We start from the raw sequence: 139,490 nt of genomic DNA on the forward strand, positions 1-139,490 counted from the left end.
TATGAAAACATCTGCTTCTGTATTGATGTTCTACAGACCACAAGACAACATTTCTCTTTCCTTCAGTTTTGTAGGCATAGCCTCCTTTGAATGATACTTTGAGTTGACAATTTAAAGTCTTTGCCTAGGAAACCCATCATCTGGGCTTCCTCTGAGACAATTTCTATTTATTCCTTTATTCTGATATTTATTCTTAGTTCTTTGCTTCTCTCATAAGTTTGGGGCAAAAATGGGCTTTTTTAGACTATGATGTGGTGATCTAGAAATCTGACTCCTCTCTCTTGCTGCTGTCATGGGTACTGCTGTTTTTTTGCTCAGTTACTTAGCTGTTTCTCTGAATTAATTCTATAAAATCTGTATTCATCATCATACACGGCCAATGGAGTCTCTGTTCAGTTATTTCAATGGTCGGTTAATGTTTGGGTCAGAAATCCCCTTAAATAGCTAGAGCCTAGAGACTCCAGTCTGCCAAAGATTGGCTGACTGCTGAAGTACTGAACAGGAATGACATTTATTTCTATACGTGTAAGTGTTTGGCCTGCATATATTGTATACACTGCATGCAGGCCTGATGCCCTAAGAGGCTGTGGATCCCTTGGAACTGGAGTTATTGGCAATTGTGTGCTATGCTGTGGTGCTGGGACCCAAAGCCAGGTCCTCTAAAAGAGCTACAAATATTCTTAACCACTGAGCCATTTCTCCTGCCCCAGGGTCTGCTTTATTTATCTATCCATCCATCCATCTATCCATCCATCCATCCGTCCATCCGTCCATCTGTCTGTCTCTATGTATGTCTATCTATCTATCTATCTATCTATCTATCTATCTATCTATCTATCCATCCATCCATCCACATTCCAATCGCTGCCTGCCTTTCCACCCCACTTCACAGAGTCCCTCCTCCATCCCACCACCCCTTCTCCTCTGAGAGGGTGAGCCCCTCCTGGGTATCCCCCCACACCCAGTGACTCAAGTCTCTGCAGGAATAGGCATATCGTCTCCCACTGAAGCCATTCTTCATGGAGCTTCAAGTCAGCTTTTGCTCCCCAAACACAGAACCACCTGAGAGAAGATGCAGTTTTCCCTACGATCCACTGGCAATTTGTTTGGGGCTCAGGCTTTTCCTTCCTTCCTGGGACTCTGCTCCCTAGAAACGGTGGCCTGTTTCCTGCCAGCGACTCTACATCTGGATCAAGAACCCCAAACTTCAACTCCCAAAGAAGTCGGGCTGAGATTACCATCCCTTTCTTCCCAGCAGGCCTTGGGCTTCTGCACAAATCAGTTCACCTTCTGCTCACAGACCAAGGCTCCCCATCAAGGACATATGTAAGAGTCTTGCTTTTATAAAGCCACAAAAGCTTCCTTTTCACCCTTCTCTTAGGACAAGGGACGCCTACCTAACAACTACTGACATAAATAATGGATCCCACCGGCCTTGCCCTTCCTGAGTGGAGGAGGGCTGCTTCAAGGGGAAATATTAAATCCACCCAAGCAGAGGACGGCAGCAGTTCCCCGCGGTCTACATATGGATGCGCTGTAATTTAATTGATCGTTCCTCCACTTTGGGATATTTGTTTCCCTCCTTTTTTATTATTATAAATAATTCTGCAATGAATGCCTTGGCATGGGTACAAGATACTTCTGTAGAACGGATTCTTGAAAGCAGAATGGTTGGGTCAAAAAAAAAATGCATTTAAATGTAAAGAATCTCCAAGCGGCCTTCCGACAACGCTCTCCTGAATTTTATCCCCTTGAGAATGTCCGCTTCCTCAGCCTAGCGCAGTCACCGAATGCTAAGGATCATTTTTCAATGTTGATGTTAATATCATTTCAATTTCCACAGCTCTGAGTACAAGCAAGGTTGAGCACGTTTTTACCTTTATCGGCTGTTTTTCTTCTCCTCTGAACTGACTATTCATAACCCTTGCTTGCTTTCTGTAAGTAGTTTGTCATATCCTTACCACACACGTGCTCTTTCAAGTTTAAGCCAAGGTATGTTGACACTGTAGTTGTAAACTGCAGACAAATGGGACCGCTTTTGATTTTAGGAAGCGGGCACCCTTCCTGACGTTTGTCCTGGTTTTTAATAGTTTTACAGTTGTTTATCTTTCTTCCCTGGGAGAGCCAACGTATTATTTGCAAATCGTGTTTTATTGTGACTACGGATGTGTTTGGACTTAATCCTTCTGCCTTGCTCCCAATTTCTATAGAGCATTGTTCTAGTTTCAAGCACGTGACAGAAAACAACCCGGGGAGGAAAGCGTCTACTTTCGTTGTATGCTTCCAGGCTGTGGCATTGAAGAAGTCAAGGCCAGAACTCGTGCAAGAACCAGAAGCAGAAACCCTGAGGGATGAACGCAAGAACCAGAAGCAGAAACCCTGAGGGATGAACGCTCCTGGCATGTTTATCTTGCCTTCTCCTACAGCCTGGCACCACCTGGGAACCGCACCTCCACTCACCCGGAGTGGGCTGGGTCCTCCTTCAGCATTTCATAATCAAGACAATCCCTCACAGACACGCCCACACACCAATCCGGAAAGGCAATTACTTGACTGGCACTTCTTTTCCTGCCAATAGGAGGCTGCGGAGAGTTGATGGTTCACGCTAACCCGCCGGGCCCTGCTGCTTTCTGGGTTCTTTTGCCTGGGTTCTGTTTTTCAGCTTCCCCCCAGCCTGGTGGTCTGTCTCTCCTTCCCCCTCCTCTAGCCCTCCTCCCACCCTCCCCTCACCGCCGTTTGTTGTTGGTAACTCAAGCGCGTGTTGGCGCTTCTGACCTACACTTCTACTCCCTCTTTGGTTCTTCTGTGGGTTCACACTTCAGCCCTGCGCTTTTGATGGTTAGCCAGCCATATTTTGTTAAATATCAAAAGCCATCTTCGCTGTCAATGTCAAGAATCAAGTCAACTGACAACCTCCCCGCCCCGAACGCTACCACATTGTTCATACACATTCGAACCCCACCCGACACATCTCATTTCCCCTCTTAATCGAAATCGATTGAGAATTTAGCACTCTATTTTTGAAAAATTAATTTTTTTTCACATCGCACCTTTATCACAAAGAGATTATTTTCTGCCCTTTGCTGGGTATTCTGTTCTGTTTTCCTTTGCCATGCGCATGACTTAAAAGATAAGGATGCTGTTTTTAATTCTGCTCCTGAATGACTTTTGTATTTACCAAACCTGAACAGAAAACCTATTTCTCTTAACTGGAGGTTAGGAACTGTCCGTAGCTCCCCAACCCGTGCTGATGCCTCACATCTGTCTGAGGAGGGCGGTCAAGGGCCCACCCTCTCCTCACACATTCTCAGCCTTTTAAATGCCCAGTGGGTTTACAAAATCAACTTACATTTCAATCACAGTCCTTTGTCACAGCACAGATAATTGTTGTTCGATTCCTATAATATATTTCATTGGTCTCGGTGCCTGCCCCCCCCCTGTCTTTTCTATTATACTGTTATAATTCCAAGTTCTTAATTTTAATTCATCTCTTGAACAGCTGAAGTTCTTCAAGGTCTTCAAGCTGTTTGCTTGGGGGAAATGCACGGGCGGTACCGTTTCGGCGCCCTCCTCTGTAAACGTGGAGTGTATTTCTGTTGTTCTCCCACATGAATGACACCTTATTGGGCAAGGCGTTCTTCCATCGGCATCTTTCTCACTCTGAGCTCCCAGAACGGCAAGCATTGCTCCTGAACTCTTAGAAACGGGCAAGGCAGTCAGGCATGCTGGCACCTGCCTTTTAATCCCAGCACTTAGGAGGCAGAGGCAGGTGGATCTCTGTGAACTTCAAGGCTGGCCTGGTCTACAGAGTGAGTTCTAGGACAGCCAGAGCTACCTAGTGAGAAGCTGTCTCAGAAAACCCAAAAACAAAGAAGTAAATAAAACAAAAAGTCGAGGAAAAGCTTAAGTCCACCCTCAAGTTTCCCCTTTTGTAATCTAGGTCCACGTGTGGATCCAGGCAACGTTTTTCTGTTTAGTTCACAAACGAAACCTTTATCTCATTGGTAAGCTCTGCCCCTCCTCCTTTGGCTAATGATGCTGCGTATCTTTTAACCAGGGTCCTTCTCTCTGTTTCCCACTACCAAGGTCAATGAAACAGTCTTCAGCTTGTCTCTGTGTTCTCGTTCAGTCTCTTTCCTTGCATTTGCTGCTTCTGTTTGTGACTCTTGGAGGCTTGTGTCTTTTCTGATGTGAGCATTGACATCATTGCTCAGCAGTGACCCAGGCTCCTTAGTGTGCCACCAAAGCCCCAGGAGTGTCCCTGCCTCCAGCTTCACCGACCACTATGCTCTCCCTGGTTCCCGAGGAGCCAGCCACACTGGCTATCCTTCACCACTTTTTTTTTTTTTTTTTTTTTTTTTTTTGGAGCTGGGGACCAGACAGGGCCTTGCGGCTTCCTAGGCAAGCGCTCTACCACTGAGCTAAATCCCCAACCCACCACTTCTTTTTTTTGTTTGTTTGTTTTCTTTTTCTTTTTTTTTTTTCGGAGCTGGGGACCGAACCCAGGCCTTGCGCTTGCTAGGCAAGCGCTCTACCACTGAGCTAAATCCCCAACCCCCTTCACCACTTCTTCTAGGCAAGCTCACTCCTACTTTCTGGGACCTGGGCAACTCCCTTGGATTCTTCAGATATCAGCTTAACGGTTGTCTCCTCAAGAAAGCCCTCCCTGATGCTCCAGTGTGACCTGCTCTAGCTCCTAAAGTTTCTTTTTCGTTTATTTTTTCCTTTGTTTGAGACAGAGTCTCTCTGGCTGGCCTGAACCTCACTATATAGACCAGGCAGACCTTGAACTCACCATGCCTGGCAGCTCTTACTACTTTTTTTTTTTTTTTTTTAAAGATTTATTTATTTATTATATATAAGTACACTGTAGCTGTCCTCAGATACACCAGAAGAGGGCATCAGATCTCTTTACAGATGGTTGTGAGCCACCATGTGGTTGCTGGGAATTGAACTCAGGACCTCTGGAAGAGCAGTCGGGTGCTCTTAACCGTTGAGCCATCTCTCCAGCCCAGCTCTTACTACTTTTAAGATTTCTTTATAGGGCTGGAGAGATGGCTTAGAGGTTAAGAGCCCTGGCTGCTCTTGCAGAGGTCCTGAGTTCAAATCCCAGCAAACACTTGGTGGCTCGCAACCGTCTATAATGGGATTCAATGCCCTCTTCTGGTGTGTCTGAAGACTGAGACAGTGTACATTAAATAAATAAATAAATAAATAAATAAATAAATAAATAAATAAATCTCTTTAGGAAAAAAAAAAGATTTCTTCGTAGCTAGGCAGTGGTAGCACGTGCTTTGAATCCCAGCCCTCCAGAAGCAGAGGCCAATCTCTGAGTTAGAGGGCAGCCTGGTCTACTGAGTGAGTTCCAGGATAGCCAAGGCTACATAGCAAAACCCTATCTCAAGGGTGTGGTGCTGATTTATTTTTAGGGGTCTGCAGGGTTGGTTCCGTGGTTAAGGGCAATTGTTGTCTTGCAGAGGTCCTGGGTTTGGTTCCTACCACCCACATGGCGACTCACAACCTCCTCTGAAGAGCACCAAGCATATGCCTGGTCTACATAGCTCTCCACCAGCCAGGGCTACAGAATCTGTCTCAAAAACCAACAAATGAAAAGATTCCTTTTTAGTCATGTATATCCATGTATGTCTGTGTGGGGTGTTTGCCCACGGCTTCTGATGCGTGAAGAGGCTAGAGACAGCAGATCCCTCTGGAGCTGGAGTGACAGGTGGTTATGGGCTACCTGCTGTCTGTATCTAGGAACTTAGGCTCATTAGAGAGCAACGCGTGCTCCAAACAGCTGAGCCATTTCTCCAACCCTAACCCTAAATATTTATCTTTCATTCATTGTTTACAACAAGTATTTGTTGAGTGGCTACTAAGTACCAGGCACTGTTCTAGAAAGAACTGTCAACAAAAGTGACTAAGGTTCCTGGTCTCCTGGAAGCTAATTTTACAAAAATGCTTCTGTAGCACTTTTTAGAATTATTAGATTAATTGATTGTGAAATTATTTTCACCCTGATTCCTTCTGTGACAGGAAAGACCAAATCCTTTTTTTTTTTTTTCTTTTTCTTTTTGTAATGCTACTTACGGAAGCCAGGAGCTCTTGCAGAACAGTCAAGTGCCCTGCCACTTAGCCACACCACCAGCTAGCCGATGACTCTTGGAATTCTGGAAGGTAAGTCAATGCATGGTAGATCATATGCCCCCATACATGCTTAATGGGTGAATTAATGCTTTCTGTAGAAGCCAAGACTTCTTTCAAGCTGCAATCCATCTCGAATAAGCTCCAGCCAAAAATAAATAAATAAAAATAAAAGTGGAGTGGTTTTCCGAGATGGCTGACTGGGCAGCCTGTGGGTAAGTGTGGCATCGCGCACAGCTGGATCCGGAGTCTTGCTCGGCGCTGACAGAGCTACCGCTGCGCCTCTCTGAGTGTTGATCTTGTCCTTTCCAGCTCTAGATGGATTTCCTCCATGTTGCCAGGGGAGATAGGTACAGACAGTTCCAAATGCGCATGGTCTCAGCTTAGCAACACCAGGAGAAAAAGCACTCTTTCTTTCCTTTTTTCCCCCCTTCTCGTTTCTCTCGACATCTGTACATATGTACTCAAAGCCCAGACAACTGGGAACCTGTCCCTCTCAGGTCTCCTGTCCCTACCGCTTGGCCAAGAGATGGGGCATTCTGATTGGCCAAGACTTGGATCCGCCTCTCCCTGAGGGTCTGGGGCAATCTGTTAGGGAGGGCAGCACAAAGACCTTCATTCCAGCACATTTCCCTAGAGGAATGGCAGGTGTTGCAGACAGGAAGAAGGAAATGGTACCGTGAAGACAAACACTGTGTTTCTTGCATGCTTCACTTCCCACAGCCAATGGCTTTTTATGGCTGTCTCCCTCCCTGCCTGTCCCTCTGTCTTGTTCTGAGTGGCTGTTTTTCTAGGAGAGTTGTCTTTGTGTCGAGAGCAGTGATGGAGGAGTCCGGGCACTTTGCACTTGTTTTACACAGAGCTTTGAGGACCCTGGTCTCAGATGGTTTTTTTGCATTGCGGGGAGCTCCCCCTTGCAGTGCTGGGGAAGAGCTACACAGACTCAGTCACATCATGCCATTTGCTTCCTGTCACTCCAAAGAGCAGGGGAGCAGGACTTCCTCTCCCCTCAAGAGGATTCGAGGTAGAGGAGCAGTCACCCAGCCTAAGGGAGACTGTGTACATTCTCAGTTCCCTGTCTATATCTGAAATACAGGGCTCTAGGAAAGAGCTTTCCAGTGAGTCACAACCTCAGCCACTTGTGCTCAAAAGCCTGGCACAGGCTAGAGATACTGTTGGACACACAAGGTGCCCTTGACATCATCCTGCCTCCTCCTTCTCCACCTCCTTCTTCTCCTCCTCCCCCTTAAAAAACAAAACAAAACAAAACCAACAACAAAACCACAGGGCTTCTCTGTGTAATGGAGTCTTGAACTTGCTATGCATTGCAGACTGGCCTCGAGCTCCTGATCGTCTGCTTCTCAAGTACTGGAATGGCTAGCGTGTGCCGCCACATGCCACCTCGATGTAGAGGATGCAACGTCCAGAGCCACACCGTTCGGAAGGCAGAGCACACTGTTACACGACACAGAGTTAGGACCTCGCTTCGGATTATAATAAACCTGTGTATTCACTTCACGGAAGTCCAGCGGACCATTCCGAAGGCCGGTAGGATGTAGGACAATCCTTCACTGCACAGAATTGGCCATCCAGCATCTCGGATACCTGACCCCTGGCTGTCAATGCTGTTCTTCAATCATCAAGGCAACAAAAGCATCTTGTGAAGACTTTGAACCTGGGTTTACTGTCCCTCATGCCTACATCCTGGATTCTTCCATGCCCACACGGATAAATCCCTCAGAAAAGTAGAGACTACAGCACAGATGGACGAAACACTGGCCTTTTCCTGAAAACGGTCCTAAAAGTTTCACCTTTTTGTAAAGAAACTGAGAGGGAACCTGCCAAGACCACACCAATGGCCCATGCTGTCTCAGTATGTGTAGCAGCTTGGCTTCAGTGACTTTACATTAATATACACACGTGACCCATTCACTGTCTCAGACCCTAAGCATTAACATATGGATACATATGTCTATTACCAAATACCATTTTCCCTTCATTTCTCCCTTATCTTTCTGTTGGGACTTTAGTTGGAATTTTTAATAGAAGTTGGCTCTTTTTTTCTGTTTTGTTTTTTTGCTTTTGTTTTTGTTTTTTTAGTTTACAGTTTAAGACTAAGGCAACTGGAGAGACGGCTCAGTGCCTAAGAACACTTGTTCTTGCAGAGGACCTGGGCTTGTGTTGCAACACACACATGCTGGCTCACAACTGTCCTTAGGGACATACATTGTGCACATACATATATGCAGGGAAAATACTCATGCACAAAAATAAATAAGTCTCTTAAAAATTAAAAACAAGTGGTTGGGGATTTAGCTCAGTGGTAGAACACTTGCCTAGCGAGCGCAAGGCCTTGGGTTCAGTCCCCAGCTCCGAAAAAAAAAAAATTAAAAACAACAGATACAGTCCATCATGATGGGGAAGGCATGACGGCAGGAATGAGACCACTGGTCACATCTCGTCTGCAGTCAGAAAGTGGCGCCTCTGCTGGTATTTTAGCATTTGAATATGTTAAACATTTGTCTTAGTTAGGATCTCTACTGTTGTGAAGAGACACCTGGACCACAGAAACGCTTACCAAGGAAAACATTTAATTGGGTCTGGCTTACAGTTTCAGAGGTTTAGTCCATTGTCACCATAAAGAGAAACATGGTGGCACGCAGGCAGACATGGTGCTAGAGAAGGAGCTGAAAGTCCTATATCTTAATCCTCAGGCAGCAGAAGGAGACTGCGTGCTGCACTGGGTATAGCTTAAGCATAGGAGACCTCAAAGCCCGCCCCCTCAGTGACACACTTCCTCCAACTAGGCCACACCGCCTAATAGTGTCATTCCTGAAGACCAAGCATCCAAATACATGAGTCTATGGAGGCCATTCCTATTCAAACCACCACAACATTCAAAAACATATATGTACCTATATATGTGTACATATATATATGATTATATACAATAATCAACATTGTTTGTGTATTTATTTCAAAATAGTAGAGGGGACTTTGTGAAACATTTGTTATAAATGTGTATTCAATGTGATAGAGTTGAGAACACTAAGCTAGGGGTCTGGCAAGTGGGAAGTTGTTGTTGTTGTTGTTGTTGTTGTTGTTGTTGAGAACTCTGATTGCTGGGTACGGTGGCACATGCCTGTCACCCAGCTCCTCAGGAGTTCTAGGGTAAGAGAGTCTTGAGCTGAAGGTCAGCCTAGGCAGGCTAAACCTATTACTCAAAGTCCTCAAAAGATGAAAGTGAGATTCTAGTTCTAAGTTAAATAAATACATAGTAGGTGTGGCTCGTGTCTATAACGCCGGCACCCAGGAGGTAGAGACAGGAAGATCAGGAGTTCGAGACGACCCTCCCTCGGCTCCCAGGTGAGTCTGAGGCGAGTTGCAGAGATGTGATAGGCTGACTCAGCAGCAAGGGAGTAAACAACTGGATGTAAACTGAAGAAAGGTCAGGGCTGTTAGCTCCGTGGTGTAGCACTCGCCTAGCATTTCTGAGGCTTTGGGTTTAATTCCAAATAACGAGAGAGAAAAGTACCTCGCTGTCCGCGATAGATCCGTAGGGCTGGAGAGGTGACTCAGGGGATAATGTACGGACCAAGCAAGCAGGAGGATGTGAACTAGAATCTCCACAATCCACAGAAGGCCAGCCTGGGGTCCTGCACGTCTGTAATGTAAGGGCTCGTGTGGGGATAGGAGGCAGAGCCTGGGAAGCTCTGCCAGACCAGCCTGCACCATGGCGAACAGCACCCTGATTTCAAACGGGACAGGAGGCATGCGAGGCTGTCCTCCGATATCCACAGGTATGCTGTGGTAAGAGCACACCCTCAGCCACACGATGGATGTGCACACACACACACACACACACATACGCACACACACGCACACACACAGACACGCACATACACACACACGCACACGCACACACACACGCACATGCTATCCACACACATGCACACACATGCGCGCGCACACGTGCTATCCACACACACTAATAACATTAACAGGGGCCACCGGGGTGACTCAGGGAGCAAAAGCACTTTCTGAGCCAGCCTCAGCTCAGTCCAGGGAACCCGCGGTAAAGGGAGAGAATTGACTCCCAAAAGATGTCCTCTGATCGCCACTCGCACACTGTGGCACATCTGCACACACACTCTCATACACCAATAATAATAAAATGGCAGTTATAACAATAGTAACAATAATAAATAATCATAATAATAATGAGGCCATAGTAAAGGCGGGGGATCAGGCTTGCCAGTCTCTAAGGCTAGGTTCCCAAAAACAGGTCGAATTCAGACTTCCCCACTGTTTCCTCACAGATATCAATCACACCCAGATATGTTGGCTACCTAGTCAGACAGCCCTGGAGATGGAGACTCCTGGCAGTGACAGGCTCCCTCGGGCTTAGGAAGACGTTTTCTCCCCTCAGCAGTGGGCTTCTAATTTCATCAGCCACTTCTTCTGTCTGAGTATCACTGAGGGCTTCCTCCCCCCACCCTCCGAAGAATTCACACTTCATTGGTCAAATTTAAAACAATGTTATGTGGGCCCCTCAATCCATATTTCCCTAGGTCTAAGTCCCCTAATTATTTCCTAACAGAGTGGGTCGCATCCCAGTCAGGCTCTAGGCAGGACGTGGCTATCAGGAAGGCTGTCCGTCTGCCCATCCCTGCAGGATGAGAGCTGGCTGCTATCTCTGAGTCCAGAGCCATCCTTCTGCACTAAAGGCTCCCCCACCCTCTCGCACCCTGTATGCTAGGAGTCAAGTTTGTCCTGGAAAGCAGAAGAGTGGGCTCAGGCTGTTCATTTGAATTCCAAGCACAGGGGCCCTCCTCACATCCACACTTGAACTTTCTCTGAATTTCGCTGGCTTATCACGTCGCCAGTGGGAGTGGGGGTGGGGGGGTCAGTATCAGGTTGGGCCTGCTCCCCCTCTGATAGCCTTGAGGCCAGTCCTCAAACGTTGCTGCATTCCAGAACTATAGAACCCCAGCTCTAACGGCAGTGATGGATAATGCAGATTTTGATGACGGTTCCTTGAAAGAACAGGGGAGTCTTAACATGGTCTTCTGCCCACAGAAGCTGCCTATTCCTTCCTCCCTAACTCTAGCCTTTCCCCCTTGCACTCTCCTTCCATGGTAGTTCTATCCTATAAAACTCAGTCAACATTATCCTGACAGAGGCCACTGACAAGGTCCCCTCGCATCTCTTGAGGCCTTGAATCATCTCCCCAACCTCTCTGGCTTGGAAGTCTTTATACAACAAAGAAGCACTGGGAAGTTTTTTGCTTTGTCCTAGAAGCTCCTCTGGCTTGAGCCCAGCCCCACAATGCCCTCCTCTCGTCCCACCTCATCCCTGCCTGCACCTCAGTAGTGTCACTTAAGGATGTCCTTGTCATGCCCAGCCTGAACTGAAGGGGCTGTCAGCGATGAGGCTTGGGAGCATGTATGTGTGTAGGCTAACCGGCTGATGTAGGCTAACCTATGGTCCTGGGACTCTCTGGGAACAGAGTCAGCAAGCTCCACCTTTCAGAAGGGATGGCTTCTCTGACCGTTTCAATCCCTGTCCCCACACATTTCCATATCTGTCTGCGAGAAGACGACTTTTGCTGCTGTCACCCACACACGTTTGGGGGACAGTGAAGGGTGTCATGGGACTTTTTATTATTATACTTATTCATTTACCATGGTACTGTGTGGAGATCAGAGAACAAGTTGCAGAAGTCAGTTTTCCCCTGCTACCATGTGGGTATCACAAACTAAATTCATGAGGCTTGACAACAAGTACCACTAAGGCAGCTTACTCTCCCCTCTCCCAAGGCCATTTGATCCTTACTGAGGCTGATAGTGTGCCTAAAAACCACAAATTCCAGTATAACAGACTTGCCACTTCAGACAACCAGCCAAGTCCAGAACCTGACTGAGGTGCTCTCAGACTAAGGCCTGTCTTGGTTATTTTTCTTTTTCTTTTTTTCTTTTTTTTTCCTGAGCTGGGGACTGAACCCAGGGCCTTGTGCTTCCTAGGCAAGCACTCTACCACTGAGCTAAATCCCCAACCTCTTGGTTATTTTTCTATTGCTGTGATAAAACACCATGACCAAGGTGACTTTAAAAAAGTAACAGATTGGGGTTGGGGATTTAGCTCAGTGGTAGAGCGCTTGCCTAGGAAGCACAAGGCCCTGGGTTCGGTCCCCAGCTCCGAAAAAAAGAACCAAAATAAATAAATAAATAAATAAATAAATAAATAAAGTAACAGATTTAATTTGGAGCTCATGGTTTCAGAGGGTTAGAGTCCATGATGGTGACCTAAAGACATGCAGCAGGAATTGCTGAGAGCTTACACCTGACCCCCAAGCAGCAGGGAGAGGGAGGGAAAATGTTAGTCCTTTGTAACCTCAAAGCTTGGCCACCAGTGACACACCTCCTCCAGCAAAGCCACACCTCCTAATCCTTCCCAAACAGTTCCAGCAACCCAACCGGGGACCAAGTATTCAAACATCTGAGCCTCTAAGGCTATTCTCAGTCAAACACCACAGCCTGTCTGCAGGAATTGGGAATGCATGGCCTCCAGCTCCCCACATCCATTTCCTCTGATCCAAACCCAGACAGAATCAGGTTCCGTCATCAAGAACTCCTCTAAGTGATTCTCCAGCTTCTGAGAAGTCTAACACCATCCAGGAAATCCTGGATAAATTGCTCCTGTGTGGACTGGGCCAGCCACTTCCGATTCTCAGAACAGCAAGAGCACATCCCCACGTCACCAATCTAGAGCATCTCGACATCTGAAGTAGGCACGCTACCCCCTCCTCTCCTTGGTCAGCAATCAGAGCGTGTGGCATTAACAACTGGGAGTTTGACTTGGTTTAATTTTCTGGAAGCAACCCCTTCATGGAAGATTCACAGGCATGGGCTTCAGGAAGGGTTCCTAGAAGCCAGGCATAGTGGTGTCTACCTGTAAGTCCAACACTGAGGAGGGAGGCAGGAGGATCAGGATTTCAAGGTCATCTTCAGCTACATGGTAACTTATTTCCTAGTCATCCGGCTATGTGAGACCCTGTCTCACCTCACCTCTGAAAGAAAAGAGGAGGAGGAGAGGGAGTAAGGGGGTTGTCCCCAAGAAGAACCAAGAAGGGAGAGGGGATGGGAATCAAGGATAGGAAAGAGTGGAGAGCACTCTCACACAGGGGTGGGTGACTGTGGCTCTGGGCCATCGGAGTTTGGTGTGTGAGAGTTGCACTGGCAGAGAGTTCTAGTAATTTATGGCTCAAGCTCCTTCACTCCTACCCCTGCCCCAGGCAGCTTCCCAGGCACTTACGCTCTGTGTATTGACTTGCAGTGGGTCCCAGGAGGCTGGCTCACTATCTGGCAAAGGAGGGAAGGCTATTGGAAGGGAAAGCATTTGAGTTGATGATGTGCGAAATGATCCAGGGGTCCACGGACAGCTATAATCTCTCTATTATACTTTCTAAATGCAAACTCACTCTCGGAGGCTGGCCGTGCTCTCACACTTCTCCGGCATGCTCCAGCCTCCACTTATGTCATCTCCCCCTCCCCCCCGGAACTCCATGGTCTGAATGTTGGCATCTGTTCTACCTGCAGGAGAAGCCGGGGCCCAGCTAGTGCAGGCGTATAGCTAGCTACTCCCCACTCCTCTTCAGGAAGAGACCTGACCCTTAAGAAATAACTCTCAGGGCTCAGAGGACAAGAGCACACACTGATCTTGCAGAGGACCGGTGCTCAGTTCCTACCACTCACGTCTGGTGGCTCACAGACAGATGCCTGCAACTCCAGCTCACGGAGACCTGAAGCCCTCTCTGGCCTCAATGGGCACCTGCATATGCACGAATTCACACCCACACCCACACATGCACATAATTTAATTAATAACAACAACAACAACAACAATAAAGATTGTCTAGAGACATCTTTAGAGAAGCAGAAGTCTGACTGATTTCTGGGCAAAACCAGTCATCCTACAACCCCCCAAAGGAATGGCCAGTGGATTGCCCTGTGCTCCCACAGAGACTGAAATCTGCTCGTCTGTCTCAGTCCAGACTCTCCACCTTCACCTCAGGGTAGGAGACTCACACCTCACTCCTCCTCCTCCTCCTCCTCCTCCTCCTCCTCCTCCTCTCCTTCCCTTTCCTTCTTAGTCTTACACAGCACAAGCTGGTCTGGAACTCTGTATTTGAAGATGATCTTTAACTTCTAGTCCTCCTCCCTCCGAATGCTGAGATTACTATACGCATGTGCCACAACCCTCGGACTCTGTGGTACCAGATCCGGACCCCAGAGCTCCATGTATGCTAAGCAACCACTCTATAGACTGAGCCACGTCTCCAGCCCTTGTCTTTTCCTGTCTCTAAGCAAGGCTTGAGGAAAGGGCTTTATATACTGGGGTCAAGGCATTGTGGGGCCCCATCCCCGAGGCTCCCCGGTTGCTTTCGCCTCCCTCCCTCCCTTTCCTCAGCATCCACTGGACACTCATTCCTCAGCCGAAAAGAAGGCTGGCTGTTCTTTGACGCCACTGGAGCATTTCCAGTGTGACTTGTGGATTCCATTCCCCCAGGGCATCCCTTGGGTTTGCTTCGAGGAACCATCTTAACAGCTCTGGCTTCCAGCGGCATGTTTAAGCTGTCAAGAGAACCTGGCAGGTCTCCTGTCAGATATGAGGTTTTATTTTCTTATTTATTAAAACGAAATTTTAAACTTATATTTATTTTATTGATTATTATTATTATTAGGAGGAGGCTGGGTGTGGACACGCCAAGGCACGTGCGTTCAGGTCAGAGGACAACTATGCAGAGCTGACTCTCTCCTTTCATCCTCATGAGGGATCCAGGGAGTAGACTCAGTTTACCAGCCTAGTACAGAAAGTGGTTTTGCCCACAGAGCCATCTCACTGGCCCTGAGGTTTTCTTATTGCCAGGCTACCTACCTTCTGCCTAGCTAAGGCTACGACGACTACGTCTTGAAACCCAGTGTCCAGTCTGAGGCCCTGGCTCTGCAGCTGGGTGAATTTGAAGGAACCTCTCAGAAGCATTGGAAAGAACGGCCGTGCAGAGTGAGGCAAAGGGAGACTCATTCGCTTCTGAAGTGGCGAGTCACGAAGGTGGTTAACTTCAGACTCAGCCGGATCCAATTGCCTAACCAATGAGAGGACACACTCTCTGGGAGCCTAAATGTAGATGCCTCACCCTGTTCTAGAAGGTCTGATACTGTCTAGGAAAAGTTGGCTAAGCTGGCCCCTGAGCCAAACTTCACCCAGCACCTTCCTCGTAGATACTCTCTTAGGAGCATCAGTCATGATGATTTGTTTACATATGGTCTACACACGACACAAATGCTTTGTACCTGTTTGCATATCATTTTCTTCCACGGTACCGAGTGGTTGCAGCAGAGGCCCTATATGCCACTCAGCTAAAAAAAAAAATACTCATAGTAGGCTCTTTATGTCAACCCAGAGTTCAAACACGATTATCAGGAATCTACATTAACCCTTTCTTGCCTGGAAGTTGTTATCAGGTCCCCTCCCCACCCCGCCAAGCTGTAGTCCTTCCAACCCCCACCTGTGAGATAAATGGCTTCCCAGTAAACCAGAACGGCAGATATTCTCTCAACATCCGTTTGTGTTCTGTGCAGCATCACCCTGAGACTCCATGGTGATCCTGAGATTGTCCCTGAGTGGCCCCCTGTTGTCAAGGCCAGACAAGACCAATAAGTGGGTGTGGCTCCAGCTTGACTGTCAAGATAGCCAGCGTACATCCAGCAGCATGGACAAGGGCAACTGTATGCTACCCCGCTACGTGCTCCAATCTGGATATGGTGCTCCAAGAATGCTCAGTGACATTCTGTTAAGTCCTTTGGGTCAGGGCGAACCCTTTGGGACAAGGACCTTCGCCTTGCCAGGAGAAATTCTGATGGTAAAATGAACTTCACAAACTTCACAATGTCTCCGTGAGGAGGTCTCAAAACCGGAGGCCCATAATCTGAAAAGAACCCACCCTAGCGGATGTTTCTGGACCCCCCAGTGGACTGCCCACATGCACAGGAGAAAGCTCTTCATCCTCTTCAGTCTGTCTTTCAAGGACAACGATCAAGTGCTCCATTTCCTAAACGCATCCATTCGGAGTCACGTCCAATAGGCTGGTGAGTGAGCAATGCTCCCAAAGTAACACGCTGGGCGCAGGTGTCCAGCTTTATTTGGATATTCTCTGCCATCTTGGGCCAGAGGAACCATGCCCTAATTAGCCCCAGCATCTGTTCCCTCCCCAAGGCCCGAACTCATCATGCGTGGACCTCTGTGCTGCGGGGCAGCCTTTCGAAACAGTACCAACTGTTTCCATTCATGATGCACACGGCATCCTGCGCAGGATCCAGTAACTAGGGTGCTCTCAGCCTTTCGTGGAGTAGGACTTTCTGGCTGCCACTGGAGCCTTTGTATCTTCCCTGCCAAAAGGCCTTAATTCGTTTACACATCAACCACAGCTCTACACCCTCCTCCTGAGGCTCTCGGGTTCTCTCTTAGGACAGTGAGGTAGATTTGGGTTATGATTCAAGGTTATAAATACAGCTTCTGAGGGTGGCCCTCCCTGCCAGTCCACCATCTTTTGCAGACCCCTTCCCCACGCCCAATAGCCTACACTCCCTCATTAGATGGCCTCAGTGACTCAAGGCCTTTGGAACACAGCATCTGCAGCTTCGGAATATATGATAACAGTGTTAGAATTTCAGGGCCAGGAACCCACACACAGTTTCTGATACCTGGTTCAGCCCTGGAAGTCGAAGAGTATAAACCCCGGCACATCTAGACAGGCGCTCCACACACCTTAGAAGTAGCCCTGATCACACACGCCACAATGAAAAGCTCCGGCCTGTCTGTGGGTGTGGTTCAGGAGCAGAACACTTGCCTGCTATACACAGGTTCCCCCACTCCAGTACTGCAGGAAGAACAGTGTGGGCGGGGGAAGCCCTCTCCTGTTATTAAAACCCTGGACCTCACCGCTATGCGGGCTTCAATAAACAAATACCACACTGTCGTTGTGTCTTTCAAACTAATAAAATACCACCTCTCATCTATCTGTCCTAAACCAGAGTTGTTCATCTGCCCGAACCCCTTCTATTAGTGAATCCCTTCCGTTTATTGCATATTGTCTTAAGGATTTCTGATTCCCCACTCAGTCCTTCCTCCCGGCCCCCAAAGTGTGTGATGCCAGCCTGCAAACCAGCCTATTTCACTTCCCTAGCCACATCTGGGAAATGAGCACATGGCGGAGTGGGCCAATCAGATCCTTTGCTGAGAGTCTCATGCTCCGAGAGTACCAGCCAAAGCTCCTAGTGGCCTTTCCCTGTCTACACCAAAGACTAATTTCACAGTAAGGAGAAAGAGGAATTGGAGTGTGGTGGACACACCTATAATAACCCTGACATTTGAGAAGCAGAGACTGGAAGATCCGGGGTTCAAAGCCATCCTCATCTACATAAGGAATTTGGGGCTAGCCTGGACTACATGAAATATTTCTCAAAAAAAAGGACAGGGGATCGGTGGTTTACAGTAAAGAGAATGAAACCAACAAACAAGGTGGTCAAGAAGAAAAAGCACGCTTGCCTAGCAAGCGCAAGGCCCTGGGTTCGATCTCCAGCTCTGAAAAAAAAAAAAAATAGAAGAAGAAAAAGCAGCGATGAGAACCGTGGGAGACAGAGGCGGGAGACAGAGGCCAGTCCTGAGAGCTCCTCCGGTGTGTGGACCGAGCCACTGTGGGATTTCCACACTTTTAAGACATCCCCTAAAACATTATAATCCACCAATCTACTGTTTCATCTCAGTTTTAAGGCTGTATCTGAGATCACATGTTCCAATAGCAATAGATAAGACATTGATAAGGAACCCTGAGAAGTTATTGACACAGGGACTGGGGGAAGAGTGCAGAGCACCTGCCTGAATATAATTATTTTGTGTAGCAAAAATTAGGAGTAATTTGAAAGGAACGAGAGGGAGGCAGAGAGACAGAGGGGCGGGGAGGAGGAGGAGGAAGAGAGAGAGAGAGAGAGAGGAGGAGGAGGAGGAAGAGCAGGAGCAGGAAGAGAGAGAGAGGGGGAAGAGCAGGAGCAGGGAGAGAGAGAGAGAGAGGAGGAAGAGCAGGAGCAGGAAAGAGAGAGAGAGAGAGAGAGAGAGAGAGAGAGAGAGAGAGAGAGAAGAAGAAGAAGAAGAAGGAGGAGGAGGAGGAGGAGGAGGAAGAGCAGGAGCAGGAAGAGAGAGAGAGAGAGAGAGAGAGAGAGAGAGAGAGAGAGAGAATATTAACCATATGGAGTTAAGATCTTATTTCTAGTTACATCCCTTCTTGTGTCTCAGTATCCTGATATTGAGTAATTTGTATGCAAGAAGATCTCCTGTGATAGTCTACTCTAATTACAATATTTTATTGTTTTATAACCCTTAACCTTAAGACTATGATGCTTGTTGATTGTAGAAAATTGTATTTACACACTGTAAGTTTGTTATAGGAAATTGAACTTTCCGTCAACCTCATAATATTTAACCCGCTGAGCGTGATGTCGGTGTTCTTATTTAAAACAGCCCGAGACTGAGAGAGTTTCATGCTATTTGGGAAAACACTTGTAAGGTTTCTTCGTTTATTTGCATAAATATGCAAGGACGTAACTCAGGAGACAGAGTTCTTGCCTAGCATACACAATGCCCTAGGTTCGATCCCTGGCACCACATAAATTGTGTGTGATGGTGTAAGCCACACACTTGGGAACTAGAGGCGAAAAGACCAGAAGTTTAAGGTCACCTTCAGACTGTGTTATACGTTTGAGGCCAGACTGGGATGCTTCAGAAATGGCCTCAAAAATAAAGTTAAAAATGAATCAATCAGTTAATTCATTTAAAAAAAAGAAAAAGAAGAGTTATGCAAGAAAAACAGATACTGATTGTAACAGACTCCTATTAAAAACACAATGTACGGGTTGGGGATTTAGCTCAGTGGTAGAGTGCTTGCCTAGCAACCGCAAGGCCCTGGGTTCGGTCCCCAGCTCCAAAAAAACAAAAAAACAAAAAACAAAAAAAAACCAAAAACAAAAACAAAAAAAACCACCATGTAATTCCCGGGAGCTGGAAGCCTGGCAACCTGAGTTCAATCCGGGGAAACCACATTGTACAAGGAGAAAACCAATGCCTGAAAGTTATCTTCTTTCCTTGGTGTGTATGTGCCTCCCCTGTCCCGCTCAGAATAAATAAAGCAGTGTGACTTAAGAACTTAAAACACGATGCAGAATTTAAGCTGGTTCTTCTACTTATAAAAAACAACACAGTGCTCTCCCATTTCCAGGAATCACGGACAGAGTCCCTGCTAATACACCTTCCAAGGAGAGTGGCAAGGGTACTCAGAACGCAGATACCCAGTGTTCTGAAAACTGTGCCCTCCCTGGTTCACTGCCCTCTCTGCCCCGAGAGAGCCTTATCATTACCCCTAGCTTGGTACTAGCACTATTTCTAGGGCTCCGGGACGCTCCGTGACCCACTATTGAGAGTGGGGCTGTGCAGGATAGGGTTAGCCGAATCCTTTTCTGTGCCAGAGCCCATCTTTCAGAAATCCACTGAGGCTCCATCCCTGCCCTACCCCATCCCTGCCCTGCTGTCACACACACCCCCACCTCCCCACACCCCAACCGCCACTCATGAGGCTGTAACCCTGACACCGGATCTCTGACCTATGTGGATTCCAAGTGGCTTGGTTGTTTCTTCAAACGTAGGAAAGTCCTAATCTTTTTCTATGAAAATAAAAAGCAAAAAGTTATATTTTATCCTTGAAACCACAGACAATCTAAAACATGTGGAATGAGTAACTCCTGTCACAGACTCGCTAATCCCAAAGTGGCCGTAGTCCAAGAACGAGCTTAGGGAAGGGCACTGGATCTACACACCCTCTAGTTGGGACTGCTCACTACTCTTGCCCCAAACTACATCCAGCAGTGTCCATGACCCTGCCTCACTGGATCCCTCCGCTGAAGGGTGGGGCTTGTTTCCACTCTCAGAAGATCCAGAGGCAGGTGTCAGTGTTGACACAGCTGCCACCACGGGTGGCTTCTCCATCCATCACTCTTTACCCCTCAGGGTGTACTTAGACACACCTCAGACCCCAAGAGGGAGCGCATTGGCTAGATTCATTGATGCATTCGAATCTGGTCACTGCTGGTGGTGGTCGCCATGCTCAAAACGTCTAGGTGACTCCACACTAAACATGGAGGAAAGTTTACTATAAATAAACCATACTACTAATGCTAACCAAAAGTGTGGAAAATCATATCTAAAGCAGAGAAAAATGCATGAAGTTACTGCTGACTCCTGACTTGTGTGACAATGTCCCCAGAACTCTTTGAAGAAGTAGCTGAACCCCAGTAGCACTCTGTATAAAAACCTTCCCATGACATCTCCCATGGGACTGCAAACGCCTCCACACTCAAGGTCAGAAGCAAAAAAGCCTTCTTCCACCCCTGCCCCTGCTCTCTGGTGTTGGGATTTCTTTGCCATCTATGGGTGGGTCCCCGCCTCTTCCTCTTGTGGTATAAGCACTGAGAGCAACAGGCCCCATGCCACCTGGTTTCACTCTAGAGGGGAGGGTAAACGCAGGAGGGGACCGTTGGCTAGTAGAACATCACTGTCAAAGACACACGTCTTCTTTTTTTTTTTTTTTAAGGTTTATTTATTTATTTCATGTATGGAAGTACACTGTCATTATCTTCAGACACACCAGAGGGCATCAGATCCCATTACAGATGGTTGTGAACCACCATGTGGTTGCTGGACTCAGGACCTCTAGAAGAGCAGTCAGTGCTCTAACCACTGAGCCATCTCTCCAGCCCCCAAGGACACACTCCTTAAGTTTCCCCTTCCTTCCCGCAGGCCATGTGTCCTGTGTGTTTGTCTCTGATCAGTGGTCCAATGGCCCTTTGTTGTTGTGGTTTTGTTCTTGTTATTTTGCTGGGTGTGTGCATGTGTACTATTGTTTGTTTGTTTGTTTGTTTGTTTTGAGACAGGGTCTCACTGTATAGCCCAGGCTAGCCCAGCAATCAACAAGTCTGCCTCAAACACAGAGATCTGCCTGCCTCTGCCTCTGAGTGCTGGGATCGAATAAAGATATGCACCACCACATATAGCTGTGTGCTTATTTTTTATTTATGTGTATGTGTGAGACCATGTGTACATTAATACAGGTGCCCCAGAGTCCGGAGAGGACATTGGATCCCATGGAGTGGGAGTTAATATGGTTGTGAGCCATGGGATGTGAGTGCTGGGAATTGAACTCAGGTCCTATTCAAGAGAAGCAAGTATCCTTAATCAGTGCAAGCAATCTTGCACGGCCCTTTGTGACTCTAGCCTGCTATGTTCCATAGGTCAGGGAGGCAGATATGGGCATCATGGGAGTTTACCCCACCACAGCCACAGCACGTGTCTCAGAGACCTGACGCTCAGGAAGTAGTCCAGAGCGCATCACGTCTCCATTCCGGTCAATTCTCACTCTCCCGAGCCTTCAGTCGTTCAGCTTGGCGGTTCTTCTGAGGCAGTTACACTTCAGGGTCTGAGAACGATTTATTCTAAGATGCAACTAAATACTACTCTTGGTTTTTTAAAACAAAAAACAAAAAACAAAAAACAAAAAACAAAAAAAAAAAAAAAAAAAAAACAACAACAACAACAACAAAAAAAAAAACTGATCACAGACAAGGTCTAGCCTGTTGCGGCTGTTGTTGTTTGTTCCCGGTGATGCTGCGCATGCGTGTTAGGGCAGGCCCTAGGGAAGCCAGCGGGGAATGTCAGGTGTCTTCTTTACTTGCTTTTCTGCCTTATTTCTTGAGACAGGTCTCCTACTAAGACTTGAGCTCACGGAATGAGTTAGGGAGGAAGGCCAGTAAGCCTCCTGGATCCTCCAGTCCTCTCCCAGGGACACCTGCCTAGCTTTTTACACGGGTCATGGGGAATCGAACTCCAGTCTCTATGTTTGCAGGGCAAGTTCTTTACTGACTGAGACACCTCTCCAACCCAAAGGTCCAGCCTTTAACCCGTACTAGACTGTATTCCTTTGAGTATTGTTTCTACTATCTTAAGCCAGACTTAAAGCCCGTCTGTACACACCATGAAACTCCCCTAATAAAAACTCAACTAAAATGTTTTACTGCCCATGCACAGGAGGATCCCTGAGAATCCCACTCAAATATCTATATTCCCAGGGCTGGCAAAATGGTTCAACATGTAAAGGTGCTTGAGGCCAAAAGATCTCCAGACCCCACATGGTGGAAGGAGAAAAACAGCTCTTGTCCCCAACGCACTCAAATATATAAATGTAGTTTAAAATTTAAGATAAAACCTATGCTCTTGCTCCCTCAGTACTCCACCCCTAGAGGCAGAGGTCAAACTTTTCTAGTTTGTAGCCATCCCTCCCCTCCTCCATCTCTCCACCGGCTCCCAGCTTTCCTGCCAGGCTGGCTCTGCCTCTCTACTCTGTGTGTCAGCCTCCTGCCAGCCAGAATATACCACTCAGCAAAAGAGAAGCCAGCCAAAGGGCGCTTTGCTCAACAAAAGCCCAGTCATTAGCTAAACAGCGAAACTAACCAAATATTATTCCTGGAGTGTGTCCTGGTGGGTCTCAGCTTGTCCTACCACTCCATGAGAGAGCTGGAAAAAGCTGGAATGTATCCTGCTTCAGTCTCTGACCCACTGAGGAAAGAAAGAAAAAGAAGGAAAGACAGGAAGGAAGGAAGGAAGGAAGGAAGGAAGGAAGGAAGGAAGGAAGGAAGGAAGGAAAGAAGGAAGGAAGGAAGCTAAAAATTTGACTCCTCCGCTTCCAAATTCTCCTCTCTGCTCTCTGTGTGTGATGTGCAAAAGTCTATTTAAAAGTTATTGCTGAGAACGGGACAATGTTACTCCCTCGCTGACATTCCAGACCCAAACCTGTATTTGTTCTCGCTGCTCTCTGTGTTCAGTGCCGCGTGCAGTGATTGGAGCTTTCTCCAGGGTCAAAGATTGGAGCCTTGAGCTCTTGAGCGCTTGTGCAAGCGCTAAGGGAGCAGGAAGACTCGATCTCTAACTTAAAAAAGAAAAAAAAAAAAGGTCCTGGAGGTCAAAGTCAAGGCCTTAGGCAAATGCTGAACTACTGAGCTGTTATTCGATCCCAGGAACCGTCTCTTTGTGTGTGTGTGTGTGTGTGTGTGTGTGTGTGTGTGTGTGTGTGTGTGCGTTTGGTGTATGTATGTGTGTGAGAGAGCGTGGATCCACGTGCATAGCCAGTGTGCACGTGGTCAGAGGACAACATTCAGGGCTTGACTATCTCTCTGCTTCTGCGCACTGGATTCTTGCTCCAGGCTACTGGCCCCCAAGCTTTCCCTAATCCCAGTGCTGGGATTACAGATGTGAACCACTGCACCAGGCTTTTTGTGGGGTTCCTGGGTTTGAACTCAGGCCCTTGTACTTGCAGGGCAAGGGCTTTTGCCTGCTGACTCATCTCCTCACTCCCCACCCCCCAAATTGTTTTTAATTTTATTGAATTGCAATTACTTTTTTTTTAAATAGCCACATAAAGATAGTGTCTAACTTGGCAGCCTAACGGGGTCTTCACGCCTCCTCAGACACCGCAATCACGTTCCCTTTTCTCTTCTGGCTATAGGAAGCTCGGCTGTCCTCGGTATGCACCTTCCCATGTGTACCTTTGTGTGGACGGTTTTTATGCAGTGCTAGGGATTGAACCCAGGACCTTTCCACATGCTAAGCATGTTTTAGGACATCTCTGTACTGGGATACATATTATTACACTCAGTCCATTTCTCTGAAAATTTTTATCTTTCTGTTTTAGCATTTAAGACCTATTATTTTTATTTTTTTTAACTTTGTGTATGCGTGTGTGTGTGTGTGTCTGTGTGTCTGTGTGTCTGTGTGTGTGTATGTGTACATGTGCCATATGTGTGGGCACTCACAGAAGGCAGAAGTGTTGGATCTCCTAGAGACAGACTTAGGAAAGATTGGTTGTAAGCCACCTGAACTAGATGCTGGAAAAAGAAGGAAGTGATCAGGAAACCCCTGAGCCACCTCCCCAGCCTCTGTATTTGTTCTGAGACAGGCTCTTGCCATGTAGCCCAGGCTAACCCGAGATTTAACCATGTAGCCAAGGCTAGCCTTGAATTTATGGCAACCCTCACACCACTGCTTCCAAGTGCTGGGATTGCCGGGACTGCTGCTGTACACCATCACACCTGATTTTTTGGTTTATTTTTAATGTTTATGGTTCAATGATTTCTGGTAAATTTATAAAGTTGTGCAATAGTAATCACAATTTAACTTAAAATTACATACATCACACTAAAAGAATTTCCAGTCAGTCGCCGTCGATTACCACAGCCAACCACTGTCCACATCCTGCCTTTAAAATGTCTTCTTCTGAAAGTTTCACAGAAATAAAAATCACACAATCTGTATGTCATGTCCCTTTATAAAATCGAGTACATTTCTTAGCCAGGCATAGCAGGGCATGCCTTTAATCCCAGCTCTCAGAAGACAGAGGCAGGAGGACCTCTGTGAGTTCAAGGCCACCTTGGTCTACATGAGGAATTCCAGGACAACCAGAGCTATGTAGTGAGACCGTGTCTCAAAAAAGCAACCAAATGAAAAGTATTACAGTTCTTCATTAAGTGTGTGTGTGTGTGTGTGTGTGTGTGTGTGTGTGTGTGTGTGTGCGCGCGCGTGCGCACATGTGCGCATGAGAGTGACTCCCAACACAGATCAGAGGACAGCTTGAGGACTTCAGTCCTCTCCTTCCTTTGTGTTGGAGCCAGGGAACAAACTCAGGTTGTCAGAATTACAGCAAGTACCTTTACCTGCTCAGCCATCTCATCAGACACCCTCCTTGATTTAAACACCTCTCCCTTGAGGAATGAAGCCAGGGTCTGTCTGCTGGCCTCTGCCTGCTGAACTTTACATATATCCCAAGCCTACGATATGCCTTTTACATCCCGTCTCTTCCTCTGCGTGTGGTCTTCAGGGTCCTGCATGCCTATCGTTTGCCCGCCGTCTGCTCCTTTTATTGCTGAAGAGTGCAGCACGCTATGGATGTGCTAGGTTTTGTTTAGCGATTCACGGAGTCATAAACGTTCGGGTTGTTTCAACTTTGAGCCATTTCTGCCGCTTCTGCTCCTAGCATCGCGTATCCATCCCTCTATAGGCGTAGGCTTTGATTTCTCTGGAGCAAATACCTATAAGCGACATCGCAGGGTCGCGTGGTAAAATTATATTAAAAACCCGACAAGTCGCTTTTCCAAGTGCTGTAGCATTTCCCACTCCCATAAGCCATAAGCGTGAGGAAGGCTCTGGTGTCTCCACACTCTCATCAATGCTCGCTATTGCCTGTCTTATTGATCAGAACCATTCTGGTAGGCGTGAAGTGCTGGCTCGATGCGGCTTTGATTCACACGCCTTCTTTTTACTGTGCGGGAGATTGAGTCCAGAGCTTGTGGACTAAGCAAGGTCGCTCTACTGAGCAAAAGCCCCAGCCCCTTTGCTCTGAATTCGTCTGATGACTAATGGTGATGCTAAGCATCTTTTTTCTCCTCTTAGACAGGGTTTCTCTGTGTAGCCCTGGCTGGCCCGAAATTCACTCTGTAGACCAGGCTCTCCCTGAACTCATAGAGATCTGCCTACCTCTGCCTCCTGTGGGCCGAGATTAAAAGGCGTGCAATACTACGCCCACCCAGTTTACGCTGTTTATTAAATTAGACTTTCTAAAGTCTATTTTCTTTACTATTGTGCCTTCGTTGTCAGATCTAGGAGCGCCTTGCCCAATCAAAATCACGGATGCTCGATCCCATGACTCCTTAGGGTTTTGTAGGTTTGGTTCTTGCGCTGGTGTCTGACCCGATGAGTGGATTTTGGCACGAGTCTAAATTCACGTTTTTGCATGTAAGTATCCAGTTCTCTGAGAGCCATCCATTAAAAGGACAGTCCTTTCCTCACCAAATTGCTTGGGCACCTTTGTTTAAAAAAAAAAAATCAATTGGTCATAAATACAAGGGCTTCTTCCTGGACTCTGGATTCTGCTCCATTGATTCCTGAGCTTGTCCTTAGACCCACTCTCCTGATTACTGCCCTTGTATTCTTCCCTCCCCCCTTTCTGTGTCTTCATATACTTATCTTTAATTTTATTTAACTGGGAGAATATATCATTCCCAAATTGATATTAGCCTTTGGCAAAAATGTAATTGAGGCTTCCTAAAATCAAACCATCAAGGCCTCTCTCTCTCGAACATCATTGCAAAGCCATTAAAGGGACTACAACCATATTCTTATTCAAACAAACCCCAAAGGGGATCAAGAAAGGAACAGACATCTACCCTTGCCACAATAATCGGATTTACTGATTCTCAGGGAATAGGGAAGACACACCGCTAATTAGGAAGCAGTTAAGGACTTATTTCCCGTCTCACTGTAGCTTTAGAATGTACTAGACTGAAGAAGTAATGTCTGTCTTTGAGCTACACGTATGAAAGTATTTTATTTAGCAGTCTGAATAAAGAAGCCAGCACCGGATAACGGGCAGTGAGAAGAAAGCCCTATACGGTGAGCCTCCGCCCACTCGAAGCTCAGGGAACGGAGCGCTCTTCCCTACTAGAAAGAGCTGTGGAAAGCGGTTCCAATCCCAGCATCACTCAGTTTTTAGATCTACCCTGCAGACATTACCCAGAAAAGTGACTGGGAAAACGGAAGGGCTTTGGGGAGGAAGGGATATTTTGTTCTGCTGTTGTTTGAAACAGGGTCTCTAACACACGCTGGCTTAGAATTTACTATATATACAGCCCGTGAGGGCTTCACAATTGTGGCAATCCTCCTGCCTCAGACTCTCAAATGCTAAGAGTACAGGTCCGAGCTAAAGGAGCTGGGAAAGAGACTTCTGAAAATGAAAAATTCTCTGTTGTGGGGGTGGGGAGGATCGAAGGACTATAGGTGAGAGGATGGCGGGAAGGCCGAGATAGTTCCACAGTAAAGGGGCCCTGAGGACCTTGGTTCAATCCCTGGAACCCACAGGGTAGGAGGTCGAGTGTCTGTATGGCGGAAGAGGTGGCAACTCCAGGGAAGATCCTATCCCCAGTGAGTTGTCCTCTGGCATCCACATTCAAATAAATTAATCCGTTTAAATTTTAAAAGTCTTAAAAAATTTTTTAAAAGTCTTTAATAAAAAGAAGCCAGGCATCTATAGAGAGTTTCTCCCCCAACCCCTCTTGTGGTTTTAAAACAGAGGTTTGCTCTAACTGTCGAGGCTGGCCTCCAGCTTGTGGCAATCCTCCAGTCTTAGCCCCCCAAGTGCTGGGTTTACAAGTACGAGTCTCCAGGGCCAGCCTCATCTGACTTGAAATTCTTTTCCTTTTGGTCTTTGGAAAGTTCTGGCTGCCATATTCTTTCTACGCCATGCGTTGTCTTTCAAGTTAGATTGTCAGGTCTGGAGTGCACCTCAGCTGATACAGGATTAGACTCCTTAGCATGCAGGAATCCCCTGACTGAAGCCCCAACGCCACATGAAACCTGGTGTGGTAGTGTGTGCCCCTAATCCCTGCCCTCTAAAGAGGAGGTATGGAAGGTCAAGAGTTCAAAGGCTAGCATGAGTTACATGAGACCCCTCCCGAAACGAATCAGTTAACTAATAGTAGAAAATGTGCACACTTCTCTTTAAATCAAGTCACCTGTGATAGCTCACACTCAGGTGATAAATGACCTTGGAGAGGATAAAGGTGATGTGTTGGGGGTGGGGTGGGGAGCGGTGCTGCTAGGGCTCAGGGAAGAAAGCAGAGTTTTCTGGAGATGGAACATCCACAAGTCCCAGGTTCTGGTCAACATCAAGAGGCGATCCCTGCGCAACTTAGGATTTTCTTTTATATAATTTATTTCTTTTTAGTTTATGTGCAGTGGTGTTTCGTCTCCATGTATGTCTGCGTGAGGGTGTCAGGTCTCCTGGAACTGGAGTTTCAGACCGTTGTGAGCTGCCATGTGGGTGCTGGGAATCGAACCCCGGGTCCTCTGGAAGAGCAGCCAGTGCTCTAACCACCCAGCCATCCATCTCCCAGCCTGGCTTAGGCTATTTATACCATGGTGAACGAGTTCCTGACCTTGCAGCTCAAGCAGGACAGCAAACTGGATCTTCTTCAGTGATGAGCGCACTAAGAGGATATGGCTTGTCTAACTTTTGATCTTTTTAAAAAGTCCCCACCCTCGGTAGCATGCGCGACGCTGTTTTCTAGGCTTCCTTCTGAGTGGCTTGGACTCTTCACAACTTCCATGTGAAGCAGCAAAGAGAACGCCCGAATTATACGTTGCTCCTGTTTTATATAAATTAAGTCCATAAGTACTTAAAAGAAAGAGTTCTACCCCCCTGTTTAGGTTAGCTGAAACTCACCTATACTGGAGAGAGGTAACCTATATGAGCTTTCTCTGTGAGTGGGGTATAGACGTGTGCCACTTCACACATCCGGAGGTCAGAGGTCACCTTTGGGGAATCCGTTCTCTTGTCCTCAGGTCAACAGATTAACATGGCAAGTGCTTTTACTGTCTCAGCCTCCCCTATATGAAATTTAAAGTATAATTTATAATGAACATACTCCAATCATGAGCCAAGCCTTTTTGGCAGGGATCACCTCTCTTGAAGTCAGTCAGCACCTGGATCCTGATGTCCAATCCCCCTTCCCTGAGCCCTGGTAGCTCCCTCCTGCCCTTCCACATCACCTTTACCCTCCCCAAGACCCTCACCGGAGCCACATTTTGACCCAGCTCATTCGTTTGCTTGTTTGAGGTGGGGTCTCAGTATGTAACCAAGTTGGCTTCAAACTCATGATCATCTTGCCCCGTTTCCGAGGGCTGAAATTACAGATGCTGCCACTGGGCCAGTGTACCTAAAGCCCTTCTGAGAGAGAGAGAGAGAGAGAGAGAGAGAGAGAGAGAGAGAGAGAGAGAGGCTCTGAAACTCTATAAATCTTGGTTGAATGAAGGGATTGTGAGAGCCAGATGGCAGGAGCCTGAAGCGAGCAGGGCTTTTCCTTGAGGCTGCAGGAATAATGATCGGGGAGTGGCTTTGAGAGCGGGAAGGCACTGCCCGGCCTCTGCTCCGTGATTGTGGAATGGCAGCCTCCCCTGGGACGGCTGCTGCTTCCTTGGTTAGGCAGGAACTGGAGGGGAGCTTGTCTGAAGGGGTCTAGAGTTTAAAGCACAAGGAAGGAAAAGTAGGGTTAGACAAGGGTAGGGCATGTGCCAAAGGAGGCCGATGGGGCGGTGAAAGCTGGGCTTTCCTTGGAGAGTAGTCAGGGTTAGCCAGTAGAGGAGACCCGGCAAAATGAGCTTGTAAAATGCTTCTCCAAGCCGATGCTATTAGAAGCTTGATTATGCTAATTCTAAAACCATCAAATAGCTTCTAAGCTCTAGAACCTAGGGTGTGCTCTGATTAAGTGCTTTACAAACACGATTTTGTGTCCTGCTTCCAATTCTGCTGTTTTATCCCCTTTCACAAAGAGGAAAGTGAAGCATTAGCGAGGGGAAGTGATCTGTGCTGTGGGTGTTACTCAGACCTAGGTCAGCAGCTCCTTAAATGTCAGGCTCCGTCAGCCAGCTGCTCTTGGGGGTGGAGGGGAGGATGGCAGTGGATGGGGAGTCCCTGAGAACTTGAGCATCCAGCATAAAGTTACTGTGCAGCTTCAAGGGGCCCCTCTTGGCTTCTGAACCCCTTCACCTGTGTCGCCTGGAGCTCTCAGGTCCCACCCCACTTTCCACAAAAGGCCAGGCTCCCCAGTGAATAGAAGCCTTCAGGGGAGTGCTTGTTGTCCCATGGGGAAGCTGACCCTGTATGTCCTCCTGGCCATGGGGTGTGGTCCCCTGTGCACATCTCTGGGATTCCCGCCTCCTGAGAGTCGCTGGTCTCTCTGCTGCATGCACTTATTCCTCTAGTCCATTCCTTCAAACTCGGAACAAAACGAGTGTCGGTGTCGCTTGGTTGCTCCAGTGCAGACAGGAGAAGGCAGGAGGACTCATTCAGAGCTGGGCTTTTGCCATCCGGACATGATGAGAAGAAGGCGGGAGGCAAGGAGCGTGGAGGACTGACAAGAGCGAGCGTCAGGAAGCGTTAGGCTTTGGACATAAGTTGGCCATGGAGGAGAAGGAAGGAAGGAAGGAAGCAAGGAAGGAAGGAAGGAAGGAAGGAAGGAAGGAAGGAGAGAGGTACTGCATCAGTGGGGATGGGGGCTGGGGGTGGTCACTAGCAGAGGAGCCTGATGTGACAGTGAGGTGCAGAAGGGACGAGGACAAGGACCAGTGTGTGCACTAAGAAGAGGGGGTGTGCAGCTCGGATGACGGAGCACTCAGACAGGATGAACGAAACTCGGAGTCTGAGCTCCCAAACCACATACACTGCTCCTTGTGGCACTGGTCTGTAACCCTAGCACTCTGGAGGTAGGAGCAGAAGGATCCGAAGTTGCAGGTTATCCTCAGCTCTACAGAGAGTTTGCGGGCAACATGAAACCCAGGAAAAGCCAGAAAGATGGAGGGGGGAGATAGAGATGAGGAGAGGGAGAAGGAGAGGGGGGACAAGGAGGGAGAGGGGGAGGGGAGGGAGAGAGGCAGAGATCGATTCACACTTCTTATAAGAGATGGACATTGCGACAGCAAGGACAAAGAACTGTGTAGCGGGCATAGATGTAACTCAACGTGGAGCACAAAGCAGCCAAAGCTGCTGGGAAGTCCACCGGGTCAGACACAACATGGAGGCACAGCCCATGAACATCATTACAGGGACTGGGGAACCCATATAATGCCAGATGCCACACTGGTGAGATGAGAGGCAGAGGCAGGAGAATCCCCAAAAGTTTATAACACAGCTAATGTGGCAAAGTGGTGAACAACAAGAGACGCTGTCACCAACAAAGCAAGGACAGACACTCGAGGTTGCCCTCTGGTTTCCATACACTCATCTGCATTCCCAGCCACACATACAATACACACACACAGAGAAACAGACACACACAGACACACACACACCACACACACACACAGAGACACACAGACACACACGCATACACACAGACACACACACACACACACACACACTATCACACACACATACACACACCACACACACCACACACACACAGATACACACATACAATACACACACACAGAGACACAGACACAGACACACACCACACACACAGATACACACAGACACAGACACACAGACACACACATACACATACACACACACACACAGATACACACAGACACAGACACACACACACATACCACACACACATAGATACACACACAGACACAGACACAGACACAGATACACACATACCACACACACAGATACACACATACAATACACACACACAGACATACAGATACACACAGACACATATGCACACACCACACACACACACATACACACACACAGACACATACCATACACACACACACAGACACACAGACACACACACACACACACACACACACACACACACACAGACACACACACACACACACAGACACACACACACAGATACACACAGACACACAGACACACACAGACACACAGACACACACACACACACACACACACACACACACACACACACACTATCCACACAGAAAGTGATTCAGAAGAGGAAGTTAGTGATCATCCAAACCTGATCTGCAGTGGACCCAGAAGTGAGCAAGAGTTGGGAGAGTGAGGGCGGTTGCTGGGGAGATGGAAGGAGTGCTTCAGTCTCTTCCCGTGGAGGGGTGTGGGCCTGAGGGAGGGAACTTTTACTCAGGGCAGGAGAGCCTTGAGCACGTCAGAGAACAGGACGCAGCAAAGAGGAAGCCTTGAAGGAACCAGAGCATGTGCTGGGCAGCAACCTCCAGTCCCTTAGAAACCGTGGGGATGGGCAGGAAAGAGCAGGTGTGGGTGGCTTCACTTGGTGATAAGGACATTAGGGAGTCCTGCTAGGGTGAGGTCATCAGCAGCTTGTTCCATTGAGAAATTAGCTCCCGTGTCATGCCCCACCACAGTGACTCACTGGCAAGGAAGCAAAGACGTTAGCCAGGCTTTTGTGTTCTAGAAGCTCGGCCTTTCTCTCCCATCTGTACCGAGGAAGGCAAACTGGCCGTCTGGTAGTTGTGCCTTCTGAGATCTTCCTGACATTGGAGGCATGCAGGAGGGTAGGTAAACCGCATTGTCTACCACAGCCACCCGGAAAGCAGCTGTGGGTGGATGAAAAACAAAACAAGATAAAAACCCAAAACACCAAGGACTAAGGGCCGCAGCTCTGGGAAGGGTCTATAAAAGGAGCTGCCTGGGATGGAGGGGGGCTGGGGCCGGGAAAGGGGGGCCTTGGAGAGGGGGCAGTGCATAGTGGAGACCCCACTGATGGTCAGTGTTTGTGTATTTGTTTAAATCTCTCCCTGTCAGGCTCGGGAGCGCAGATGGACCAACTTTGGGGCTGTGCAAAGCCCCAGAATTCTTGCACTTTCGGCAAGGAGAGGGTAAAGGCAGCCGTGAGAGATAACAGAACTCCTGCTGATCTGGCGGGGTGGGGACTCAGGCTGAAATGTAATTTGATTTCAACCAACTAAGAGATGTACTGACGTCATGAATTTGAGGGGCATCCAGTGGGCCCCGGGTCTGGACAAAGGGTGAGTAGTGAGTGGGAACTGACATCTGGTGCTCGCCTCACGCTGCACCCTGGGGCTGGAACACAGCAGACACAGAGCTACCAGGAGACGTCACTTGGCCTTCACATATGAGCACAAGGACATGCCTCCCAGCCAGGCCTAGGAGCAGGGCAGCGGGGGCAGGTCCACATGGACCCCGAGCTCAGAGTTTGTCAATCTGGTCTGAGACTTGGCTTTGTTTCCTAACATTCGATCTAGTCCCAGCCCCCTGAGATTTTTCTCTCACACCACGTGGCCCCAGGCCCGGAGCCTCTGTTTTCATTCCCTTGAGTTTGTGTGCAGCCGGGTGCTATACATCCTGAGATCAGAACATGGCGGTTCCAGGGTTCTTCTGCCCACCTTCACATATACTACACTAAACAGGGACCAAAAGGTGGGTGAGGAATGGGACCGACAGCAATAGTTTGAGAGACTGAGATGCCCGTGGTGGCCCCAGGATGTATCTCTGAATGAGTCTGCTGCCTTCAGCCATGGGGTAGCGGGAGGACGGGGCTCCTGTCCTCCTGTGAGTGTCACAGTCACTAAACTGAGCAGAGAGAGGTCCAGGGCCACCAAGTAGACCTCACACTTACTGACATTCAGGGTGGTGAGCCGAAAAGACAGATGAGCTCCTCTTTCCATAGACGCCAGACCTACTGAAGACTGAGGTGTGACTGTCTGAGCCCTGGTGAGGGAAACTTTCTTCACATGGTCACTCACATCTGGTGGCTCCTTGTGAACAGAAGGGGAAAAACGACCTTTACTGCTTTAATAAATATATACCAGGCACCCGCTGAGTGTCAGCGCCCTTGCTGACCACTGGAATGAGGCAATGGAGGAAGCAGATACATCTCGCCTGTCCTTACAGTCTTAGATGAGGGAAACATATAGATGGAGATGGTGATGACTTAGGTGGGGTAACTCACTAACCCAGCCCAAGGCTTAGTGTGGCTTCCTGGAAGAAGCCAATGTTCTTAGCAAATATGACAACTTTTTCCAGGTCTAGTAAGTCCTGGAGAGGCGGGGGGGGGCTATAACTATGCACAAGAGTGAGTTTGGCTTTAGTTGGGTTAATGTGGAGGTCAGAATTAATCAGCCTGTCCTCATTCTGTCTGTCTGTCTCTCTCACAAAGTTTACAGAACCGATGAGCAACTGGGAAGGAGATCTGTATTGTTCCTGGACCAGGGACTGAGTTCATTGCCTGAGATGGATGGGGATAGACCTGAGATGGGAATTCTATTTTTCTGAGGGACAACTGAGAAGCACTATAGAGAAGGTCCTTGGTGCAAGGACGTGGAGCTCACAAGAGGGCCATGGAAAGAGGCAGGAGAAGGGGGAGAGTTAGTACTGAGGCCTGGAAATGCAGAGACGCAGCAAAGTAATTGGAGAAGCAGTGGTCATGAAGGGCAGTGTAGGCCAGGAAAACCAAGGAAAAGAGCTGTTTCCAGAAGTCAGCGAAAAGGAGGTCGAAAATTATATGTTTTTAAATTGGGGAACTAAACAGTCAGAGTTCTGAAAAACAGACAAAATATATTTAAAGATGCATAAAAATTGCAGCAGCTCTCCCACAGCACAACAAAATTACCCGTGGGTGAAAAACCGCTGCCTGAGGAGTATTCGTTTTTGATCTATTTGTCATCTGGGCTGAATTGCCCAGATTCTCGGAAGCCAGTCCCATCGCCCTTTGGTGCACCAGGGGGCGCACTCGCACTGCTTGTGAATACAGCGCCAAGACAAAAGCTGGCTGTGATTTAGTTGTTCCCCCTGAACTTGATCCCTCAACCCAGATCCCTCAACCCAGCAGGTGACCACTGAGAGTCCAGGAGCCTTAATAGTCCCCAGATCTTGTTTTTATTTCTCATCTGATATTAAATTCACAGGAGAATCAGAGAGATGCTACACAGAGATAAGAGCCCTCACAAAGGATCTCACCTGACCCCAGGGCAGTAGAGGCCAGGAGGGTCTCACCTCTTAATGGTGAAGCCTCATGGTGTGGGGTTGGGAACAGGAAAGGGCTGGTGCGTCCTTGGTGACTTTCTAAGTGATAGTTGCATGTGTGAGGAGGCTGAAGGCTTTGGCGCTAAGGCTGGCTCCTGTTTAGAGACCACCAAGTCCCTATAAGCACAACTTGGAATATAAGCCTTTGAGGAAGTTATTAGTTTAGTCCACAGCAGTCCCCGGCACTGCATACACTGGACATGGTAGCAGGTGTATTTGAATTTGGTTTGGGGACTATGAAATTCAGATGCGAGTGGATGGTTTCAGGTTGGTATGGCTGTCTGAAATTCAATGCTAAGATTTAGACTGAGCCTGGTCTTGAGACTGAGGATCAATTTATATCTGCTAGAATTAGTGTAATGTTGGGATATTGGTCAGCCTTTGGATGGGGTTGACCTCAGATCAGAGCACAGGGGAAGGACAGTACAGAGAAAGGTTTGTGTGGAGTTTCTGCAAAGCCAGTCCTATCTTGGGCTGCAGAATTATTAGTGTTGGATCAGGCTATTGTACAAAACGATCACAAAGGGGGGGGGTTGAGGTCAGTGTCTGTATTAGGGTGTGTCTCCCCACCCTTACCCACCCCCTCCCCCTGCCGCCCTGTGACACAATTCCAATTTTGCTATTGAAATCGAGAGTTTCAGGGTTGGAGCGCTCATCAGTCAAGAGCAGAGGATTTGAATCCAGTTCCCAGCACCCACATTGGGTTCCTCACACCCTCCTGCACTTGCACCCACAAGGCACACATGCATATGCAAGCACACACTCACACAAATAAATAAATAAATACAAGTCTTTTTTAAAAACCAGGAATCTCAGTGGGGAAATGTTCTTGTCTGAGATAGAAATAAAGCACGGACTAGGACACAGGAAAGCATTGTGGTACAGTGTGAGGCAGAAAATCTTAGGATTTTCTTGGGGGATAAAGGATCTCATTAGCTATACCAACTCCATTCAGACCAAGGGTTGGGTCTGCTAGCAATATCAGACTTAGGCCAGGTAGGAGTAATGAAGCCATTTAATGCTAGAATCTGTAATCGGCGTCAATACACAATAGGGGTTCAGTTAAAAATTATACTTTTTCTGATTGCTAGGCAAATATTGGGGTCTGAACTCAACGTTAGGTTCAAAGGTGGCTGGCTCTGGACTGTGTTGGCGGCAGGGGACCCTAGAGAAGTATCATGTGAGGATTTGGGAGGGTCTGGACTTTTGTGTCAGAGTTTGGGTCTATCCACGCTCATCACTGAGGTTTAAGCTCAATTTTGGCGTTCCAGGCGGTTTAGACTTGGGGTTGGTCTGCAGCCTCGTTGGGCCTACAGCTCCACTCCTCTACAAGCGAGAGTGCACGAGGGGAGGGGCGGCGCCGGGGACGCGCACGGCAGGGGCAGGGACGCGGGCGCGGGCGGGCGGGCAGGCGCGCGCGGCTGGAGCTGGCGCGGGAGCGGTGGCGGCGGCGGCAGAGGCGGCGGCTCCGGCTCCAGCTCCGGCTCCGGCTCCTGTTAGGGCGGCGGTGGAGGTGGCGGTGGCGGGAGCGGGCGACGGCGGCAGCGGCGGACTGAGAACGGCGGCCTCAGCGGCTCGAGGGAGGGACATGCAGACCGACGGCCCCCGGAGAGGCGGTGAGTGACCCTGAGCCCCCTTCGGGCCCCTCGATGCACGGCCCTTCCGCGCCATCCCCACCCCTGCCCCCGCGTCCGCGGAGCTGGAGCCGGGGCGGGCCAGGGCGCCCGGAGGCCGGGCCGCGCCCCCCCCTGCCGCGCCCGCGATCTCGACCGAGCTCCCGCCGCACCTGAGCCGCAGCCCGCGCCCCCGTGCAAAGTTTCCCCGCGCCGGTGGGCGCCGGGTTCCCCACCCGCCGCGGTCGCGCTCCGGGGCGGCCTTCAGCCTCCCCCGCCGGCCCCGGGCGGGTCCAGGCCGCCTCCCCGTCCCACGGCGCCCCCTCCCCGCCGGCGGAAGAGCCGCAGCCGACGCCGGGTCTCGCGGGCAGCCGGGCGCACGTGCGGCCCCGGGACGAGCGGGGCGTGAGTTGCGAGCCCCCCTTCCCTGGTCTCCGTGCGGAGCGCGGGCCGGGGAGGGGCCGGCCGGGCGGTCCCAACCCCCACCCCGAGCGGCGCCCTGGAGGCCCCAAAGCGGCTCGTCCCGGGAGGACGGGTGCGCTCGGACCCGCTCCGAAAGTTCACTCAGTCGCCTCCCGGCGTCCCGCCCTGTCCCGTCCCGTCCTGGTGTGCCCGGTCTCTAATCTCTGCGCCCGCGTCTTCGTCTCGGCGCATTTCTCGGTTTCCCTAGGTGTCTCCGGTTCCCTGTGTCGCTTGCTGCCTCCCGATCTTACTCCCTGCGGTCCCAGCTTGTCTCTCTTCCTTCCCAGTCTCCGGGTTCTCTCCCCGAGTATCGGGTTCTTTCTCCCTAGTCTTCCTGTCCTCTTTCTCCAGGTCTCCGTGTTCTCTTTCCCCAGGTCTCCGTGTTCCCTCTCCCCAGGTTTCCATGTTCCCTCTCCTCGGGTCTCCGTGTTCCTTATCCCCAGGTCTTCCTGTTCCTTCTCCCCGGGTCTCCCTGTTCCTTCTCCCCGGGTCTCCCTGCTCCCCCTCCCCGGGCCTCTGTGCCTCCACGTCTCTGTAGCTCCCTCCTTAGGTGTCTCTCTGCTTGGTGTCTCTGAATCCCCTCTGTCAGGCCCCCTCCCCCACTTCTCTGGAATGCGGCCCCTCTGGTTCTTCTACCCCCGGAGGGGGAGGGGCTAGCCCTTCTCCCCATTTCACCCCCTCCCTCTGCAGGGCCCCTGAGTTGGAGCAGGTGGGGTGGGAGCCCTACCTGCCTGGAGCTGTGGAATGGGAGGGGGGACCACCCTGAGAGCAGCCTAGCCGGGCCTGGGGATGCTGGATGACCAAGGGTTGTCGTTGAGGAAGGCTCCACTTCTGCTTCTGAAGAGACCAGAATGGCATCCTGAGTGACCTGGTGCTGGCACTGGCCTGGGAATACGGGGAAGTGTTTTATGGTGGGAAACCTGGAAAAGGAAGCGCAGTGGTAGTTCCTGGATGAAGGGCCCAGTCTGGGATCCTTTGGAATCTGATAGGATCCAGAGGAGAGGTCTGACAGGAAATCTGGGGGATTCTGTTTGGCTCCGTATTAACTCTTGCTTCGGGGAGCGTGAAAATCCCTGTCTTTACAGATTATGTGAATCTGCCTAGGGCTCCAGCGACCCCTTAAGAACAAGCCTTCATTCTCAGCGAGGGCTCAGGCCACACACCCCATAGGCCCCACCTTCCTTCTGGTTCTCGCTCACCCTCCATTCTGCCAGCACACTTCACCTTCCCTGCAAGGAGGAGCCCTCCTGCAGAAACCTGTGCTTGCACACACAGCACACCTGTGCGCCCTGCACACTCAGTCTCAGGCCTTGCCGCGCACATACTTTCTTGCACGTTCTAATTCAGTTTCTTCATGGTTTTTGTTTCATTTGAGTTACGGTGTTCCTCTCCCCTTCCTTTAATGGGGATAGTTTTAATGGGATTCCTCTTCCCTTCTCTCTTCTTGCAGCTGCACCCCTTTCCCTGTGTCCAGGCTCATGTGTTCAGGGCTATGGGAAGGGGGACTTTAGTTCTGGGTGCTGGAGAAGCGGTTTGCTGGGGGTGGGTGGTGGGGTGGACTGCAGGAAGGGCGGGCAGGCTGGAAACCTCGCCTTGTGAGTTGTATTGATGTGTAGCAAGACACTGTCCCTGGTGCTTTGTGCTTTCTCTATACTCCTTGTCAGTCACCTGGACTGGGAGTCAGTTGGAGGTCCTCAGTGGGAGGAGGTAGCCCCCAGCATGAACAGCCTCTATGCTCCAGCGTGACACGACAAGGAGATCTCTTTGCAGGTCTTAGGTTCAGTCCCCTGTAGAATGATAATCGGGTGGGCTCCAGGGCTGCCGTGAGAAGCCAAGAGAACTGTGTGGCTGTGCAAGTCAGCAGGCTCTCCGTGGGAAAGCAAAAGTGATTCAGTAGCCTGTTATTGATTGCTGTCTGTGTGCCAGGCACAGGGCTAGGCACTTTTGGCCTGGCAAGTCTTGCTTCCTGCGGGGCTAGCAGCTGTGTAGAAAAGGAAGCTTCTCTTAGCAGCTGCTGAGGTGGGAGTATTAGCCCCATAAAGCAACTGTCACTCCAAGCTGAAGCGAGATTGGAGGAGTTCCTGTGTGACAGGGCAGAGTTGCAGGTTCAGTGCGAGATGCATCTCAGAGACTAAGGGTTCTCTGAAGTGGGCTTTGACGGATCAGTAGGAGTTTGCCAGTTGAAAAAGAGATTCTTTGGATGGAGGGGTAAAAAATTAGTCTGAACAGCGCTGGAAATAATATAGTGGACGAGCCCTTGCCTCGCATGCTTGAGGCCCTGGATTCAGTTCCCTGCACTGTAAAATTAATTAATTAGTTAATTAAAAAATTTAGACAGTATGAGTAAAGAATGAGAGATGTTATCTTTTGTGGTGTGTTCAGAAACACACCAGCTCACAGAGCCTTGGATGCTCTGTGAGGTACTTGTGACTTCTGAGAACCCAGAAGGGAGAGACGGGTACCTTAAGGTTTGGGTGGAGACCGTGGGTCATGCTACAGCCAGATTGCTTTCCTAGAAGATGGTTCTGGGCTATGGTAAGTTCTGGGTGGAGACAGGGTTCCAAGTGAGAAGGATGCTGCGTGCACAAAGTCAGGTGAGAGAAAGCTAGCTTGGCAGGGAGAAGCACCAGGCCAGGGTGATTGGTGGGATGTGGAGTTAGGGAGGGGCCCAGGCTTCACGGAAGGCCCTGAGTTAGGGACCTGAGGAGGAAAGACGGTGGCTAGGTGGATGCTGAGATCAGGCTCTCTGTGTTGTCTTGGAAGCCCTTAGGTTTTGGTAAAAGGCACAGTGTTCTACAAGAGGTTTTAGTGTGAAGGTAGTGTCTTAAACAGGACACCTGAAGTTACATGAGGGCTAGGAGTGATTTCTCTCAGGCAAGACAGCTGTCAACAGTGGCCAGGAGCCCACGTTCAGACAGCTGGAGTTTGACTTGACCTTGAAGAACTTGCTAACCGTCTCTGAGCCTCACTTCTCAGATGGGTGTGAGAAAACTGCATGCCCCGTAGGGTTGTTGGTTAGATTAAAGGTAAGCACAGAGCGTTTGGGACAGGGCCTCTCGTCCTGTTTCGGCTTAGTGGCAGCAGTTGTTTTGATGTTTGTGCTGAAGATAACTCTTCCATCAGAATCTCTAAGGCACAGAGCTGTCTTTGGAAACACACACTGTCCAGGCCAAGGCACCTGCACGGCTGCTCTGACTGGGCCTTTACAGGTGAGGTGTTCAGCCAGCCAGGGGATGGGGAGAAGCTACCTTGTGCCGCAGCCTCACGTTCGCTGATCGGCGGAACTGTGTTTTGTGCTAGTGTATTTGACCTTCAGGGCACAGGTAGGAGTGAGAAGGCTGGAAGTGGGGCCCTGGAGAAGAGAGTTCTTGAGGTGGATAGAAAGGGATTCTGAGGAAGGGCAGCTTCTGTGGTTTAATGCCCTCTTCCTCCCAAGATTCTTTGTTCTGCTTTTGCCTCCAACGTCCAGATGCACCAAATCTCTGTGCTCTCGGCCTCTGAGTCTGAGGACTCAGGTTTATTTCCGTGTCTGAGTATTATCTGCCACTTTGGGGGACTGTTTGTGCTGTGGCCCCAGGGCTGCCCGGAGGTTGCTTCAGTCCACATCCGTGCTCTAGGTTTCTACTTGTTCCTGGTCCCACTGGTGGGCCGGGCTTCAGCCTGACAGGTGACGCAGAGCCCAACCGAGGACAGCCAGGTTGATGCAAGGGCCTTCCTTCTACGTGATCTTGCTCATGGCTGTTAGTTACCTAAGCCTGGTCTGAGATCGTTCTGCGTGGAACCAGCGTGATTCCTCACCGCAGTCCTATCCAGTTAGGCCCAGTCTGCCTTCCAGAGGCCGATGCTGGTTTGTTCTCTGTGTAGCTGGCTATCCTGTCCCCCTTGTGGGTTTGGAGAGGTTCTGTGGGCTGCTGGTGGTCGACTAAAGGTGACTTGATAGTCTTTGTTGGGGCTCTTTGATCCTGGGCTGGTTGGTTCAGAGCAATGTTCTGGAGTACCGCCGTGGGCTGTTTTATGTTCCCTGGGGTCTCGGTAGCCTTGAGGTCCTGTGCGTTTCAGGGACCTGCCTCATGGCCATTTTGGATGTATGCCTCCCTTCAGATATGGCTCCTGCTTTAGGTAGGGCCTGTCCCTGTCATCAGGCCGGAGGCCCGGTGCTGCTGGCCTGGGGCGTGACACCATACGGTACCTTGAACACTACTCCTCTGCCTGGGTTCCTGAGCAACGGTGGTGCTAACAGCCCCACGGCAAGCATTGTGTAGCTGGGCAGGCATCTCCAGACAAACGGGCCTTTGAGTTTGCAACTCAGAAGCTGGTTTCTCCGGCCAGACCCGCTTGGCAGCCCGCTGCAGGAGCGGTGGCTACTGGGAATGTTGTGGAGAAATGCAGTGAACTGGGGGTAGAAGTCTATACTGGCATCCTACATATAGAGAGCCTTTGGTTCTGGTCTGGCAGGGGGTGGGTGGGTCTGTAGAGGCTGGGTTGGTGAGATCTTGGTGAGGCAGTGGCTTCTTACCTAAAAAGACTCCCTAACTTTCCAGAGGTGACCAGTGTAAAGTGAGGACAAAAGGCTAGAGAGAGAGACAGTTCAGCAGTTAAGAGCGCTGGCTGCTCTTGCAGATAGATGCCCGGGGTTTGGTTCCTAGCACCCACACAGAGCCTCACAACCATCTATAACTCCAGTTCCTGGAGATCTGATGCCCTGTTCTGAACTTGAGCATCATACATGTACGCAGATGGCAGACATACAAATGCAGGCAAAAACGCTCGCACAGCCAAGAAATCTTTTTAAAAAGGGGTGAAAGCAAGGACAGGCCCTAAGTGTGTGGACAGCGATGAGTCCTGGGTCAGGGAGGGTGTTCCCACCCCTTCACCCCCACACCACAGGTTCCGAGAAGAGCCAGGTGGCAGGACTGTGGGGTGAGGCCCAGAAGGAGCCCTGAATGGGCTGCAGCGTGCTTCAGTGGGCACCAGCCAAGTAGCTGAGCTGGTGATGAGGTGACACGGGGGTGACTAAGCTTGCCCGACCAGGACCGTGCACAACGCTAGTGAGAGCTCGGTAATAGTTTTAGAAGGAAGGGGCAGGGCTCTGACGCGCCGTGTGTGCCAGCGGAGGAGGCATCCAGGGGCACACCTTCATTTTAGAAATTACAGAGAAGCAGAAAGTCAAAAATAAATATTGCTCCTGGAGCTTCTTTGAAGGTTAGTGTATGTGCTGGGGCGGGCCCTCCAGGCTGGGCTGTTTCCAGTGAACTCACGTTCTCGCCTTGTGTTGATGGAGTACCTACTGTGTGCTGGGTTCCCACTGGGCACTGGGGATAGTGAGTTGAGCCAGGCAAGTGTGCCCCATGTGTTTACTGAACTTATTTTAGTGACTCAGAGTCATGAAAGTAAGTAAATACATTTGTGGTCACTGCTTTGAGGCAAAGTCCAGGCGTGTGCTTGATGATGTCACGGAAGGTTTCCCTGAGAAGGGCTGGTGGCTCTGAACTCTGAGCCGTAACTGGTCAGCATGGGCAGGGCTTTGAGACAAGAGAAAGTAGGGCACACTGGATGATTGGAAGAGGGTGCTCTTGTGGGTGGCTAGTGAGAAGAGAAACCGGAAGGTGGGTTCCAGAGGTAGGTGGGCGACTGCTCTCCTCCAGTGCAGAATTCAGACCTGTGGTCTGACTTGGCCTGTGTTGCTCATGAGTGTAGGGGAGTGGACAGATGGGCAGGCACATAGTAGGTGCTTAGGGAACACCAAACAAATGCAGAGAAGTAACCGGATGGAGATTTTTTACTAAATGGGGGTCAGCCGGCACCAGCAGATCTGTACCCTGCTTTTCTAACAGTGAGTTTCAGAAGTCTGTGTCAGTTTATAGTGTGCTTTGATGAAATTCTTTTTTTTTTTTTTTTTTTTTTTTTTTTTTTTTCGGGGCTGGGGACCGAACCCAGGGCCTTGCGCTTACTAGGCAAGTGCTCTACCGCTGAGCTAAATCCCCAACCCCTTTGATGAAATTCTTAATGTTTTCTCATCTTTTCCTCCCCGTCCAGAAAGGAGCGGAGGCCCTGGTGCCCTGCCCTCGGTGCTGACTGCCCAGCGAGAGTGACTGGTATAAACAAGAAGAGACCCGGTGAGTGTGCCCCAGTGGCCATGGCTGCCGGGGAGGCTGTGGGCCGGGCCGAGTATCTTGGATTTTGCTGTGAGGTCCGTGTAGAGTTGTGGGTGAGGTGTCCTGTGTGCGTGTAGCTGAGAGAGACGATAGGGTGGCATGACGGAGAGGAGGACTTGAGCATTTTTTAGGGAGTCGGGAAAGATAGGCCACCGTGAAGGATGGAGGGGGGGACGGGAGGGAGGGGAGCTGTCTGGCTGGCGTGGAGGACAGAGGTGGGTGGGGAACGGCAAAGTTCATCAGAGGCTGTAGGTACTTCCAGATGCCTCTCCATTCACCATGCTTCTGCATGGAAAGCAGACAGCCTGTCAACTGAGCAGTCTGCGGGGAGGAGCAGGGCACTCAGGGCGGCGGGCTGGAGCTTCAGGGAGCAAGGTCAGAGTTAGTTGGGAGTCCACACGGTGGGCTTGGAAGTACCGGAAGGTTCCTAGCCCAACACTGTCCTCACATTCTTCCTGTTGTCACTTCATTCACGGAACACTGGCTAGTGGTGCCTCCTGCAAAATAGAGCAGACAGAGCACAACCCACGGACATGATTAGATTTACATTTAAAGCTGGGCAGTGGTGGTGCCCACTTTGATCCTAGTACTTAGGCAGAAGCAGAGGCAGGCGGATCTCTTGAGTTTGAGGTCAGCCTGGTGTCCAGAGTGAGTTCCAGGACAGCCAGTGCTACACAGAGAAACCCTGTCTGGAAAAACAAACAAACAAAAAAAGCATTTAAAAAGGGAGTATTTTTATTTTATGTGTATGTTTGCCTACATGTATGTATGTATGTATGTATATATGTATATACTGTGTGTGTATATATGTATATACATATACATATATATGTATATGTGTGTATATGTATATATATACCATGTGTGTGCCTGGCACTCGTGGTGGCAGAAGAGGGGGTTGGAACCATTAACAGACTTGTCGTGTGCCCCCATGTTGATATTGGGAACTGAACCTGGGTTCCCAGCAAGAGCTTTAAAGCACTCTCCACTGCTAAGCCATCTCTCCAGCCCCAGGTTTGCATTTTTGTGAGCTAAAGGCACCACTGGCTTGCGTTCAGGATGAATTGGAAGGGAGTGACGAAGGCGGGATGCCCACTGAGGGATAGTTGGGATTGAGGAGAGGCAAATTCACACTTCCCCACAAGCTGGATGTTTGGAATAAAGAATAGGCCTTCGAGGATTTGCTGACTGGGTAGCAGGGTGCCCTCGAGTTTGGTGGGCCTTTCTCTGTAAGCCTCTTGAAGGCAAGACCCATGCCTCTTGGACATCATCCTGTTCAGTGACCAGTTCTAGATAGATGGTTAAACAGAGGAAGCCATGACAGAGATCGATCTGGAGGCTGTAAGGAGGCTCAGCAGGTAAATGCGCTCGCTGCCTGACAGCCTCAGTTCCATTCCCAGAACCCAGTGGTAAACGTGGAAGCAGAAAATTGACTCCACAGAGTTGTCCTCTGACCTCCACACAACCACACGCAATTATAACAAATACATTTTTTTTTTTTTTAAAAGAACTGGATCTGATCTAGATGGAGAGTACAGTGGATGCTGTGAGTAGTCATACTTGGTGAAATGGGCAGCGGGGTTATGCAGAAGGACAAAAGGGGGCCACTGTCGGCAGGGAAATTCAGCTAGGGAGAGTGGGTGTAAGGATACCATGCACCCCGTCTGTCCTCAGCTGAGGGGACTGGTTTGCTGAAAAGTCCAGAAGAGGTCAGGAAAGAAGAGCCCTTTGTGCTCTGGGATGCTGCTTGTTAATGGCTTGTCTGGAGGGTGGAGATGGGGTGTGTGTGGGGCCCCGCTCCTGGAGGCTGAGTTAATTTGGGGGTAGAGAAAGCTGCTTTGAGAGTCTATAGACCAGGAAGGCCTGATGTGACCATCAGGCAGGTCAGGCTAGGACTGCCTGTGGTTGAAGGTGTGAGCAATTCTTAGGGGACTGGGTACTAGGGCTAGGTCAGCCTGTAGGCTGAGTGCTTGTCATCTGCCAAGGTTTCTCAGTTTCGGTACTGTGAGCTTTCTAGACAACGTGATACTTCTTTGTGAGGCTGTCCTGATGTTGTAAGATGTCTCAAGGATCCCGGGATTCTTCCCATTAGATGCTAGCTAGTACCACCTACCTCCATCCTCAGTCCTTACCACCAAAGATGCCTCCATGTCCTCATGGCCTGTAGCAGGGCAGAGCCACCCTGGCCTGAGAGCCCCTGGTTTGTATCACTTCTTGTAATTTCACTAAACTACAACCTGGAAACCTAGGGGAGTAGCTTGGATGATGTGTTTATGGATCACTAGAACCTGGTTCTGAAGTGGATAGTTGGCTTGGGCAAGAAAAGAGCATCTTTTGCAGTCAAGACAATACAGGGAAGGTATAGAGGCCTCAAGGCAGTAAAGATAGTGAACATTAATCTGAGGGATCCCACCCCACACCCTCAAGGAGAAAACTGAGAGGCTGTAGCTGTAGAAAGAACCTATTTTGATTTTTGTTTGTCTCATAGTGAGGCCCCTGTTAGGCTCTTGGCTGCTACTCACAGAGATTTTGACACCCGTGGTTTCCCCTTTGACTCCCGAGACACACAGAAGCTGAGGCTTACAAAGGCGGCCTCAGTGTAGTTAGAGGATCCCCAATACTGGAGTGGGAGGGGATGTTGTTCCTGGCTGTTTACATGGATTCTGGCAGCCCGGCTGGAGGAGGTAAGACAGTCTCAGGCTCCTTCCTGCCAGCCAGCCACCTTCTCTGGGCTGGGGTCAAGGATAAGGCTGTGATTTACTCCCATCAGAATCCCGTGGTTGGTTTGTTGAGAGTGGGAAGCATGTTGGCTTTCTCTTCCCAAGTGTGACAAGGCCTGTTTCTGCCTCTGAGGCTGCTGCTGCTGCAGTACCACACGGTGAACTGTCCAGGACATGACAAAAGGGCTCGGTTAGCGGCCGCCACAGGTTAGAAGATGAACAGCTCACAGCTCTCCCGGCCCCGTGTGCATCTTAAGCCCTGGCTGAGCACACTGTGGAACCCTTGGATGCCCCTTCTTCTGCCCATGGCCATGTTTGGTCTCCAGTCTCCTGGGAGCCAGGGTCCTGGCCTGAAGAGGGGTAGTGGGGGTGGCTAGAGAAACAGGTGGTATTTGGAGACTAATTAATATTGTGAATAATAACTCATGCCCACGGGAAACAAATCAATCTGTGTTTGCATATTTATGAGGGGGGCCTTGAGAATGATCCCAGCTGTTTTCCATCCGGGAATCCCTCGGTCCTGGCGTCACGTGGTCTCTTGGGGGTTCTCTTTGGCCCTGGCAGGGATGGTATGGGCAGACCAGGGATGGTATGGGCAGACCTCATGGAAGTGACACGCATTTTCCATCAGACACATCCACGACTCCTGTGGCTTGGTGTTATGCCTGCTGATCCCTCTTTCCTCAGAGCAGTGGTTCCCAGCTCTTCGGTTTCACACACAGTTCAGTTTCCAAAAGTGCTTAGGGCCAGACAAGGGGGTTAGCAGTTTTTTGTTTTTTTTTTTGTTTTTTGTTTTTTTTGCCAAGTAAGGACATTATAAAAAAAAACAAAACAAAACTGCTATCTGCTGTCCCTATCACTTCATACAAGAAAGGATATTTTAGCACCAAGGACAAAATTTGAGAATAAAGGACGTTTCTTCCTAAGAAAGGGCAGTTGGCAGCTTTACAGTGGTGTAGCAAGGAAAAAAAGATATATCAAAGCCATTCTGAATGTAGAAAAATTACACTCAATTATATCCTATAATATCATATGCCACATAATTGTTTTCTAGACCAAGTATGTCAGTTCGGTAGAACCGATGGTCCACAGTGCAATTCACAGAGGCGCTTGAGTGCCCACGTGTTTGGGCCTTGATTCTATCTGAATTGTCCCGGGCACAAACTCACCTGTCCATGTGGGTAGTGTCTGTCTGTTCCAAGCACTGTTGTCTTGGGTGGGTACATGAGGCCATGGCAGTCCAGCGAAACAGACTTGTTCCGCAGGGGACCTGGAGACCAGGGTGTGGGCAGGACCAACTTGTATGTAGACTTAAGCCCAAGCCTGGGACACAGGGCTGCTCACCTCTTTCTGATAAGGGACAAGGCCCTGGAGCTGGGAGCAGCCCCGACTGCCTGACACCAGGGGTAGGCTCTGTGCCCAGAGTCCAGGGGTGGGAGCTGCTGAGAGTGAGAGGCCCTGGCTTGGGAGACTATGGTTGGTTGCCAGAGGGGCTGGTTCCCTGTTTGTCCCTGGGGTCTCCTGGTGTTTCTAGTTGTCTGTGTCCTTGTATTCAAGGACCACTGGGAGCAGCTCCCTTTGGGGGGAATGTCTAGATTTTCAACTGACAAAATAAAAAGTTTTAAATATATCCTGTGTATGAGTGTGTGCCTGCTTGTCTGTGTACCATGTGTGTGTCTGGTGCCCACAGAGGGCAGAGGAGGGCGTTGGATCTTCCGGAATTGGGGTTAGACAGTTTTGAGCTGCCATGTAGGTGCTGGGAATCGAATGCAAATCCTCAGGCAGCAGTGTCTTTAACTCTGAGCTCTCTCCGGCCCCTGTTTTCAACTGGCCTGCCCATTTGCTACATTGTGGAAGTGTGCACAATGTTCTGAACATGCTACTGACATACACAGGGGATCCTGAGTCCCCAAGTAAGAACTTCCGGCCTTTGCTATACTGGGGATTGGGCTCAGATAACACTTGTGGCCAGATTTTCACTTACCTGTTCTGGGAGTAAGACACTCTGGTGGCTTTACTGAGAGGAGCTTTGTTTCCCTTTAACAGTTACCATCAGCATCCCCACCCCGTGTCTGTGACACCTCTGTGGGCATCCCTGTGATGTCCTTTTCAGGCAGCTATACCCGCAGATGTCTGGACCCTCTGTGCACCCCCACATGATGCCTGCCCCTGGGAGTTAGCCAGACTATGATTGCTATACTAAGGCAGCTACGAGGATTAAGGCTCTGTAATTGTACTGGGGAATTTTGTCCCATGATGACTGTGCTGTGCATTCTTGTACCTTGTAACATCCATTCTGTTTCATCCCTTTATGTCGGTACCAGGGAGATGTGTCCCCTGATACTTGTGCTGAAAACTATGTCCATATGGTGTCTGTGCTGGGGGTGGGGAAATGTGCTTAGAATACTTGAGCACGGACGTTGAAGTCTGGTTTTTGTGTTGTCTCATCCATGAGACCTGCCTAGACCACACTTCTGAGTTGTACCCTGGGTAATGGTACTGAAGCTAGAGTCCTATCTGAGAACAATGTTCCCATGGTAACCTGGCCCAGGCAGTTCACCACCTGGTGTCTTGATGGCCACACTAAGATAACCATGGTGCTGTGGTGAACAAGCCCAGATAAGACTTTAACAGAATAGGACCCCCATCCTGACGTGCAGTGTGTGGCCTCAGTGTGGACTGAACCACCTCAGCTCTGTGGTCCCTCAGAGGAACTCCCAGCCTGGAGTAAGCAGGGCTAGACACTATACTGTGTCCGTGTCTGTGTGGCTTTGTGCCTCGTGCTGCTTACCCCTTACTTACAGGTCCGGTGAGCTTCTGAGACAGGGAACAGCTCCCCTCTCTTCCCAGTCCCCTTGCCTTACCTTTGCCCATTCACCTCATGACCTTTACTGACTTAAGTGCAGATAAGGGTCCCAGTCCAGGGAGGAGCAAAGTCATGTTTGAGCTCTATCCTTCCTGCTCACCTGTCTCCTCACTTTGAAAATTCTCAGCCCTATGGGGTCCCAAGTGGTTTTTTTTTTTTTTTTTTTAAACAAATATGGGAAAGTTGTTTTAATCCCAGGTGTGGGATATGGGGCAGCTTCAGGTCGTCCACAGCAGCTGACTGTGGTTTGTCTCATGCTCTAGCAGGGGCGTGGTCTCTGCCAATGGCAGAGAGTTTCTTCGATTGTGTGATGTGTGGAATTCGGGGGACTTTTCAGAGGGTCTAAATCCCTGGGGAGGTGGGGTGGGTTGTTGGTTGGCCGCTGTTTGTTAAGTAGTTGTGGGCAAAGAAGGAATGAGGAGAAGAAGAAATTAGATATCTTGACTGCGAAGATCAGGCTTGCCCCAAGGAGCTCGACGGCCCCGTTCAGCAGGAGGCAGTCTGATGATAATGTCACCCCCTCAACTGTCCCCTTTTTTCTCTCCCATATAATGTTAGGGGGTTGAAAGGGTGGAAGAAAGGGGGGTAAGAAGGGTAGAAGTATAAGAACCCACAAAGTACAAAGGTCCAGCTACACTAAGTCATGTCCAGTATCACCCCTCCATTACATATCACCCCTCCATTACATATCACCCCTCCATTACATATCACCCCTCCATCACACGCTGCTGTTGCCTTTTCAGAGCATGGTGAAGCCTGGCCATGTGCCAATGGCCCGTATGTCAGCAGAATTGGTGGGCACTGCTGCATGTCACCTAAGCCCCCAGGCAAGGAACGCGGAACAGGAACCTTTAAACACTCTCACCCCTGCGGCTGAGGTGTCTCCAGTACATAGTGTGACCGCTGAAGGGCGTTAACATGTGTTTGCAGAGTGGGAATGGTGTGTAGACAGGACAGTGAGCAGGGTCTAGAAGGCTTCCGCCAGCCCCGAGCCAGGCCCTCCCCCATCTGCTCCGGGTGCTCGGAACAAGGGAAGAGGAAACATGGAAGTTGATGCTTAGGCTCTAGAATTCCAGTTCCCGGCCTCTTTACAGTCTGTCTCTGGGATGGGATTCTCTGCCATGGGAATCGGGTAGGTTGAGAGTGACCAGGTAAGGCAACAGTAACTTGTAGAAAGCAATCCTGGCGAGCCCTGACGAGTTGCGGCTTTGGCTGTGAGCCCCTGACAGTGTGGAATCAACTGCTGCTAAGTCTGTGTTCTCAGCCTTTGCTGAGTGTGCTGGGGTCTGGCCCTTGCTTTCCGAGGAAGAGCAGCACTGAGCTGTCCCTGGACCGTGGAAACCTGCCTGGCTGTTCACTGCTCCTGTCTCGGTCTTGTTTGGGTTTTGTTTTGCTGTATGTATCTTTGATTCCATTTCCCTGTCCCATCCCCTTAATGGTGTGGATTGGAAACTCAAGATCTGGGATGGACTGCCCTCGTGCTAGTTTCTAACTTCCATGCTTAGAGGATGCTCTGAAGGCCTCTGCACTCTTTGCATGGGATGGGTTGACCTTCAGTGGTGAGGGAGCTTGGGCAGCCATTGCACAGTCCAGTGTGGGACTGCTGAACTCAGTCTGAATGGGCAGTGAGGATGGGCGGGGCTGAGGGGACCGAGGAGCATGAGCAGTGGGAACTCAGGTGGACACTGGCTAATTGGCTCTACCCTTCTCTCCATTACAGGTGATTGTCCCGGGCTGCGGCTGGCTGTGGAGCTAGAACCCTGGATGGCCCCCGAGCCAGCGCCAGGGAGGAGGATGGTGCCCCTTGTGCCTGCCCTCGTGATGCTTGGTCTGATGGCAGGTGCTCATGGCGACAGTAAGTGTGACTCTTCATCATATAGATAGATACGGCAGGTGAAAAGTGACTTACCTCCTGGCAGGTCTCTAACATGCAATCCGGGACTATTGGGACAGGCTGGGAATAGAAAAAAGAAACAGATGACCACAGAGAACTCTAGCCCTCGTGCTCTGGAGTTCGCACTTGGAAAGCCCTCTGCTAAGGAGTACCTGGTCCCACTTCCTCTGAACATCCTTGGCGAGCACCTGGGTCCCCCTTAGGCTCTGCCAAGTGGTGCATGTCTAAGCCTGACCCTGTTATGGAGTCGGGGAGCCGTGTCTTGGATTCATATGATCTCTGCGTGACATGCATAGGCATGTGCTGTGTCCACATTGCAGATCTCTGTAGATGGCCCTGAGTGTACCAGACATGTCCACAGGTCCAGGGAGGACAGACCAGGGAGGACTCAGAAGTTCAGTTACCCATGTCCTTCCCTGAGGCAGGCCTGCAGTCCTTGGAAAATGGGGAAGGACTGTGTCACTTGGCTTGCCGGAAGGAGAGAGGGGGCAGGGAATGAAAGTGAGTGTGTGTCTGTGTGTTGGGGGGACGAATTGTCCCCTACTCCAGTCCAACTCCCGAACTTTGGTCTCTTCCCTGCTGCTGCCCTTCCCCCTGCCTGGCACTATAAGACTGGCCATAGCCCGCCCTGTCACCATGGTTACCACTGCTTGGTTACTGGTAGGAGGCGGAGCACAGGACAGGCTTAGCCAATCTGCAGGCTGGGGGGAGGGGCAAGGTCGTAGCTGAGGTCCCTTGGGGGGAAGGGGCTATTCCCAGCCTGTCCTGAACCCAGAGGCAGTCCAGGGCCAACCCAGGGGTCAGGCCCCAGGAGAGCAGGCCATAGGGATTTCTCTATCCCCTTCAGGTCTCTAGACAAGAGCCTTGTCCCAGGGCTCTATCTAAATGGCTCATTAATAATTCAGGAGCCAGTCGTAGAAGAGGGTGGCCCTGGAGCACCCCTCCCTTTGTCCTCAGAGGCTGGGCCCTGGGTAGGGGAGAATGAGAGGGAGGGGGCCTTTCTCTGGAGAGTCTAGCCAGTGGGGTACAGGGCTAGGGGTCTAGAAGAGAAGTCGGGTGGAAAACTTTAGAAAGGGGGAGTGGGGGATGATCCTTAGGCCTGGCTGGGGCTGATGGGAGAGAGCTTGGAGCAGCAGGGCAGCGGTGGGAGGGTGATCCTGGGGCCTGGCACTAGGTGTGACTGACATGGACGGGTAGTCAGTGGCCCTTGGATGGTGAAGGACTCTTGTCACACTTCTCAGAGAGTCTCAGGGCCCAGACATGCCACTGAGTTTTGAGAAACAGTGAGGCCTAGGAGAATAACTGCCCTCTTCATCCCTCTAACTCAGCATGCCCCAGCCTGCACCCCTCAGTCTCACCATCCTGTTTGCACAACCCCCCACCCCCCACGTTTTCTCTGTGCCTGGCATTACTGTCCACCTGGTCACCAAGTTAGGAAGCCGGGCCTTCTCCCAGTTTCTCTCTCCCTTTTATCCCATGTGTGAGCCCTCTCCAGGTTCTGTGGCCTCTAGCTTCTGAGTGTCTCTGGAATGCATGTACTTCTCTCTCCCCGCCCCCTTCTGCCAAGCCTCCTTCAGCTTCATCTTGAGTTTGACCGTGCATCAGGAAACCTTCTGATGGTTTCCCTGCCTCCAGTCCCTTCCCTCCTGGCCCATTCTCTATATTCTCTATCCCACGGAGAGTCAGACTGCGTCCCTTCACTCCCCAGCCGCCTGCAGGGTCAGCTACCCTACCCTTCACTGTCCCTCCTCTCCCGGAATACGCTGTGCTCTGTCCTCTCGCTGCACAGAGCACCCTGTGTCCCGGCCTTCTCCATGCTTCCTGTTTCCACGTTGGCAGTCAGGTGTGGTGGCCAGGGCAAGGGCCTGTATTCTTAGCGTTTGAGAGGTGGAAGCAGGGGGATTAAGAGTTGTAGATGACCTTGCCTTCACAGTGAGTTGAAGACAAGCCTGGGCTACATGACGGTCTCCAAAAACAAACAAGGTGTGGGGATACGTTTCCCCTCCCTTTACATGACTAGATCTGACTCAACTGTCACTACTTCCTGTGGCAGTGTGCTCACGCTCTGGTCCTCTGCACTCCTCAGAGCATGCGCCTGTGGTGTTTCTCCCTAAGTCTGTCTGCCCCAGCAGGCTTTAGACAGTTCAAGCTCAGAGTCTAGAGGGGGTTTGTGAATAAATTAAAGGGACAGGACAGTCCTGACCGCCGTAGGAGTCAGGAGGAGTGAGACGAAGCTGCTTTCGGGGCAGATTTCCAGGAATCTTGCTGCTGGTTCCTTAGGAATTTGGTTACAGAGGGACTTGAAGGTGGGAACCAGGTGAAGAAGCTGGGACCCCACCTCTACTAAGGGCGGACCTCCAGGTGCTGTGTCCTGGGCACTGTCCCAGGCCAAGAGCCGTCAGCTAGGGGCTCTGGTACACCAACCTCACGAGTCAGGCTCTGCCCTCCCAGCCTACCTTTAAATTACACTCATTTTTTGAATCTCTCCCCATCATGGCCAGGCTTGGACTGAACTTGCAAGACTTCTCACTAGGGGCAAGCAGCCAGACGCGGACAGGACTGCTGCAGAAGGCAGGGCGGGTGCCCCCAGAGAATTGACGACCAGAGCAGTGAAGCGCAGAGCGGACAAATGTGTTTCTATAGGCCTCTTAACGAGACAAATGAATGGGGGCCCTGGCCTCAGAGGGGAGCGGAGAGAAGCAGGGGAGAGAAGCAGCTGCCAAGAGTTAGCCTGGAGGCCTAGCGTTGATGCCTAGTCAGCTCCAGTGGAAACCTGGGTACAAAGGGATGCTTGCATGCACGCACGCACACTTCTGGAACCTCCCTCAGCTCGTCTCCCTAACCCAGGGTTTTGTGCCTTCTTGGGAGGGAAGATACATGGATGTGGGCATTAAGGTGGTCTTGGTCCAGCCTCCAGGCAGAGGTTTCTGCTGATCTCACGTGGTAAGGGCTAGGAGAGAAAGAATCGGCCCAGAGCCATCACAAGACAGAACCCACCGAGCTGGGCACAAGTCTGTGAGTGACAGAACAGTGGAGGCAGGTTGGGGCGGCGCTGGCACAGGAGTAGCCTGAATGAATGTCTTGAGAGGCTTCCTGGAATAGAGGGCCCCTGAAGATGAGTGGGCATTTGCTAACCCAGAGTGTTGCCCAATGAAGAAACGAGGCTGGCAGAAAGGAAGAGTCATACCCCTGGCCTTAGGAGCTTATGGGAAAGCAGGGTGAGGCCTGAAGACGGTACAGGATGGCGACAGGATTTCCCAGACCAGGTGCATGTTGGGTCCTGGTTGTGACCAGGTCATTTTCGGGCATTAAAGTTGAGCAAGGTGCTTGGTAGCTGAAGGGGTCATGGGACGAGGCAGAAATGCAGGAGACCCAGGAGTATGCGGCTCTTGCCATTTCCCCTCCCCCAAGGCCCCTGCTTTGGAACATGGCAGGGCCCTCCTCCTTATGCTTATGGGTGGCCCGTCTAGACCCTGCCCTCTGGAGCTTCCGGCACAAGTGCTTTCTCTGAGCCTGTTTTCCTGTTGCACAACTGGCGTAATCACTCCTACCTGTAAAGGTTAACTGAGGTCACGTGGGCAAGGCACCTGGCACCTATTAAGTTCTCCCCCTGTCGAGTGCCTCCTGGAGCTAGGGCTGCCCTTGAGTGGACAGGGTGGGGAAGATTGCCAGAAACAGTCAAGGAGCTCATTAACTGAGTCCCCAGCTCACCAGCCACTCAGGGCCTGGGAAATCACCTCTCCAGCAGCTCCCTGCCCTTGTGGTCCTAAACTGCTGTGTGTGCTTCTCCCTCCGTGTGCAGTGCTGTTTATGTGCTTGTGTATATGCGCCCCTCAGGGGAGGCACAAAATAGCAGTCAGTCTCCCTGTGGAGGAGCCTTGGAGGTGGCCCAGTTTAGCTGTCTCTGGAGTTGCATGCTTGCCTGTCTCCAGGGGGTGTGCTTCCTTCCAGCCCAAGCCAGCCCCTTTCTTGGTAATGTCCTCTCACGCACAGGTCAGCTGTTGACATGTAAAGAATGGCCCAGGGTAGCCTACTGTGAGTAGCTGCCCACAGGGCTGGGTGACACAGCAGGTAACTGTGACACAAAACTGCTCCTTGCTTGTTCAGATGACACCCGGTTTTCTGGTTCAGAAGTTTTGTTCATACGCCAGCAGGACGGCTCAGCAAGTAAAGGCACTCACCACCAGGCCATTTTAGTCTCTGGAATCTACTTAGTGGAAGGAAAGAACTGACTCCCCAAGTTGTCCTCTGACCTCCACATGTGCACCTCCACATGTGCACCATGACACGTATGCACACGCATTTACACACACACACACCAGCTGATAAGGCCAAGGGCAGAGTGCTTATAGTAGCCTGGCTTTTCCTGCCTGCCTGACACCCCAGCTGGCAGTGGGGCATGGGCCAGGCTTCCACAGTCTGGAATAGGGGCTAATATGGGATTCAGGGTGCACACAGAGGCAGGTCTGGATGGTGGGTAAATACACCAGGGCCCCAGCTAAGTTCTCAGCGTTGTGCTTGACCTCTAGCAAGTGCGTAAAAAACAGGGTACTTGTTGAAAAGGAAAAGAATGAATCTAGAGAGGCTAGCAGGAGCAAATTTGGGGAGACAGCATAGAAACAAGATTTGTCTGTGGTCTCTGAAAGTCTCCTGAGGAAGATCCAAGGCTAGCTAGGACTCTGGAGTGAGGAAGAGCCAGGTGGCCTGGGGCTCTGTGAGGGTCCCCTTAGTAGGAAGCAAGGCATAGAAGGGCCCCAGTCCTAGTAGCCTGGGACTGGAGTAGCATTGCTGCCTGATCCTGGGCAGCCTCCAAGGGAGAGGAGTAGTTCTGCCTCCCCGATGGCCCCGGGCCTTGGGCACAGTCCAGCCCCCACACAGCTTCCAGGCTTGTTCCTCCTGGCTGCTCACGGTCTATCTGGCTCCCCTGCCCAGCCTCTGCTCTTTGTTTGTCTCCGGAGGCCCCACCCCACCCCACCCACCCCAGCACACTCCTAGTCTTTCTGGTTCTTCAGGTTCCAGCTCTGGTTTCACTGTAGACACGTTGAGGCAGGACCTGGAGGGGCACTTATTCCTTGGGTTTCTCTCTTGCCTAGAGGGAAGGAGTATGTGGGGCCCAGTCTTCTACCCTCCTCTCACATTCCTTCCTCTGCCCTCTTATTCCTCTGTTCTGCACCCCTGGGTGTCAGGAACAGGGTCAGACAGTAGGACGGGGGCAGAAGACAGGACAGATATGGAATCTGCTCTGCCCAGGGTTACGGTCTGTTTGGGAAGCAACTATTAAACACTAGAAAGGTGGGAAGGCTGTAGCATCACGAGTACGCTGGAACTGTGAGCGTACTGTGGGGGCTGAGAGAGCTCAAAACCACAGACTAAGCTAATGGGGGACTAAGCTAATGGGGCACGGTTAGGGGTAGGGGATAGTTTTCTGAGACAATGAGGTTCAAAGGTGACGTAGGAGGTTAGTGGGTAAGGGGTAGTCTAAGGCTCTTAGGAGAGGGTGCAGCTTGCGCAAAGGCCCTGAGGCAGCAGGGAGCGTTGCTTATTCAGGGCTCTAAAGCCAGGACTCTGGAGAGAGTGGTTGGGTCAGACTTGGCTGAGCTTTGTCTGCAGTGGTAGGAGCTTACTCTTTGTAAAGAGCAGTGGGAGGCCTTTGGAGAGATTTGGTCAGGAGGAGGCTTGTTCTCTGGCTTCAGAATAGAGAGTAGAGGAGGAGGGGTGGGGGGTGACAGAGGCCGGGCCATCAGTGTGTTCAGCCAGCCATTTGTCCCATGGAGAGGTGGTGGCAGTGCAGATGGGGAGCTGGAAGCTACTGGGGTGGGGGAGGGGTTAAGAGATGACCTCAGTAGACCCTGGAGGGGGCCTCTTGTCAGGCAAGTATAGGCAACGGTGACAGGCTATGTGAATTCTACAAGTAGGAAAGAGCCACGCCTCTCTCCAGAGGCAGCTGGGGGAGGTAGAGACAGAAAGGAGTTTAGAACCTTTGGGTCACCTGCATGACTTTCCTGTCCCTTCACTGGGCCTTCTGAGTTGCCCAGCCTAGTCCGTAGGAACAGACTTTGGTGGGTCCCGAGTTTCCTTCCCGGGGAGGACACAGGTATTTAAAGTGAGTTTAGGATTTAGAATGTAGGTTGACCAGCTCCATCCCAGTACACTGACTCATTGGTCCTTGTTCCTTTCACCGCTTGCATCTGTCTCCCTGTCTCTAAACCGAGGGTAATAATGGACCTACTGACCCGAGGGACTAGTAATGCTAACAAGTGGCTGCCTGCCCTGGGCGAAGGCCTGCCACTGACATGTCCTTAAAACACAAAACAAAGCAAAAACAGAATTGGTGCTGGAGAACTGGCACAGGGGTCAAGAGCGCCTCTTTGTAGCAAGTGTCTTGTAGAGACCTGGGTGTGCTTCCCAGGACCCACAGCAGGCAGTTCACAGCCACCTGTAACTCCAGTTCCAGAAGACCTAGTGCCCCCTTCTGGCCGCTGTGGGCATTGCATGCACGTGGTACACATAAACAGGCATGTATACATCAATACAGATAAAACTCCCAAAAATTTCCAAGCCTTCCTCCAATTGGCATCTCTTTCCTAGTCACAGCCTGCTGTAACAGTCACCTGTGTCCCTCCCTCACCTCAGTCATTCCTCTGCTTCTTTTGTCTGACTTTTACCACCACTGACAAGGTCCCCTGTCTCCTGTGAAGTTTTTGTGTCAGGTGTTTTGGACTCTAAAGGTCCTAAATTTGGGTCCCAAATGTGTCAGTATTCTCTGGCTGTGTGACTCTGGGCATGTGACTTGATCCTTCAGCCTATAAAGTGGAGACACTGATATACAAGAAAGGGCATAAAGACCTGGTACATAGTGGGTACTTTTCTGCCAGGGCACAAACTGAGCCTGAGCTCATGGGCACCCAGCAGATCATCTGAAGGACCAGTTCCCAAAGCACCGGTTTTCCTGGAACTGTTCATAGGCTTGATTAATAGGAAATGGATCCACTGTCAGGATTAACGAGGCATTGCTACGTCTCAATGAGCTGGGTTTCTTGGGACTGTGACCCTAGGTGACGAGACATGCAGGGCTGTGGGTCAGCCCTGGCGTGTAAACCTGGGGATGGCAGGCCCTGGCTGAACCCCTGTCCTCCTCCTCTGGAGTAGGAACTCAGGAGCTGCCCAGCCTGTGGGAAGGCAGTTGCCAAGCCAGTGGGGGCAGGGTTGGGAGCGGGGAGTTACAGGAAAGCATCCCTCTGGGAAGCCATCCAGAGCCTCTCAGGAGCTGGATGTCCAGGCCTTTGGGGCTGTTGGAATGTAGGGGCAGGGAAGAGGAGGAGTCCTAGGGTCTGCCTAAGGCTTAGGGGAGATAGAAAGACTCTAGGAGAGTCTGGGCTCTTCCCGGAAAGCAGTTCTCCAGTACCTTTTTGATTTTTCTTATTCCTGGAGCTTGGAATGACCAGGAGGCGGAGCCCCCAACTCCAGACTCTGCTTCTTTACCAGCTGTGTCACACCAGACAAATCTCTTGACCTCCCCACACCCCGATTTTCTTCTCTGTAAACAGTAATTACAGCACCCACCTCCTCGGCTTCAGAGAGTTACAAGGGTTCCTTCCGCTCTCTGAACAGGGCTTGGCACTTATGAAGCACTGTATACAAGTTAGGTATTATCATTGTTTTCTCTAAGTCTTTCCTGCCCCTGGTCCCCAAGGCCTGCTACCTGCAGCATTGGCCACGCCTGATGTGATTGCCACTTGATTTAGTGTCTCTGTCTCTTCCAGGCAAACCTGTCTTTGTTAAGGTCCCCGAGGACCAGATTGGGCTGTCGGGAGGGGTGGCCTCCTTCGTGTGCCAAGCCACAGGGGAACCCAAGCCTCGAATCACATGGATGAAGAAGGGAAAGAAAGTCAGCTCCCAGCGCTTTGAGGTTTGTCCTGGACCGGCTGGGAGGGCTGGGTAGGCTTTAGGGTTGGGCCGCTCTCTGTGTGATTCTTCTCTTGCTCCCTTAGTCACCCCAAGGGCCTTTTGGGGATGTGAGAAAAACTACAGTAGATCCCCAGACCCCTAACAGACTGCAACCACATCTGTCCTGTGATAGGTAATTGAGTTTGACGATGGAGCAGGGTCAGTGCTGCGGATCCAGCCATTCGAGTGCAGCGAGACAGAAGCCATCTATGAGTGCGCGCCCACGAACAGTCTCAGTGAGATCAACACAAGTGCCAAGCTGTCAGTGCTTGAAGGTATGTCCCGAGGCCTGGTGGCCAGGTAGACTGAGGTGTGGGCCGAGCTCACCAGGACTGGCCGTCCTGGGTGGGTGAGAGTCAGTGCTCAACAGGCCAAGGTCACGGGTCTGTGTTGAAGCCAGCAGCGAGCTTTCCAGCTGTGTGATGGGCTGTGCTGGGTCATTGCTCCCTTGGGTCTGGGTCAGGCTGTAGGTGTGGTGCTGCAGTTCTGTGGCCCCGAGGTTATGTGGCTGTGGCAGTCAGTGTCCGTGTACTCTGTACCCTGATCAGGGAGCTGGAGCTGGGTCCTCATCTGGTGGCTCATTCATTCATTCATTCATTCACGTACTTTGCTCGAATTGCTGTTAAGCCCAGAATGTCACTTGATATATGCTACTCTCAGTCAGTATTGGGTAAATTCTGTAAGGAACGTGGACACTTTGCCAAGGCCCAGGTTATAAAGGGGAACAGAGCTTCCAGAACTCTGAGTGGTCAATTTGAGGCTTTTCAAGTGGTGCCTGGAGAACTGGGGGACATGAGAGGAGGGGGAGGGTAATTCAGTGAGGCTGGAGGATCAGGCGGAGAAACGAACCCTTTCTTGAGGACGTAGAAAGCCACAAATAGGGTGGGAAGTGACATGATTAAACCTTGACTGCAGTGGATACATGAATCTGACCGTGCGTTTTCAAAATACCGTATTGATTGCTGCTTTCATTTTTAAATGCAATACCGATATCTGTTCACTGTTAAAAAATTGAGAGGCATAGGATAGTGCTTAGGGAGAAATAATAATCTCTCATTATCCTACCCCTAGTGCTATTGGTGATTTCTTGGTGGCCCATTTTCTGTGTGTATGTTTTGTATACATGTATGTATATTTGTATTAACGTATATAAACAGAATAGTGTCACACACTGTTCCATGACCAGGTTTTTTGGTTTTGTTTTCCCCAGCTAGAGGGCAAGTCCAGGGCTTTTCAGACAACCTCATTCCCTGAACCTGGAGCTCACCTGTTTGGCTAGCCTAGCTGGCCAGCAAGCTCTAAGAACCACCTATTTCTACCTGCCTCCCCAGCATTGGGCTCAGACACGCACTTCCATCCCCAGCTTCCTCCATGGATACTAGGAAACTGAACTCGGGTCTTCATGATTGCTTAGCGGGTCCGTTACTGAGCTACCTCCCCAGCTCTTGCTTTAAAAAAATCTATATGGTGAAGATTTTCCTTGCCATTAAATCTTCCTCTGCGTCATTGTTTTTAATGGCCGTGGGTAAGCTGTCACATGGACGCACCCTAGTTCACTCAGCTGTTCCCTTTTTGTGGGGTGCGTATGTTCTCAGCTTTCAGCCTTCATAAGAAAGGTATCCGAGAAGATTCCGTTCCTTCGCTGATCATTTCCTGATTCTAGGTTCATGGAGTAGAATTGCTAAGTCAAAGGGCACGTGCATTTTAAAGCCCTCAATATTGCTAGAAGATTGTATCTGTTTATATTCTTACCAGGAAGGGCATGAGAGGGCCTCTTCTCTGCACATCTTCACCAGCAGTAGAAATTACCATTAAAAAAAAAAAAAAGCTTTGCCAAGTTAATAGGCAAAAAATGGCATCTCAATTTAATTTGCATTTCTTTGATTACAAGAGCAGTTGAACATCTTTTCACATTGGCCATTTTTACGCTTTGGCTTTATGTGTTCACACATGCATCCATTCAGTAATTCTTGGATCTGTGTGTCTTGTGTGAATCAATGGGTTCTAATGGAGCTGGGCTAGGCCCTCCCCTGTAGAGGGGCCATAGAGGAAAATGGTTAAGGCAGGGACTCTGGGCCTCACCTGTTCCATCCGGGATCCAGGATATCGTACCCTCTGTCCAAGCCAGTGTGGGGCTTTAACTACAGTGTAAACAATATCCCAGGACCTCGTTCTGAAGCTCAGACACCTGACCTGCTGCTGCTTGGTGACATCTGGGTTGTGCTAGCCACACTCTCCATTCCATTTGGGGACAGGGGCCCAGCACTGAGCTGAAGTCGCTGGCTCGGAGGTTCCTTTTTGAATCTGTGACCTAGGAGAAAGGATTTCTGCCCCGAACTTCTAGGTGTTGGCATGAGAGTCACATACGCTGCCTTGTGTTTGAATGGTGTCTAAAAGATTGGAAGTATAGTCCTTACCATGGTGGGCATCTTCTGAAGCTCTCAGGCTGGGGAGTAGTCTCCTTGTGAGAATGGAGCGCTAATTCCTCCAAGACATCCCATTGCTCTGTCAACTTTACCCTTCAAAGGGTCTCTCAAGGCCTGGGCAAAAGAACTCACACTTGCAGAGGGTTGCTATTAGAAATGGCCTTCCTGGGGGTTGGGGATTTAGCTCAGTAATAGAGCGCTTGCCAAGCAAGCGCAAGGCCCTGGGTTCGGTCCCCGGCTCCAAAAAAAAAAACCAAAAAAAAAAAAAGAAATGGTCTTCCTGGTCAAGAGGGTTTTTTTTTTTTTGTTTTGTTTTTCATAGATTAGAGGTTATTCTTTCTTATATGGTGTTGGGGATGGACCCCAGTAGTAGACACATACTTTTATCCCTAGTCCTGGGCTTCAGGATATATGATGATGCCTCTGGGGACTGGAAGATGTCTGAGGAAGTGTGGGACAGGTCCCTACTACAATAGTGTCTGGGGTTGTGGGCCTCATGGGCCCATCCTGCTCCTGAGACCAGCGAGGCAAAATGCTGACCTGTCCTGTTGGTCTTTGTCCTGTTGACCAGCTTAAGGCTTGGCAGAAAGGAATGTCACAGGGGATGGGACCTCAGGGTTGCAGCCTAAAGCAACCCTGTGTCATTTCCTCCCTCTTCCGTGGGGCGGGGGGGGGGGGAAGCTGGGGTGCTTGCCTTACTTTGGAGCTCTGGTATTGACACGAGGAGAGAGCCAGGGCCATTTTTATGAGACCACCATAGAATCTTAGTAGTGAGAGATAAACTTGGTTTAGGGGCTGGAAAATGGTGCCTGAATGCCTTACTTGTGTCTCACACTACGTGTGTCTGCTAAACACAGGCGTGTAAAACTGTGCATCAAGAGATAGGTGCTTTGGGCCGTGCTTCGAGAATGCCTGGGGAGCCTGGTCCAGGTGCAGGAGCAGTGTCTCTTTAAAAGGGAACCCCAGTATTATACTTCCTTTGGGGCCCCCCAGGCCACTCTCACTGCAGCCTCTGGGGATACTGCCATGCCAGGTCCCTCATGACTCTCCGTACTCTGCTGCTACTGAAGCAAGACTGCTTCTGGTGCAGCTTGTGTGAGACCTAGCCCACTGTGCTGGGATGGCCAGCCCGTGTGCCAACATCCCTGTCAGGGTACAAGGTGGGGTGTCCAGTACAAGCTGACTGGGGGTGGGCCTGTCCTGTCCTGGGCTGTGATGAGTACCAGGGCCCTGCCGCCCAGCGTTCCTGTCTGAGTGGTAATTGAAGCCATTAGCGCGCCAGCCTCTCCCTCGCCGGGTAATGGCAGGAAAAGCTCTTCTCGCTCCGCACTCTTGAGGCGGTGGCTGAATCATTCCCCCTCCAACCCGCCCGCTGCTGCCACTGAGACTGGGAATCTGACATTTTCCCTCACAGGGGAGGGGAGGTGGGGGAAGGGAGTGAGGCCTTGATTCTGGGCTTTCCCTTCAGAGGTGGAGGGGGATAGTAAGGGTGTTGAGCTCAGTTTGGAGGTCATTAGAGTCCCCAGGGGTTGCAGAGTCCAGGCCAGGCAGAACCATGGTTGGGGAAAACCTCAGGGAGGAGGCTAGACAGACAAAGGTGTGGTGGAGCCCTAATGATGGGGTAAGTTCTGAAAGGGACACAGAATGCCCAAAGGAAGATGGGAATAGAGGCAGTGGGGTAGGAATAGACTGGTTTCTGCCTTGTCCTGGGGGCCAGGCTCCAGGGCTGGATGTTTGTCATTTCATGGACATAGAAGGTGATGTGCTTACGGTGGTGTGAACTACTACGTGTACCAGGCATGTGTGAACTACTACGTGTACCAGGAGTGTACCTCATCACACAAAAGGAGTTGTGTAGCAGAGTACACGTGTGTGCCTCAGGCAGTTGGGGAGGGGCGTGATGTGTAAGCAGGTGGTATGTACTTTATGGGCTCTGTGCAGTAGTAGGATGTGTACACACACACACATGTGCACAGCAGGCGATATCTGGATTGTGGGATACATAGGGGGTGTGTGTGTGTGTGTGTGTGTGTGTGTGTGTGTGTGTGTGTGTGTGTGTGTGTGTGTGTGTGTGTGTGTGTGTGTGTGTGTGTGTGTGTGTGTGTGATGCAGGTTTACAGCAGGTGGTATTATCCCTTAGCTTTGTGAACAGCAAGAGAGTCAGCAGACTGGATGTGTAGGTCAGTCTGGTGCTGGGGGGAAGGAAGGTGCTGTATTAAGATTCGTTGTCTCTGGGACCCCACAGAGTCTCAGCTTGGATCCGTCCGTCAGCCAGAACAGCTGGACAACGATGGATGCCGGACAGCATGGTGGGGCTAAAGTATTATTGGCATCCGCTGCCCTCACACCTCAGCAGCTCCTCCGTAACCAAGCAGGGCAGGGCACACTAGGAGTCCTGACTAAGCCTGGCCTCAGGAGGATTCGGGACCTCGCTTTCTTCCCCACCCCCACCTACCCACTTGTCCTTCCGCCTGTTTCCATCTTGGCCCGTGTCTGCTAAGTGGGCCAGACTGCTGTACCACCTGTGCCACTCGGCTGGATCCAGCGAGTGCCCACCTGGAGAGCAGGCTGTGCGGCAATGGCCAGGGTTGAGGACATTTCAGTGTGACACTGGATTGTGAATACTGCACTTGCCCTCACCCTCGTGGGTTCTGAGGCTTTAGGATGATAGATAACTCTTAACACACACACACACACACACACACACACACACACACACACACACACACACACACACACACACACCCCAACACATACAGAGACTCTCTGGAAATAGCTCCAGGGGGAAAGGCTGATGGTGAGCCACCTATGGCCCTGTCCCGAGGTGTCCTGCCTGGGCCAGGCGGGATGAGTGTGTTTTCCTAGGTTTATTTTTCCCTGCTCCACCTTTTTTCTGCCAGAAGCCTTTCTATTCCTTTCGCTCGTAGTGGAAAATGAGGGTGAAGAGCTACCACAGGAAGTCCCACACTAGAATTCCAGACAACCTCTCTTCTTCCCTGGCAGCTGTGACACTGACATGCCTCTGGTCTGGTGGCCCTTGGGCCCTAACCTCCATTTCCGGTGACCACAATAAATAGATCTGGGGACCATGAGGATATGGAGTGCTGTAGCCAGATGTTGGAGGTTCAAACCCGAGGTATTCTTGGGTAGGAAGGCGCTTTTGGAATGGGGCAGTCATGGCAGCTGGAAGGTCAGACACTGAGTTTCTTGTTTCCTGGAGTCCTCTAATTTTTCCCAGTTCTGATAGTCTGCAAATGGAGTCCTCTTGTGTTAGCTGTGGACACAGAACACTTTCCCTGTGCCCATCCAGCTCTCCATCCCTGTGGTCCCAGGTGCCTATCAGGCCTGCTTTGTGCGTTTTGCCCCTTCCCCCAGCTTATGATCGTGGGCTGCATCAGTACCACTGGAAAGAGCTCTCAAAGTTGGAGGTGTTAGATGCCCCTGACTGTATATTCTCCATCCTTGGTAAAGAATCCTCCTCACCCTGGTTGCCAGGGGAAAGGAGGACTTACCAAGGGCAGACTCTTGCTTCAGAGAGGTCCTTGTTGATGCAAAGTAGGGCAGAAGTGTATCAATGAGAGGTAGATGCAGTCAGTCTAGCTAGCAAAAGCTAGCCTCATCCTGAACCTTGTTGTGAGTAGAGGAGGAAGGGAGATAGACCAAGAGCATGCCAGGTAGCATCCGGCCCAGCTGCCTGTGAGATCCCAGAGGCGGTTCACTCTGGGTTCCTGGTTCAAGGCTGGTAGACAGAGGAACCAATGTTCTATCTAAGATTGAAATACAAGAAGAGGCCTGGGTCTGAGGAGGTGAATTGATAGGTCTAATTTGAAATCTGTTGAGTCAGATGTGTGCAGGCATCCAAGGAAAGATGCGAGAAGGCCTAATGTGGAGTTGCCTGGCACTCTTGAAGGGCGGCTAGAGATGCAATTGTGAGAGCCAAGAAGCCAAGCCAAAAGGATCCCCAAGAACTGGCTTTCACTGTTGGGGGAGGGGGAGCTAGCCAGAGCAAGGGAGGCAATGGAAGAGTATGAAGGAGGAAAACCCAAGAAAGATGAGTATTGGGCAGTGTCCTTTGGCCTTGGCTCTGCGGTTGGCACTGACCTTGGTGAGCAGGCTTCCAGAAGGCGCGCGCGGGGGTGGCAGCAGGGCTGCAGGGGGCTGAAGAGCGAGTGGGAGGCTGTCAGTGGTCTGAAGTGACTGGGAGCAAGGTCTGAACCTAGACAGGTAAATGGTTAAAAAGACAATTCCTGGAGCAGGCCTCGGGTAGAGGAACCTCAGGAGGGAGAGCCCAGCATGAGCCAGAGCCTAGAGTGTAGGGGCCAGGCAGTGGCTGGCTCTGGGGTCCACTGAGTCCTCGTGGTGAGGAGGCCTCACCTGCCAGGCTGAATAGGATGCTGTGGAGTGCCAGGGAAGCCCAAGGGAGGGGGGATTACTGAGAGGGGAGGCCGAGGCTGCCGACAGGCCCCAAACAGCTCAGACTCAAAAACAAAACAGGCTTTTAAGATGCCAAGTTTGATGAAATCTGAGTGCTGGAAGAGGTGGGAGTTTTCTCTTGGAAAAACAGCTGAAAGTCGAGACTGAAAGCTGCGAAGGGAGATGGGCCCTGAGGCCCCTCAGGCCCCCCTTACTGCCTAGGAGCCTGGGGGTGGGGTGCGGGCTAGGCACCGAGCGTCAGAGCTTACAGGTTTGGGAGGGCTGTCTTGACTTTGTCTTTGCTGAGGATGGAGCTGCTCTGGGGACTGAGCTGAGGTGGCCCTGGGCTTCCTTGGAGTGCCAAAGGGCAGGGTGGGGCCTGGCCACCCACAGAGGTTCCTTTGTGGGTTTGGTCTTACTGTGTCTCCAGGTGCGTGAGTCTCTTCGTATGTGTGTCTGGCTCTGCATGTCCTCACACCCGTGTTCCCACACCTCTGTGCATGCCGCCTCTGGATCTGCCTGCAGGAGGCTGTTTCCACAGGTGCTTGTCACTGCAGATGCCCCTCCACAGGCACATGGAGGTTTCTATTTTTGCACCTGTCTCTTTCTCCACGTAGTTCTCTAGGTCCCTGGCTGTGCATGTTTCTAAGGTGTCTGTGTGTTCAGGGACAGGGCGATACATTCGCGCATAGAGGAGGGGTCAGCCTCACAGACAGTGCCACCCCAGGGAGCCAGGATATGTGCATGCGCATATGTGCCTGTATTCAGAGATGCCGTGAAGCTGGATAAACATGGGTGAAGAGGTCTCGCTGACAGCCGGTGCCGGTGCTCGCCCCTACTGCCACCACCCTCCCCTCTAAGGCGTCTCCATCTGTTAGCTTTCCTGGTGCAGCCCCCTGCCTCTGGTCCAGACTCCGCCCCAGGCATCCCAGGCTTCACTGGACAAAGAGACCTGTGTGTGTTCTCTAGGGGCCTTCAGCAGCCTCCTTCCCTCCCCCGTCACTGCAGCCTGCCGGTCTAAACTTCCCACCCCTCCTGCCCTGTCCTCGGCTCTCAGAACTCCAATACATACCTCAGACCCTTTAGTGTCCCTCCATCCTCGCTATAGCCTTTACTCAGGCAGTGTGCAGGAAAGCTTTCTGCTTCGCAGGATCATTCTTGATCCTCCTTCCTCCAGGAAGTCACCAAGATAGCAGATGAGAGGTGGAGTCACAGTAATTAGCTCTACTGCTAAGGGACATCAGCCACGCTCCCTGTCCCTGTGGTGTGTATCCTCACCACCCCACCGCTTAGACACGCCCTCCCACATGCCCTGTCATCTCTGAGCTCTGAAACAACAGGACCTCTCCAGGGAAGGGGGTCAGGTCTCCCAACCTCAGTATCTGAAGGGCCAGTTGGGTGCGGGAGCTTTTCATGAACACTTGGAGGCTCACCCTAGGTGCACAGATATGTGCAGGTGGGACAGACTTTCGATTGTGTGTGCTACTTGTGTGCAGAGGCTATCCAGGCCTAGGCTACTGGATTGATGCCTCTCCAAAGTCCCCCAAAGCCAGTGGGCTTCTTTTTCTGCTTTGGGAACTCTCGGTGTAGTAGAGGGCCTGGCCGACACTGCGGACTGTATATGCAGAGGCAACTTAACAGCTCCTGCACTGTTCTGGACCCTAGCAGGCGGGAGCTGGATGCGCTGCGTTGGTGGAGCTGGAATGCCTAAGGGGGAGCAACCCCTCCCCCCCCCCGAACTGAGGAGCAGGGTCCAGGGAGGGGGCGCGGCTGCTCCGCCTAGGTGGGGGCGGGAAGGGCGGCGCCCAGTAGGACTTGGTTGCGGAGGCGCGCACCCGCTCGGACACAAGCGCGCGCAGCCCTTCCACCGTGGCACCCGCCTCTCTGCCGTCGCCATGGTTACCGGGTGGCCTGGAGGGGGGAGGGGCCCTCCCGCGCCAGCAGCCCCTGTGCTGACAGGACGTGTTTAGAGGGACTATAGCGTAACCGTGCATCCCCCTTATGGAACACGGGCGCGTGCCAGGGGTGTCCACATGTTGGGAGCATTGGGCTTCCTTTACAGCACCTAAAAAACGAAGGGGTGTGTGTACATGGGGGGTCTGCAGTAGAGCCTGTAGCCGGAAGCCAGTTGAGGGCGGAGAGAGGGGGAAGGGCGTGGTTCTTCCCAGGGACGCCCCTCCCTTCCACTGCCCTGCCCACCTTTTCCTGCGTGCTGGTCTAAAGCACCAGGGTCTTATCACCTGCTTCCCTCCAAGCTCCACCTCCAATTTAACTGAGTGACCTTGGGCGGGTTTCCAGATTTCTGCTAAGTCCCCATTTGCTCATATGCCTCACAGGGTTTTGGTAAAGATTGTCATTTTGTAAAGCGGTTAGAGAGTACCTGCAACAGAGTGAATGCTTCATGCTTGGAACCTTTAATAATCCCTGTGTCCAGAGGCCTCAGTTTTCTCAGTTGTTGATGGGTCAGAAGTGACAGGGTGGCATGCATCCTCCTGAGAAATTTGCCGTGGTCATTAACCTGAGTGGTTCAGACTACTGTGATACAACTCTGGTGGTACTGGGGGGTGAGGGGCTGAAGGTGGCAAGGGGGCCAGTCATTCTGGACCCCAGGCATTTGGGGAATGTCTGTTGTCCTTGACTGAGTGTGTCAAGGCTCCCAGGTGGGAGAAGGAGGAAGCAGCAGTGGGTGGGGGCTGACTTTCCCTTCTGGAGTGGGCTAAGAAGCAGCCTTCCTGGAGCTGTTGGGGACCTGGCTGGCACCGGGGACTGGCTTTTGGGTCCTGCTGTTTAGCTCTTTACATTCACTGGTTTTAGGCTTTGGCGGTGGTGCCTGAGGGATGATCTGAGCCAAGGACGGAGCCATTGAGGGTGTGATAATTGAGGGAGGAAAATTAATCGTCCTTAATTTGGCATAGGTCCCAAAGACCTTCCCCGTGTCGAGAATTCAGAGTAGATCCCTGGGACACTGGGCTGCAAGCATTTCTACTGCTCTCACTCTTGACCGTACTTTGCACGTAGGCCACAGAGGCTAGAGAACTCCTGGGCTCTGACTCTGGCGGGACCTAGCCACCCCTCATTCTGCACCCCATCTGTGCAGACAGATAGGAATAAGAGCTTGAAGAACAAGCTTAGTGTCTTCCTTGGTCAGTGACCATGGCTCTAGCTCCAGCAGCCTTGAGTGTCCGCCCCTATCTGCGAGACGGTTTGGGGAGGATGCTCTAGGCCTCAGGTCTTGCTCTTGTCTTCCAAGTGGTAGCAGGCCAAGGACGCTGTGCATCCACAGTCCTTATTCCTCTCTTCTCTCTGTTCTCCTGCTGCTGTTTACTATGATCCTTTCAAGAGTCAGCTGAGAGTCAGGGCACTGTGGGATCCTGCTTCCAGCCAAAGAGACCCAGTGCTTACATGGGAATATAAAGGGCTGCAAACAGGGAAGCGTATAGCCAATTCCTGGCCAAACCTGGGGGTTCAGGGCCATGCTGAGAGCTCTCTTATAACCCAGCCAGATACTCTTCTAGGACGTCCCTGGAAGTCACACTTTGATGGGGTTCCTTCTCATGTCTGAGTTCCTAGGTGCTCCCCTTAGGTTGCCAGAGTAGGCATGGAGAGTGCGTGCTCTCACCCTGCCCTTTGCTTTTCTCCCTCTGAGGCTGAGTCTTTCTGGCGAGGGAGCCTGGGTGCAGCAAATGTTCCTGCACACTAACCTGTGCTGGGCATGTGAGAGGGAGGAGAAGAGTGGTGTCTGACCCCACACCACACGGTGGACAGAGGGCAGACATTCCCTGTGCCTTCCTTAGGTGTGCCACCCTCGTTAGGTGTGCCCAGAACCAAGCTTGGGAGGAGGAGAGGTACTGTTGAGTTCTGGAAAACACTTGACGGTTTTGTTCCAATAGGAAGGACTTCCTACCAGCCTAGAATGGGAAAGAGGGCCCCAGGCTATAGTTCCAGTATCTGTCTACCAGTGGCTCAGGCCTGGTTAATTATAACTTCAGTAGTTACTGGGTGCCTCTTCTATGTCAGGTACTCCTCAGCACCCTGGATTCGTTTTCTGATGGAATCTTCAAGGTTTCTTTACAAGGTGGACACCTAAACCCAGTAGACAGATGAAGCACCAGTGAGGAAAGAACACGCTCAGGCCCTAGAGTTGGCAGTTAGTGGTAGAGCTGTCAGTCCCACATGGTCTACACTGTCCCAGGGCCTGTCTTCCCTGCTCTTGGTGCTTCTGAGAGGTTGGGATTGGACTGCTTTGTCTCAGCTCATGGGGTTGGTTCAAGAACCTGTGGTAGAAGGGAATGGGTTGGGGCTGGAGAGATGGTCAATGGTTAAGAGCACTGACTGCTCTTCTAGACTAGGTCCTGAGTTCAATTCCCAGCAATCACATGGTGGCTCACAACCATTTGTAATGGGATCCGTTGCCCTCTTCTGGTGTGTCTGAAGATAGCTACAGTGTGTGTGTGTGTGTGTGTGTGTGTGTGTGTGTGTGTGTGTGTGTATATATATAATATAAAATTTAAAAAAAAAGAAAGAAGTGAATGGGTCAAGTGGAAGTGATTTCCTTTGTGAGTTGTCAACTCTGGAAAATACTGGGAAGACCAGGGCTGGTTGTTTTGTTGCTGTTGTTTGGTTTTCGTCTTCTTAGCCTACACATACTCAGACATGGTCCCTTGGCCTTATCTTGGTTCTCGGGGTCAGGCATGAGTGAGAAAGGCCAGGGTCAAGGCTGTATGTAGTAGAGTGTGGTCAGAGGCAAGACTAGAGTTAGGTAGGGCAGGGCCCAGAGTCAGAGACCTGAGGCTCTGCCACATGATGTAGCTGAAGGGATGCCAAGGAAGTGTATCACGTGTGCTGACAAGGAAGTGGAGCTGGACAAGCACAGGCTCTGGTGGGGCTGTGGCTATTGATGCTTTGGGAACTTTATTTCCCTTGCCGCCCCCACCCCACATCCATATAGCACTCTGCCGCAGCCAGCAGAGCATTGATCTCTGCTCCTCCTAGGACCTAGGGAGATAAGTGCTGACATCTTCAGTCTGTGCTTCCAGACTTGGCAACTCCCCAGCAGGGATGTGGTGGTATGGGCCCTCCTGCAGCCCCTGTATTGCCTAAAGGGACCTAAGACTCCCGACTCCTCATTTGGGGTAGGGCTTGTGTTTCCAAGTCAGGGGTGGGAAAGAGAAGTGTACTGTGGGTCCCAGCTAACCTGAAAGTCAAGAGAACGCTAGACCGAGAGGTCCTCAGAGGTAAGCAGAGATAATCCTAATGCACACGTCACTCTTTGTTTGCAGAGGACCAGCTGCCGTCTGGGTTCCCGACTATCGACATGGGACCTCAACTGAAGGTGGTGGAGAAGGCTCGCACTGCCACCATGCTGTGTGCAGCTGGTGGAAATCCAGACCCTGAGATCTCTTGGTTCAAAGACTTCCTTCCTGTGGACCCTGCTTCAAGCAACGGTCGTATCAAGCAGCTGCGTTCAGGTGAGCTGAGGGCAGAGTTAAGGTGTCCTGAATACCTCGGGGAAGACACCTTCCAGCCTAGTCCAGTTAGGTGCTGGGGGATGAACTTTCTGAGGAAGACTGGTTAGAATGTCCCTAATACCGTGGACCAGATCTTGCTTAGAGAACAAGATGTGGCAGCTAGAGCTGTCCTGATCCTTCTGAGATTGTCAAGCACCACACTTTAGGCCCGTTTTGCTCCTCCAAGCATGCATGACATGCTAGCATGGTAGACCTGAGGAAGGTGCCCCAGGCTTTTCATTTTCTTCCCCAGAGCCCAGCCCATGCCTCTGTTTCTCTAGACAGCAAGGTTTGCTGGGAAGGGGCCAGTGATACCTGATTCATCAGGCTTCAAGTGGAGCCTGAGAGCCTGAAACTAGGGAGATCTACCTCTGTGCTTTGGCCGCCAGAGCCACTGTCTCACTCCTATGGATGTCTCAGTCGAGCTACCTTGGAGCCCTGGGAACAAGGATGCCATTGTGACCGAGAGGGAAGTGTCGCCCCATTGATCGATCTGCCTGTGAGGCTCCCGCCAAGAAAATAGATTTTGATTTTGTAGGAATGAAGTGGGTGGGAAACGAGGCTCAGAATCAGCCGGGCTGCGTTTTGCACCCACTAGCAGCTCAGGATAGACCCACTAGCATCTCAGGATAGACCCACAGACTTGGCTTCAAAAGTTCTGCTGGCTGGGAGAAGGTAGGCCTCTGTCGTATGGCTTGAACTCCCGCTGCCTGTCGGCTGTGATGTCAACATCAAGAGGGATGTGTCCCCTTCTCTTAGGGCTCTGCTGGCCTCAGAGGTGCACACCAGTCCCGGCCCCTCCCCTCAGGCCCACACCATTTTGGTACCCAGGAAGTAGAGGAAGTGAGGAGCCACCCAGCAGGGCAGGATTCTGGCCCCAGCCACGGCCGCCTGAGACAGCCCACGAAGTGTTAGCTCATTTAATTTAATTAAAACTCAACAAGATGGAGGCAGCTGTAGTGCAGTTAATTAAAACAGCCATAATCAAGGCAGGAAATGGTCCGGCAGTGTTTGTGGCTGCTGCCCAGCACAGCACAGAGGCCGGCATGGCTCAGCTCCCCTGCATTTGCTCATGGGTGCCCCCAGGCAGGTTCCCCGTGCTGCCAGACGGTCCTCCCTACAGGCCTGACTCCTCCCCGGAATGGCATTGACTGTCTGTGGCAGGCAGCAGTTCTGGGAAGGCCCGCTGTCTCCAGCATTTGTTCATCAAGTATTTATGTAGCGCTCGCCGTGTGCCAGACCCTGTGCCACCCCTCCCCTGCCCATCACTCCCCTGGATGCTGCACAGGCCTCTTCCTTCTTGTCCTCACAGTGGCAAACAGCCCTTCCTCCTCCTCGAGCAAACCTCCTGCCCTCCCTTGGGCTTTGCCACCCCCAATTTCCTCTAGCTGCCCTGTTGTCTTTGCCTGAAGTGCTGGGTCCTCTAGCCCAGGGACCTGTCAGCCTCACCCTTGCTGTGACATCTGTCCTCTAGCAGGCCAATCTGTTGTTCCTGCCGCTTCAGTCACCACCTCCTCATCTGTGCCTATACTGGTCAACCCAGCCCAGATACCCTGTATGAGCTCCAGGTTCCGCATTCGAGATGCTGTCTGGGTTTCACCCCATCCTAGATGAGCAATGACTTCTTTACAAACAGCCGTGCTCTGCTCCCATTGACCATTTGTTTATGAGTGGCACCCCCCACCCACCCACTGAAAGAGACCCGACACTCCCACTCAGTAAGGAACCACATCCTCTTCATGCCTCACCAAATGAACCTCCAGTTGGTACCCTCTTTCTTCTCTTTCTGTTGTCTCTGTTCTGTCCTGGGACACCACTGTTCTTCCTGCCTCTAGACTTGTTCTGAAAGCTCTGTCCTCCGGCAACTGTTGGTGTTACCCATTCATCTTCCTCCTAGACTGAGAGCCAGTTCTGGACCCTGGGCTCATAACCCTTGATCCTGCCTGCGTGGTCAGATACATGCTCCTGGTCCAGGGACCCTGCTCCCATCGCATGCCGGCTTTATCTCAGCCTGTCCTATCTACATGCACCTTATTAGTTCTGTGGCCTTAGTTAAGCTAACTTTGTCAGTTCTCATATCTTGCAAAGTAGCCACATTTAGGAAACAGTGACACTTTGCGGCCTGGTTTGTGGTAAAGGCTCTGTTCCTGCCTCCTGCGGCTTCACACTCGCAGGTAACCACGATGCCCTATCCTTGCCCACCTGGCCCTCTACTCACTTTAGCTTCCTCCACTGGGAGCCTGCACCCTGCTTCCGGCTACTCCCTCAGGAGCCACCCTGCTTCATGCTGTAGGCGTTTGTCTCCAGCCCTACTTACCTAGGCTGGATATGGGAGGACCTGGGACAGATTTGCTTGGTAAGGTGCCCCTCCCCACCGTACCTGGTTCTCTCTCTGTCCTCGTTGAGGAATTATTTTATTGACCTTTGGGACTTATCGCCGAAGACGATATCTACTCATTTGACCTTTCCTGCCACCAGGAAGCTGTGACTTAAGGATCATAGGCTAGGGAGGGTGTGTGTGCCCAGTGCTTGGGATGAAACTGTGTGGGGACGTCCCTTCACAGAGTGGGCTCAGGTCCCTGTACACTTGCATATTTTCAAGGACCCTTGTGGTTTTCGTATCACCAACAGTTTACAGAGTGCGTTATTACCTCGTGGTCTCTTGCAACGTCTCTGCCGTAGGACAGGTTGTAATGATTATGTCCACTGTCCGCAGGTCAAGGGGTCACATGTGGAGGGCTTAGGAGTTCTCCTGGGAGGTAACCCCAGTGTCTTCTAACAGCATATCCTAACCCTGGAGTCTGAGAGTAGCTGTATCTGTCAGAGCTCCAGACATTCGCCCTGCAGACCTCGGGTCCCCCTGGCAGTCTCTGCAGTGCCACCAGCATCTGTGAGCACATCTGTATACATCTGCATATGGTGTGGCCCCAGAGCAAGGGCTGACAACATGCACCGCTAAGGCGTCAGCTCTGCTCGAAGGGCTCTTTTCCTGCTGCAGCAGTGACCCGCTGCCACAGTACCCTTATGGCCACTTGAGCTTGAGACCTGTGAAGAGAGGATGCCTGCTGTGGCGGTGGCAGAATCGGGGCTGTCCGTTGGAGATGGCAGCTCTGGCTGCAGGAGGAGGCCTCTGGTCCCTCTGATGAGATGCTTGTAGCTTCTCCCTCTGCTGGCTGGCCCAGCTCTGACTGCAAGTGCCCATCTATGTCCCTCTGCTCTGCTCTGCCTTTGGCTGGGTCTTCCAGAGAGTGCTGCAGTCAGCGTGTGATTATAGTTCTGAGCTCATTGGCACGAGTCTCCTGGGGAGGCTGACACATGGGTCCTTCCAGTTCCATATACCTGTCTAGTGAAACAGAAAAGCCAGGTTCTCAGTCAGTGGGTTAAGTGGAGAAAGAGCAGGAACCACTGGGCTTCAGTGCCAGGCTGTGTGCACTACAACCCCCGCCCTAGTTCCAGCCTAGACTATAGGAGGCCAGCGGTTGTCACCTTTCTGGTCTGAGTATTGCTAACCTCAACTCAGAGGACCTTAAGGTAGTTTTGTTTATCTGGCTTATACCTATTGATGTTCACCGTATTAGACATTTAAGATAGAAGATTTTAAATACTTACTAGTTATTTTAAAATAATTTAAAAACTATGAAGTGTTAACATAAATAGCATTCTAAAATAAAAAAAGATAATTGTGTAATCTAAGACAAAAAAATTGGTTAGTTAGGAAACCCTCATTGTTAAATGCTTAAATGTGGCTGCATTCAGCCTGCTAACAGTATTACAGGGTGCATACTCTTCAGGAAACGCCACTGTATATTCATAAGGGAAAGCATCTAAATAAGGCAGATAGCTCTGTTTTGAAACAAGGTCCTTACTGTATAGCCCTGGGTGGCATGATGCTCTATAGAGTCCAGCCTCTCCTAGGACTTGCCACGGTCCCCCTGTCTCAGCCTCCCAAGTGCTAGGGTTACAGGCAGCACACTCCACCCAGTCTTAGCATTGTAGGGACTACAGTTTGTAGGCTTTATCCTTGTGGGCTCCCTAAAAGGTTTTCAGTGATTCCCTCCTACCCCCCAAACACATGCTCACATGCTCACGCACATGCATACGTACACACACACACACACACACACACACACACACACACACACACACACACACACACACACTGGAGCACACATGGAGAATCTCTGTTGGTCTATTCTCATTTTCCCGTGTGAACACATGCGCTCCCTCCACAGCCACCACCTTTGCCTCCACATCTGCAGGATGTCCATCAGGAAGGCTCGGAGTTGACTGGTTAGATCTTGTTTGCCTCACGTAAAAGCCTCTTACTGTTTCCGGGCCTCCTTCTCCTCATTTATGCAGAGAGATGGGAGTGTTTTTTCCAGGTGGGTGTTGCCAAGTCCAGCGAGACAGGAACTGATCTCTGGCCATGAGCACTTCCAACCCAACCCCCACTGGAGGAGCGGGGGGTGGTGGTGGTGGTGGTGGATAGACTTGGATCTGGGTCCATCTTTAGGTTCCTGGCTCCAGTGGTTGAAGTGGGTGTCTCGGGACAGGCACCTGTTGGAAGACAAACCTTCCAGGGTTCATAACAGGCTGGGTTTTGACAGACAAGTGCCTGCCCCTTTTGGCTGCAGATCCCAGGGGTCTGAAGCACCAGGCACACAAGGAGTGGGTGCTGGCCCTTTGCCTCTTACCAGATAGGCTGAGGAGCTCTGACTACTCTACCCTGATAGGGTCAGGTGGGTTTTACAGGCTGTTAGCCACTGGAGTGTGAGCTGAGTCCCATGCATCCCCAGTTGGATGCCAGGGCTGGTCTCTGTCTGGGATCCCTGATTCATGGTAACCTATGTGAGCTCTTCCCGAACCTTGCCTGCTTAAATGCCCTGGTTTTGTTTTGGTAAGTGCTGCCCTTGGACGCTTACCCTGTGGGATGGGTGGTCTGGGGTGGGTGCTGCTCCCCTTCCTCTCCATCAGCCCGGCCAGCCAGGGTCCTAGGAGCCCAGTCCTGCCTCCCTGATCCATATCAACACCTCCTCCAGATCCAGCTCTCTACTTCCTCAGAGCAATGCTGTGACCAGGGGACATGCTGCACCCACACTCAGCCTGGCCCAGCCTGGTGCTCGCTCACACAGCACTTGAGTCACCTACACGGAGGCCTCAAGTTCTCCCTCTAGTTAAGGCCCTTTCTAGTGTTTTGTTTTGTCTGAGTTGGCTTTGTGTGGCTTTCCTTCCTTTTGTACTAATGTTTCTCTCTGATCTTATTTGCATTCACATTACCTCGCCAGGTGGTTCACCAATCAGAGGTAAGAATGCTGTCCGTGCATTTCGCCACGCCACGCCACGTCACGCCACGTCACACCACACCACACCACTGCTGTCGCCGTTGGTCACCTCCACTCCATCCCGTCCAGTCCGTCACCTCCCCATCCCCATCCTGCCCTCTTCAGTCTCTTCATCTCCAGCTCCAGCCCTGCTCTCCCACCAGCCACCACACACCTCCACTCTCCAGTCGTTTCCTCCTGTGGACTCATCCATTACAAGTCTGCATTGTGGACATACCAGCTGAGACCACCCAGGGTGGCAAGCCCCGCTCCCCAGGCTCGCCCCACAGAAGGGACCCATTTGTTTCCCATAGCCTGTCCCTAAGGCTGGCATAGATGGAGACACCTTCTCCAGGAGAGAGTGGTTGGGGAGCACGAGCAAGTCCGGCCCTGTCCCTCGGGAATCTCCTTTTTCTTAGATTACTACTTGACTTTTCCTTTAGTGTTTCGGTCCCATGGTCCAGTGAGGATCATCCCTTATAGCTCTTCGGCATCAAGGGCTAGAGATTTTAGATGGCAATTGGGAACTAAACAGACCCATGCATAACTAGGTCACCCGACCTGTCAGCTTGCAGCCCCTCTGAACCGCCTTCACATAACAGGGCTCTGCAACCTGTTGGTGGGAAAGCAGAGACTCTGGACTGGTAACGGTCAGGGTTCAAGTCTGTCTCCTCTTAGAACTGGAGCCAGGGCCACCTCCCCTCAGGGCTGTTTGACTTACAGGAGAGTGAGGATGAATATGGACACTTTGTCACATGCTGAGTGGTGGTGTGTGTTTTATCCCGCCATTTTCTCCCAACATCCGTCAATATTTGTGGGCACATGCAGGCCAGAGTTCAAGGCTAGAGTGCTCAGAAGTTGGGACTTGGTGGGGGGCAACTGTTTGTGGCTCTGGTAACAGGACGAGGTTTCCCTGCCCTCTCTGCATCTCCTGCACATTTGTCTCCTTAGCACATGCCCACCCTGCTTTCCCTCCTACTGGGTCTGGGTGTCAGTACCAGATTTGGAGATGTCTGTGTGTAGTCTCAGGGTCTGTACCGGGTAATGTCCTAGTTTGCTTTCTATTGCCATGATGAACATCATGACCAAAGGCGACTTGGGGAGGAAGGGGCTCATTTGGCTAGCGTGTCCCGATTACTGTCTGTCGTTGAGGGAAGTCAGCGCAGGCACTCAAACAGGAGCAGAGAGAGACAGTGGAGGAGAGCTACTTACTGACTTGCTTGACTTGCTCTCCGTGGCGTTCCCAGCTTGCTTTTTTATACATCCAGGACTACCTGCCCAGGGCTGCTACCACCCACAGCGAGCCAGGCCCTCCTACATCAGTTGTTAATCAAGAAAATACATCCCACAGATTTGTCTACCTTTTTCTCAATTGAGATTCCCTCTTCTCTCGTGACTCTAGCTTGTGTTAAGTTGACAAAAATAACTAAGGAGCACCGGTCTCCTGACCAGACTTAGGCTCTCGTCCCAGGGGAGTTTCTTCCTTCAGCAGCTGCAGTCCCAGGCACTCTTTCTTGTTCTCGCTTGTGGCACCAGTTACCTGTCTCCCCCAAACCTCTGTTGAGCTGACTATGGGCAAACCCCACCAACCAGGGCCCTGATCCTCACCTGCTTGTGTGAGCATCTGCTCTAACGGTGTCCACTCATCCCACGGCTATGACCCATTGGCTGCCAACCAGCACTGCTCTTGCAGTTGCTGGGCATTTGCCTTGTGCTCTGATGTCCGTGGGGAGGCTGAGGTCAAAGCTAAGGAGAGGCCAGCCCTTTCCCTCTGTGTTGGTAGCATCCCCACCACCCCCGCCCCGGCTGCTAGCCCTCAGCCTTCTGATGGTCACAGCTCCTGCTGCCAGGGCGCTGGTGGTGAAAGGGGAAAGACTGGGGTTTGGAGAAGCTGAAGCTTGAACCCAGAGTGTCTCCTCTTGGGCCCGGGCTGTGAGAACACAGCTTGAAATTCCCTCTGAGGTTCCTGTCCAGTCCAGTTAGGTGGGACCTGGCAGGTTCTGCCTGTGCTGTGTGGGCGTGATTGCCAGTCAGGGTGGAGGAAGAAGCTCTTTAGAGCTTCTCCAGCTGTTCATGCAGGAGGTGGTTTTCTGTCAGGCTGTGTCCTGTGGGGGTTATTAGCTGTCCGTTGGACTGTCCTGTGTGGGTGTAATTGTCTGTCAAATTGTTCCAGGGAGGGGCGTGGTGCTTTGCCCTATGGGTTTCTCTGTCATAGATAGATAGCCCAGTTTGCTTTCACTAGCAGTTTCCAAGTGTTTATTGCTGGGGGTGGGGGTGGGGCAGCATCAATGCGAGTGATCCTCCACCTGGGGTTCACTCACTTGACCTGACAGTACAGGTCCCAAATGCAAGTTTCATCCATCCTCTCAGAGGGTCTTTTCAGCTACCCCCACCCCCAGTCTTGGCTCCTGTCTGTCCGCCTGTGGCCAGAGCAGCCCCTCAGGGCGCTGGCCCAAGTGGGAGCTACAGTCTCCATTAGCCTTCTGAATTATGCAGAAGCCTTGGTGGGTCGAAGCACTTTAGCAGGACCAAGCTGAGGAAAGTAGCCGGAAAGGGTGGGGCTAGCAGGGTGGAGGTAGAATAGGAGGAGATGGTGGGAGTGCGGGGCAGGGGCTGCTGTGCACCAGGCCCCCAGGCAAGCCCCTTCCTCCTGAGTAGGTGATAGTGTCTCAGGCTCTTGTCTGATGAGGACATTGCTTGTTTAGGAATTTCCAGACCTGTGTGTCTGTGGGCTTTGTGGACAAGAACATTGATAAGCACGATTATTGATAAATAGTCTTAGGACTCGGGACCGGGGTGGGCACTCATGCATAGCCCCTGGGTGGATCTTGCTTCTAAGTACACGTTCTTGATTCTTGCTTAGAGGGACCTGGCTCATGAGAAAGAGCTGCCTGGAAGCCACACAGGCCCAGGCCCAGGCCCTGGGCTACACTTGTCCCAGGCCACACTCACCATGGACCATGACTGATGTCTTCTCTTGTGTCCCCCTACAGGTGCATTGCAGATTGAGAGCAGCGAGGAGTCTGACCAAGGCAAGTACGAGTGTGTGGCAACCAACTCGGCAGGCACACGCTACTCGGCCCCCGCCAACCTGTATGTGCGAGGTAAGAACTTGGCCACACCTGGCTCTGTCAACTTGGAGCCAAGCTTCACCTGCCAAGCATGCTGCCTGGAGGAGACCTTGGTGCAGATACTGGAGGGACTCCGCACGTCTTTCCTCCCCATCTCTGTCTGCAGCAGTTCTAGCAGCCGCCATCTCCGTAGCTCCCAGTGGGCATTCTACTCACAGCCGCCACTACTCGCCTTCTTCCCTTCAGGCCCTTGGGGAAGCAGACACTCCCTCCACCCTCTCACCCCCTGGGAGCATTTGTATCTTCTTGTAGGTCTTTGCTGCCCTGTTCCAGAGCCCTGTGGGAGTCTGGAGCCTTCTGAGCAGACATTGCTGTTGGCGTGTGTGTGTGTGTGTGTGTGTGTGTGTGTGTGTGTGTGTGTGTGTGTCTGTGTGTGTGTGTGTGTGTCTGTGTGTGTGTGTGTGTGTGTGTGTGTGTTGGGGTGGGAAGTTGAGCACAGACAACATATAATTACATGAGTGTGCTGCATGTCTGACCTGACTTTCCTCCTGCTACCCCAGCAGGCTAGGCTCTAGGACCCTGGTTCTAAACTTTAGATTTGGCAGGGCTCAGGAATGGACCAGATGGGCCTTCCAGGAGGAGCCTGCTGTGTTCTGTCACCAACTCTGTCCCTCATGAGCCCCTATAGGTATAGTGCCTTGGGCTGTGTGCTATTTACAGTTAGATCCGTAGCTGAAGGGTCTGGGACTGTTTGGGTGAGTCCAGCCTCTGTTTATAGCCAGAAGGAATCAAAGTTGGCCACCCGGGTCCTCCCTGATACCGTGAGAGATCGTCTCAAAAGTGGATCCCCAGGGGATCGCTAGAGGAAAGAGACCAAGCTTCCCTGCCATTCCCCTGCAGTAGTAACTCCATCACTTAAAAGGATCCTCCCTCTTTCTGAGGATGGTCTGACGCCTCTCCAGCTCATGGAGCCCAAGTGATGGTAGTGGCCATCTTCCTCTCAAAGCAGTTTGGCAGACTTACTTACTGAGGTGGAGAGGTATAAGCTGCCAGCTGCTTACAAGGGCCAGCCATGCCCCAGGGCACGGGTCGGTTTTGGAGGGGTCGCAGGTGTCAGCCTGTTAGTTGACCAGAGAAGCTGTTTGTATTGGCTAACTGTGTTTCTTCTTGGGAGTCAGTTGGGAAACCCCTATCACTGTCCTTGCCCTGTGTACCAATTCGGTGAGATGACTCACTGCCTCCTGTCTTTAGGAATACCATCAGGACAGAGACCAGGAACCCAGAAACTTCCTGAAGGCTGAGAGGAATAGAATTGAAAAGAGCACACTTAACCCCAGGCTGGTCCAGGCTGGGTATCTTAACAAAGGCCCAGGAGTCTGCAAAGTTCCCTCTGGGAGATTAGCAGCTGAAAAGACTCTTCACAATGACAGCCTCCTCCTCCCTCTTCAGCCAAGGCAGCCCCTGTCTGCACATGGCTACAGCAGAGAGGAGAGGCCAGGCAGAGCCTTTGTAAACCCCAAGTCAGCTGTTTAAGCATTGCTTTATGGCCGTTTCCTAGGGTAGAGCTGCCACAGGCAGTACAAACGCAGGAAAAGGCCACCCAGACTCCAGAAGGATGATGTGGGCATCTTAGCTAGGCACCACACCTGTCCAGGTAGCGCTGTCTTGCTGACGGTGCCCAGTGGCCGGGCAATGGTTCTCTCTGGAAATGGGTTGAGGTGGCCACTAAGGCAATGACCAGGAGACCCTAACCCTTGGAGCATCCCTACTTTCAGAGTTCCTGCTGTCCACACATGATTGCCTTGGACATGACCCTAGCTGAATCCTGCCTTATCCCACCACTAGCTGAATCCTGCCTTATCCCACTTCTTGGGATAAGCTCCACTTGCAAGGGCCTTGGGAGGTCAAGGGTATAGTAGCTCCTTTACCCTCAGCCCTGCCTGTCCAGAGCCTAACATAGCCACCCCTGGCCTCTGTAGCTCACCCGCCAGGCCCAGCCTCATATCAAGAATCCGTCTGAGTCTATGGGGGGCCTTTGGATCTAGGATTTCGGACTGTAAGGGAAGCCCTGCTCACTTGGGACCCTGGCCTGTAGTGTTTCCAGCTTGCTTTTGTGCCTAGCAAAGCCCCATCGGCCCAGGAGTGCTCTGGGACGGCCTGTGCACCGCCAACCACCAGCTCTGTATTTCTAACTCTGTATGTGGGCGGATAGGCATGGAAGAACCCTGCCCCACCCTGGTGCCTCTCTGCTGGACTCTTGTCTCCCAATATAGCGGCTTCAGGATTTCAATCCATGGTGGTTCCTATTGTCACCCAGAGATGGAAGTCCCCAACTCTGTCGGGCCCTAGACCTCCCGATTCAGGCTAGTGTGAATCATAGCTCAGGGGTTTCTTATCCATAGCGCTGTTCACATTTTAGACTGAAAACATCTCTGTTGAGGGCCATTCTTCACATAGTAGGATGTTTAGAAGCATCTCTAGCCATTCAGGTACCAGTAGCAGCACTTAATCAGACCAGTCTAATAACCATAGCTCCCTCCAGACTCTGGCACCCAGAGGCACTTTGCCCGTGGAGACCTTTTTTCTCAGGATTGCAGCCTCCTGAGGGCTTCCGTCTCTGCCTCTAACTTTGTTCTTCTGTCTGTTTGACTCATCTTCTCAGACTTAGTCTTCCCAGTTCTTCCTCTGTTCCCCAAGCTGCGCGGGCTGCCTCTCTGAGGCCCAGTGGGGCAGTCCATGTAGAGCTCCCAGCATGCTGCCAGGTGCACAGGAGGCGCATGAGAGGCAGCTGTCTGGGTTTCTGTCTGTTGGGCTAGCGCTGGGGGACACACGTCGTACATTTACATCTGACTTTATTCACAGTTGCTTACAGTTCCACCCACAGTCTAGCAGGCCCAGGCACGCTGGGTGGACCAGCCTCTTTCTCCATCACCATCTGACTCCCTCCTCCAGTGACTCATTTTCTCCTTCTCTCCACGGCGTCTCTCCCCTCCAGCCCTCAGACATACAGCTGCCTGGGCCAAGGCAGAACCCTGCCCTTGGCAAAGCCTGGCTTACCTGTACCGGGATCACCAGCCTCTCCCCTCTCTTCAGGGACCCACCCTGCGTTTGAGTCTCCGCTCTCTGAAATGAGGATGTTACCTCCTAGCCTTTCTTCCCACAGGCATCCATCCGGGCATGTGTTGGTGCGGCATGGGGCCTCCTCACAGTGGTGGGGCTGTAGTGGCTTGTGTGCCTCTGTGGGTTTGTGAGCTGGGTGGGCCCTGACCCCAGAGCCCAGTAGGGTCTGTCTGAGCGGTGAGGGTGTGTGAGGCGTGGGGACTGGCCCGTGCCCCACTTCTACCTTCCCCGCTCTGCCCTCATCGTCCCTGGCACCCGCTGGTGGGCCCTACCCTGTCCACTGTGTCCCTCCATGAGTCCTAAGTCTTCTGTGAGCGGCGTGGTCCGTGTGCACCCGTGTGCACGTGTGTGTGCGAGGGGCACAGGAGTCCTGTCTTGTCTCTGTGCTGTGTGGGCAGATGGAGGTTGGCCTGTTTTTACTCTCTCTGTGTTTCTCCTTGTCTTTTTTTATTCCCTCTCATCCTCATCGCACTCTGCCATCAACCCAAACTCTCATCTCTCAGATCAGCGAGAAGGTTGGTCGTTTTCACTTCTTATCCATCTACAGTTCGCTGCCGACTGTGCCCGTCAGTTGGGACCAGCGGGCTCGGTCGGCTCCCTCAGGCTCGCTCCAGCCGTGCCTGCCCGCCAGTTGGCCTCTTCTCAGTGTTCGGGCTGGCTGGCAGGCAGGACCAGGGATGGGTGGGCAGGCCTCCTGCCCTGCATGTCCCTGTTGCTTGAATCCCTGATGCACTGTGTGTCTGCATGTCCCCTTCCCTTAGCTAGGCTCCGCTGTTGGAGTGGCCACTCACGCATGGTGCACGGCATAAAACTACCCGACAGAACTGCACGCAGCTTTGCACCCGGACCAGGCTAGGGCTATGTTCAGGAATGGTTGTGGGGATCTCTGGTCAGAGAAACTGTAAAGGCTGCAGTGCTTAGCATGTGTAGGGGGTTAGGGAAGCTGCTGTAATCTCCTCACCCTTATATAGGCCATGTTTCCTAAGAGAAGGCAGAACTCCAGGAGACAATAGTAGACTTAATTTAGAGTGAGTTGTCCCCTTGAGATCTTGCAGTACACAACACAGTCCTGCAGTGTCTGCCCCGTCCTTGAGGCCCCCAGAGCCTTACCAATGCTCCATGAAGCAGACTGGCTGTTCTGAGACATAAGACCAGCCTTGGTCTGCCTCTCAAAGACCCTGACGGCTGTAGTCCAAGGCAAGTGGCATCATTTTGGTACACTAAGTAAGTGTCCCGACATTATATCCTTTCTGTCTCTTACCAGGTCCAAACCCAGGTCACCCTGCCTGCCCAGACCCCTCTACCTGAGCTTCCAAGCCAGCCTCTCTAAGGGCGCAGTGTATGTGGCTCAGTGACCAGCCAGCAGCCCTCAGTCCCATGCTAGGCTGTGGCACTAAGCATTCAGATCCAGTTTGCTTTTGCCTGGAGTGACTGAGTTACCACCACGATTTGCCGGGGCCTTGAGTTTCAGTCCTGCTCAGCCTTAGGTTGGGGCAGGGCTTCTTGACATTCCCTGTATCCCCTCCCAGAGCACTCAATCCCCTTGGAGCCAGGCCTCTATTTCTCAGGTCTGGGCCAGCAAGGGGCTAGTGGTCCTTTACATACCATGTGGTGTAAAGGGTTGATCACTGGCTTCGGGGGTCCTAGGAAGAAGCACAGGACAGACCCAAGCTACCAGGCGGTTTCTGCATCATGCCCTGTGGTTTTGAATTTACTCCAGGAGGACAAGGGAGCCAGTCAGGAGGAGGGCTGCAGCCTGGGCTCAGATATCAACCTAAGCCTCCATCCATATGCACTCCTGAGCTCTGGGGCATTTCGGTTACACCATTTCGCTGACCAGGCGGATCTGCCAGGGCGTTCAGAAAATAGTCAGCAGCAGACAGCCCAGTCCGCAGCCACTCCCCCCACACCCCTTCAACCTACCCTCTGCGTCCTTTGTTCTTTCTCCCACCCACCCTGTGGTCCCACCAAAAATAAACGCATACACAAATATTTAACGGGAAGGAGAAATGAGTTTCTAAATATTCCGGGGGGATTTGCCGGGCTGGTAATTTGTTTGGTGCTGATAATTGCATCTTACATTTTTCTAGCTTTACTTAAAACTGTGTGCCGGGTGTGCCAGCATTTAATTACTGCTCTGCGGCAGCCACAAGGTTATTTATTAAAGAGTTATTTTATCTTGATACAGTGGATCCTGCCCCTTATCCCCTCCTTAATGTTGTGTTATTTTCATCAGAGAAATTTCCGCAAGTGAATGCAGATTGCGGGGCTACCTCCCCCTGCGATTAGGCTGTCACTCCACTGAATGCTGATACCTCCAGGCGCCGCACCACCCTATTATAGGGGGTTGTCAGCGCAAATAATTAGACTTAAAAGTTACAGCTGAAATATAATCCAGAAATGGCAGGGCCCTGTTTTGGAAATTGTCTATAAAATGTCAGCAGTAAGGATGCACAGGGAACGGTAATAGACCGGCATTGTTGGAGCCTGAGATTAGACCCTAAGTGCATTTTCCCCAGCTCCAGTTTTTCCTTCCCTGCTGTTGCATCTGTCAATAGACCGAGTCCAGGGTGAGTCCCGTTCCCTTTGGAGGCTCCGTGCTTGTTGTGGCTGGGGGAGGATGGTAGAGATGCTGGGTTGGAGCATCAACCACTTCCTGCTGTTGGCTCAGGGGTAGCTGTCCAGGCTGGGCTAGGACACAGGGCCTCTAGCATTTGGGACACTCTGTTGCCTCTTTCCCCCCACACCATTTTCTGTAGATGAGCTGGCCTGCCTGAGCTCTAGCAGATGGCCTTCCAGGAATCTTTGCATGTGGGGACCCTAGTGCCCTTCCGTAGGAATGTAGTTATCAGTGGAACACCTGGGGCATCTGGTTGAGGTCCTTTCCTAGTGCTGGGGTGATGCTGACCTCACACCTGTCTGTAGCCCCTAGAGTTCTCCCTACAGCTTGCATCTTAGAGAGGAAATAAAAGCCATTCTTTTTTTTTTTTTTTTTTTTAAGATTTATTTATTTAATGTATGTGAGTACACTGTAGCCGTCTTCAGACACACCAGAAGAGGGCATCGGATCCCATTACAGATGGTTGGGAGCCACCATGTGGTTGCTGGGAATTGAACTCAGGACCTCTAGAAGTGCAGCCATCACTCTTAACCATTGAGCCAACTCTCCAGCCCCCAAAGCCATTCTTAGTATCAGTTTCCACAGGGACCCAGTTTCCTGACAGGGACTAGAGATGGAGGCTCTCAAAGGAGTGGCCCAGGGCATTGGCTTGACCTCTGAGACTGATCCATGAGGTCTCTGCTGTGTCCAAAAACACTGTCCACTATGGACTATCCAGGGGTAAAAGTTTGGGCCCCAGGTTTATTGTCCAAAGACCTACTTCCTGCTGCATAACCCCTTGAGTCTGACTCCCAGTGGCCCCTTCTTCCATTAAGGTTCCACCATTAACTGGAGCTAAACATCTGGCCTTGACCTTTCCCCTGGGGTCACTGTCAAAAGTGCCATCTGTATGCCATCTGGAGCTCTGTCCTATGCCAGCGCTAAAGCCCTATGGCCTTCATGGCTCCCGAGGACAGGAGCTACCATACAGACCTAACCTACTGGGTATATAAAGACAGGCGCGTGAGTCACTTCCCGTGTCAGTGTTGACTCTGGCCCTCATCTGCAGTGCACACATAGTGGCATAGGGACCCTCTGCACAGAGGACAGAGTAGCTTTCCACTGGACATGATGTGCACCGCTTTAATACCAGCAGTCAGAAGGCAGAGGCAGGTGAACCTTTGTGAGTTCAAGGCCAGCCTGGTGTATATACTGAGCTTCACGATAGCGAGGGCTACATAGACCCTATCTCAAAAAAAATAAATAAATAAATAAATAAATAAAATAAAATAAAAGATAGGAAGGAAGAGTGGCTTCCTCTGTACCTGACTCCATGCCCTTCAGTGAAAAGGAGGTAACAGAGAGACCTGTTGAGTTCCAGCAACTCTTGTGTTCTGAACTCCTCCATTCCTTGCTAGGCCTAGGTCTGGCTTACATGCAGCCTGTGTACCTATTATTCACCTTGTACTGCCAATCTGTTGGACCTCGTCTGAAACCCAGGAGTGCCCGTGTCCTGTGCTGGCAAAGCCTGTCTGCACCTTGTCAAGAGTTCTTGAAGGGGAGTCTGTTTCTATGAGGCACTTGGAATCCATGACCCTGGGACACACCTGTCCTTTGTCATGAGAACTGCTGCGTCTGTAATAACTGTGTCACCAGCCATGTGGACTCCTGATATTAACGTTCATGATAAAGAGGCTAGGCAGTGGTGGCACACACTTACTCCCAGCACTCAGGAGTCCTCTTCTGGACTCCATGGGTTCTAGCATACATGTGGTGCACTTACGGTTATGCAGGCTTATACACACATACACAGAAATTAAAAAAAAAAAATTAGGGCTGGAGATTTGACTGGATGGTTAAGAGCACTTTTGCTTACAAAGGGCCCAGGCTCTATTCCCAGTCCCAACATGGGAGCTCACCACCTCCTTGAGCATCAGGTGTACATGTGGTGCAAAATTCATATACCCAAAATAATAAAATAAATCTAAATAAATGAATAATAAAATAAGTTTTGGTTGGGCAGTGGTGGCACAGGCCCTGCACTTGGGAGGAAGAGGTGGGTCTCTGAGTTTGAGACCAGCCAGGTCTACAGAGTGAGTTCCAGGACAGCCAGGACTACACAGAGAAATCCTGTCTCAAAAATCAAACAAACAAAAATAGATAAATAAGTTTTCAAAGAGAGACTTAGGGTAGAAACCCACTTATGCTAGTATACGCCAAATGAAGAGTCGTATGTTCCAAAACTAGAAGTGTAGAAGAGTCGGCGCTGGGCAGGGCTGGACCCAGGTCATCAGTGCAGCCTGGTCACTGCTCCTCAGTGCCTCACTGTTACCCCACCGCTCTTACCTTTGTACTGGAGCAGGTCCTCCTAGGCTTATGAGAGCCTCAGGAAGGAAAACCTAAGCTCAGCTGCCCCTGTAAAGTGTGTTGCTGCTCTCATCGGTTGTGCAAACATCCAAAGGTTGTTTCTGGTCCAAAGCTTGTTACTTATTAGCCAGATCTAGATAACACACCGCCCAGCGCCAGGGATGCCAAGGTGACGCCTCCCGGGGCAAACGCAGATGGAATTGGAAATGTTGCTGGTGGTAGAGTACAGCACCATGAGTCTCTGAGTTCAGTTCCTAGTGCTCTAAAAGAGAGGGGGAGAGGGGGAGGGAAGGAAGAGTAAGGGTGCTGCTGCTTCAGGCCAAAGGTGGAAGTCTGGACGTGTACAATACAGTCCTGGTAAATGACTGACATGAGTGTGGGGAGCAGACCGGGGCTGCCATTCGCCGTGACTCACTTGGGGCTGCCAGTGTTGGGATTCCCCTTGTAGGACTTAGTGAAAGTGGCATAGGAGGTGCGAGTTCTGCCCAAGGTCCTGTAGGCTGGCCATGGAGCATCAGGAACCACGCACGCAGAAGCGTGTTAATCAGGGGAACGAAAGTCGTCTGTGGAGAGCGCGGGAGTTAGGGTGAGAGGTGAAGGGACCGCAGGCGTGGTGTTTAGATGTTGTCAGTGGCATTACCTATGTGTTTGGAGGGAAATGGATTTTGAAAGATGTCTCAGGCAGACCCTTAGTACAATCCGAGTGACTTTCACTAAATGTCTCAGCTCTGAGCTTCAGTTCGACCCCTGGGAATTGAGGTGAGGTTGAACCTGGTAGTCTCCTTGGGGCTTCCACCTCTGCTTCTGTGACCTGGGGGCTATGTGACCTGCTTCTTACGTGGTACCATGGGTCCTCTGCATGTCTGGACTCCCCAGCAAGAGTCCTTAGAGACCTGTGCTCTCATAGTGGCCCGCAGGTCACTTAGGCTTGCTGCTTGTCCTCTTTGGCCCTTTGTGTAGGGTGACCATCTAGGATGCATATGAGCCTCTGTTAGCAGCTGCATGACCTGCCTGCATGCCAAGCAAGCCTATGTGTAGCTAGGTCTTGTCCACCTTACCCCTCTGCATGCTCTGAATGTCTGTACCAGGCTTGCCACTTGGGGTTTGGTTTCAGGCTTTGCCCTGGACTGAGAAGCCCAGGACAGTTTCTGGCCAGGGGAGTTCAAGGCTGGGGTTGTAGCTAGGCACAGCCATCCTCCTTGAGAGCTTTACTCACTGGTCCAGAAAGCCGTCTGCTCGGCACCTCATCATGTTACTGCCATCATCATGCCCATCCTGCCCGCGGACCACGTCCCTGGCCCGCCCAACCCCTTGTCCCTGGACTAGCCCTCCTAAGGGGCCATCCACATTGTGGGTTCCAGGCTGACCTGCACAGCCAAGGCCCAGCAGGTAGTTGTGCCATTTTCTCTTTTCTCCTGGGGTCATGGCCTGGAGGTGGAGACCTTGACTCCAGAGAAGGTGGCCATGTCACCCCCAGACTGATCCTTTTCCCCACCCCAGCCATGCTCGGAGGACCTGGTTTCTCTCATTGGTGCCCCCATCTGGTCCCTCTGGAGACACAGGAGGAGGGGAGTCAGGAGTAAGCAGGGGTGGTCATTGGAGGACCACCTGGACTGTGGCCCTAACCAGGCCCGGCTCCTGCACTAAGTCCTGTGTGACCTTGGCTGAGTGTCCCATGCCACAAGATGGGAGCCTGGTTATGCAAGTTCTCATTAAGAGGTGTTCCAGATGGTCCCTGAGTGCAGGGACTACTGTTCCCAAAGTGAGGCGGGAAATGGTGAGCCGGGCCCCGGGGACGCCACTCCTCCTGTCTCTGACAAGAGAGGCTTCCTTGATGAGGGGCCCCTGCCCTTCTGTCTGCCCTTGGGTCCTGCCCAGCCTGTGAGTGCCTCTCTCCCTCCTCCCACAGTGCGCCGCGTGGCTCCTCGTTTCTCCATCCCTCCCAGCAGCCAGGAGGTAATGCCGGGCGGCAACGTGAACCTCACGTGTGTGGCAGTGGGAGCACCCATGCCGTATGTGAAGTGGATGATGGGCGCCGAGGAACTTACCAAAGAGGACGAGATGCCAGTTGGCCGCAATGTTCTGGAGCTCAGCAATGTCATGCGGTCTGCCAACTACACCTGTGTGGCCATCTCTTCACTGGGCATGATAGAGGCCACAGCCCAGGTCACAGTAAAAGGTGAGTACCAGTCGGTGCCCCAGCCAGCCGATGCTCTCCTTTGCTGGAGAGCGTTAGGTCCTCAGGCCTGGGGCAGATAAGTAGGAGCTGGCCTTGAACTCATAGAGCTCCTCCTGCCTCTGCTCCCCCAGTGCACCAGTTCACTTAACTTGGGTGTTTTGTTTTTTGTTTTTAAATAAAAACTAAAAACTGGGGATACAGCTCAGTTGATAGAGTCTTTACCGTGATGGAAGCCCCAGACTCAGTCCCCAGTCCTGCCCAAAGGAAGTCGGGATGTAAGCTAGGATTAATCATGTCATCCACCTGGTCCTACTTGGGATGGAGCCCAAGGCCTCACACACACTAGAGAAGCACCTGCCCGCCCGGCCTTACCCCGTCTCCTTTCACGAAAGCAAAAGGGAGCTTCAGGGGCTCACATTGCTCTGGGAGTCACCCAGGAACATCAGCTGGTCTCCCACTCTCAGTTTCTGCCAGCCCCACAAAAACACACTATTCTAGTCCCCTGCCTGCCCCTCCTGTCCCAGACAGTGGCTTAGCGTCTCCATTCAGGCCTTAGCACTGTGAGACTCCCCCTCCCACAACCCCCCCCCACACACACCCGTCCAAGGAGAGGCCATGATTTTTCCTCCTGTTCTTGTTCACAATTAACCATCAACTCATTTGCTGATTCTTTCCCCAGACTATACATTCCAGAGCGCAGGAATGTGACCACGAGCCGTCGTGGCACAGAACAGGGTTCTTAGGACTTAGTGGTCATTCTTCTCGGAGAGACCGTGGGCCGGGATTTTGCCACCTTCATTTTGAGCCAAGTCATGGGGCCTGGTGGTGGGGCTAGCAAGTTCATGGCTCTTTCTGAACTCTAAAGGCCAATTCCTTGGAAGATGTGTGTGTGTGTGTGTGTGTGTGTGTGTGTGTGTGTGTGTGTGTGTGTTATAGGTGGTACAAGTGAGTGTAGATGAGTGACAGGTACATCTCTGCCTAATCTAGGCATGTGAACGGTGTGGGACTTGATAGGCCAAGGTCTGTTTGTTGGGTGAATCACATGTGCTAATGTGATGATCCAATGTGTGCAGGGGGCAGGGTTGGGGGTCCTAAGGGTGATGTGTTTGTTACATACCAAAGGGCTCAGGGCTCCCTGGACCACCATGCAGCTGCCCCAAGAAGTCACTTTAAGCTCTTCAAGCCTTTTTCGAAGGAGGGTGTGGGCATCAACCACACTTGGGTGGCCATACCCTGTGTTTGGTTGATGCCTTGATTTGTCCTCAGAGTCATGACATCTAACAATTCTTTCTCCTCAGCTCTGCCAAAGCCTCCAATTGATCTTGTAGTGACAGAGACAACTGCCACCAGTGTTACCCTGACATGGGACTCTGGAAATACCGAGCCTGTGTCTTTCTATGGCATCCAGTACCGTGCAGCTGGCACAGACGGCCCCTTCCAGGAAGTGGATGGTGTGGCCAGCACCCGATACAGCATTGGTGGCCTCAGCCCTTTTTCAGAATATGCCTTCCGTGTGTTGGCGGTTAACAGCATTGGGCGAGGACCACCCAGTGAGGCGGTGCGAGCGCGCACGGGTGAGCAGGCACCCTCCAGCCCTCCACGCCGTGTGCAGGCCCGAATGCTGAGCGCCAGCACCATGCTGGTACAGTGGGAACCCCCTGAAGAGCCCAATGGCCTGGTACGGGGATATCGAGTCTACTACACCCCAGACTCTCGACGCCCCTTGAGCGCCTGGCACAAGCATAACACCGATGCAGGACTCCTTACCACCGTGGGCAGCCTGCTACCTGGCATCACCTACAGCCTCCGCGTCCTGGCCTTTACCGCCGTGGGTGACGGCCCTCCCAGCCCCACCATCCAAGTCAAGACACAGCAGGGAGGTAGGTAGAGGGGTTCGTTCTGGATGATAACAACAGAGGCTTGGGCACAGCCCCTCCTGTTTCCTCAGGCTGTGAAATTTGGAGCTTGGGAAGGGCGAGGGGGCCATACTCCACAGATAAGTAGTCACTGGAGATGCAGGCAAGCTAGTGAGAGCTTGGCACCCTCTCACTGGGCCTTGGGAGGTGTCATGAAGCTGACACTGCCTGGGGTGGGCATTGCAGTGCCTGCACAGCCTGCAGACTTCCAGGCCAAAGCCGAGTCGGACACCAGGATCCAGCTGTCATGGCTGCTGCCCCCGCAGGAGCGGATCGTCAAGTATGAGCTGGTGTACTGGGCAGCAGAGGATGAAGGCCAGCAGGTGAGCCTGAGGCTGGGACGGAGGGTGGGGGGGCAGGGGGAGACAGATATCCCCTGGCTCCTAGTGGTCTCTGATGGATGGGCGCACCTAGATTGGCTACAGACCCTAGGTTACTCCCTACAGCTCCATAGCTCTTAACAGCCTATGTGGTTCTGAGGTCTGCACCGCCCCCAACCCCACTCCCACCCCACGCTAGAGGCAAAGCTTCCAAAGTCTACCTTTGTTCTCTTGGGTTCGTGGTCCATGTGATATTGTCCTAGCCTTGAAGCTTCCCCTAGGGTCATAGATCCCTGGTGGCCTTTGTGATCTTTGAAGTGGCTGTAGCATGAGTCAAGCCATGCATTTCTTGTGACTGTGTGGGGTGGGGCTGTCAGAACCACAGTGGATCCTCTGCCAGCTGCTTGCAGCCCACATGGGGAATGACCTCTGAGTGGCCTTTGAGATCTGAGCCGCCTGTAAGTGCTCTCTGCTCTTCCAGCACAAGGTGACCTTCGACCCCACCTCCTCCTACACTCTGGAGGACCTGAAGCCTGACACACTGTACCACTTCCAGCTGGCTGCTCGCTCAGATTTGGGGGTGGGCGTCTTCACTCCCACCGTAGAGGCCCGTACAGCACAGTCCAGTAAGTGTCTGCTAAGGCCACCCTTGTCAATCTGGGCTGGTACACTACACACAGGCATAGCCACTCCCCTTCAAGCAGGTGGGTGGTGAGGCCTGCTGAGTCCAGTGTTGGACTCCAGGCTGGGCTCTTGAGTCTGGACCCCAAGAAAGGACAGGTAAGTGTCCTGTGAGTCTGTGTCCAGGCAGTGGTGGCCTTCTCCGCTCCCTGCCCAGCCTTCTGACCCTCTCCTACCCCTGTGACTCTTATATCTTGCACAGGTAAGTTCTGTGTGACTGCGACTCTTCTCTGTCCTCTGTCCTTCTCTTTCCATACCTAGATCATAGCACTGATTTGGTGGGCCTGCCATTTTTGAGACCTGCCTAGATGCCTGTCCTCCTCCCCATGGCCCCACATCTCATCACCCACATTCCCCTCCTCATACCCCCACCACCACCACACGTCCTTGGAAGCTATGTGATCTCTCTGAGGCTCTGCACTCGGGGACAGGTCCATGAGAATGTGACTGTGTGGCAGCGTGTGTGTCCCCACATCTGCCTGTGGGAGCACAGTGGCTCATGTGACAACATGGCTGTTTGTAGAACCACCTGGAGTTTGTGTGAATACCCAGCCAATAGAACCTAAGTGTGTCAGTGTGTGGGGCTGTGACTGTGTCCATCACACCCAGATTGTGGTTGGGACAAGATGGCAGATTGTAACTGTGGCTTGGTGTGATACTAGATGGCTTGTCTGCGATCAGTATGCCGGTATCTTCGAGGTTGCCTATTTGATAAGATGCTCATAGTTGTGACTGGCTGGATGTCACCGTGAAACAGAAACCATAAGCACGACAGTGTCACTTAAGTCTGTACGAGGTGGGACTGTGTGCAGAGATTGCCTGACTTCGTAGTCATAAGTTCACTCTAGAAGCCTCTGCGTGCTCTGCTCTGGTACATGGCGAGAAGGGACGGCCTGTATCCATAGGGCTGCAGTGGACTGAGGCATACAGTGGTGCTTGTAATTACCCAAATGAGCTCTTAATTACGTTTGTGCAGAGTGAGCTGGGAGGGTAGAGAGATGGGAGTACAGGAGCCACTGTTGGTGCAAGGTCAGAGGGAAACACTGTTGGTGCAAGGTCAAAGAGTTCAGTCTTGGAGATGGGACACTGCACCTAGCCTGAAGCAGGCAGGGAAGCTAATTAGGTAAAAGGAACAGGGAATACGGTGGCCCTGGGCAGGAACTCTGCAGCCACCCAAGCTGTACCAGTCGGGGTGGCTCTGAAAATGGGCAGGTGAGCCAAAAGGCAGAGACCACTTAGACGCCTCTTCAGTGGACTAGGCGAAGTTCGATGGCTTGGTAATGGGGGGGGGTATTGAGTAATCTAGGATACCTCCTAGCCAGGCTTGGTGATAGATCACAGATGAGGAGCAGTGGGGTAGAGATATGGAGGTACATTGTGTTTCCGGTGGGGGGTTCCTATAGCACGTGCCACACACACCCCTGTCAGTTTCGGGCACCCAGATTCAAGATGCTGTGTCTGTCAGGGACAGAAGTGTGGAGGTGTGGTGGGGCCTAAGCTGGAGGAGGCAGTCCTGAGAAGACTGGAAATGAGATCTGGGGTGGGAAAGAAGACAAAGAGTAAGTTTACAGCGCTTGCCTAGGGAAGCGCAAGGCCCTGGGTTTGGTCCCCAGCTCAAAAAAAAAGAACCAAAAAAAAAAAAAAAAAAAAAGAGTAAGTTTACAGAGGAAGGCCTGATGGTACTGCTGAGTGACCGAAAGGAACTAGAGGTAGTCGGGAAGCGGGCCGGGGGGCTGTGTGGTAGATTGGGAGGGGCTCGGAGTGTGTGAGGAAGTAAGCCAGCATGCTAAGATGTCATCAAGAGGCTCTCTGTGAGGGGGCTGTAGTAACTGGGGGGGCCGTAGCAATGAGCATGGGGTCTTCTTTGAAGGTGGAAATTCCTGAAGTGCATCCGTGTGCTTTTGTGAGAGTAGGGAGAGGGCCAAGGTGGGAACATGGAAGGAGAGGGGCAGCTGGTAAAGTCTCTGGAGGTAGAAGGAAGGTGACAGAATGTGGGTAAGAAAGAGCTTGACCGGGGTTGGGGATTTAGCTCAGTGGTACAGCGCTTGCCTAGAAAGCGCAAGGCCCTGGGTTTGGTCCCCAGCTCCGGAAAAAAAAAAAAAAAAAGAACCAAAAAAAAAAGAAAGAAAGAGCTTGGCCAGGGTTGGGAATTTAGCTCAGTGGTAGAGCACTTGGGTTCGGTCCCCAGCTCTGAAAAAAAGAAAAGAAAAAAAAAAAGAAAGAAAGAGCTTAGCCTTGGACTCCACTCTTGAGATTGTAAAGGAAGAGAGGGGCTGGTAGCCGGAAATAGAAGCAGGTAATATTGGAAGGCAGAGAGCAAGTGTATATGCCTGTAGGTGAAGGAAGCTGGAGGTCTGGGAGCTGCGCAGATTGACTGAGTTATTTGTGAAGTGGCAGAGAAGTAAACCTCAGCAGGTGCCCAGAGAGCCCGGGGAGAGCCCGCTGGATGCCTTGTCTGCCTGCCTCAGTGCTGCAGTATGGGTCAAGCAGTGGTGGGAAAAGGAGGGGCTGAGGGGATGACTCAGCAGGTAAGAGAGCTTGCTGCGTATTCCTGAAGATCTAAGTTCAAATCTCGGCACCCACATAAAAAATAGGGTATGGTCACATAACGCACCTTATAACATAACACTGTCGGGAGGCTGAGAAAGAAATCTGTGGGGCAGGTACACATATTCACATATAAATACACATGTACATACACCACACACACATGCAAAGATGATAAAGTGAGTTTGGGACTCTGGTGAGAATGGTAAACTAGGGTGCTTTAAGTCACGGCTGAATATTCAGGGCTGTAAGGACGAAAGTAGGTGATGTGATCCCCAAGGGTGAGAGTAGAATGCTGGGGCCTGGGGAGACCAGGCTGGAGCAAGAGGTGGGTGCACAGGGGGAGGTTAAAGGTCATTCCCAGCACTGGTGTGGTGCTCTGCCACTAGTGACTTGGGGTCTGTTGAAGTTACCTGGGCAGCAAACTTGAGGTAAAGGGAAGCCCCTGTATTGGCAGTGGTGTGGTGTCTGGAAAAGTCACCAGGCACAAAGAGAGCACACACTTGCCTCCTAACTCATAAGGAATCTGTGGAATACGTTCCTTCCAAACTGGAGGCCACCAGCTATCCCTGTGACTAGCCTCAGACTTCTGTGAGCTTAAGCACATAACCCTGTCCATGCAGGCACAGGTTAAGGTAGTCTTAAACCAAGGAGGCCTCTGCACCATTTATTCCCCAGAAGAGATTATATTCTCCAAGTGTTCGAGTGTGTGTGTGTGTGTGTGTGTGTGTGTGTGTGTGTGTGTGTGTGTGTGTGTGTGTGTGTGTGCGCGCACTGATACCATGTTTGTGTGAGACGGCATATGCATGGGAGAGGCGCTGTTAGAGCACCATATGTGCATGAGACACTGCACATACTGTGTGTGTGTAAGAGTGGAAAGCTACTTCTGAGGGAGTTAGGCTGCCTCAGCAGCAGTATGCCTAGAGGGCCTCAGGATGGCTGGGTGAGTCTCCAGTCCCTTGTTACTTGGTCACTGTACCTGTGATCCCCACCCTCCATTTGCCTGCTTTCCCCCCATTTGTCTTCCCCAGCCCCATCCGCCCCTCCCCAGAAGGTGACATGTGTGAGCACGGGCTCCACCACGGTCCGGGTAAGTTGGGTTCCACCGCCGGCTGACAGCCGCAACGGCATTATCACCCAGTACTCCGTGGCCTATGAGGCAGTGGACGGCGAGGACCGTAAGCGGCATGTGGTGGATGGCATCAGCCGTGAGCATTCCAGCTGGGACCTGTTGGGCCTGGAGAAGTGGACGGAGTACCGGGTGTGGGTGCGGGCACACACAGATGTGGGCCCTGGCCCTGAGAGCAGCCCGGTGCTGGTGCGCACCGACGAGGACGGTAGGCTGCTGTGGGTAGCATTGTCGTGAGGAGGGGTGGGAACGGGAGGCACGCCTTCTGGGGCTGCCTGCCGAGCACCCAGGATCTTCCCTCCACGGGACCTGACGGACTCACTTTCCAAACATAGGCATAATGGTCTAAACTCTGGGGCGATGTAGTTGGTGGGGTAGCCCATATCCAGGTCCTGGCTCCTGGGCCATCTCCGAGATAGCTGAAGCCTTAAATACCTTAAAGGACTATGGCAGAAGCAGCAGCCCCACCTAATATGAGAGCCAGGGTTGGGAAGATGAGTACAGGAGGCTCAAGTGGACTCTGGCTGGATGCTAAGGAGATGTGTGACAGATGCTGTGAGCCTAGGGAGTTGAAGGTGTGGTACCTCACTTCCGGCCCTTCCCCAGCTGTGTTCCCTATGAAGAAGCCGCCCTGCCAGAGGGGTTCATAGGGATGGCCCACTGCAGGCAAATTGGCCAGCCAAAGAAACAGCATTGGAGCCTTTCCCAAGGGGGCGGGTGCAGAGTCATAGCCCTAGACTTATCTGTTCATGCCTAAGCCAGGCTCAGTTCCCCCACGTCTGACTCCCTCTCTACCTGGCCCCTAGTGCCTAGCGGGCCACCACGGAAGGTGGAGGTTGAGCCTCTGAACTCCACTGCTGTGCATGTCTCCTGGAAGCTGCCCGTCCCCAACAAGCAGCACGGACAGATTCGTGGCTACCAGGTCACCTATGTGCGGCTGGAGAATGGGGAGCCCCGAGGCCAGCCCATCATCCAGGATGTCATGCTGGCTGAGGCTCAGGTATGTCATGGACGGTGCTGGGTGGCAGGGTAAACAGCGACCAGTGTGTCACAGTCACTCCCTCCGGTGCCTGCCCTCAGAGGTGTTTACGCATTTTATGGTCATTGGAGCCACCTCGGTCTGTCAGGGCAGGAGTTCCTGAGATCAGGAGGTGAGGCCCCTGTGCCAGAGAAACAGCATTTTTGTGTTAGGATTGGGAAAGCTGTGCTAACCTTGGTTCTGCTACCCCTCCACCCTGGTAGCAGTTTTCGTCGCCAGTGCTCACAGGGCTATCTCCAAAGACCCCAGGCTCCCTGCACACCGCACTGGCTTCATCCTTGTGGTGTTTGCAGAAAGCACATTTGCTGTAGCTTCGAGCTGAACCGTTGTCTTGGCCAATGCTGTTCTGGGTATCCCCTGTACCACACAGCCAGAGGCAGACAAGACTTTTCTCTATCCTCTATGGCCTCAAGCCAGTGACCAAGGCAAAGCTCTGCGAATAATCACCTGAGTGCCACTCGGCTCCTGACCCCCAATGTTTAGCTCCAAGGCCGAGCCTGCCAGCCCTTTCCTGTTGGAAGCTTCTGTCTTCCTGGGTGTTCTGCCCACAAGCCCACAGTGAGGTCCCTGGAGTATTCTCACCCCCACCTTGCTATTCCATCGAGGAGCACTGAGCGCTGTGAAATTATATGTATGGCCAAAATGAGCCAGCATGTGGGTGGCAGGACTTGGATGGCAGGCCAAGTCTCTACCCTGGGAAAGGACTGATCAAGTATTGGAAAAACTGTGTTATCTGCCCTTGGTTTCCCTGTCCAGAACCAGGTCCTGAGAATTCTTGGGCCAGCACCAAGTCCCAACAGAAAGCGCCTAGATTCCCACTCGAACCAAGTGGGAACCCCATACTCTGCAGGCTGTGCTGAGGGATGAACCCCCACATAGACAAACAGCCTTCACACCTTTGGCTAGGCTTCACCCTCTGAGCCAAAATTCTTTTCTGCCCAGAGGGTGCCCTCTTTCTTCTCCCAACCTGTCTGTGCTGAAGGACCCAGGGGTGGGAGAGGTGGGTGTGTTCACCAGCCTGCATTCCTGGGGCAGGTTGAAGGCTCCTCACTAAGTCTCAGCAGACACACCCGCCCAGAAACATCCAGAGAATGACTGCATCCCGCCCCTCCTATCCCAGGAGTCTGGCGCCACAGCTGCAGCCTCTGTGGTTCCAGGAAAGTCGCTTCGTGTACTTTTGTGTGCTGGTCCCCAACAGTTTGAAGGGGGTTGGGTAATAAGATCAGGGACATTGTCCCCATATTTGTGTTCTTTACGAGGCATATACCCAAGACAAGGCCTGCCCTTGTAGCCTCCTGCCCCCTGGGACTGGGTCATTCTGCTTTGGGCCAGTGGGAGTCCAGATGGTGCACTTATCCAGCCTGGCCCCAGGGCCTAGGTATCCCCTGTGTGACTTGTCAAGGACACCCCAGCCTGCCCTTATGCACCCAGTAGAACCATCTGTGCAGCCCAGGGCCCCAGTACGATCAGAAAGAAGCTTGTGAAGTGTATCCCCACCAGATGTGCACGGCCCAGCCTGCCTCCCCTGAGCTCCCTCTAGATGAGACTTGCCACCCTCCTCCTCCTTTTGTCCCTTCCTTTTGGCTTTTCTCTCACTGTTGTGCTTTAGTCGAGCTAATTCTCTCTCCCTTTTCCTTCTCTCCTCCCCCTACGCCATCAGCCTCTTCCTTGTCCCACCTACCCCTTGGTCTTTCACCTCTCACTACCTGACATAGGCAGTAGCTGTGGTAACTCCACACCAGGGCTTGGGAAGCCCAGGTCTCCTCTCAAGTAAGCAACCCTAACTGGTCCCAGCCTGCTCTGCAAAATACACACGATCATTCCAGGACTCTATAGACTTTCCTATATTCTGTCGCAAAGACTGTAACAGAGCTGGCTCGAATAGCTGGTGCCCAGGCCACTCCAGCACCGGCTAGTGGACAGGACAGGCCAGCTATAGGAGGGTGATCTCACTAGAGGACTCCAAACAGGACCTGCCCCTCACTAGCATGAGGCTTCCCATTAGAGTCCTCAGTCTACATACCCGTTTGCCCAGCATACCAGTGCCCACTGGTGTCAGAATTTACCACTGCCAGCCAAGAAATTAGTTTTCCTATTTTGACTCCAGGCATCTGTAGAGTCAAAATCAGGGGTGTGAGGTCTCCCTGTGCCTCTGGGGTGATGTCCAAGCTCTGAGCTGGATACTCAGCCTTAAATCTCTCTGACAAGCCTGACTCTCGGCCCATTGCAGTGGTTAAGTCCAGCACTTATGTTCTGGGACACTCAGCTCAGGCAACTCTAATTTAGTGTCTCAGCTGAGAGCAGGATGGGTAGACAGACAGACAGACAGACAGAGCTGAACAGCCATAGCAGGACATTGGGACTCCAGGTATATAGCAGGATATACAGTCATCCCTTAGTGTCTTCCCTCTGCCCGAGCTGTCAAGTCTGTCTTCATATCTGACAGTCCACCCTGTCTCCCTGCCCTCGACAGGCCTGGCACACACAGTCGGTGCTCAGTGATGCAGGGACTTGTGTCTGAGTGGGGACTGGTCCTGGGCTATCATCTCAGTGGGTACTTCAGAGCTCTCTCAGTTCTCCATGGGCCAGGTCCTCTCCAGGCCAAACCCTTCACCATCCTGTCTCCCTTTCTCTCCTCCTCCCGCTGTCAGTGGAGACCAGAGGAGTCCGAGGACTATGTAAGTAACAGGTGTGCAAGCACGGGCAAGACTGGGTCAGGCTGGGCTCATGGGACACTCCCCCTCTCCCAGCCTGTGTTGCCAAGATCCACAGGGCACCAGCCACATCCAGAGAAAATTGGCGTGTAGACATGAGCACCAGGCTGAGCAGTGATTGGCGTTTCCTCTAATCCGTACTCCTCGCCTGTCGAGCAGCAATTTGAGGCCAATGTTCACAATCGACCAGAGCCTGGCCCCTGCTCTGGCCAGACAGGGATGGAGTTAAATCCAATCCTGATCGTTAGGCCTTATTGATCCCTAGAGTGAAAAATCACCTGCTCAGGCCCAGGCTGGGAGAAGCACTGGGAGCCAGGTCCAGTACTGGTACTGCTGGAGCCCGAGCCCTGGAGACCCTCCAGCTTGGTCCTGCAAAAGGTTCTTGGCATCATCGGCAGTTGGCCCCACCTGAGGCTTAAAGCTGGAGGGACACCAGGGCTGGTGCTGACAGCCCTATTCCTACTCCATGGTGGTACCCTCCCTTCTTCCTACCTCTCTCTGTGTGGCGTGGCTTGGTCTCCTATGGTGTTTCTCCGCATGTCCGGAAATGCTGGATGTGGGTGTGGGTAGGATCCACCAAGGTAGAAGGAAGTGGAGTGGCTGACTTCTTGGGCATCAGTGGAAAGAAGAGGGGAATGAGTTCCCGGGTTTGGGGAATTCTGTGTCCTGTCTTTTTCTCCCTCTTATGTGGTCTCAGGAGGGATTGGCTATCACAGTTGCTGGAGTAGATGGGGTCCCTCTAACTTACAGCGTTGTACTTTGCTTCCTCCCCCCCACCCGTGTGTGTGTGTGTGTGTGTGTGTGTGTGTGTGTGTGTGTGTGTGTGTGTGTGTTTGCTTGTACTAGTGTCTATAAATGCCCTTGGTCCAGCTAATTCAAGAAGGATGGTAGTCTGTATTTACAAGCCAAGAGGCATGGAAGGTGTCTGGTGCTTGCAAGACTCCGTCTGAATGTGTGTAGAGACCTCATGAGGTGTCACTCACAGCACAAAGGAGGGAAAGTAACAGTGTAGCCAGCCCTTTGTTCTCTGAAAGGAAGAAAGTTGTCTGCCCCAGGCATGGGGCTTCTGGGGTGGGCGGCTCCTAGCCCACGTCCCACCTGGCTGCCCTGCCTCTAGCAGAGTAAGGATTTGTCCAGCTTTACCTCCCAAGACCCTGGTCCTGTGTACCTGGGGCACGCTAGGCTACAGTCTCAGGTGACTGAGAGTCTAGCTTCTCCTCATGCAGTATGATGGGAGCTGCGTTTCCCCCTTCTCTCTCAGGAAACCACCATCAGCGGCCTCACCCCCGAGACCACCTACTCTATTACTGTTGCTGCCTACACCACTAAGGGGGATGGTGCCCGAAGCAAGCCCAAAGTGGTTACTACCACAGGGGCAGGTGAGTGAGGGGTCAGGGACTAAGCTGGGTGGGCAGCAGGGAGGGCGGCACCAGAGCCCAGTGCGTGCTGTTCAGTCCCAGGACGGCCCACCATGATGGTCAGCACCACGGCCATGCACACCGCGCTGCTGCAGTGGCACCCACCCAAGGAGCTGCCTGGAGAGCTGCTGGGCTACCGGCTACAATACCGTCGGGCCGACGAGGCGCGGCCCAACACCATAGATTTTGGCAAGGATGACCAGCATTTTACAGTCACCGGTCTGCACAAAGGGGCCACCTACATCTTCCGGCTGGCTGCCAAGAACCGGGCTGGCCCAGGTGAAGAGTTTGAGAAAGAGATCACGACCCCCGAGGACGCGCCCAGTGGCTTTCCTCAAAACCTCCGAGTGACAGGACTGACCACGTCTACCACGGAACTGGCCTGGGACCCGCCGGTGCTGGCAGAGAGGAATGGTCGCATCACCAACTATACCGTGGTCTACCGTGACATCAACAGCCAGCATGAACTCCAGAATGTCACTGACGACGTACACCTTACACTCTTGGGCCTCAAACCGGACACCACTTATGACATCAAGGTCCGTGCACATACCAGCAAAGGCGCCGGCCCACTCAGCCCCAGCATCCAGTCCCGGACCATGCCCATGGAGCAAGGTGTGTGCTGTGGTCATGGGATTGGCTGCCCAAGCGTGACTGCTCCTAGGGACCTGTGCTGTCCTTGACCCACTGACCTCTTGCAACTGATCCACCAGCTTCTGCTGTGTGACACTTCATGCTCTCATGACCTCTAACCTCTAATGAACAGGCACCGCATTCTTGGGTGTGCGGCCCTGACCTCTGCTGTCCTTGACCTACTGACCTGTCTGCGTGACCTTCCAGTCTCTTGTGATCTTGATCCACTGATCTCTTTTTGCTACATCACCTTCTAGGGTGTGCAGCTTGCTGTACTTTGGTTCGTAACACTAATCTTTTAGGGCCTAACCTACTGACATCCAGAGACCGTGTGGCCACGTACATCTTGTGACCACAGCCCACTAATCCCTGGCTACTCTGACCTGGTGTCTGAGCTGAGGCTTTCTTTCACCCATGCTCTTTTGGAGATCTGGCCACAGGCATGGTGGCATCCCCAGCTACTGCAGTGTTCACTGTGGAAGAACCTGGGTTAGGACTTGGACTATGCAATGTCAAGTTGCCTGGGAGTACTTGGTTATCACCCTCAGTCCATATCCCCTCCGTCCCCTCCTCCTCTGCTTTAGCCACTGTCACGTCCTCTGTCCCCTTCACCCCACCCCAGCTAGCTCACTCGTCCTCATGCTTCCACAGTGTTTGCCAAGAATTTCCGTGTGGCTGCTGCAATGAAGACCTCTGTGCTGCTCAGTTGGGAGGTCCCCGACTCTTACAAGTCAGCTGTACCCTTCAAGGTGGGTAGACTACTGCCAGCCTGGACCAGAGCTCCCACCCACATCTGCTCTGCACTGCCACTCCGATCCCAGTGCACACAGGCGTATGTCTCGTGAACTGGATCCTCCTGCAGCCTTTGCGCCCTGCAGACTTGTGAGGGGGTCCCCACCCAGAGGCATTAGCTGTTCCTCCACTTCCCCCTACAGATCCTGTACAATGGGCAGAGCGTGGAGGTGGACGGGCACTCGATGCGGAAGCTGATTGCAGACCTGCAACCCAATACGGAGTACTCCTTCGTCCTGATGAACCGCGGCAGCAGCGCTGGGGGCCTACAGCACCTGGTGTCCATCCGCACTGCCCCAGACCTCCTGCCTCAGAAGCCACTGCCTGCCTCTGCCTTTATAGAGGATGGCCGCTTCTCCCTCTCCATGCCTCAAGTGCAGGACCCCTCGCTAGTCAGGTGTACAGAGGAGGCCAGAGGCTGGTGCAGATCGGGGTCGTAGCCACAGTCGATGAAGGTTCTGACCGTTGCTCTGTCCACACAGGTGGTTCTACATTGTGGTGGTGCCCATTGACCGTGTGGGCGGGAACTTGCTGGCACCAAGGTGGAGCACACCAGAGGAGCTGGAGCTGGACGAGGTGCCTAGGGAAAGATCAGCACTGAGGGCGGCCACGTGGTGGGCGGTGGCCATCTTTCCCTGACTGTTGCCCCAGGAGTCCAAATCGGGCTGTCAGCCACTCCCTCTCCAGGGAGAGGGACTCTGAAGGGAATCCCCAGGAGATTTTTGAAAACTCCAGGAAAGCTTACAGGGACTTCCCTGGAGGTGTTTGGTAAGAGTCCCATGGTATAGGAGTCACTAGAGACATGGCGGCAGCTCTCAGTGTCCTGAGCCCTGTGGACCGCAGAGAGGCCTGTGATGTAGAGCTCACAGAAGGCTCGTACCTTAAGCCTAAGTTCTCCTGAACTCATGAAGTCACCTGTTTCCTCCTCACAGCTCGTGGGGAAACCGCTTTCTCTGGTTAGGATGAGGTTATTCGTGAGGCCCTTCCTTACAGGCTACCAGGAGGGTCTGGCTGTGATGTCAGGAAGTGTCCTGTAACAGTCATGGCCAGGCAGGCCCATGGGGGTCCCTTAAGGAGAGGGAGTCCCTATGTCAGCCTCAGTAGCTAATGCCCCAGGGACAGTATGCTCCCAGGCCTTGTGTGACTGTGCTCTGCTCTGCCAGCTTCTGGAGGCCATCGAGCAGGGTGAGGAGAAACAGCGGAGGCGTCGGCGCCAAGCAGAGCGGCTGAAGCCTTACGTGGCAGCTCAAGTGGACGAGCTCCCTGAGACCTTCACCCTGGGGGACAAGAAGAACTACCGTGGCTTCTACAACCGGCCCCTGTCTCCGGATCTGAGTTACCAGTGCTTTGTGCTCGCCTCCCTCAAGGAACCCATGGACCAGGTTGGCTTGAGCTGGCATGACTCGCAGAACCCTGAGACCCCAGGCTTAATCCAGGACTAGGCCATCTCAGACCTTAGAGTCCCCAGGTCTGCATTATCCTGAGACTCCCACATCCTAGGGCTAGGACAACCCTGAGGACCGAGACCTATACTAGGTATCCCATGGGACTAGGCCTCAGGATATGAAGACCAGAGCTCACATGGCCTCGATAACCCAGTCCTGTGACCTGCTACAAGTCGGTCTTACAGGATGTTAGAGCCTGGGCCAGCCCCATGATCCCGGTCTCAGTGTCCCTTGTGGGGGTGATCGGTGAGGGCGGGGGCTTTCTTGCTGTGCTCATAGCCCTTGCTGTTGCTTCACTGGACCACAGAAGCGCTATGCCTCCAGCCCCTACTCGGACGAGATCGTAGTCCAGGTGACACCAGCCCAGCAGCAGGAGGAGCCCGAGATGCTGTGGGTGACAGGCCCTGTCCTGGCAGTCATTCTCATCATACTCATTGTCATCGCTATCCTCCTATTCAAGAGGTGAGTGCTGCGCCCGGCTCTGGGGGGCAGAGCTGCCCCTTGCCCCTCTGGGACTCTCTGGTGCAGTGTTAAGTGGGGCCATCTTAACCTGGCCCCTGGGTGCAGTGGGAAGCCAGGATGGACAGAAACAGCGGTTCTGTGTGTGTGCACGTCTGTGCAGGTCTGCCTTTATGAAGAAGGGCTGAGGTGAACCATGTGTGTCCAGAGGCATGTCCGTTTGTCTCTGTGCGTGTGAGCATGTCTGTCTCATCTTCAGTTTTCAGTAGTCACTGCGTCCCAGTCTCCTGCTGCCACCATGTCCTGGCTGGCTATCTGGCCTCCTCTCCTTAGGCCCACCTCCCCATGAGTATTTATTTACACAGCAGACATTTACTAAAGACCCGTTACAGCCGTGGCTAACACCTGTCCTTGGAGGTGCCCCGCTGCCCTCGCTGCTTCCTAGCTGCTTCCAGATGTTTTATTTGGCCATACCCAATTTTTTTTTTTTTCCTGATTTTTAAGACAGGGTCTTACTGTATAGCCTTGGCATCCCTAGAGTGTAGACCGGGCTGACTTCGGACTCACAGGGATCTGTCTGCCTCTGTCTCCCATGCTACTTTGGAAACTGAGGTAGCAGGATTTGGGGGCTAAAATGGGTGACTTATTTAATCCTTTCTCAGAAAAAAATCTTTTTGTTTTTGAAAGGTGCGGAGCTATGGCTCAGTGTGGAGTGCCAGCCTTTGCATGCACAAAGTCCTGGGTTCAATCCCCAGTACCACAAAACCTTAAAAGTTTGGTTTTTTTTTTAAAAGCCTAACCTTTGAGCCTGACACTTGAAATGCCTGGTTAATTGTGTCTTTAGCATCTCCCGTGACATCATTACACCAAATAAATACGGTCCCTTGGCCTCTGCTCTGCAGTGGTCCACCCCCGCCCCATCCCCAACACCCCCTCACTTGGCAGCTGTTCACTCCTCATTCTTCTAGTTTCTGGTGCTTCAGAGACCTCTGGCTCCTGGTCCCGTCTTTGTACAGCCCCTCATCCACCCCAGAGTGCCCTGCTGCACACGTGCTGGGCCTTAGCTGCTTGTACTGAGCCCCCAGCAGCCGGCACATGGCTGGCTGTTGGACATGTCCTGTTCTATGTGTGATGTGTCATCTCATGGAGGAACCACTTCCCTGCCATTCCCCTGCCCCTGTCTGGACCATGCCATAGTCCTTCTGGCAAGTTCTCTCCTTCCTCTCGCAGGGGCACTAGAGAGTGTCCCTCCACCCACTTACCCTCGACATCCCTACTTGGGTTCTAATGTCTGTACATAGAGGTGAGCTCCCGAGGTCGTCATTTGGGCGCCTTGTCAGGGTCCCACACCTCCCTTGACATGTGAGGGCTGAGTGCTCAGCAGCGACAGTGACCATTCCTTTCTTCTGTCCTTGCCTGTCTCTCGGGACCTAGTAAACAAGAAAGGTAGGAGTCATTCCTTCTCTGTACACGCCTCCCCTCTACTTACCCCCGTGCGGGCCGGCAGGGAGGGGTGGAGCTCTGACCGAACCCTCTTAGCCTGTGGCTTTAGTCAGCAAGGTGCCTGCCTGCTCGGCACAGTGGGCTCTCCAGTTCCCGATGAGCCTCATGGGCACAAGGGGCAGGCTCTGTCACGCTCCTGTTAGTCCAACTCCGTACCTTCCGCAGGAGATGCTCCTCCCGGGAGCATGTGCACGCTGCAGCCCTCATTGCTTCCCTGAGTCCACAGAGCTCTCCAGAACCCTCCTTAGGCTCCCGTTTCTCCAACCTAATTCCTACAAGAGGCCATCTCTGCACTCGGCAGAGCAGCAGGGAAAGATGTCCCGATGCACACATGTGTGGGTTTATTTCCAAGTTCTCGCCATACACTCCTGTGCAGGGACTGCAGGCGGTCCCCTGTAGTCTGTCTCTGACCCCGTCCTTTTTAGATGGGCAAGCTGACACCAGTGAGAGGACTCTGTCTGGCTAGGGCCCTGCCTTCCTGCCCTTCCCCTGCTGCTCTGGACATTGGCCCTGAGAGCCAGGCAGCTGGGACCCAATCCCTTGTGATGTTTGTGTGTTTTATGTGCCAGTGCATGTTTTTCTCGGTGGCTTCTGCTGCCTCAGCTGTGATCGACTTAAGGACGGCAGTCACTGCCCAGCAGCGATCTGCCTCCTGCCCAGCGGAACCACCAGCCTCTCTGCCCTTCCTGCCTCGCTGCGCTGCTCCCATGCCCACTCCACACCTGCTGTCTCCCTGCCCCATCCCTACCCCGTGTTCTCTCATGTCGACGCTGCTCTGCCCCTGGCTCACGCCCAGAGATCCCAGGATAAGATGGGGTGGTGGGAAGACATCTGTGGCCGTGGGAGCTGCGTGTGTTCCCAAGTTTTCACTCGCGTCGTCTTTCTTCTTTAGGAAGAGAACACATTCCCCGTCGTCAAAGGATGAGCAGTCAATTGGGCTGAAGGACTCCCTGTTGGCCCACTCTTCTGACCCTGTGGAGATGCGAAGGCTTAACTACCAGACCCCAGGTAAGGCTGATCCCTCAGCCTCTTGGCCTCCAGCTCAGTCCCGAAGGCCACTGGGCTCTCCCACCAAAAGGCCTTACTGTGTGCTTGCTTCCGGCTGCCTCTCTCCTTCTTTTGTTCCCTTTGGATTGACATGACAGAGGCATCCACATCCAATAGGACAGGCTAGGAATCTTCTAGAGACAACAGAGGTCCCCTGTGTGTCTCCAGTCTCTGAATAGGGACTCTAAGAGACCTCTTGAAGCCAGCATCTCTGGCACAAGTGGTCAGTCTCTATATCTGCTCTCGGGCCTTACACGCACGCACACGCACGCACATGCACTGTGTTAGAAGTAAGAAGCTGGAGCAGACAGAATGGTGGATGAGGGGCTCACACCTGGCCCTTCCAAAGGCTATTTCAGATTCACTGTGCAAGGATGTGGGTTCCCAAGCTCCAGGCTCAATTATCTGTCCCTTCACCTGGGCTGCTCTTGTGTGACTTCAGACCGTTCCTTCCACCTGGACTATCACTCCTTCCCTACACCCCAGAGATGTCTCTCGGAGACCGACAGTCTCTGCAGCCGTAGCTCCAGGCCCTGACTCATTCAGCCTCGTCCTTGTATTTATCGTGTGGTAGATTCTGGGTGGATACCTGTGAGCACACAACCGTGGAATGAGCGAGTGAAGTAATGTGTGCACACAGAGAGTTTGGATGTGTGAGCCGGTTATCACTGCACATCAAATTACCCTTAACTCTGGGGCTTAAAACAACAGTAATTACGTATTCTCTCTCACAGTTTTTATGAGTCAGGAATTCAGACAGGACACGGTAGGATCAGTGTCTATTCTAGAATGCCCAGGCCCTCAGCTGGAAGATTCGAAAGCTGGGAACTAGCGTCATTTAAAGTTGGGCTAGCAAGTTACAGCCTGGAGCCAAATACAGCCCACCGTCTGCTTTTATAAATAAAGTTTGCCCAGCACACCACTACATCCAGTCATCTCTGGGGATGTTTGCACTACAATGGTCAGTTGACAGATAGAAGGTAGAAGAGACCCTGGATGTCTGCGAGCCTAAAGTATTTGTTTTCTGGCCTTTTGTAGTGAACGTTTGCCAACCCCAGGGTGGGGTGTTCAGGTGGTAGGGGGAGATAGTTGATGAACTAGCCTCTTGGTGTAGCCTGGACTTCCTTACAGCATGGTGACTGAGTTCCAAAGACATGTGACTTGAGAAAGTGTGCCCTGTGGACCCAGCAAGCTGTCGTAACCAGTGAGTGGATCTGTGAGGAAGGCAAGCGTCAGCGTGGTGCTAGAGGAGACTGCTCTCAGGGGGTGCCTCCTTCATGGGCACCATACAGGAAGTTAGGTTGGAGATGACTCTAAATGGAAGCACAGCGTGTGCATCAAGTTAAGACCCTTAGGGTATTTCTGCAGTGTTGGAGCTGAGAGGTCACTGGGGCTGAGCAGAGGTCTTCTTGATCAGGACTTTGACCGGCAGGCTGAGCAGCTTAGACTTTATCCTGACCAACCAAGGGAGCTGAAGGTCTTCATCAGAGGAGCAGCAGGGCTGCTGTAAGAATACCGCTGACTGCTTCTGTGGAGAGTGGCCCATGGCAAGAAGAAGTCGGGCAGTTAAGTGGTAGGAAAGTGAGGGCAGGAAAAGAACAGGCTCTGGGAAGCTGAAGGTGGTAAGGCAGAAGGTGAGCTGAGCTCACACGAAGGTGCAGAGGCTGCTGTAGAGATGTCCAAGTGGCAGTAGGCCTTTGGGTCTGAACTCTGCTCACCTCAGCATGAGGCCGCCAGTATGGCGGTGCCAAGGATCAGGCAGTGGTCAAGGCTCCGAGGGGGAGAAGGGCACCCATAGAGCAGGGTGGTGTAGTATTTCCGTGGGTTCAAGGGCAGCGAAGGGGATGCAGAGCCCTCAATTATCAGTGTGTGAGGATACCACTGTTTCATGACATCCCCAAGAAAGAGAGGAACGTGAGGTTTCTCAAAAAGAGTTTTCATTTCCATTGTGGAGACTATGTGAAAACGACCAAGGTCAGATTTTGAGGGGCTGAGGGCCGGGTTGGACTGTTTATTATAAAGTCTCAAGAGGCCACCCAGACCTATGGCGTTTGGGAGTCTCGTTACTGGAAGACAGTGAGCTTTAAGGCACCTGTTCCGTATTTCCGTCTGTGCCCCGTCCTCTTGCCCTTCATCTACAGCCCCTGCAGTGTTGTACATGGCAGAACCAGGTGACCAGAAGAGGGTTCCTGAGCTCTGCTCCTGTCCCATTGTTTTCTTGGTTTGTTTTCTCTGCAGGTTCCAGTGCCCCCAGTTGCCCGAATATCTCAAGTTAGTTTTCAAAGTTCCCTCGTTTGGGGACACTTTGGCTTCAGTGTGTCTCCACTCGCCTACTTCCATACGTCTCACCCCATTCTCTTTTCCCCTTGCCTTTATTCTCCCCTCTCCTGTCTGTCTCCCATCTCTGTCCCCTCCTGTGCCCACATGGCTTCCTCCATTGTCCTCTCTCCCACCCTATCTCCCTGTCCCTGCCACCTCAGGTCTCAGTCTGACCCTCTGTGTGCCTCTGTCCTGTTCTCTGTGTCTTCTTCCCCATCTCTGGTTCTCCCCCTACTTCTGTGCCACTCTGCCATTGTCTTTGCACCCCATGACCATTCCACCCACTCACTTGGTGCCCGGGATGACAGGGTCACCAAATCTCCCAGGGTCACTGGCGTCAATGAGGGGCGGGAGGGTCCGTCTCAGACAGGTGTGGTAAGAGCCCAGCTTCCAACCTGTCTGCTGCCGCCACGTCCCTGAGCTTGCAGCCCCGGCTTCAAGGGAAGAGGCCTCTTGTTTCTCTTAGGCAGACCTGGCAAGCAGAGAGCCCTGTGGTCCCCATGCAGCACCAGATCATCTGGACATGCTTCCGTGCGCTCACTGTACACACACCTCCCTCTGCCTTCCCCGATGTCCCGCCACTGTGCATTCTCCATCCCTGTCGCTGCCGCCGCATGTGCTGTTGTCTCCATGCCACCAGTGCCGAGTACTTCATGGTCACACGTGTTCACACATGTTCACACACGCTTTGGGCTGTCTCTACCACCCTGCTCAGAACTTGCACTAATGCCACCTTGTGTGTGTGTCTCCACCTCCCCTAGGTATGCGAGACCACCCGCCCATCCCCATCACTGACCTGGCAGACAATATTGAGCGTCTCAAAGCCAATGATGGGCTCAAGTTCTCCCAGGAGTATGAGGTGAGACATCCACCACTCCCACTGTGTGTCCTCAGTCTACCCAAGTCCTAGGTTCCAGCTGGGGATATTAGAAGGTGGGCCAGGGAGATCAGTAGCAAAGTTCAATTAGGGAACTAGCCTTCTCAGGTGCTGGGCTCAGCTCACAGACTCACCATAGCCCTCTGGTGGTCACCCCGGGACATGTGCTAGGTGTCCAGACAAATGTCTCTATGCCTACAGAAACAGACACTGATGTAGTAACAGTGCCTATAATATCTAACGTTAGGCAGGCTTGCATAACAGCTACTGAGCCTCCCTGTAGTAACCATTGTCAATGAGGGGCAGGAAGGCTGTCCTTAGCCCGGCTTCCATCCTCCCACCCGTGACCATAGACGGGGAGTCAAGATGCCCTTCAGGTGTTTGCCTCACTCTGGCCTTGACCTCTGTGTGCTGGGAGCTTAGACTTCAGGGTCAGTGAGTGCCTGTCCCACCCACAGCTCTTGTGTCAGGAACAGTTGAGTCAGGGGAGCCTTGTTAGAGAGGAAGTGATAAGGAGGCCCCCTTTCTTTGTCTCTCTGCTATGTCTGCCGCTCTTTCGCCAGCACTTGGCAAAGGCCTCGGAGGATGACTGCTGGGCAGATGATGGATGGATGCGTTCATCTGGACCCAGGGGTTTGCTCTCTTAGTCAGGTGTCCACCACTCTTGAGTTCTGTTTGGGGGATATATCCCTGGGTGCCGGAGTTGCCCTTCTAAGGGCAATGGGCCAGGTAGATCCTGAAGGCAATAGGCCAGGCTTCCAAAGAAGAAAATTGAGCTTGGCAGGTAGACGGATGAGCATGTCTCTGCACAGCATCGATGCCATCTCTGTTGTAGAGGCAGAGCCTGTCACCCAGGCATCCTGCATCTAGCTTGGCTTCTGGCCAACGAGGCCTTCCTTGTTTTTTTTACCAGAATTGACCTTTGTCCTGCCCCATACCTTGCCATCTTTGCGATAAAGCTGTGCCTACCTTGGCACCCAGGGCCCCTGCTCACAGCCATCACTTTCCACCTGCCCTCCATTCCTTAAAGGACCCTCTTCGCCCTCGAAGCCTCCAGATCTAATGTGGGCTCTCCCGTAACTTTCTCTTTCATGGTCCGTAAGTCATTAGTCAGACATTGCTAGCATCTAACTGTGTGCCAGTCCTTGTGCTAAGTGTTGGGCCTGTAAAGACAAATGGCCTTGGGACACAGACACTGGGAAACCCAGGCAGAGCATTGATCGGTGCTGTGAGTATGTGGTTCTGAAAACATGCTCTGAAATCATATAGCAAACACGATGGTGGGTGTGTCCGGTGGGTGAGCCCTCACAGAAGTGGTGAGCCAGCCTCCTTAGAGTATAATGAATCTGGGACCAAAATGGAGGAGACTGTGATATAGATGTTGATTCTGTCCATCCACAAAGTAAGGATAATAACTCACACCTGTCTTGAGTAAGAGATGGAGAAATGCACACAGCTGCTTAGAACAATGCTGGGCACACCATGAGCTCACACAGAAATGTAGCTGTTAGCATTTTTGTGCCCTGAGCCAGGCAAGAGCATGGGAGGCTTTTGAGCAGGAATTTGATACTCAGATCTGCATTTTTTGAAAGACTGTTCTGGCTGAAGGACAGAGTGGGTTGGAGTAGGGCAAGAGGCCTGGAGGTACCAAGCAGAGCTAGTTGCTAGCTGAAGGCAGCAGCAGTAAGTTGAGAAGAGCAGAGGAAGGGAGTGTGGGGTGTGGTAAGCAGTGGGAGGGGCCTTGGGGAGTTTCTAAGATGGACTTCAAACCTGACTGGCCTTCCTGGGTGATTGGTGCTGTCCACTGAGAGGGAGGTCACAGCAGAGCTGTGACAGGAAACGGATGAGCTGACCTTTAAAAGACCTGGGGTAGAGGCTTGTGCATGAAGCTGTCTAGGGGCCTGCAGGACAGTAGGGGCAGCCCTGGCATCTAAGCAGAAGAGTCCTGTGAATGGGGTGGGGTGGCTAATGGGAGTGGTTCAGACAGTGAAACACCCACAAAAGGTGAAGATCACAGGTGTAAAACAGGCACTTGTAAACCCAGACTGGGGAAGCAGAGACAGAAGCCACCATGGTACGACTGGCTAGCCAACCTGGCTTACTTGGTGAGCTGTAGGCCACTGAGAAGTCCTGGCTCGAAGGCAGAGGGTGTTGGTAGGGTTGTCCACCACACAGGTGTACACACCATATGTATACACACATGCATTTTAAAAAAGAGAGAAAGGAAAAACTTGTGAACGGGCTGTGGATGTAACTTATTTGGTAGAATACTTGCCTAGAATTTGCAGAGCCCTGGATTGACCCCCAGCATCACATAAACGGGGTAGCACACACCACTCACCCATGCACAACTTGGAAATAGAAAGTTGAGAACTTCGGAGCCATCCTTAGCTGCAAAGTAGGTAGGTAGTTCAAACCTAGCCAGGTATACATGAGACCCTGTCCAAACAAACAAACAAAACGTTTCCTGAGCAGTGAAGATGTAGAGTGCAAAGAGAGCCAGGTTGGAGATTCGGAGGAGCTTAGGTCCTACCCGCAGGAAGGGCAGGGAAGGGAACAAGGGAACAGGCAGAATAGGAAAACCAGAGATGGGGAAGAGAGCTGGGCAGCATGGTGCATGGACCTGGAGCCTTAGACAGTCTCCAGCATGGCCTACGCGGCCACATCATCGTCTCATCCCACCAGTTGCATGCGGGGCCTGTCCCATGACCCACCCGGTCCTCATCTGATCTGCAAGGGGCTGCTGTGGAAGTTTGAATCCTCAATTTGTCTCCTTTCACTTGGGATGTGTCAGCCGAATGGCTGGGCGGTGTAGATGTTACTCGGCTGCAAAGCATCATGGGTAGGCCTCCCTTGACTTGTCCCTCACTTTCCCTGTTTTTTCCATTTCTGGCAGTCCATTGACCCTGGACAGCAGTTCACGTGGGAGAATTCCAACTCAGAGGTGAACAAGCCCAAGAACCGCTATGCAAACGTCATTGCCTATGACCACTCTCGAGTCCTCCTCACCTCCATTGATGGTGAGCCTGGGGCAAATTGCCCCCTTGCCCTTTGCTCTCCTCTGCCCTGCTCTGAGGCATGGTGGGCTGGCCCCGGGGCCTAGCATAACGGATAACACTCTCACATCCCTTCGCATCTATAGGTGTTCCTGGGAGTGACTATATCAATGCCAACTACATTGATGGCTACCGAAAGCAGAATGCCTACATCGCCACACAGGGTCCGCTGCCTGAGACCATGGGCGATTTCTGGAGGATGGTGTGGGAACAGCGTACAGCCACGGTGGTCATGATGACCAGGCTAGAGGAGAAATCCCGGGTAAGGGGGATGGATGGGAAAGGACTTGGTGACGCTGGGTGCCACCTCCTGTGAATGTTTTCATGGGACTCCCCAAGGGCTGTGGTATTCTGGAGTATTGTCTCATTCCCTAGATACAGGGGAACTGCTGGGATGTAATGTAGCGTGTTCCCCAGGTGTCTATGGGTTCCCGGGATGTTAATATGTTTCACCAAATGCTGTCATTTTCTGGAATGCTAATATGTTCCCCAGTTTCTGGGGTGTTCACATGTTCCCCAGATGCCAGAATACTCCTGGGGTGTTCACACATCTAAGTTAATTAGTGGAAGGCGCTCCTGGTGTCTGCTTTTGCACTGCGAAGCATCGACTGGAACATAAAATTTACAGAGCTTGAAAACAGGGCATAAATGTTATGGGTCAATTTGGCAGAAAATGCGCCTGCTGCGATCTGGTGTTGAATAAATAATTTTCAATTATGGTCCTCCTTCAGCCAGTGAGGGCAAGGGTGGTAGCTTAGTGTGGTGAGGCTTGGGGAGGAAGAGGGAAGGTGAGAATTCAGAGCTGGGGCCTGCCAGTTAAGCTGGACCTTTCCCCTGCCTCTGTCTGCTTGAGCCTTTGGACTTCCTACAACATTGTCACCTGGACCTTGTCCCTGTCCTGCCCATCTCCCTCCAGGTGAAGTGTGATCAGTATTGGCCAGCCCGTGGCACTGAGACCTATGGCCTCATTCAGGTGACCCTGGTGGACACTGTGGAGTTGGCCACCTACACCATGCGCACCTTCGCACTCCATAAGGTGAGGCCTTGAGTGCCCAAGCACTCGTCCACCTCTTAGGTTGTAGCCTGAGTGTTATGGGCTGGCAGAGGGCAGCCTTGAGTCAGGGCCTGGGAGGTGTATGAGGGGCTCTCACAGCCTGTGTTAGGTGACTGTCTGGTGTGGCTTCTAAGTGTCACTTGAGAGTGGGTAGTCTGGCCCCTTCCCTGGGTCTGTGGCAGGCAAACCTCCTCATCTCCATTGCCTGTTCCCCAGAGCGGCTCCAGTGAGAAGCGTGAGTTGCGTCAGTTCCAGTTCATGGCCTGGCCAGACCATGGGGTTCCTGAGTACCCCACTCCCATCTTGGCCTTCCTGAGACGGGTCAAGGCCTGTAACCCGCTAGATGCAGGACCCATGGTGGTACATTGCAGGTGAGAGTACAGAGCCACCCGAGGGGAGGGTGGGAGATGAGGAGACCCCTGCCCCAAGCTCTGCTCTTGTCCTCAGTGCTGGTGTGGGCCGCACGGGCTGCTTCATTGTCATCGACGCAATGCTGGAGCGTATGAAGCACGAGAAGACAGTTGACATCTACGGCCACGTGACGTGCATGCGCTCGCAAAGGAACTACATGGTGCAGACAGAGGACCAGTATGTGTTCATCCACGAGGCACTGTTAGAGGCTGCCATGTGCGGACACACTGAGGTGCTTGCTCGCAACCTCTATGCCCACATCCAGAAGCTAGGCCAAGTGCCTCCCGGGGAGAGTGTCACTGCCATGGAGCTTGAGTTCAAGGTGGGACTCGGGGGCCTGCTTGACTCCATGGTCCTGGACTTGGTCGTGGGAAGGTCTCTTTGCAGGAAGCCAGGCCTGACAGAACCCTTCCTCCTCACAGTTGCTGGCCAACTCCAAGGCCCACACGTCTCGCTTCATTAGTGCCAACCTGCCCTGCAACAAGTTCAAGAACCGCCTGGTGAACATCATGCCCTATGAGCTGACTCGAGTGTGCCTGCAACCCATCCGTGGTGTGGAGGGCTCTGACTACATCAATGCCAGCTTTCTAGATGGCTACAGGTCGGCATGCTCCTCCCTGCCCCACCATGCCCTTTGGTACCTTGGTCTGCTTCGGGTTGGGAGAGTAAGAGCTAATTCAAAAAGATCAGAGCGAGTCGGGTACAGCAGTGAGGGCTTCCTGGAGGAGTGCTGCTCTCTGAGCAGGGTCCTAAGGAGCTAGGCGGTGTCGGGATCGCGGGGGCAGCAGCACCTCCAGCATGTCAAGTCTTATTCACCCAGACAGCAGAAGGCCTACATAGCTACACAGGGGCCTCTGGCCGAGAGCACCGAGGACTTCTGGCGCATGTTATGGGAGCACAATTCCACCATCATCGTCATGCTGACGAAGCTTCGGGAGATGGGCAGGGTGAGCCCACCCCCTCCCCTAGGGCCCCTCTCCTACCAGGGAGGACACCGGCTACCCTTGGGAAGGACGGGCCTTTTTTACTACTCTCTGCTCTCATACCCCGCTTACCCATCAGCATAGCCTCAGACTCTTACCTACACCTGAGGCATCCTGTCCCAGAGTCCTCTGAAACGTGGCATTCTCTTCGCCTGGCCGTCCCACCTGATCGTGGGCGGTGCCTGGTGTTCTGTCCACAGGAGAAATGTCACCAGTACTGGCCGGCAGAGCGCTCTGCTCGCTATCAATACTTTGTCGTTGACCCGATGGCTGAGTACAACATGCCCCAGTATATCCTGCGTGAATTCAAAGTCACAGATGCCCGGGTGAGTGTTGGCCAAAGACTGCACAGAAATGTGTCCCTTGCGCCATCCGAGTCATATGTGTTACCTCTGAGAGTGCGTCCCTGTGTGGTTGTGCTCCTGGTTTAGAGCCTACTCCCCAACATACAAACCTTAATTCTGACCCCTGACCTTCTTCCTCAGGATGGGCAGTCAAGGACAATCCGACAGTTCCAGTTTACAGACTGGCCAGAGCAAGGAGTACCCAAGACAGGGGAAGGCTTCATCGACTTCATCGGGCAGGTGCACAAGACAAAGGAGCAGTTTGGACAGGATGGGCCCATCACAGTACACTGCAGGTGGGACGTCCCCGTGGGGGATGGGGTGGGCGGAGGTCCCGAAGGCCCCTGTGTGAGGTGAGCAGGCCTCCTGACACAGCCATTCTCTGAGCAGTGCTGGTGTGGGCCGCACAGGGGTGTTTATCACCCTGAGCATTGTCCTGGAGCGCATGCGGTACGAGGGCGTGGTTGACATGTTCCAGACCGTGAAGACCCTCCGCACACAGCGCCCTGCAATGGTGCAGACAGAGGTATGCAGACCGGAGTGAAGGACCCTAGTTTCTTCCCTACAGCCCACAGCTGCATATGCAGCCGGCCCACGTGTGTTGGTTCACGTTCCAGCCGTGTGGTATTACTTGTCCTGCTTGACATGCAGGGGAGAGGAGAGTGAGCTGTGTTCATTTGGTAACCCCTTCCTGAGCTCTGGTGTGCGGGGCTGCCTTTGGGGTAGGGTTAGACATAGCAGTCTGTGTGAGATGTATGAGTCTGGGGACAGACAAATGTGGTTTGAGAAGCAGAGGTGGACACAGGCCTGGGAGAGGGAAAAGGAAAAAATGGGCCTTTGCGGCTTCAACTGGAGAGTAGCTGGGCAGCTCTCCGTGTCCAGCATCTTCTCTTAGCCGACAGAGGCCATGTCTGTGGCCACCGGCTGCAGTGTGAGTGCCCTTCTGTTTGGAATAGCTATTGGTTCCCACTGATGGGCACCCCTCCCCCTCTTTCTCAAAGGACCAATACCAGCTGTGCTACCGTGCGGCCCTGGAATACCTCGGCAGCTTTGATCACTATGCAACGTAACTACTGCTCCCCTCTCCTCCGCCGCTCCCCTGAGGGGCTCCGGAGGGGACCCAGCTCCTCTGAGCCATACCGACCATCGTCCAGCCCTCCTGCACGGATGCTGTTGCCGGCAGAGCACAGCCCACTGGGATCACAGCATTTCGGGAACATTGCCACACCAGTCAGAGAGCCCAGAACACCTGGGCAAGTAGGCGGACTGGCAGCCTGGCTCTGGGCCCTCGTCCACCGGGCCCAAGTGGAGCCCCGCTTCAAGCTCTCTGTTCAGCTCCGCGATTCTCATGCTTCTCATGGGGTGGGAAAGGGGGCAGAGCCCCCCACGTTTTATACATTTAGGCGGGGTAGACTGCGGGGTCCTAGCCTCTTCCTCCGACTTTCCTTTTGCAGGTCTTTCACTGCAGATGGGGCTGCTGTGGAGTTGGGACTTACTTGTTTTCCTTTTTGAGTTCACGTTGGATCCTTGTACAACTTCTGCGGAAGGACACAGTACACGCCTTCCTTCCTCGAGCAGAGCTAGGGCCCTGCCTGAGCAAGTCGGCTGTGGCCCGGGAGGCAGCTGAGACTCCTGCTGTCCTCCAGCCTTTCAGAGGAGATCCTATTCCAGCCAAATGCAGGGAAACACTTTATTTTGTTTTAGGTTTTGTTTTTCCTTGAGAGCCTTTTTTTAGGCCCCACAGACAGTGGTGGGCGGGGAGGCGATAGGAAACACATCCCCAGTGTGCATTTAACATTCATAGCCTACAACCACAGACGTGTCTGGGGGGAGCCTGGCAAGGCGTTCCTCGTCACCATCGTGTTTGCAAAGGTTCAAAAAAACAAAAATTAAAAAAAAAAAAACATAAAAATATTTTTTTTTAAAAAAAGAAATAAAGATTCATCCCCTGGCCTCTCCTTCTGCTCCGAAGTGGGAGGCAACTCAATGTGCCTGGGGCTCGTCGTGGGCCCACAGAGTCTTGCTGTCATCCCCAGCGGTGCAGTGTGGCAGGTGTTTGTAAGCTGTGGGTTCTGGCCACCTCGGTAACTGAATGGCACAGGTGAGGGCCTGTGCCACGCCCCACACACCTCAGGGCCAAGCGGGGGCGTGGCTGGCCCTTCAGGTCTAGGCCAGTGGGCCTGGTAGCACATGTCTGTCCTCAGCGGGACAGATGCTTTCTCTCCTGGTTTGCAGCTGTCTTCAAATCCCCCATGACTCGCCCTTCCCACTCCTTCAAGTCGCCCTCACAAACCAATGTGGCAAGACTACTGGACTTGTATCCATGGTACTCTACTCAGTCCTCTTATCTCAGCTTGCTGAGGGGCAGGGAGAGGGTCTCTTCCTCTGGGCAGCACTATCTAGGTAGTAAGTGGGGGCGGGAAAGGGTGCATAGCTGTTTTAGCCGAGGGACTCGATGTGGACGTCCTCAGATATAGCTAGGCTAAGCGGAGATCGACGGTCGGGGGTTGGTGGTGTTGGATGAGACATTCATTTTTACCTTGTGGACGCTAGTGCTGTAGAGTTCACTGTTGTACACAGTCTGTTTTCTATTTGTTAAGGAAAACTACAGCATCATTGCATACTTCTTGATGGTAATAAATTTGAATAATCAGATTTCTTACACACCGGGCCTCTGTCTCAGCTCCTGTATCTAGGGTGTAGTCGGTATCTTAAGTCTGCGTCTTTAGGGTGGGTTCCGAGGAGTCCATTCCAACAGGGCAATGAGGCCCAACCTGAGTGCCTAGGACGGGATGGTTCCCGCCCAGGCTACCTGAACGGATGATGGAACCACCTGTGGCTGTTGGGAGGGGCTCTCAGACCCTCATCTCCTTCATTGTCTCCCTAAGGAATGGGAGAACCCTGTGTGTGGACTTAGAAAAGGACCGTGTGGGCATTGGTTAGTAAGAAATCTCGTAGCTCTTGCCATGTGGATGTTGGACATAGGCAGTCAAGGAGGGTTCACTGACCCTGCAGCCTTGACCCTGGTGGTCAGAAGGCTCTGCCTGACCCTGGCATCCTGGACAAACCGGAAGAGAACCTAAGTCACATGCAGCAAGAGTCCTCGAGGATTCACTGTGGCCTTGGGGAAGGCCTAAAGGAGGCGACTGCTGTGTTCAGTGTTTTTAGAGGGTGAGTAGAAGTTAGTTCTAAGAGGGGAAGAGAGTTCCTAGTGGGAGGAAGGACGGATGCAAAGCACTGGAAGCCTAGGCCTTAAGTAGGAAGTTCCAAGTGCACTGAGACCCTACAGGCTGGAAGGGGATGGGTGGGGCCAGACGAACTTGAAAAGAATGTGGTGTGCCTGCCGACTTGTATTGTCCTGGCTCAAAGGAGTAGAGGGACCTCACGGTTATCAGTCCCACGACCATCACCCCAGGGGATTTGAATGACCAAGGCCCAGAACCAGCCCCTCCTCGAATCCCACCCATAGTTTAGTACCCAACTCTTTTGTATTCAGAGAAGGGTAACTAGCATCCCAAGGTTTCTGAGGGGATGACATTTGAAGAATTACTTGCTAAATCAAAGATTAAACCATGAGATATTGCCTAGGGAAGAGTAGACACCAGTAAACTCTTGAGAAATGCCAGCATGCAGACCTGCCCCCACCATACACACAGGCTCAGCACTTGTGCTCTATAGGCCTACCTGAACCACAGGGATCTCTTCAGATCAGGGAATCCTTCACCAGCAAGGGCTTCCATGAAAGAGACCAAGCGGCAGGTTAGGACCAGAGTTAGGACCCACACACCACTGGTGTTTCAGCATCTTCTCCATCCCCAACAGTATCAAGTCTCCGCTGTATTTCGCGTTGGCTGGTTTCTACTTTTGAGACTGTCGCTTTGGCTGGCCAGGCCTGGAACTCACTGTATAGACCAGACTGGCTCCAAACTCCAAGATCTGCCTGCTTCTGCCTCCTGAGTTCTGAGATTAAAGATGTGCGCACCGCTATGCCCATTTTTTTTTTTTTGAAAGGTAGGGTCTCATAGTTCAGACTTCAAATTCATGTAGATTAAGATGAACCTCTGATCCTCCTGCCTCCACCTCCCAAATTGCAGAGATCACAGGGCTGTAACTACCATCTCTAGCTTCCTGGCTTCCAGGCAAGCACTCTACCAAGCAAGCCACACCCTTCTCCTGCCCACGTAGTTTATACCCTCAGGCCTGCTCCTCCGGGGTCTCCCAGTACAGAGTCTAGCACCCCAGGCACCACATTTGCTAATCCTCGATCTCTCCTGTACTCCCTCATTCCACCACCAACCCTGTCCATGTGGTCTCTCCTACCTGTCTGTGTGTCTACGTTCCCATTGCTCCTGACCCAAGCCATATACTAGGCCCTCCAACTTGAGACAAGAGTCCCACTCACCCTGTAGCTCAGGCTAGCTCATGGTATACTGTTCCTGAACTCTGGGGTTACAAGCATGAGCCGCCATGCTGAACCCTGAACCATTCCTCCCCACGTGTCGTGCCTGCTAATGTTGTTCCCAGGCCTGTCCGAACCAACTCACTCAACATGGCAACCAAAATGATCATACCAGGTAGACCTGACTGAAGAGGCCCACCAAGTCCTCAGGGTCACCTGTAACTCCCTCGTTTTCCAGGCCTGAAGGATCTAGCCTTTGGCCTAATCTTCCTTCTCCCTTAACCCTGTTTCCCAACCATGACAAAAGATAAATCCCTTTATTGTGTGTGTGTGCAGTGTTGCAGATGGTTCTTGCACGCACTAGGCAAAACTATTCCAGCCCCAAACCAGTTCTCTGAATGTTTGACCTGCCCATCCACGCAGCTCCAGGTCTTTCTACAAGCATTCTTCCCATCTACCTGGATTACCCCTCTTTTTTCTTTTCATTTTATTTTAATTGCAAAGAAATTTTTTTCCACACGGTATATTCTGATCCTCTCCCCCAACTCCTCCCACCCAGATCTTCTCCATCTCTCCACCCACCCAAACCCATGCACTCCTCATTTTCTTAGGTCTCCGCTGAAAATAATTCCTTCAGAAGCCAGCGGTACCCATCCTGCAAGAGGCGAGATGGTCCCACTATGCCAGGTACCCAAAGTCTATTATTTCATGTAATCCTCACAACAAGCCATGAGGCCGCTTCAATTTTGCCTATTTTATCTCACAGAATATTATGTTTCATCCACTTCTCTGGTATCTGATGAGAGCCTGCCATGTGGCAGTCACCATCCGAGAGTTCAGAGTAAACACGTCAGCGAACCCCACAGATGGCTGCCTAGAGGCATGTGCTCTTGAGGAGACAGAGGATGTGTATGAAAATTAGTGAATAAATGTATTTGTAATGTGTCAGAAGGCGGTAGGTGCCCTGGTGTTACAGTAGGAGGGATCAGGCAGTCCTCATTGGAAAATGGCATCATATTAGCTACTTGCCTATTCTGTACCCTAAATGCCTGACAGAAACGACTCAAGGGCGGGTGAGAGGGCTCAGTGGGTAAGAGCGTGTCTAGTCGTGAGGATCTGGGTTCAAATTCCCAGCATCTGCTTTTTAAAAAAGGCAGGCACTCTTTCCTTTCTCTACTGCGTCCACAGCCATTCAGTATGCTCGGGCTACAGAAGAGACTTGCCTCTAGTGTCCTCCGCTGTGGTAAAAAGAAGGTCTGGTTGGATCCCAAGGAGACCAATGAAATCGCCAATGCCAACTCCCGTGGCAGATCAGGAAGCTGATCAAAGATGGCCTGGTCATCCGGAAGCTTGTGACTGGTCATACCCAGGCTCACTGCTAGAAAAACACCTTGGCACAGAGGAAGGACAGGCATATGGGCACAGGGAAGAGGAAGGGGACTGCCAATGCCGAGAGGGTGACCTGGATGAGAAGGGAATCTAAGAAGATTGAGCGCCATATGTATCTCAGCCTGTACCTGAAGGTCGAAGGGAATGTATTCAAAAACAAGCGATTCTCATGGAGCAGATCCTCAAACTGAAGGCAGACAAGGCTCGCAGAAGCTACTGGCTTACCAGAAGACCAAGGAAGCACAAAAGCACTGGGAGGTGCACCTCCGGGCCAAGAAGGAAGAGATCATCCAGACTCTGTCCAAGGAGGAAGAAACCATCCTCATGTCTGTACATAGTGGCCTGGCTGTGGCCTCAGGTGGATCAGTCATTAAAATAAAACAAGACTTTGTCCGTTTAAAAAAAAAAAAAAAGACAGGGATGGTAGTGGGTTTCTGTCACTCCAGCACTGGAGGGCAGGCTCCGGACAACCTGCCTAGCCAAAATGGCTTTCAGTTTAGTGAGAGACCCTACCACAAAGTAGTAAGGCAGAGTTTGATAACTTCTACGTGAGCACTAACAAGTAACATGCCTGCACATACAACATGCCTGCACTATGTATATAATGCAACACATTCCCACCACACACAAAATTTAAAAGGAGAGAAAGAATGAATGAACTGAGGAACTTTTTTTCTTGCCTTATGGCTCCCATTGGTTATGTTAGGGCAGCATAGTTGGTCATGGGGGGCCACAGAGGAGCAGGGTGTTGCCAGGTCTCTCCTTCCTACCCTTAATTTAGCCCAGACCTCCACATTCAGAGGCCATCTTCCCTCTCAGTTCATCCTGTCTGGAAATATACTCATAATTGCACCCAGAAATGTGCCTCTCAAACCAGTCAAGTGGACCATGCAGATTACTCCTCAGAGACGGAATTGCCAGGGAGGAAACATGAACACTGTGGAACACGGTGTTGCTCACCGTCTTCAAGATGGGTATTCAGGGTCTGCGGAAATGGTTCAGCCGTTGAGAGGACTTGCTGTCCTCTCAGCAGGCCCAGGTTCAGTTCCCATGCCCACTCAGTGGTTTGTAACCTTCTCTAACTTCAGTCTCAGGAAGCCTGATGCCCTCTTTGGACATTCAAAGACATTCAAAGACGCCAGGTGTGCAATTACACTTGCAAATGGGCAAAGCACCCCTGCACATATAAAAGGGTGGGTGTCCAGGCAGAGGGGGTCACTGGAGCAGAGGGGCAGAGATGTGTGCTGTGCTTTGACACCAGGATGGCTTTAATACTCGGAGCAAAGGCCAGAGAGTAGCGGGAGAGAAAGTCAAATGGAAAAGAGGCACAAATACAGTTGTCATTAGTAGCCAGAAGGTCCCTAGGCTGGCTGCTGCACACCTGTAATCTCAGCATCTTGGAACGCTGAGGCAGGAGGATTGGGAATTAAAGGCTTGCCTGAGGGGTTGGAGATTTAACCAGTGGTAGAGCGCTTGCCTAGCAAGCTCAAGGCCCTGGGTTTGGTCCTCAGCTCTGGGGGCGGGGGAAGGCTTGCCTGAATAATAGTACAGGGGTATAACATGTTGAAGCTCTCTTTCTTGTCTTCTCCAACTACCCAGCCAGAGAAACTATTCACAGTTTAGTGTGTATCCTTGTGTGTGTCCGTTTGTCGGGATGTCTGCTGAGGATTTGCCCCGGGCCTTGCACCTGCCAGGCCACAGTCCTCCGGCTAAGCCGCCGCCCCGGCTCAGTTATAAAGGCCTAAATTGAAAGGTAAGCCTCCTCTTGGCACCGAGCTCTTCCGAAGGAAGGCTTCGCTTGTCTTGAGCAGATTAATGTCTGTTGACTCCTTGGCTGTAAATGTGACAGGTTTAGCAAATTTACTTGACCCCTTGCCTCTACCTTTCTCTTACCTCCTAATTCTGTAAGATATATCGCTATTTTTAATTCGTCTGAGCACTCCCTGCGTGGCTTTAAACGTTGATATTTAAGCCTCTGTTTGCTGATTTATCAGCTGTGGACGGTCCCTATTGATTACCCTCAGGGAAAATGAGGAAGTCAGTGTACCTATTTCCCTCCGCCTTCTCCCACTACCTTTCTCCTGACCTCATGTCGTCGGTGTTTATAATACTCTGTTTCATCAATACAACTACCTCTCAGTCTAAAACTTAAAAGCCGATAGTGTTTTAATTGTGTTTATGAAAAAGATCTTTCAAGTATCCATTTATTCCCTTTTCTTTTTTCTTTCCTTTTTGTTTTGTTATTTGTTTTGTTTTGTTTTGTTTTGTTTTGAGACATAGTCTAGTCTCTCTGGCCATGGCTGTGCTGGAACTCACTCTGTAGACCAGGCTGGCTTCGAACTCAGGTGAGCTGCCTCTGTCTCCCGAGTGCTCGAGTTAAAGGTGTGCCCCACCACGGCCTGGCTTCAAGCAGGTCTCCTGGTGATTTCCCCCTTGTCTCTTTCATTTCAGAACTGTACTTCTCCACCCCCGTTGGTCAGGCATGTGTACTCTTGCACTAAGCCCCATCTGTGCAGCAGTCTTCCTCACAGACATTCCACACAGGACCATAAACCTTCTGAAGCTTGCATGCCCGAGATTATCAACATCCAGTGTGGAATTTGCCTACTCCAGGTTCTTTACAAAAGAGCTTGCTGCAGACTTTTTTTTTTCTTTTTTTTTTTTTTTTTTTTTTTTTTCTTTTTTTTCGAGCTGGGGACCGAACCCCGCGCCTTGCGCTCGCTAGGCAAGCGCTCTACCACTGAGCTAAATCCCTAACCCCGACTTTTTTTCTTTAATCCTCAGTCATGGTCTTACTATGTAACCTTGGCTGGCCTGAAATTCAATATGTAGACCAGGTTGGCCTTCAACTCACAGATCTGCCTGCTGATACCTTCTGAGAGCTGAGATTAAAGTCACATGTGGCCTTAAATTTTTGCTGCTGCTGCTGCTGCTGCTGTTGATAATGATAATGGTGATGATGGTGATGGTGATGATGATGATGGTGATGGCGATGATGATGATGATTATTTGGTAGGGGGGATATGAGCCACAGTAGACACACAGATGTCAGAGAATAACTTTATGGGGCTGGTTTACTCGCCTTTACTTTGGTTCCAGGGATCAAACTCAGGTTATCAGGTGTAAATGGCAAATACTTTACCCACTGACCCATTTCACTATCTCAGATCCTTGTTTTCTAAAAGTACTTTGAAGTGGGGCTGGAGAATGGCTCATGGTTAAGAAGATTGGCTGCTCTTCCAGAAGGCCCAGGTTCAATTCCCAGGACCCACATGACAGCTCACGATTGTTTATAACTCCAGTTCTAGAGGGTCCAACAGCCTCCTACAGACATACATGCTGCAAAACACCAATGCATATAAACTGTTGGGGCATCAAGTCTAGCCAGAACTAGGCATCTAACTTCACTGGCTTGCTTTATTACACAGCTAGCCCACTACAGTCATCTTTTTATGTTTTTCAAATTATTTTTGACTAGTCCCTGTTTTTCTTCCAAATGAACATTGAATTATTTTGGGGACATTCTCAATTTTTTTTTAAAGATTTATTTATTTATCTGAGTACACTGTAGCTGTCTTCAGACACACCAAAAGAGGGCGTCAGATCCCATTGCAGATGGTTGGGAGCCACCATGTGGTTGCTGGGAATTGAACTCAGGATCTCTGGAAGAGCAGTCAGTGCTCTTAACCACTGAGCCATCTTTCCAGCCCAAAATTCTCAATTTTTAATCTATTCTCTTTCTTTTTCTTTTAAGGTAGGGTATTACTGGGGGGGGGTTCTTTTTTCTTTTTCTATATTTTTTCATTTTATGTGTATGAGTTTTGTTGTTGTTGCTTTGATTTTTGAGACAGGGTTTCTCTGTGTAGCCCTGGCTGGCCTGGAACTCACTCTGTAGACCAGGCTGGCCTCGAACTAAACTCCTGCCTCTGCCTCTGCCTCTGCCTCTGCCTCCCAAGTGCTGGGATTAAAGGCCTTTGCTACCACAGCCTTGCTTATTTGCGTGTATGAATATTTTGCTTGCATGTATGTTTATACACTCCATGCATGTCTAGTGCCTGGGTAGGTCAGAAGACAGAGCTGGACCCCCTAGAAATGGAGTTACAGACAGTTAATGAGCCACTGTGTAAGTCCTGGGAATCGAACATGGGCTGTCTGCAGGAACAAGTGCTCTTAACCAGTGACCCAGCTCTCCAGCATTACCATCCCCCTTTATTTCTTTTTTGAGGCAGGGTCTCTCTTATGTAGCCCAGACTCACCTCAAACTCCCTTTGTAGCTGAAGACAACCAGAACTTTTGCATCTTCCTGCCTCCAAAGAGTTCTGAGGTTCCAGGACTGCACTGTCAAGTCCGGTTTATAGAGCTTGTGAGGTACCGAGAATCAAACCCAGAGCATCCCTCAGGCTGGGCAAGCACTCTGTCAACTGAGTCAAATCTCCAGGCCCTCTGTTCTGCCCTCCCTCCCTCCCTCCCTCTGTCTCTCCCTCCCTCTGTCTCTCCCTCCCTTCCTCAGTTTTCCTAATGGATATTTATTGTATCTTTTAAAAGTCAATGGGAATACGTCTGAAAAAGAGACATGTGTCCTGGTTGGTTTTTGTCAACTTGACACAAACCTAGACATATCTGAGAACAGGAACCACAACTGAGAAGATGTTTCCGTTAGATTGACCTGTGGGCAAGCCTGTGGGGTATTTCCTTAGTAGGTGGGAAAACCTAGCTCGTGGGCAGTGCCACCCTGAGCAAGAGGACCCAGGGTGTTTAAGAAAGCAGGCTGAGGGGGCTGGGGATTTAGCTCAGTGGTAGAGCGCTTGCCTAGGAAGCGCAAGGCCCTGGGTTCGGTCCCCAGCTCCAAAAAGAAGAACCAAAAAAAAAAAAAAAAAAAGAAAGCAGGCTGAGAGAACCATAGGGAGCAAACCAATAAGCAGTGTTTCCCCATGGTCTCTGCTTCGATTCCTGCCACCAGATTCCTGCCTTGAGCTCCTGCCCTGACTTGTCTGGATGATGAACTAAAAGGTATAAGATGAAATGAAATGATGGAATGAATCCTAAAGTCTTAATGTTTACAGTTAGAAGTTGGGGCCAGAGAGCAGCTCAGTGGGTAAAGGGCTCTCCATACAATATGAATTTGAATCCCAAGCACCGAGATTAAAAGTGTGATGTGCTGGCCAGTGCCTGTAATTCAGGTGTTGGGGTCAAGGCTGGTGTTGGTAAACTCAGGGAGATCCTGGAACTTGCCCATTAATTATCCTAACTGGAATGGTGAGCTCCAGGTTGAATAAGAAACCACCTCAGAAGTAAAGCAGAAACTGATAGAGGAAGACACGTGACATTAACCCCTGGCCTCCATGAAATCAACTGCTAGTCTCCACAGGCACATGCACTCACAGACATCACACACACACACACACACACACACACACACTGCTGGCCTCCACACTCACAGACATCACACACACACACAGACATCACACATATACACAGACATACACAGGGGCACATACAACACAGGAATAAGTTGTCTTGAGCCAGGCGTGATGGCACATGTCTGGAATCCCAGCACTGAGATTGAAGCAGGAGGATGTGCTACAAGTGAGATTTGGCTGAAAGAAAGAAAGAAAGAAAGGAAGGAAGGAAGGAAGGAAGGAAGGAAGGAAGGAAAGAAGAAGGGGGCTGGAGAGATGGCTCAGTGGTTAAGGGCCCTGACTGCTCTTCAAGAGGTCCTGAGTTTGATTCCCAGCAACCACATGGTGGCTCAAAACCATCTGTAATGGGATCTGATGCCCTCTTCTGGTGTGTCTGAAGACAGCTACAGTGTACTCATATACATAAAATAAATCTTGAAAGAAAGAAAGAAAGAAAGAAAGAACGAAAGAAAGAAAGAAAGAGAAAGAAAGAAACAAACAAACTATGGCGGTGGCTAGAAAGATGGCTCAGAGGTTAAGAGCACAGACTGCTCTTCCAGAGGTCCTGAGTTCAAATCCCAGCAACCACATGGTGGCTCACAACCATCTGTAATTGGATCTGATGCCCTCTTCTGGTGTGTTTGACATACTAAATATAAATAAATAAATAAATAAATAAATAAATAAATAAATAAATAAGTAAGTAAGTAAATAAATCTTTAAAAAAAAAGGGGGGGGTATGGAACTGGAGAGATGGCTCAGTCAGTGCTTGCCACTCTTCCAGAGGGCCAGAGGTCAGTTCTCAGCACTCAACTCCTGAAGCTCGAAATGTCCTGTAACTACAGCTCCAGATGATCTGGCATTGTTTTCTGGCCTCTAGAAGCACCCAGACTCATGTGTGTGCATACATTCACACACACACACACACACAGACACACATGCAAATACAAATTAAATTTTAAAAATCTTAAAATTTTAGTTCGAGGCCTGGTGTTTGTGCACACAACTTTAATTCCAGCACTCAGAGGCAGAGGTAGGTGGATCTCTGTGAGTTTGAGGCCAGCCTGATCTACAGAGTTCCAGGCAGGCAGAAGCTGTCTTGAAAAAAAAGCAAACACTTCTTTATATACTGAGCTTTCAATTTCTTTTAAGAAAGAATAGAAAAAGGAGTTTGTTGATGGCACATACCTTTAATCTCAGAACTCTGGAGGCAGAGGCCGATGGACCTTTGAGTTCAAGGCCATTCTTGGTTACATAGCTAGTTCCTAGCCAGCTGGGGATGCATAGTGAGATCAGTCTGGGGAAAAAAAATGTGTGTGTGGGGGGGTGTTTAAACCTTGACCTACTAGTTAAAGATTCTTTCAAATTAGTAGGATCAAAAATAAATGTCCTGGCTAGAAAAATGGGTATGGAGACAAATAGGCAAATTCAAAAGAAAATTACAAAATCTCATGATAACAATAAAGGTCGTCTGCCCCACGAAGTAGTCAAAGGAATGCAAATTGAAACAAGAATGAGGTACCCATGTTTGACTGTCAAATAGGCAAAAAAAATAAATTAGCAAAAGTTATACATCAATATTGATCTAGGGAATTGGATACATGTTGCCAGTGGGAATATAGACCAATTCTACCGTTTTAGAGAAAATTTTGCAATATTTATCAAAGGTATTGGATGCCCAGGATGTAGCTCAGTGAGTGAGTGCTTACCCAGCATGTACAAGGCTCTGAGTTCAATTCTGGATGCCATGGAAACTGGGCGGAGTGTAATCTCGCAACTCCCAGTACTCCTGGGGTGGAGACAGGACTATCAGCAATTCAAGCTAGTTGTCAGCTACATAGTAACTTCCAAGCCAGTGTGGGAAACGTGAGACTCTAGGGGGAAAAAAAGCATACTGGAGAGAGTTGTATTTCAGTGGTAGGACACTGCCTTAGCATGTGTGGGGCCCTTAATGCCATCCTATGCTCAGTATTTAGAAGGGAGGAAGTTTTAGTTAAAACTACAGAGCAGGGGGTTGGGGATTTAGCTCAGTGGTAGGGCACTTGCCTAGGAAGCGCAAGGCCCTGGGTTCGGCCCCCAGCTCCGAAAAAAAGAACCAAAAAAAAAAAAAAAACAAACAAAAAAAAAAAAACTACAGAGCAGGGAGCAGGGCTGGAGAGATGGCTCAGCCGTTAAGAGCACTGACTGCTCTTCCAGAAGTCCTAAGCTCAAATGCCAGCCACCACATGGTGGCTCAAAACCATCTGTAATGAGATCTGATGCCCTCTTCTGGTGTGTCTGAAGACAGTTACAGTGTATTTATATAGAATAAATAAATAAATCCTTTTGGAAAAAAACTACAGAACATTTTTGGCCAGGTGTAGTGGTACACATGCTATTTTATAGCAATTTCCTCTCAGATAAAACCTTCTGGGGTTGGGGATTTAGCTCAGTGGTAGAGCGCTTGCCTAGGGAGCGCAAGGCCCTGGGTTCGGTCCCCAGCTCCGGGAAAAAAAAAACCAAAAAAAACCAAAAAAACCTTCTGGGGCTGGAGAGATGGCTCAGTGGTTAAAAACATTGACTGCTCTTCCAGAGGTCCTGAGTTCAATTCCCAGCAACCACATGGTGGTTTACAACCATTTGTAATGGGATCTGATGCCCTCTTCTGGTGTGTCTGAGGACAGCTACAGTGTATTCATATAAATAAATAAATAACAAACAAACAAACAAAAAAAAAAAACAGGGTTGGAGAGATGGCTTAATGGTTAAGAGCACTGACTGCTCTTCCAGAGGTCCTGAGTTCAATTCCCAGCAACCACATGGTGGCTCACAACCATCTGTAAAGAGATCCGATGCCCTCTTCTGGTGTATCTGAAGACAGCTACAGTGTACTTATATATAATAAAAGAATAAATCTTTAAAAAAAATAAATATCAAAAAGAAAAAAAAAAGACTAAGGATTCTTTAAAGGGAAGTGAGACAATCCATCCTTCTGGGAACCTCTCTGCACTTCAGGAAGTCCCTGAAACTGATCAGAAACAATAGTCCTCTCCATCCCCCAGTATATGTAAACAGTAAGGACTGCTGAGGGACTCTACGTCATTGGTCCAGTGTCCATAGCACTGGATTAGTCTTACATGTTCAGCTGCCTTAAAAAGATACTCTCCAGGCCACTGAGCTGCCTGCAGGTCATGCATTGTACCCCAGGTTCCAGCTTCTGTGAGCTGTCACTCAAAAGGGCGTTTTAGTGATGCAGCTGTATTTGAGTCATTTGTGTTCCTGTAGTAACCCTTCACCCATGTTCCTAGAAGTAACACCAATAAAACTCATTGGTTCACTAAATTATACTTTGGTGGTCTGTTGTCGGTTCCCTACCTAGGGTAAGTAGACATTTGTTCGTGTTGCCCCAGGAAGAGTGTCACACAACACTTGTCTGTCATCCTAGTACTTGGGATATGGAGGTAAGAAGATCAGGGGTTCAAGGCCAGTCCAAGCTACAGATAGTAAGTTTAAGTCCAGTCTGGGCTACATGAAACCTCATTAAAAAACAAAGAAACAAGCAAACACCCTCCAAACCGAACACCGGAGTAGAGTTGGGGTCGAATTTGATCAAAATATATTGTATATGGATGGATGGATTTTTCAAAGAATAAATAAATATTTTTAAAAAAACAACCAGGGTTGGGGATTTAGCTCAGTGGTAGAGCGCTTGCCTAGCAAGTGCAAGGCCCTGGGTTCGGTCCCCAGCTCCGAAAAAAAAGAAAAAAGAAAAAAACAAAAAACAAAAAACAACCAATTGTACAAAAGATAAGGCTAGCGAGATGGCTCAGTAGTTCAGAGCACTGACTGCTCTTCTAGGAGGCTCCCGTCCTGTTTCTAGCATCTGGCAGTTCACAATCACCTGTTACTCCAGTTTCAAGAGATCCAGAGCCCGCTTCTGGCCCTGAAGGCAACATTCATGTATTCAGACAAAATGCCCATACAAATAAACCCTGTGGTGGTGGTGCATGTCTGTAATCCCAGCATTCAGGTAGAGGAAGGAGGATCTCTAAGTTTGAGTCCAGCCTGGTCTACAGAGTGAGTTCCAGGACTAGCAGGACTGCACAGAGAAGCTCTGTCTCAAAAAGTCAGCAGATAGAAAGATAGATAAATGGATAAAAGGATGGATGGATGGATGGATAGGAAGATAGATAGATAGATAGATAGATAGATAGATAGATAGATAGATAGATAGATAGATAGATAGGAAGGTAGGTGGATGGATGGATGGATAGGAAGATAGATCGATAGATAGATAGCTAGATAGATAGATAGGAAGGTAGATGGATGGATGGATGATGGATGGATGGGTAGACAGACAGATTGATAGACACAGGTAGGCAGACAGATGGATAGGCAGACAGATGGACAGACGGACAGACGGACAGACAGACAGACAGACAGACAGACAGAAAATTTAAATATGCTCCATCATTTACACAGCTATACATACTTAGGAACTTATATAAGGGAAACACAAATAATTTAGACACTGCAGCAACATTCGTAATGCCGGAACTTCAGAAGCGACCCAAATTAGAGATACAGAGACACGTATGTGGGATCGCTGTCTCCTGGGTACTCTTAAAATGCAGACTCTTCGAGCCTGCCACAGACCTGCTGACTCAGAACCTGCACTCTGACAGTTCCTTATGGCACTTGTACGAGCGTTAAAATTAGAGGCGGGCTGGCAAAGTCGTGTGCCAGAAACATTAGCGATGATCCAGGGACAGTGCTCCCTGTGTATCTCAGTGCGGTTCTTAGTTTTTCCACCTTTGACACGAGCTTCTTTTGATAAGTGTCAGCGGTAGAGAAGCGCCATGCTGTACTTGCAGACTTCCTAGCTGCCTTTCCTGGCACGCCTTACACAAGTCCTTTCGGGAGTCTCCCAGAAACCCTTTCCTTCCCCATCCTCACCAGACTCCTCTTACTGGTGGTGCACACGTTTAATCCCAGCACTGGGGAGGCAGACACAGGTGGATCTCTAGTGAGTTCAAGGCCAGCAGGGTCTACAGAGTGAGTCCAGGACAGCCAGGACAGCCAGAAAAACCCTGTCTCAAAAAAAGGGGGGGGGAGGGTTGTTGCTGGAGAGATGGCTCAGTGGTTAAGAGCACTGACTGCTCTCTTAGAGGCCCTGAGTTCAAATCCCAGCAACCACAGGGTGGCTCACAACCATCTGTAATGCTATCTGATGCCCTCTTCTGGTGTGTCTGAAGAAAGCAACAGTGTGCTCACATACGTAAAATAAAATACATATAATAAAAGTGCCCGGGGCTGGGGATTTAGCTCAGTGGTAGAGCGCTTACCTAGGAAGCGCAAGGCCCTGGGTTGGTCCCCAGCTCCAAAAAAAAAAAAAAAAAAAAAAAAAAAAAAGTGCCCAACACTTGTTCAAAAAAAAAAAAAAATCTCGCTTCTTCGGCTGTTCAAATAGTAACAGGTAGGAAAATGTCAAGGAAACTATCCAGGTTGCAGGGCACGAATGAAATGCAAACTGGCGTGGTGACTGTTGCTTTTCTTCTCTGTCTGTACTAGATTGTGTACAGGAGCCAGGACCCAGTATTGCTCACCTCCTGGCTTAGAGCCTGACTCAAAGCAACCCATGTTTGCTAAATGGATAAAGGAAGCATGCTTATCTGGCCTTCGGGTAGGAGAGAAATGCGTTGAAAGAACTGCAGCTAGGGTGGAGTGCTGGGAGTCTCTGCCTCCCTCCTCAGAGTCTCTCCTCTCGCCCCCACAGTGAACACACAGCCTTATCAGCTCCGGGAGTGATTGTCCAGCCCCCATAGTTCAAGTCCTCTTCTTAAGGGCAAACTTCTTCTCTGCCAGCCTCCAGCACATGGGGTAACAATGGCTCCCACGGCAGGGGTGAGGTGGGTTGGGTGGCTGGTTTACCTGGTGGCAGTATCACGTTTCAAGTAAATGACACCCAGGCCTGGACTGTTGTGTGGAGAATGCCAAAGATTTTTTGTGTCCTACCTTGTCCTAAGTCTGGCCTTCTCCAGCTCTCCCTGGTATGTATCAAGAGCCTCCTGTGCAGTTTCCACTCAACTTGTGAACTCCTGTAAGATCTTAATTATCCCATGCTATATTCCTGTGTTATTAAGCATAGTAAACTAACATCTGCTAGCATTTCTGAGTACCAAAGACGAGAAGCATTTCCCCTGTATTATCCCTGCCCCTCTGACCAGAGACAGGATTTTTCTCTGTAGTCCTGGCTGACCTGGAACTTTCCCTGTAGACTAGGCTGGCTTCGAACTCAGAGACCTGCCTGCCTCTGCTTCTCAAGTGCTGGGCTTAAAGGCATGCATCATAGCCAGATTTTATCACTTTATTTTTTTGTTTCTTACTGTTTTCCCTCCTTTGTTCTCTGAGAAAGATCTCGCTGTGTAGCCCTGAGTGTCCTGAAATTCACTAAATGCTTTTTAGTTAAAACAGGCTGGACTCACAGAAATCCTCATGCTTCTGCCTCCTGAGTACTGGGATTAAAAACATGTGCCACCGGGGTTGGGGATTTGGCTCAGTGGTAGAGCGCTTGCCTAGGAGGCACAAGGTCCTGAGTTCGGTCCCCAGCCCCGAAAAAAAAGAAAAAAAAGAAAAAAAGAAAAAAAACATGTGCCACCATACCTATCCCCCCTTTCTTTTTTTTTTTTTTTTTTTTTTTGGAGCTGGGGACCGAACCCAGGACCTTGGGCTCTTCCTCCTCCCGACAGGGTTTCACTTTATAGACTTAGTTGGGTCTGGTAAGATCAGGCTGCTCTCAAATTTGCGGCTACCTCGTGTCTCTCTCTACTTTCCACATGTGAGAGCGCAGGCTTGAACTTCCACATCCAGCTAATTTATTGTTGCTTAGAGACAGGCTGGCCTGGAACTCTGTAACCGAGAGAACTTGGAGCTTTCTTCATTCTTGCTTTCCAAAGGATGGGGTTATAGACATATATTTCGACTCTCAGCTAGGAGAGCTTTTAAAGAGGTTTCAGTGATGTAACTGGATTCCTTTTTTTTCAATTAAATGCACTTACTCTATGTGTACGTGCCACAGTACACATGGGCCAGTCAGAGGACAACGTTTGGGGATCAGTTCTTTCCTTTCCACCACATGGGTCCCAGAGATCAAACTCAGGCATGAAGCTTGGGTGGCAGGTGCCTTTACTGGCTGAACCATCTTGCCAGTCTAATTATGCAAGTATGTACGTGTTTTTCATTGTCCAGGATGCCTAATCTTTTCAACTGCCCTTTGTCTGCAAGGTGACCAGGTTCTCTCCTCATTTACATGACTGGGGTGGTTTCGAAGTCCCGGCCCAGTGAACTGGCTCACCTGGTGGGACTGAATTGGAGAGTTCCTGCTGCTTATGATTCCTGTGCCCAAAGCCTCCAAGAGTGTGGGGGGAGGGGGGAGTGTTTACTTTCAGTGGCTAAAGCCAGAGGCATGGGTTAGGTGTGACTGAACCAGAGGTGAAGGTCAAAGTCATTAGTATATCCACAATCTCTCAACTATGCACCATGGGTAATGGGTAATATTGCTGACTTCCAAATTGGAAATTCATTATGTGGGCAAAAAGAAAGAATACCACTCAATAGGTATTTATTTAATTTACCTGGGCCTCACATGCTAGGCAAAATCTCTATTGTTCTGCAACAGCCACAGCTTTTTAGGCACTTTAAATTTTCTTTTTGTTGTTTTGTTTTGTAAAGATTTACTTATTATATGTAAGTACACTGTGGCTGTCAGAACAGGGCATCGGATCCTGTTACAGATGGTTGTGAGCCACCATGTACTTGCTGGGATTTAAACTCAGGACCTCTGGAAGAACAGTCACTGCTCTTAACCACTGAGCCATCTCTCTTGTTTTGAGCTTTTGCGACAGGGTTTCTCTGTGTAGTCCTGCTTGTCTTGGACCTCTATGGCCAGGCTAATCTTGAACTCAAGAGATCCACCAAGCTCTGCCTCCTGAGTACTAGGGTTAAAGGTATGTGCTCCACCTAGGAGTCACTTCTTAAACTTTACATTTATCGAGTAACTACTTGAGACAGTGTCTCAGGTTGGGTTCTATCTGCTTTTACCTCCCAAGTGCTGGGATTAAAGCCATGCATGGGGGTTGGGGATTTAGCTCAGTGGTAGAGCACTTGCCTAGCAAGCGCAAGGCCCTGGGTTCGGTCCCCAGCTCTGAAAAAAAAAGAATTGAAAAAAAAAATAATAAAGCCATGCATGACCATGCATCTCCACCCCCGTTTTTAGACAAGATCTCATTATGCTGCTCTGGCTGGCTTGGAACTCACAGAGCTCAGCTTGCCTCTGCCTCCTAAGTGTCCTACGGGCAGGAATTAAAGGTGCACTAGAACTACTTTTGTTTCTTTATGGTGTGTGTATACGTAAGCACACGCATGTCACTGTGTGGGTGTGAAAGTCAGAGTCTAGCTAGCTGGAGTTGGTTCTCTCCCTCTATCATCTCCGTCCCAGGGGCTGGACTCAGGTTTTCAGGCTGGCAACAAACACTGTCACCTGCTGGCCCATCTTGCCACCAATTCACTTTAAAAAAATATTCTATTTGTGGTTATGAGTGTCCCTTCCGGGTGTGTGTGTGTGTGTGTGTGTGTGTGTGTGTGTGTGCTCTTACTAGCTAACTGCCCTACCCCAACACTTTTTAATTTTGCCATAGGGTCCCATTAAGTCACTAAGTCACTCAGGTTGACCTTAAAATTACTGTAAACAGTGATCTTGAATTTGTGATCCTCCTGCCTCAGCATAGGTCAGGACTAAAGCATAGACCAGGACAAGCATACAATGATGGTTCCGGAGGACTTCGCAGAAGAAGCCACATTTCATCGAGGCACTGAGGGAACAAGCCATATACCTCAGGGAGTAAGGATCTAGAGGAGAAGATAGGGGTGGGCGTGGAGATTATGGGGATGGGAGTTGACCTAATGTCTGAAGGGTCTTGGCTTTTCTCCAAAATGAGCTGGGATGTCTTTTGACAGTTTGGAGAGGAGAGACACGATCTAGCTTCTAGGAAAGAATCCCTGTTGTGTGGGGGAGACTGCAAGGAGCAGGGCAGAAGCAGACAGTTTGGAGCCTAAGGCAGTTACCTTATTCAAACTATGGATGGCTGAGGACCTGGGTGCAGTGAAGGTCAAAGGCAATGGTCCCTTCTTAGATGTATTTTAGATACAAATCAGAACCAAGGCCATGTTAATGCCAAAGCACAATTGCTAAAGTTGATAAAGTGGGACAGCATCAATAGGGAAAGCTCCCATGGTTCAGGAGATACCAGAAGGGAAACGAAAATGACAAGCCACAGAATCAGAGGCAATATTTATAAAGTCTATGTCTGGCAGAGGATTTGGATCTAGAATATACAAAGAACTCTGGCAAGTCAATAATAACAATTCAAACTACCCAATTCAAAATCAGACAAAAGATTTGGATGGCGCCCCTATGTATATATTAGCACGGCTAATAAGCACATAAAAAGATGGTCGACTTCATTAGTCATCAGGAAAATGCAAATTAGGACCACAACATGATACTACTTCATGCCCATCAGAATGGCTGTAATCAGAAAGACAGACAATACCAAATGTTGGCAAGGGTGAGTGGAAACGGGGATCCTCACATCCTGGTAATGGGAAGGAACATTTTTGAAAACAGTTTTTGCAGTTTCTTAAAAAGATAAACACAAATTTCCTATACAACCCAGCAATTATTCCACTCTAGTTATCTACCCAAGAGAAATGCAAACAGACATCCACACAAAGACTTGTGCATAAATGTTCATAGCAGCCCTATTCATAACAGCCCCAAAGTGGAAACAATCCAGTTGTCAATCAAAACCACAATGGGACGCTGTTCAACAGCAGAAAGGAAGGGAACACGGATGCAAGTGCAACATGGGTTTCTCTCCAAAAGACATTATGCTCAGTGAAAGAAGCCAGACACAAAGGGCCAGCCGCACGCAGCACGGCTTTATTTACAGGAAACAACCAGAAGAGGCAAACCTACACAGGGATTGGTTCCCTCAGCTGGGGTGGGAGCCCAGATAACCTGTAAACAGGCTCTAGAAGTGAGATGGGGACTCTTACTGAGTGGATAAAAAGCAGTCCAAAATTAGACAAGGTATTTTGGTGATTTTTTTTTAAAGATTTATCATTTGAAACTATGTCCATGTATGCGTGTGTATGCATGGACTGTGTTGTGTGTGGAGGGAACATATATGCACACGAGTGCTGTTGCTGGTAGAAGTTAGAGGCGCATAGTCCCCTGAAGCAGGGGTGTAGTCAGCTGTGAGCCACCAGACTGGGATGCTGGGAACTGAAATCTCGGGCCATCCGCCAGAGCCACCCGTGCTTTTAACCACTGAACAACCTCTCCAGCTCCAAGCAGTAGGAGCAGGAGAATCTTAAAGTCAAGAATTCAAGACTAGGCTGGAGAGAGGCTCAGCTCTTCCAGAGGTCCTGAGTTCAAATCCCAGCAACCACATGGTGGCTCACAACCATTTGTAATGAGATCTGATGCCCTCTTCTGGTGTGTCTGAAGACAGCTACAGTGCACTCATATAAATAAAATAAATAAATCTTAAAAAAAAAGAAATTCAAGATGAGCTTAAAACAACAACAACAACAACAACAACAACAACAACAACAACAACAACAACAACAACAACAACAGAGTCATCAAGATGACTTCACTGGTAAAGGTGTTTGCTACCAAGACAGACAATCCAGGTTGAATCCCTAGGACTCACTGGGTAGAAGGACTGAATCTCGAAAGTTGTTCTTGCCTTCATATGAATATGCACTTCCCTCCAACAAATACATGGACACATTACTATTTTGGAGAGAGAGTCTCACCATTATCCCTGCCTGGCCTGGAACTTACCCGTAGACCACCGTAGACCAGGCAGGTTCTTTCCAATATCTAGTGGCCAACCGGCATCCGGAGGGGGCGGGCCCACTGAGCCTTATTTTCTTCTTCTTCCCTCGTCTAAGCAGTGGGGCAGGGAGGGGCGGTGTCTGTAAGTGGTGTGGTGCGGGGACACTGGGAACCCGGCTGCCTTTGGAGGGATGCGGCCGGGGTGTCCTCGGGAGTGGTTCGAGTGGTTCGTGGTGGGGTGGTGGGGTGGGTGGGGGAGGGTGTGTGTGGGTGTGTGTGTGTGGTTGGGAGGGTAGGGGGGGGGGGGGGGTGGGGTGGGTAGGGGTGGGTGGGGTGGGGGTAGGGGTAGGTGGGGGCTGGGTGTGGGGCAAAGGGGTGGGGGTGGGCCAGGGGGGCGGAGAGTGCAGGAATTTCACCCGCCTCTGCCTCCTGAGTGCTGGGATTGTGCCATTGTGCCCAGCCTAAATAGATGTAATTTTAAGAACTAGGGAACAACTTTTTTGTTTTGTTTTGAGACAAGGTTTAAAATGTACCCATGGCTGTCCTGGAACTCCCTATTCCAGGCTGGCATCCTGTTTTTTTTTTTTTTTTTTTGAAGCAACATTTTCATCAGATATGAGCTCAGATAGTTAACCCATAACATTCTATGAAGTATCTCCTTTAGTTTCGGTAAACTCTTGCCATCCATCTCAACTCCCCTGAATTTCTTCCCTTTGAAAAATCTAGGCATGCATGAGAAGTTGTTTAAAAACACGTTTGTTTGTTTTTTTTTTTAATTATCTATTTATTTAGTGTGTTTGGGGTGGCGGCGCTGGCACTGCATCCCACAAAAGTCGGAGGACATCTTGTGAACTTGTATTGATTCTCTCCTCAACGGCTTATCTCAGATCATAAGGCTTCTGCCTTTCCTCTCTGTCATCTCTCTGTCCCCAGGGGTTAGTTTTGAAAGCAGTTCAGACACAATACAATTTCTTCTGGTACTATCGGGAATTTTGCTCATGTTTTATGTCTGGGTGAGTTCTCTTCCTTATTTGACCTGTAAGGGTGTTATAGGTCTGTTACCATCTCCTTCCTCATCGTCCTTGACAATCTGGGAACTCCTTAAGGCTGCTCAGTCACAGCCTCTCAGGAACTGCTCCTAATGACTTCGAGGGATCCCTTTCGGGCCCCCTGAAGTGCCTTTAATGATTCTTAGAATCACCCTCTTCCCTCCAAGAGT

The 139,490-nt window shown here is 51.2% G+C and overlaps 1 protein-coding gene across 14 annotated transcripts; it reads left to right on the forward strand.

Annotated features, from left to right (window-relative positions):
- The first annotated feature begins 50,367 nt into the window (after positions 1–50,367).
- Positions 50,368–118,870, forward strand: Ptprf (protein tyrosine phosphatase receptor type F). 14 transcript variants are annotated; one of them, XM_032899258.1, is made up of 34 exons: positions 50,368–50,523; positions 58,326–58,471; positions 58,643–58,784; positions 70,628–70,816; positions 76,141–76,158; positions 79,170–79,280; positions 89,243–89,512; positions 90,811–91,392; positions 91,615–91,751; positions 92,230–92,374; positions 96,008–96,313; positions 96,912–97,105; positions 99,796–99,822; positions 101,120–101,237; positions 101,313–101,891; positions 102,561–102,658; positions 102,845–103,098; positions 103,184–103,277; positions 103,865–104,083; positions 104,454–104,608; positions 107,001–107,116; positions 109,394–109,426; positions 110,236–110,333; positions 113,248–113,371; positions 113,494–113,669; positions 114,324–114,443; positions 114,678–114,832; positions 114,909–115,194; positions 115,295–115,473; positions 115,693–115,819; positions 116,056–116,181; positions 116,341–116,495; positions 116,590–116,725; positions 117,201–118,870. In XM_032899258.1, exons 1-34 carry the CDS (start codon positions 50,433–50,435, stop codon positions 117,267–117,269), a joined length of 5,775 nt encoding a protein of 1,924 aa, XP_032755149.1. In that variant the 5' UTR covers positions 50,368–50,432; the 3' UTR covers positions 117,270–118,870. The 14 variants fall into 14 exon arrangements, with proteins under 14 accessions (XP_032755149.1, XP_032755201.1, XP_032755155.1 ...); XM_032899310.1 differs by lacking the exon at positions 101,313–101,891; XM_032899264.1 differs by lacking the exon at positions 99,796–99,822.
- The last annotated feature ends 20,620 nt before the right edge of the window (positions 118,871–139,490 follow it).

This window comes from Rattus rattus, chromosome 1, assembly GCF_011064425.1.
Source record: "Rattus rattus isolate New Zealand chromosome 1, Rrattus_CSIRO_v1, whole genome shotgun sequence".
Lineage (NCBI taxonomy): Eukaryota > Metazoa > Chordata > Mammalia > Rodentia > Muridae > Rattus > Rattus rattus.

Coding starts and splice junctions, on each gene's coding strand:
- Ptprf (XM_032899258.1), top strand. CDS start 50,433: ATGGCCCCCGAGCCAGCGCCAGGGAGGAGGATGGTGCCCCTTGTGCCT. Junction 79,281..89,242: donor CGCCAACCTGTATGTGCGAG/GTAAGAACTTGG, acceptor CTCCTCCCACAG/TGCGCCGCGTGGCTCCTCGT. Junction 116,726..117,200: donor CTGCAATGGTGCAGACAGAG/GTATGCAGACCG, acceptor TCTTTCTCAAAG/GACCAATACCAGCTGTGCTA.